Source organism: Aplidium turbinatum, chromosome 15 (assembly GCF_918807975.1).
Source record: "Aplidium turbinatum chromosome 15, kaAplTurb1.1, whole genome shotgun sequence".
In the NCBI taxonomy this organism is placed as follows: domain Eukaryota; kingdom Metazoa; phylum Chordata; class Ascidiacea; order Aplousobranchia; family Polyclinidae; genus Aplidium; species Aplidium turbinatum.
In genome coordinates this window covers 8,055,663-8,199,841 of record NC_137486.1, presented here as the reverse complement: position 1 = coordinate 8,199,841, position 144,179 = coordinate 8,055,663, and the positions used below count along the sequence as shown (strand labels likewise).

Genomic DNA, 144,179 nt, shown 5'->3' with positions numbered 1-144,179 from the left:
TTTGTACTCTGATCGTGCTAGCAGCGGTTGCTTTCACTCCCATCTCATCAACGTCAATCGTTGCTTCGTGTCTTGCGTCGGACACGTACAAGCCTTCCATCGGTGACATTTTTGAAAAATCGGCCTGATCAGGAATGAAGAGATCTATCACACCCATCAATTGCAGGGTTTCTTTTACGTTTTCCACTGTATATCTTATGGAAAACTTTGGAAGGCTGACGAAGCACTTAGAGGTAGAAAGGCGTCCGTTTGGCCACAAAAAATTCATCGTTTTTTTAATTTGGTTGGCTGCGTCCGGTTGGTCGAATGGAGCAAAACTGCCGGCGTTCATTGGCATGAAAATCACCATGTTCAGTGCTTGATCTGAAAGAACATCAGAGTTATATTCTTATCAAACCTCTTTCCGAACCCTTTGTAACTGATAATATTTGGTTGCTTGGGGTGTCCATCATCAATTTTAGGTTGAAAACACTATTTTTGCCTACTTTACCCAAACAATTCTAAGAGCTACCAACATGCACCGAGAGAAGAAATGTCGTACGTCTAGTTGCGCCACCTGACGGACTTTGTAATGCAAATAACTTTCTTCTTACCTTTGAAAGGCAACACTATCACCTCGGAACCCAGCTCAAAGTTGATAGATTTTCCACATCTAGCACCCATATTACGCATCATGGGTACTTGAATAGTTTTAGTTGGACTCATTTGAAAGGCTTCCAAGACTGTATGCCTTTCATAGAATGAAGAGCCCCATTGCGCCTGTGTTGTGATGTATTATTAAATATTATAAGCCAGGGGCTCTATCCACTTTTAGAATTCTGGGGGGGGGGTGATTTTTAGACAGTGGGCAAAAATTGTCTTAGTCATTCCAAACCACTCCAATAAGTGTGGGGGGGTGATCACCCCCCTCATCCCCCCTTGAATACAACCCTTGTTATAAGCTATTGTAATTTTTTATGTTCTTTTTAATTTTTAAAGGGTTGGGAATCATCAAAAATTCCAAAAAGTCTGCTAAACAAAATGTTTAAAAAAGCTAGGAAACCGCTGGCTGAGACAAATACTTGCTTGATTATCAAAGCAATTTTTAATTTCCGATCAATGTTTTTGAGTTTAACACTTTGAGTTTGATGTCAATAAAAACTTTTCCTACCGATAAGAAAGTAATGTCACTGTTGGTAGGCCTACTTCAATTGTATGCACCTAATTTTTTGTCATTGCATGATAGTCGCAAACTAATAGTTAATTACTTCGACTATGGCAAAATCAAGGTTTCGAAAACGTTTCGGTGACGATATCAATGAAAGCTTTAAAATCAGTGAGGTAGACTTCTATTTTTGTTTCGCATTGAAAGGTTGTTAAAGGTGTAGTACAACGAAAATAATTTTCAACAATATTTTTTTTTGTCGTAACTTCAAAAACCTAAACAAAGTGACTTTGATTCAAATGATTCTGATTGGTCAAAATTTGTTACGTCATGGAATGGAGACGCAGATCATAGCAATTTGCATATACTATAAAGGTCGCCATGCGCATGATCCAGGACGAATCTCCCGAAACAAATTTTATCTAGGGTTAGAGTTAGTCGTTCGATTAATTTTCGTGCGATGAACAGTTGTTTCGATAAACAGTCGTTTCGATTAATTGTCGTTCGATAAACTGTCGTTTTGATTAACTGTCGTTCGATCAATAGTCGTTCGATAAACCGTCGTTCGATAAACTATCGTAGTACCGCATCACTCGGTGGCTGATTTTCATTTCGTTATCTAGTCTAGCCTACCAAACATAAAGATATACTGAAACATTCTTACGAAAAAGATCATACTTCAATACTGAAAAATCACCAACAAAAATTTAATCCTTCACTTCAGGTTCCCTTTAACATCACAAATTCAGTCCAAACTAGAATTATATGATACAGTAGGATTTTCAGCTTCTAACAGTACCTCCATGTAAACCGTATTGACCAGCAACAGCTTTGTCAAAGAATTGATTCCACCTTCAGGTATCAGCTCGGTGATTTCATTGTTGGTTTTATTTGCGATAAAACGATTGATTTTGCTTCGAGATTGCTTTGGATGTTCTTGAAAATAGACCTCTTTCACGGGAGACTTGTGATATCTCAAATAAGAAACAATGCAGAAGAAAATTAAAGACTTTAGGTCCTTGTAAAACGTGTTGGTTGAAGGCTGATTAATGAACATACAAACTTCACACAAAAGATTGACCAAGTTCACGCATTAAAAGGGTTTTGTGGGCATAATTTTTTCACAACTATCACAACAAACTACCTCGTTTGCGAATTTGTATAAAATGCTGTATGCCATGGGGATAAACGCAAACGCGGAAAGCCAAAAATGAGATGGAGAGACGAAATTGACAAAGAATGTGGAACAACAAACTGGTACATAAAAACATACGATCGATTGGATTGGCAAGAAAAAGGAAAGGTCTTTGGTCAGCAGTGGGCTACCACAGGCTGAAAATGATGAAATGCATAGTCTAAATAACACCTTTTTGTTGATTTGTTTAGTTGGTATATTAAAATGAAGAAAAATTTCCTTTTCCTAAATTAAAATTTCATGCCCTTCGATTCGTAAAGTTCTTCCCTTGGGTTAGGCTACTGTTACAGCAACCGACAATTCACAATTTTGCTCAAGCCTAGTTAGCTGTTACCTATTGCGTACCGGTTTATTGTCGTCAATTTTTATATTTCAATAACAGTATTGATGCGCGTTATCACAAGTAGGCTAGCCTACAAATAGTGCTAGAGTTAAATCACAAGGCGCCTTACCTCTCGGTGGCTTTTTTAAAAGCCTTGGTGAGTGGAAAATGCTTATCAATATAAACCCGGTTGGCCTGGGTCAAAGTATATTTTGGATTGTCGCTAAAAATAGCTTTGCACATTGTTGATTCTTCCCTCAAAGAATTACGGATTCCGTCACTTCGAAGTGCCTTTTCAAGCTGACGTAATGTCTGGTTGTTCAATCCTGGAAATAGAGTCAGATTATAATTGAGTCACTACAGAAATTTAACTAACTAACTTGTAAGTGAAAGTGGATCTTTGACTGATGTTAACTAGACCAAGGGTCTCAAACACGCCAGCCCGCGAGCCGCATGCGGCCAGCTAAAACTTTAGTGCGGCCCGCGAGGCATTTTTAAACTTTGAAATAATTAACCATTACTGTATATATTTTCTCTAGATTTAAAAAGATAAAGTGGGCTGTTAAATTGCTCAAAAAATCTGATAATGCCCGTCAAACTTCATACAACTTTTTAAGACTAATGTCGCGCCATTTTATTGCGTGCAAGAAACTTGTATTGTTACATTACAATCACATTATATACTGCGCCTATTCACTTAGTCTTATTGTGTCGTTATGCAATAGCAGCCTTGGTATTTGCTGAAGTACTGTAGGTTCTTCAATCAAGTGTTTACTGTAGTTTTTCGCGCTTTTGAAAGTTGATTTGAAGATTTTTACTCTCCAGGTCTGTCGTTTCGTTTGCGTTCTTTTCTGTTTTTTTTTTTGCCTTTGTACAGTGTTTTTCTACCTCTGTGTTCTTGCCACTTTACCTTGTAACCTAACATACTTGGTGTGTTGTTACAGCCTTTTTATTGCGTTTCAACTGTGTTATTTTGTTTACTGACATCTCATTTTGTATTGCGGCCCTCGGGTTAATTTACAAGTGCTCATTTGGCCCCCAGAGAAATTTGAGTTTGGGACCATTGATCTAGAGACGTTGGTAACGGCGTCACAAGTAGCCTAATTTTGAATTACAAAGAACTTGTTGAAGAATGTGAGAGGTTACATTTCTCTCATGAACTTGCTTGCATTGAGTAAAGTGTATGTACATTGGGACAATTGTAATAAAACCATATCTATGTATTACTGTTTTATTTATAGAAAGTACAGCCCCCTCGCTGCTGAAAAGCTGCCTTCTTAAAGTGGCTTCCGAGTCAAATCAACTGCTTACCACTGATAGTATACATTGTATAATTGTATCAGTTACTGATTAATGATGAGTTTAGATGTCTAATAAAATATTTTGATGTGAGACATTTAAAACCCTTTTAGCCACTGTCTCGGCACACCAGTGTGTCATTATCGTGAGGTAAGGCTAAAGTTGCACTGGGCAATATTTAGATATGATACATACAGCTGCTTTAACATAACCCAGAATCAAATACAGTATTGCTCTTAGATTGTATTGCCAGTTTTATCAGCTTTGGTTTATGTGAAGGATGTTTAATATACTGTACATTAATGTGATGGCCAGGGCCCACAAGAGAGGGGGACTGGGGCCCGGTGGGCCCGGACTGGAGGACTGGGGGCCCGGTGAGTTCAAGGGGGCCCAACAAAATGTCTAAATTCACGCGATAAAAAGATTGATTTCAACGATTTTGCATAAAATATTATTTTTATATTAGTTCCGTGACCGTATGTCAAATGGGGCTCCCTTATGGGTAGCCTAGGCTATGCCCTTTTTTAAAATTACAGAATTTTTAATTTTTTTAGTTTAGGAGGGGCCGACAAAATGTTTTAATTTGCGTGCTCAGGTCGATTTTGCATAAAATATTGTTTTTTATATGAATATTAGTTTTGTATTTTGAATGGGCCCCTTCATGGGTATGCCCTTGTTTAGAACAACAATATTTGCATTTTTTTGCGTTCAGGGGGCCAATAAAATGTTTAAATTTGTGTGTTAAGGTCAATGTTGCATAAAAAAATTTTAACATCTTGAAGTTGGTATTTCTTATATGAAGTTGGTATTTCTTATATTGGTATTTCTTAATGTCATGAACAATAGCAATGCATTCATGCTAAGTTTGCTGCCCTGGTCTCTGCAGATTTCGAGGTCAGAAATGGTATTGTATGTTAATGTAAAGCTGTAAGCACACATATGCAATGCTATGTCAGCCATGTCGGATAGTATTGCAATTTTTATCTTCGAAATAGCTGATTTTACCCACTTGTTGCCATGGTTACAATCAGGTGTTGCCAGAGTTAAGAAGGGTTAGAGTTAGGAAAGGTTAGGGTTTTGAACTTTGCCCAGGACTAAAAAAAATATCCAAAATACAAGTTTTTGTTTTCAACAGCTATAAACTTTTCCTCAAATTAGGGCAGAATTCCATATCTGACAACGCTATTGAGGCTATATTTACACTATGTAGTGTTTTAGCATTTTACAGCATTTTATCTTTGTGTATAACTAGTGTGTATCTGTGAATTTAAAGTTATATTTACAATAGTGCATTGTTTGTGAAATAATGGAGTGTTAATACTTTAACCTAATTTATCCTTTGTAAGAACGCGCACCGCAAATTTTGCTTGTGATTAGTGAGATATCACGCGACATGTCGCGCTGGGGGGCTCGGCAGCAACATCTGCACCGGGGCCCGGCAGGGCTCTTTGAGGCCCTGGTGAAAGTGGTGATGGCTTCAAATTAAAAAATAAAAAATGGTTGAACATGTTGCGAATGCGTGAGCCATGTGCCTTTTTCTGCACTAAAGACTACTACATTACTACAATACTACATTTCAAGCAACGTTTGTTAGCCATACTTAATTATTACATCAACAATCATGCAACGTGACTCATGACAATGCAGTCGTTACACCCCTTCACTCCAAAGAAGTTTGTCTGATTTAAGTTAAGTATTCTCTGCTAATGTTACATTACCTGGCACAAGACTGAATAACACGCTGTACATGGATATTGGAGAAAACACCATATTTTCCTCCGTGTCCATAGTTCCTGATATCTTTCCGTACAAGTCGAATGTAAAATCATGAAGGGATTCTGCAATTGCGCTTGTGAAGAGAGGCGTTGTGCTTTCCGGATGCTTTGGCCCGATAATACCTAACGGTCAGATTATTATTATTATCTTGGATCATATCGGTCCTGTGGAAACAGTTTCAGTTTTGAATAAACGTTCTTCATCTATTAGTAGCCTACTAGCTGTAAACTCAAAGTCAAATTTTTGGTGCATTTCTGTGTTTTGACCTATGTTAGGCCACTATTTACATACGAAATCATATTAGTTTTGTCTCCGTTTAGGTATGTTTCCAAAGCTGTTGTACTGATACAAAATTCGATGGCTTTGCATTGATCATTGAAATGGAGGTGTTAATGTTATCAATATATGTTTGTAGTTTATCTCGAAATGTCACATCAAGTACTCACCTGTACTTTCACAACAGCAGACGGCGAGCAAAGCAATGATTAAACTTTTTATCATTTTTTTTTGAAAGAATACTTTTCAGTTGTAATTTCTTTACCTGTGATATAAATAACTTAATTATTATAGACAAATATTAAGATACCGCTGCACAACTTGGTATATTCATGAAAAAATATATTCTGAACTTTCGTAATAAGCATTGACAACTGACTTTGTTTTGGCACAAATTATGCCCATTAAAACGTAAATAATTGCTTTGCAGTGCTTATAGCTTTTCAAACCTTTTCTTGTTAAACGATATGTCAATTTGATAGCTGTTAGCTCTGTAAACCAATAGTGTGGAGACTCATGCAATACAGTCACTGTTCCAATACCCTTGCGATAAACAGCACGACACCCACTAACAAGACTTTATTTTTCTCCCCTTGATACAATACCGTTATTCAAACTAAGTGAAACTAAGCAACCAGTATCGGTTTTTCTACTGATTTATCGTCTGCGAACGTTGAAACAATATAAAACGACGAGTTTTGCTACTTAGTGCGTCAGGCAAGAAAAATGCCAATTAATTTTGGTGTTGAAGTGTGAACCAAAGGATTTATTTTGTTTCCTTTTGTTACACCAAACGTGCAATTCCAAAGAAGTAGCCTATCTGACTCTCGTAGGCCTAACCTCGTACAAAAATTTCGTTTCCATTAATGATGTGTTTAAACTACTGTATCGTATTATGTTGTGTTGTGTCGTATTGCACCCTTCACTATGCCCTGTTGTGTTCTAACTGCTAAATGGCGATTATAATAATGACTGTCGCTAAAAGACCTTCGAATCTGAGATGTTGTAAAGCGACATAAAACAAACCATAACAATCAATCAATCAGCTATCGCACTGTTGCATGCAGTGGTATTGACCAGACAGACCAAATACTATGCAGTACGGTAGGTTACTTGCTTCGAAATTAACATATTTCTATTGCGGCAAAATCTTTGCCGACGTGAAAATGTGGATTGTGAAATAACGTCGGCGACTGCCAAGTAACAATTTTGAACACATTTATCTGCCGTGATTCAAACTTGATTTTCAAATTAAATGATTTCTCGGCGATTCTAAACTTTGTGCGCTTGTAAGCAATATGCAAAGCTTTACTACTTTACTCTACTACGAGGCAAAATAACTACTTTTTGGAAAGTAGTATTCACTGCACAGTGCACAGTCAGCGAAGAGCTATTTCAAGCGATCAATGTTTTGATTTTTGAGTGCATAATCGTTCCTATAACACAGCATTCCGTGATCGTATTCGTAGCAGTCGATCTTAAACTTTAGGGACGTATAAAACAATAACGTAGGCTAAAGTTGTTTGGTCTCTAAGCAATAATAGTTTAGGTAATAATAGTGGTAATGACGTCCTTTATAGAGTTAACATTTGCGAGTACGTTTGCTTGAAGAACGCAATGGTGATTGGGAAATCTTAATTTTTTTCTGACCTATTTGTGATTGAATCTTGAATTTAATGATTTTGATCTTTCAAGACGACGAGCTCTTTTTAGTGATATCGACCACTCACGTCAGGAGTAAAAATTGTTCCTTTGCGCTGTTGGACACCCTTTTCCCCTCAACAATTGCTGGCGGACATCAGCTTTTTTACAACGTCTGCAGGTGTTGAATCAGTGTAAAAAAACGTTAATTTTTTGACTGGGTATCTGCAATCAATGCGTGTCCGAAATTAGTGTAGGCACTTTTTTATCAACGTAATTCATATTTTGATCGATTACTTCGACATTTACCTCGGAAATTGCCGACGTCAAATTCGAAGGCTGCATCACGCTAAATTATTGACTGTGAGAAATTGAATTAACAATATTATATAAATTAGCAAAAGGTGTATGTTGGCTAATGTTACTTGTTTTACTTGTGGTTCTTCTGAAAGTTCTGCTTTAACGTTTTTAGAAGCAAACGTAGTTTTCGTCTAAAGCTTGTTTAAACCAAATATTCCTAACTAAAATTTCGTAGTTTTCTTACAAAGTCAAACAGTTTAGCATTATAAATGTTCCTGACTTTTCCATTTCAACGACATTTCTTTTGTTGAAAAGGAGCGATCTTCCTGGCGTCAGCACTACCTGACTACTCACTATAGAACAGCGAGCATTGTGTTTCGCTAACCATACCGGTGTAGCCTCTACACTAGCCATCAAGACTTTTCCAAAAACATGTGTTTCTCGGCAGTCGAGTGTAGAAGGAGCTCAGCGATAGACACATGTTTCGCCCATTAGGCTGGGCAGCCTGGGCTCATCAGTACCGCACTACTAGTTCCTGCCACATAGTTCTCAATCGCTGAGTTCCTGCTACACTCGACTGCCGAGAGACATTTCTTTTGTCAAGAAATTTCAAATTTCATTTTACTAATTTTTTTAAATTTCATTTGAGAATAATCGAAACATTATAATTCATATGAAATGAAAATCTCAAACTAACGGCTAAAAGTGAAGAATGTGATCATTCTTTGAGAATATCTGTGTCTACGTTCAACATTTTAATCTCAAGAATTAGCTAAAAAAATGCAAAATTACGTAAACTAAACGCAATAAAATTGCTGGGTGAAAAATTCTAAGTCATGTAGCGGCGAAATCCCGGGCACACACTCGCAACTCCTAAACAAGATTATCACAGTTGAGTTCTGCGTGCAAAGCGTCAAAACTGGCAACTGCGATCCCAATCAGCGTGTTTGTACTTGTGCAACGCACTTGTTGGGCTACTCGCATACTTTCCATCAGTATCGAATAACGAAAATGTGAAGCGAAAAAATAAATAATATACCGAATTATTCGAATAGCTTGTGATTCGAATCCACTATTCTAAATTCAATGTGCTCCCTACTGAACGAACAAATGCTCACAATTTCCTGCAGGAAAACCATAAAATCGTGGCCAAAGTTGTTCACCAATGGACGGAAGTAATTCGCTTTTGATTCTGGCCACCGTGGTTTTATATCTGTTGCTACCTTGCAGTCCAATCCTACTCACATTTCAATTACTTCAGCCCAATAAATGATGTAATATAATCGGTTTGCATTTCCAGCAAACGATTACATGCTTCTGCCGTTGGCGAGTTAGAAGTGCTGATCACTACCTCTGTTTTTCTTTCTGTACCACTGCTTTAAAAAACCTCTGCTGTCACTCAGTCAATGTTGATCAACAGAGTAAATAGACTTTCCAAAACTTTAAACTATCAACGCAGTACCTCTGCCTTTCTTTGATTTCGTTTGCAAGTAAAATAATAGAGTTTCAACAAAACCCGTTGATAACATTTTTTTACCTCAAACAAGCATTTACTCCTCTTTTCTGAGAAAGAAATTTAAACACATTCAAGCTATGACCTACTTCTAAACTCGACTTGGTGTTTTGTCAGTCTGTTTGAGCTTGTCTTAAATAATTATTTACTTTCTTGCATCGCAAACTACCCGTAGTTTTACGTATTCTTTTAAAAACCAATTACCTTTGAAATCGTTGTACACAAGCAAACTGAAGCTCCAGTTTTTCGTAATTAGTATTTATATGGTATGAGTAAAATGCTCTCCTTTATGCATGGTGATGCTGTTTTATCTTAACGCCTTGTCTCCAAGTATCAGACCATATTCAAACGCGTAAGCTTTATGTCTTTTCTCCAACAAACCGCTAGAAAAAAGAAGCCAGCAAAGAGAAAGCTTTCGCTTTGAGAAAGGTGCATCTGCCTTAAATGGAATTGTTTATGTCAAGCTGGATTCTCCCACCGAATTTTCTGGACGCGGTTACATGTGACATGTGTCATGGAGGAGGCTGTTATTCCAACAGGTGGTTTTTATATTGAAGTTTATCGTTTTCAAAGAATCTTGTAGCACTAAGTGTTATCTTTAATGACGTCATAATAATTATTGATAGGAAACCGAAAGATTAAATTTTTACACCATTTGTCTTAATAAGTACTTAATGGAAATTGCTAAAACCATTCTGTAGCTCATTGCCATATCACTGACTCGTAAAAACTTTTGTTTTACGACTACGAGCCTCCAACCTTTCACTACAGTCTTTGTTAAAACTCTTTTCCCACAGTTCGAAAGTCACCGTTTGTTGATATCTGACGTTGTCTTACATTTCGCCAACGCGCACTTATCTTAAGGCTTACTTGTAGTTGTATTACTGACATTACATACGTGAAGTATTTCTGGTTATATTTTGTGAACAATTTCGAAAAAAGAAGTTTACTTTTGTACATGATGCAACTGTTGAAGTTACGGGTTCACAAACAAAATCGTGTTTCGTAAGCGTAGTAGGCTACTTGTTTGCCATACACATTTGTACTAAACTACATAAGCAATAGAAAATAAAAGTAAACATTGTTGTTACACTTATATCATTGGCAGGAAATAACTCTTAGTAACCTACTGTTTGACTAGGCTTAGAAATTACCCAGAGTAACCTACCCACTGTAGCCAAGCCATAACACAGAATCTAATCATTCTAATGCCTGTGTATGAGGTGTTTCACGTCTATGATTTTAGACAAATTCAAGCTTGCTTTTCATAACTATTACGTTATTTCAGACTATAGCTATATCAACCATCTCCCCGAGGAACCATTTGGAGTGCAACAAACCAAGACAAGCGAATGTAGCAGTGGCCAAACTAGTGGTTGAAGGACAATTTATATTGTAACAAAATGTAGAGTTGTCACGCAATGTCTGAATAGTAAATGATGCACAAAGTCACAATGTCGTGGTTTTGCATCCGTGCAACATTGGTCAATGTAAATTATACTTTCAATTATTCAAAGACTTTTATGACCGTATGTGACATTTTAGGACTGCTTGAGTTTTAATGACTTTTATGGCCGCATGTCATCATTGTGGCTTTCATTGAATATAAACGGAAACAAAACATGCCTGATTCGGAGCAAAAAAGCAAAGCAAATAAATTTGAATGCATTTCATTTGTTTTTTACTTTAAACAACACTGGTTGAAAAGAATAACAGTAATTTTACATTTTATTACATGAGCGTTCTTCTTTCGAATAGTAACCTTTAAGTGGTTTTAACTGACCCACCGAAACCATATCATTCTTACTCGCACAGGATGCACAACCGGAAAACGACAATGATACAAATGTACACAAGAATACCATTGATGTATTGGAAACTTATCATGATCCATACCCAAGCTGGCTCACCCCTGTGGCGAGATCGTTGCAAGACTTTTCCTTTGACGTATTCAACGCAATGAACAGAAACGAAGAAGATGAAGAAAGCAACATAGTCGTGCCGCCAATATCAATCTACACAACACTGATGATGCTAAGACCAGGTAAATTGAAAATGTAACAATAAACCTCTGTAGAAAAGATACTTGATTTCCACTCGAACTTTGATAACCAGTCATCTTCCTGAATTTGGCAAGTGCTGCCAAATGATGACACGAGTGTCGCTTGTCACATGCAAACTTAAGTTTGTACACGTGAGTTTGAAAACAAAGAATAGAAGAATACCGATCGTGTGATTACTCTTTACTTTGTGCCGTAGGTTCTATCGGTACGAGAGGATAGTAATAGTAGTGAAGGGTAGTTTTTGGTAGTGGTACGAGAAGGTAGTTATTGGGGTACAATGGTACATGGTGCAATGTAATCAATTTTTCTTTTGCTTGTCCTTTAATTCTAATCCAGAGGCTTGTCATATCCTTGGCACTTGCGTTAATGGAGTTTCTTTCGTTAGCCAATCTTATGCCGAGCCTAAAATTCATGACGATATGGACAAAGTCTGGCCAGAGAAAAAAATACTTTACTCGATCTTATTGTAAACAAATTTTTGCTGCAAAGAGAAAAAATGCTTTCAGTATTCATTCAGGCAGCATGAGGAAGTAATCAACTTTAAATTACACACAATCAAAAAGTAAAAAATGTCATTTCAGGTCTTTCGGGCGACTCACTTTCTCAGGTCAATGACGTACTTGGATGGGAATTGTTGAAAAATGATGACGTGAGAAATTTCTTTGACGTCATTTACTGAGGAAATCCGACGTACAAACTGAGATACGCAAGCAGAGTTTATGTCGATAACAGCGTGAAGTTACGAAAGTCTTACAAGCAAGATTTGAAAAGGTAAAGAATAAAAACAGAACAAGAAAACTTGACAAACTTTCACCATTCAGCGTGAAATTATTTGTGACATAACGGCACAGCTATTTTAACGTGTCCACTTACGAAAGTGGTGTAGATTGCCATTGCTGTTTCACAAGCTGCCGTTGATGAGAGTTTATGTAGTCTACCAGGCTTAAATACTCATTGCCGTGTATCGCTTACGACTTACGATTGATTTGTTGTGACAAAATCCGCATAAAATAATATCGAATGCTAGTTCATACTAACCCACAACGCCTGAAAGCATTGGACATTGGACAATGTTCACGGCCAAGCTCGGGTGATAAACATAGCGCTAAATCAAACAACCATCTGTCATGCATTACATGTTCGGTTTGAGCGTGGTCCAAGTCAGAAAAAGTGACTTCGCAGGACGTCCACGCCAAAGTCGAAGAAAGATGAACAGATACGTGAAGAACAGAACAAAAAAAAACTGATAAATGAACTGGTTTCAGAAGGTGCTGTGGATGCTGGCACAAGACTGTAGGCTACCTAATCAATGCCCTTAATCTGAAGGTACGTTGTCGTTGACTGCATTATGGCTGGTTATAGTCACAAAGTTGAGTATTATATTGCTACTTCTTTAAAATATCGGATGACATTTGCAGGCAAATAATTAATCAAAAATAAAATGGCCGGGAAGAATTTGTAAAGGCTACTTAGCTACTAGAAATTTTGGCATAACCAACTGACATCTTCATGATGCCTTCAATTTGATTTAACTTTTCTTTTTTCCCATTAGAGCCATTTTGTAAGCACCAAGCTGCAGTAGCCTATATGCAAACTAGATAAAATACCAAACATGTGGCAAGCGGGAAGTATGGCAGCGTTGTAGTTAGGCAGGCACATTCTTGATTGAAATGGTTATGCGTTTAAAAAGTTGCAATATCATGAAAATCTTTAAAAATGTCTAAGCTTGCGTAATATTTGTGTGTTTATCTTCGAATCCAGAGCAGATTAAAGCATAATCGTATTTTGACCTCAAGCAAAATGGAGTTTTCGATTTTCCAAAGCTATGACTCGAATAAAGAGTTTTCACCTTAGCAATGATGACATTATAAATGTTCCCACCATGAAAGCCAAGTACCGTACGCTATCTGTACCTTGATGAGGCACAAACTATTGCAGCAGATGTCTCAGTCCTTTCACTCGGTGGTAAATCAAGTAAAAAAATCGCACAAATATTCATTGCTACAACAAAAAAGAATAGTCAAAGCGGCACCAAATATCCTTTATAAAACTAAAAAACTAACTGTTATTAGTTCACAGCATAAACTAGCCCAGCGTGGTCCAACTTCTTCTCACCGAGGGGCCAATAACTTATTTTTTTTATCTTGCGGGCCAATGTTTTTAAATAGCGATTCATAGGCTTATTGCTGGCAAATTATACATAGCCTATGTGGCATATAGTTACTACTCTGTAAAACCTTTACAGCTTGTTTCACCATAAAAATAAGGGGATCATCTTTAACTTTATCAACTTTCGATTTTAATTTTAGACAATAGCGTTGGTATCCACAAAAATCGTAGTTGTGGCCATGCGAACGCAAGCGTAAAGAGCCTCGTTTCCAAGTTGATTTCGATTTTTGGTTTTAATATTGTTCATTGCCGAAAACGTACATTCGCAAATGTATGTACTTTAGGGTGCCACAGGCGCCCTCATGTGGCCGAAATCACCTAAACTTTTTTTCTGGTGTGACATTTCACATATTAAGGCACTTTGCAATGTTTGTTTGAGATTGGACAAAAATTGAATGTGCAGATTGAAAACGAAAGTCTAAACAGAAATACATTAAAAGTAGGGGATTTCCCTAGTTTGAACATCAGTTTTTTTTGCTATTTCTCATCTTTTTCTCAACATTGAAACAAGGTAAATTCAAGAATTAGGTTAGGAGACCAGTGCCACTATGTCAAGATCTCAATTGAGGTCAAGCATGACAGCTCCGCGCCTGTTACATTGATTCACCATCTTGCAACATTGAATCAACATAGCTGGCTTGACCTCACTCAGGGTCTTGGAATAATGGCTTTAGTATTTCTTCTTTTGTTGAATCAGTGTTGCAGCGCCCAGGAAAGCTTAGTATTAAACCCATGCAAGTTGTGACTTAATCTGGGAGAATATAGCAGACAGCAAAGATAAGGCAGGTAGACTACTGTAAGAAAGGGTTATGTTACCTTCGCTTCTTCCAGGAAAGGCGAATAATGTTGCAAAACCTATGGTTGTATTGTTTTTTAGGTTATTCTACTAATGATAATTGATACGGTAGTGCGTTTACAAATCGGTCTGGTTAGTATTACAATAATGAACAGCCAATCTCAGAATGCTGAAAAACAGTATTTTCTTCTTTCTACTATTCCAACGAAAGATGATCAGAAAATCAAGGGAAGTAAACTGCCAACTTATCATCAAGTGATTTTAAGCTTTCTTGCCTTTAAGCAGGAGCTTGAATCTCAAAATCCCACAAAAAGGAAAATGCAAATATCAGTAGATGCAGCAAACGAGACAGTGAAGGACATCTTAACGTTTTACTACAAAGCTAATATTCCAACAATTCATCCAAAAAAAAAATGGCTCAAAAAATTCAATCTTTTCGAGATGAAATGAGTCTTATCTTCAAAATTCAGATCGAATACTTCCATAGGAGTGATGGAAAGCAATCGGAAAGGATTAAGGAATTTAAAAAGAAACTTCAATTGACCTTTCCTTTCTGGCCTCGCGATGTAATGAAGAAGATGTCAATTGAGGAAGATAAAGAATTTTTGTGGAGCATGCAAACTACCAGAGAGGCGTCAATGGCAGGGAGAGACAATGCTTTGCGTAAGACGTTGAAACGAAAACATTCTAAAAAAGAAGCAGAAGTGCAAAGGAAAGAAAAAGAAATAAAACGTCAAAAGGCTGAATCCAGCAGCAAAAGTAACATTTCACTTTCTTCTAGCGATGATACCAGTGATGAAGTGACTGCAGTTAACACTACCGAGCCTTCTACATCCACAGGAAGTAAAAGGAGTCACCGTCGAGTTGTAAAAACCGGTACCACAATATTTGTACCACACGACATTTTACGATCACCTGGTTTAGTGGCCACAAGTTTATGAAACAGAATAACATCAACTGCATTATCTGCAAGAGTTGTTCTGGTGAAACTATTCGCGTAAACCTAAACCACATGACGGCTCAAAGGTATAGAGTTGAAACGATTTTCAATATTTCTGAAGCGGTTAAAAAAGGTTGGGTACCTCCTGAAGTTGGAACCATTCATTGGGATGGTAAAATGATGGAGTCACTAACAAACCCTAATAAGCAAGTTGATAGGCTTCCGATAATACTATCAGGTATTGGAGGCTCAAAACTGCTTGGTGTTCCTTATTTGCCTGCACAAACATCCGATCCAAAAGGAAAGCAAATAGCCAATGCAAGCATGGAATTGTTAAACAATTGGAACTGTACTGCATGTCTTGCTGCAATGGTGTTTGATACCACAAGTAGCAATACGGGCCACAAAACTGCGGCGTGTATCCAAATACAAGATCATCTTGGAAAAGGCCTACTTTGGGCAGCATGCAGGCATCATATTGGGGAGATAATACTGACCGCATGTTTGGGAAGAACTCAAAATAGAAAGCAGCAGTGGACCCAACATTTCCATATTTCAACGCTTTAAAAGCAATTTTCAAACTCTTTCTGATAGCGCATCAGGTTGTTTTCATACATCAAAATCGCACGAGGAAATTGATCTGCTTGCCAGCAAGCGGGAAGAATTGTCTGAGCTGATAAATCAGATGAAGCTCCATCCAGAATCATCCAAATTTTTAAGAAGCGACTACTTAGAACTTTTGAATTTGTGTCAATTGTACTTGAACATTGAGCCACCTACCAGTAAGGATATGTCTCTCCAAAGACCTGGTGCATTACACACAGCCAGGTGGATGAGCAAACTTATATATTCACTGAAAATTGTGCTTTTACAAGACGAAATTCATAAATTGCCCCAAAAAATGGCATCATGAAAGCATCTCAACTCGAAAAGTTAAAGAGGTTTCTACAATTTACAGTTTATTTCTATGTATCATGGTGGTTTACATCCTCCATTAGCTGTGATGCTCCGCTGAATGACCTACAATTATTACAAGCATTATCTGCATACAGAGAAATTGATTCAACAGTTTCTCAATGCGCACTCAAAGCTTTTAAGAAACATTTGTGGTATTTAACAGAGGAAATGATTCCATTATCACTGTTTAGTGCCAATATTTCTAATGCTGACAAGGATGCAATTTCTCAGAATAATAATGGGATTTTCCTGAAAAGATTTGGAATTGGATTTGGAAAGCCAATTTTTCCAGATGTCACTGAACTTAGTGAAAATGCTTCCCTGCCTGATTTTGTCGGTCCCGATTGGTGGAACTTTTTTCATCTCATGAAGATAAACTCCTCATTTCTTTCTAAGTCATCCGATGAGTGGCATGAAGAACAATCATATGTTGAGGCGAAAAAAACAGTTGATGCTTTCAGAGTCGTTAATGATGCCGCTGAGCGAGGCGTCAAGTTGGCCCATGACTTCTTGTCAACTTCAAACCTTGAAGAACGCTACTAAAACATTCTCCAAGTAGTCGAAAATGCGAGGAAGGTATTACCTAATCAACGTACTCGACAACTACAGTCTGAGGGCATATGGTTTTTAACCATGTAATTGTCAAAGTACTGACTGTATAACTCCATAAAGTGTTGTCAGCTTACACAGCGTTGCAATCAGCATTGTTTGCAACCTGTCATAGCATACCAGTAGCCTATTATGCTGCATTTTATTTTGTAATTAGATAAGTTACTAGATAGTTGTGTGTTATTAATTGCCATTTTACCTTTCCATTTCACTATTATTGCAAGCGTTAAAATAAATGTAGGCCTCCATAAATTTTACGCTATTGTGATTTTGTTGTTAAGTACCGTAGTGGATGTCTGGACTCTTAAGCATTGTGCTTTGTGTTTATCTTTCTGTGTTACGTTTTTACTGACTATGTTTAGTGTGTAAAGATCCAAATTTTTGTTTTTGGGTCCAAGTTCCGTACAAACATAGCTGAGATTTTGATCTTCAAAGACCAAAAAGTTTTCAATAAACAAAAACAATTAGTTAATGATTTTACTTTTGATTCTTCAAATGCTGTAGTAATTTCATCTCAATAGTCATTTTCTTTTACATGGATCCTTTTTTATAATGCATGAAACCTCATATTTTTAGGCATTTTTCATAAATTGTTGAACATATACAATTGACACATGGTCTGTACCATTGTAAATTAGTAAGTAAGTTCACCAGAAAGTGTTCGAAGTTGAAATACTCCGTAACTGAAAAGAAATGTCTGAGTTTTGATGATCTAGAGAGGATTTTACTATTAAAATTGTGCAAATTTACCTTTAAAAACTTTAAACTTAATCTGCACGTCCAAATTTTATCAAAACTTATTGAAATTTCTCACATATGCTTTTTTTACCAAGTGTCACATATAAAAAAAAGTTCAGGTGTATCGGACGCAATTTTAATTTTTTAGGGGCGCCTGTGGCACCCTAATGTACTTCCAAACATCGAGTGGCCTTACAGGTTCAGAACAGCATCTTTTAAAAGGGGAAACTTCTCCTTTGACACTAACTTCCAAAAGCTTGCAGGATTTTCCAATTTCTTTGAGAGCAAAAACGAGTAGTTCTGAAGTTCACATAATTGGAGTTGAAGCTCTGGGGGCTGTGTACTAGCTCTCACGCCCATGGAAAAATTTTTGAACAAAGTGGTATTGTTATGCATTACAAAGGATCATTCACAAAGATTTTTGTCAATTAGGCCTACAATAACACAGAAACAAAAATTGAAGTAATATTGCTAGATAAAGCAAAGCTGACTATCAGTTCAAGGGCAAAAAAAAAACGGAGCTCGCGGGCAAAGTTTGGCCGGCGGGCCTGCAGTTGGGCCACGCTGAACTAGTCTATAAGTTACGAATTATTAATGAACTGCAATAATTTCTTTGTGGAAACCTAGTTGTTAAACAGGTTTCTTATCAAATTTTGAAAATTATGCCACAAAAACACGTAGGCTAAGCTAAGAACAAAACTAAACCATGGAATCTTAAGGGGAATGCCAACGGGGCGTTGTCAACATGATAACTGACAGCGAACATGAAGCTTTTTGAACACGTTTCACAATTGTTTATACTCCTACGGATAGTCTGAGCTTGTTGTTCGCAATGCCAGTTCATTCTGGCAACTTCACAAGCTTCTATGATGACACACAGCTGGTCACAGCGGTAAACCATAATTTCTTCGTGGGAAAATTGTAACTTAAAGTTCCCGGATCCTTTCGTCTGCATATAATGACCGAAGAAACACACACTTGAACTTCTTTTCAAAAAGTGTATTTCTGTAAAAATTAGCCCACGGCTACCAAAAACGAGGGGGTGCAACGCGTACACCACTTAAACTGTCACTACACAACAGATTACTTGGTTAAAAGACGGAACTTTTGTCCAGCTAGCAAGCACTAAGCCAACAGTTAAATGTGCGGCCAACTTTCAAACAATCATTTTACGAATGACCAGAATAGATATCAATATCTCAAATTCACGTAGAAAGTAACTGTGACGCAATAAATGAAAGACAATTATGAAGTCATTCCAACAGGTGTTCAAGCTGATGTAATATTTCCTGTTTAAACAGGCCCAAACAGGTCCAAACAGGTCTTATGAACGATGGTGCAATTTTGGCACATTTCCTAACAACTTGCATGACGTAATATTCAGTAGACTTGAACGGTTTTATATGACGTTTGATTTGTACAGAGATTGGCCGTAACATAGCGGCCCCTAGTTATGACAGTCTAACATGGCATAACTAAAAAAGAATTGAAGGACAATCGTGAGCCAATGAATAAAACACACGATACACAAATTTTTTGAATCACTCACGTTTAAGTTAATACGCAAATACAAAGGGCATGCAAAGAATGAACAGCAATAAGAATAAACACGACGATACATGAAATTGGTACCATAGGTACACGCTAAATGACGCTATATACAATAGTTGCGATAATAACCGACTGTTCCGGGCTCAGACAAGTATCGGCCACCGCAGACAAAACCAGGCTCAAACCCTAACACTTAGGTGTTCTTTACGGGGGCGAGGCACGAAATATCCCTCAACACGTAGTCTACTTTCACTTTCCCCGTACTCTCATCATAGTTGCAGACGGCAACTTTGGCTCTACGAACCACAGGCTTCCCTTTCCTAATTTGTGGAACTACCTCATGCACCCTCCCAAGTTGATACTTCCCACGTTTACCAATGTCTTGGAGAGAACCTACCACTACAAGTTGACCAGGCTCCAAATTCTCGGCCATTTTTAGCCATTTTTTCCGGCCCTGAAGACCTGGCAAGTAAAAATCGATCCATTTACTCCAAAACTGCTGAGAAAGTGACAAATTGAACCGATAATCCCTTCTTAATTGGTCACGATCATGTGGTTGCCCAACAGCACAGTATGGGTCTAAGTATGGGGTCAAAAGTGAGGCAGGGGTGATGACAGTAAAATCCCTAGGGTCGTCACTCAAAGGTACCAAAGGGCGTTCGTTCACGATCCGAACGGCACTGCCTGTGTACGTAAGCAGTTCAATAAAATTGGGCTTACGAATTGAAGAGTCCAAAATGTGAAAAAAGTATTTGGTCACATCAGCCATGAAACCAAATCTTTCAAGCCGAAATCTAGCCAAGACATCTGCCAGAGGGTTTAACAAGTCAGACAATTCAGGACAAGAAGACATTACATCATTTACACAAGTTCCTCGGAATTCAGATTGTTTTAAAGCCTTCTTCTTTAAATCAGCAGCTCTATCTGACGCCAACACAAATTTGTTAGGTAAATCAATAACTTCCTTCAACGGAACAGGTATCTCAAATCGACCATCTTTCAACTCAATATTCGGTTCGACAAGTTCTCTAGCCAAAATATCATTGCGAGACAATTCACAGGTTTCATTTTGCAAAGTCAAATCCTGAATGACTTTATTCAGGTCTGCTATTTCCATATCGCGAGACTCAATTTTACGCTGAAAGCCAGAGATGACATCCGACTCTGAAGACGTCTGCACTCTGCACACTTTAGCAACGCTTTCAACTAAGGGTGACTTACCACCACAAGCCAACCAACCGAGAGGAGTGAGTAAAGCATGCGGTTCACTGCGATTTTCACCAACACGTTCTTCTTTTGCCCACATCAAATAAGCGTTGTCGTTGCCAATCAGTACATCTACAGTACTACAATCATTCAAATGAAACATATTCACGTCATGAAAATGACGGAAACCACTTAAATCTTGTTTATGGGGTAAAGTTATTTAAGATCGTCAGCCCAAGCTGGGTTAACCACCGAGGTTATATCACAAAACAGTTCATCAGTCTCTAACGACTGGATGTTGAGTTTAACAAGGTCAGCACAAGTAGGTTTCTGACCAGCCAGAGTATCTATTTTAAACGACGCTTTATCATACGGTTTAAGACCAAGTTCGCACACCAAGTCACTCGAAACAAAGGTCAACTGCGAACCAGGATCATGCTGACAATACACCAACTTCGATTTGCCAGTCATTGGATTCAAAACACGAGCAGCAGTAACGCGGTTAAAGGCTGCTTTAACATTTCCAATCTTAACATTACGCACAGGAACTCTGGCACCAGCCTCATCTTTACCGACCAAATCCAGAGAATCACGTGACGTCACATAAAAATCATGCAGAAGAAAATAGTGTTTCCTATCGTTGGTAGGTCCACACTTACGACAGTTATTTGCATGATTACAGTCTCTAACCATATGCTGGCGCAAACAATTCAAGCATTTGCCAGCTTTCACAATGACATCTCTCCGATCTTTAGGTGTCAAGCGCAAAAATTCTTTACAATTAGACAAAAAATGATATTCAACTTGACCACGTGACGAACAACAAAAACACGCCGGTATGTCACTACGTCTGGCCACACCGCCGCGCGGTGCGCCAACAGCAGTCGAGTACTGCGAACTCCCTGAAATCACATTATCATGGGGTTTTACCGACGTCTGCCTAAGCGGACATGAAGGCAATTTTCCTTTGCCAAACTTTTTAAAATGCTGCGACTCACCAGAATCGCCCATTAGCATAATGCTAAAATCAGTCGACTTGCGCGTTTCCTCCCGTACTACAAAATCAAACAAACTCTGAAAGGTAGGTTCCTCAGTGCTACCATACTGATCACCTAAAAAGTCAAGATAACGCTGCTTAGCGTCAAACGGGAGTCGCTTAGCCAAATCCAAAACAAAACGTCCTTCTAATTTATCACGCTGACCATAAGCTTTCGACATTTCTATCTAGCGAGCTAACGACATTTCTATCCTGTCTTCCTCTGACAAGCCAGGAGTGTCAGAAACCAAATTAGCAATCGTTTGTGCAGCTGTTCTAACACAAGCTGCTTGCAACAAAGTCAAACGAGTTCCCTTAAAGGGCGAAGCTGCCATCAAGGCCATAACACGATTTTTAAAGAAGATAAATGGCATATTATTACCATCGTAACCAATCAAGGCCGCCTTATCGAAGAACGTCCTACTATTTTGGTATTCAAAAAAGCAATCCTGCTGTTGAGAACTCGATTTAGCGGGAGAAGACAAGCTATATCCCTTAATGGGCTGAGTGGGCTCAGTCACATGCACAGCCCGATCACGATCCTCACATACGTTAAAATCAGGAGACACGATACGCCTCTCACAACCACCCAAATTACGTGTAGCTGGGCGATAAAAAACTAGCGGCGCTGAAAACTGTGAAGGGGGCAAAGCATTACTGCTAATGGCGGCCCCGTGACCTGTACGCTCTGGGGGAGGAGTTCGGTTGTAATTTGCAGACCTTGGCTCTACAGCCTTCGGAAGATCCTTAGCCGCGGCCCCGAGACCTCCTGAAACAGCTGGAAAACATGTGGATTGTACAGGTCCACTTACGGATTGAACAGGCGTGTGGAAAAGGTTAGGTAAATTAAACTGTGATTGATGTTCACTTCTGGAATGCCTAGAAGAGCCCTTCCTAGAGCTACGCCGGGAGCCCAACTCAGAACGATATTCAGCTAAAACTACCTCTTTACGTTGTTCGGCCCTCAACTGAGCGTCTTTGAGTGCGAACTCAGCAGCTCTAGCTTCGGCTCTCGCGGCGGCCTCAGCAGCTCTCGCTTCGGCCTCAGCAGCTCTCGCGTCGGCCTCAGCTCTCGCGGCAGCCTCAGCTCGTATGGCCTCAGCTCGTATGGCCTCAGCTCTTGCGGCAGCCTCTGCTCGTGCGGCAGCCTCAGCTCGTATGGCTTCAGCTCTTGCGATGGCCTCAGCAGCTCTTGCTTCGGCCTCAGCTTGGATCTGGAGCTCCTCTCGTCTTAACTGTAGGTTAATTTGTGCAACTATCCGTGACGAGCTCTCAGACATCCTAGTGCTTACATTTGAGGCGCTATCCTCAGGATGTATGTCAGCATCCAACCTATCTGACAACTCACTTTCTTTTTGTTCGAAGTTATTTTTTAACGAGTTAAATTCGGGATCTACCCTATCACGAAGTTCTGCCAAGATTGCAGAGTTAACAATTTTACTCAAAAGAGCATGGAAATGCCTTAATTCCTCTTCTAAAGTAGATAAGTTAGATCTAAAAATTAACAGTTCCTGCTTATCACTCAAAGAACCTAGGGCCACAGAAAGTTTCCCAATTTGAGTCAAAATATCCCGTCTAAGATGCCGGGCCTCTCGAACTGACTTAGCCTCATCGTTAATGGGTCCCTCCCCAGAATGGCCTGCCCGACCGCAAAGAACATCATCAGGCTTAAACTCAGTCGAGTCGACGGCGGTCGAGTCCCTGTCACCACCGAGTGTAGACATATTAAATGTTAGAGCTAAATTTAACAATTAAAAAATTAAGTTACACAAACACACAAAATTACAGTAGTTATAAAAAACTTAACTGCAAAGACCGTAAAAATACAAAAAAGAATTTAAATGCACGATACCGTAGCTGTACGAGTATGTGAAGTCCAAACGTCCACAAAACTTGCTTGGATTCTTCCACTTGAATCTTCAAGCACAGATGGATTGCCTTTAATCTTCTTTCTTGCCAATAAATGTCAAAGTTATTTTTCTTCTGTACCAAACTGAGAAGAAATGTCTTTACTTTTTAGCTTAAAGTTCTTCAGTTGCCTACCGAGAAGAAATGTCTTTAATTTTCTTTGCTTCTTTAGACTACCAACCAATAAGATCTTCTTTTATTATTTCTTTGCTTCTAAGTGCTTCTGTGCCAAACACTAGACAGAGAATCGTCTTTTATTTTTTATGCTGCCTGTGCTTCCGTACAAACACTAGCCAGAGAATCGTCTTTTATTTTTTATGGTCACAGCGGTAAACCATAATTTCTTCGTGGGAAAATTGTAACTTAAAGTTCCCGGATCCTTTCGTCTGCATATAATGACCGAAGAAACACACACTTGAACTTCTTTTCAAAAAGTGTATTTCTGTAAAAATTAGCCCACGGCTACCAAAAACGAGGGGGTGCAACGCGTACACCACTTAAACTGTCACTACACAACAGATTACTTGGTTAAAAGACGGAACTTTTGTCCAGCTAGCAAGCACTAAGCCAACAGTTAAATGTGCGGCCAACTTTCAAACAATCATTTTACGAATGACCAGAATAGATATCAATATCTCAAATTCACGTAGAAAGTAACTGTGACGCAATAAATGAAAGACAATTATGAAGTCATTCCAACAGGTGTTCAAGCTGATGTAATATTTCCTGTTTAAACAGGCCCAAACAGGTCCAAACAGGTCTTATGAACGATGGTGCAATTTTGGCACATTTCCTAACAACTTGCATGACGTAATATTCAGTAGACTTGAACGGTTTTATATGACGTTTGATTTGTACAGAGATTGGCCGTAACAACAGCAAATGAAAGCAAAATTTACTAATTTATTTAACGAAATATGGCCAGGTAAAATGATTTCAACAAAGAGGTTCAAACAAAAGTAAAAGAAAACTTTTTCTTAAGTCAACTAAGCATACGCTTAAAGAGAAAATCTCATAACAACTAACAGCGTAGCAGTTTTGTAGTCATCAGAATGAGGTCATTTGTGTTTCACTTTCAATCACAAAACACTTTTGATTGCAGCTGAAGACAATGGCGAGCGATACCTTGAAATCTGTTCGGTAACGATGCCTAAGTTTCGTGTTCAATATGAAAACAATCTGCTTTCTGTGTTGAGATTGAGAGTGGTGGGAATCAAAGACATTTTCGACGCAAACACAGCGGATTTGTCACGCATGACGCAAACTGACAACAAACTGTTTGTGGGCGACGTAAAGCGCATGGCAGTAGCCTACTTGAAGCCAATGAAGGTAGTACTAGTATAGATCGTATACAACTGCCGCGACAACTATCCTGTTTCAGAACGCAATCCAGAACTTTCAAAGATAAAACATGAACGTATAACGCCGCAAATATCGTATTGTTCTTATCGTGGAGGTTGCTATAAAGCAGGTCTACTCAACTGGCCGACCGCGATCCGAATCCGGACCTTCTGGGTGTTGATGGTGGACCTTGAGCTTTTGGAAGAATAACCTCATTGCCACGTTTCAGGGCTTCTTTGAACAGATTTCTACTGAGAGGAAGGAATTTTTACTGTGATTATCCTAGTTGCTGGGGGGCTTCGACTCCCGGACTCCCCAACACATTCTCAGAAATCCAATTCGAGTTACATTTTACCTAAAAAGTGGTTTGGTACAGATAATTTAACTTTCGTGGTTGCTTGTGAAATAGCTTATTCACCGGACCGCTAAAAATATTCAACTTGTCAAACTGGACCTTTGTTAAAATTAGTTGAGTAGCCTAACCCTGCTATAAAGCCTATAATAGCATCTGGACTGTATGCTACACGCTGCAACTCAAACAGGATTGCCATATTGGCGACTATTGTGTTTTTATGATGAGTTTAGCAGGCTACTATGAGTTTGGCATTTTGATATTTTTGGCGTTTTTAATTTTTTGAGAATTTTATATGGCCTAGTTTAAAAACACTCTGTTCCATCAATTCGCAGTAGCCTATTTTACAAAACATCAGGTTTGAAAAGCCACTTTTCCCAAATCCAGAATGATGCTGTTCATACTATTGTATTTTGTCAACAGCATGTTTACTACCACAGCCTAAGGCAGGGAAGCCAACTGTTTATCTCGAGGGCCGCATTCAGAATCTGAATTTATTCGAGCGCCTATTCAAGATTATAAGCTAAAATATAAAACCTAAAATAGTCAAAACACAAGCTTTTCTTTAACTTTAAAGTGACCAAAGAAATGGAGATTTTATACATTAGGCTACATAAAAGATATACAGAGTGGTTGTTTCAATTATTTATTTTAATGTAGGCTAAGTAACTCACATCAAGATCACACGTTGCCAGATGCACTTTGAGCAAATTAAACAGAATACATTTTTGAGTGAATTGACATAATTAGAAAAACTGTGGCGATCGTCGTTCCTCTATTTAGTCAACCAAGAGTCTTGGCCTTGCTCCAAGACTAAAACAAAAAAGAAAGTCTCGTGATGCGGCAGGCCAAAGTCAGAAATTTCTATTGTAACGTAAGCGACTGTTTAGCAATCGGCTGCTTTGACACTAATAACCATGCAAGATGGCTGAGTAGCCTACACTAATGACACAATACTTATTGCTAAAACTGCACATCACTAAAGATCACAATGTGGCTGAGGAAACACATCACTACAATGCGATAAAAAGACTATAATTTATCTTTACCAAGATGAAATGTATGAATAAAAAGTTTCATTAAGTTATTGTAGTAGGCCTAATAAAATTTTCAAGCAATTTTATTTTTAATTTTATTGTAACACTTGAGAGGTTACTGTTATTTCTTTATTCACTTGTCAATTTTATTTTTGTTTATATAATTGCTTCAGGCTTTCGCATGCCACACAGAAAATTGTCTCGGGCAGCGGGCAGGCTGCGGGTCGTAGTTTACCCACCTCTGGTCTAAGGTGTTGCGAACCTGCCATATTTTAACCAGAAAACATGGCATGCTATTTGAGCATCATCTTGGGCGGCAGCGTTTGGCTACCAGTCCAGATGCGATGAGTAGCCTACTATAGCCTATACTACATAGCAACATCCATAGTTTTCATGATCATTGTTGCACGCATTATATTATACAGAAGTAGAGTATTTATTTCACAGTGTAAAAACGTGCGCTTTTTTTAATGTTTTACATATTGTGTGATACACGTTATGACAATAAACCAATTCAATCATTTATAATGTTCATGGAAAAGTAGAGTTTAACAAAGTTCGTGGACGATTTTATCAATTTCTGGAAGACATTTGCTGCATTGAAGCGAATTGCATGACAAAAATTTCCAGTGATTGTGTTAAACTTACACGCAAAACCATTAAAAACTTCAAATGAAAATGATACGTGCAAGTAATTAGCACACGTCTGAAGAGGAAAATCTACAGAAAACTAGAATTGTGACCGACAGAAGAATATCAAGAATATCGCCAGTCGCCACGTTGTAGGCTACAAGTTCTCAAGTTCTATTTGGGGACTTACGGTGCCTAGTTACCAAAATTTATTTTGATAACGTTGCTTCAATTTTTGTAGACGTTGAATCAATGCAGAAGAACAAATTTTACTAGCTGGGATCCATTTCAAAAGAGATTTGGGTAACAAAACATTTCATTCAATTTCAATTCAATATTATTTTTCATTGCTAGCTCGAACATGTGGAGAACGATAAAGTAAAAACACGAATTTGACACCAACGAAAGGAAAAGATGACAAAATCAAAAGGTTTAAAATATGCATCCATAAAACAGTTTTTGGAAAACACCTTAAAAATGCAAATACACAAACCTAGAAAAGAAAGAGAAACTTTCATTTTGTCGGTTGCAAACTAGGCCTATACAAACAACACTTGCAAGTCCAACAAGGGCGATTTAAATTTTACAACATACAAAAGAAGTTCAAAATGGGTCAAGTTTCCCGAACATTTTACTTTGAGAGTCTCGCATTCAAAAACTAACTTGCGATGTCATAGAATAGGAAGGAAATAAAAATAGCGGTACCGTATGACTAAATATAATAAAAACAGACATAATACTTCTGTTCAAATAAACTTTGATCAATCAATTTCAGATTCAATTACCAAAAGTTTTTACATAAGTTAAAGAAAAACAATTTTTTGGGAATTTAAATCAGTTTCAGTTCAGTTTCATTTATTATTTTAACAAAAAGGTGGCCAAAGTGATAAAAATGCGAAAAATTGTACTTAAAAGCCAAGTAAGGAGAAATATTATAATTGTAACATTTTGTATGGCCTAAACATTAATGCTACAGAAGTAAAGCAGTTTTGGTGATAAGCATTTTGGTACAAAAAATAGAAAAGGTCTGGCAGGACTGCTTCTAAAAATACAGTTAGGCTACTGTAGGCTACCAGTTAGTTAACCTGTAATTTTGTAAACAATTAAATGACAAATATGAACTAATTTGCACAATTCAAATTTGTATTTTTAATGATAATAATCACATCTCAGTCCAGCACAGGTAACTTTTTATATGACTGAATTTTCATTTGAAAGCCTAGCCTACTTCTCTTTTTTCCCACATTTTTTCGAAATTCCATTTTGTGATTTTTTTTTGCAAATTTTTGAAGAAGATAAAATTGTAATTTTTTTTATATAAGCTTATTTTTTTTTACTTTAATTTATCTCCAGGTCCTAAATTTGCACAAATCCAGTTTTAAGACTTGGACCTGTAGAGCAATAGTCTTGCGACCCACTTTCGAAAACGCTGAAAAAAACTGAAATAATTTTCAAACGCGCACAGATGGAGAGTGGCATTTTCCTATTCTTGTTAATGTGGTGAAAAGGAACAGATCACCAGAGCGGTAGCAACAAGGAAAGTTCCCCCCTCCAAACATAAGTCTGGGGCTGCTTACAACGCAGAAACGGATATGCAGTATTTATTTTACACAACATGCAGAGTTCATATTATGTATACACAGTAGAGGGCACAGTTCCGCTAACTGCTAATCACTGAAGCTAACGCTTTGGTTAGCGTGTACCGACTGCTGTCTCGCATTCGTCATCAACCTATATTCTGCAGTGCAGTTATCTTAATTCAATTGCTTAGCCTACCGTACTCTCAACTGTTTCAAGTTTTAATTAATTAGCATTGCGTCTGGCAGCACTCGCCAAGGGTGACTGATTTCGCCTATAAAACATACTGGTGTGGTAATCTTCTTTCTTTTCGATCTACGCTCTCACCACGGGAAGTCAGTGACGTTTCTGAATCCGTCTTGATCGCTTCACACGTTGCGTAATACAAGATGTACTTTCTGATACCAACAATCTAGAATCGTTGTCAGCCACTCTTAGTCAGAAGCATTCAACCTGCAATCCCAGTAACGTTACAAGCGGATTAGCATTTAGAAATTTTAGCAGACTAGTTAGCGAAAGTAAATTTATTGAAAATCCGCTGATTTCCTTGTTGAAAGTAAACTTTTACGTTAGCTCCACCCACCACTGTGTAGTGTGTATATATAAATTTACTCTACAGTCTACACCAGTGGTTCTTAACCAGGGTTCGATCGAACCCCTGGGGTTCGACGAAGCTGTTTCAGGGGTTCGGCGCTAACGTCCTCTGAAACATTAACACACGGCCTACTGAATGGTATATCAGCAGGCCCGGATTTAGGGGGGGCAGTTGCCCCGGACCCCCCGAATTTTAAAGGGCCCCCCTATGTGGAAAAAATGTGATTTTGTGTTATTTTTTTCCTTTTGGCCTTTAAAGTTTCTGCAAAATGCTATGCAGTACTGGACTGATGCTACTGTAGACGTAGAGATGGTTTTTCGCGCCGTAGGCTTGAAAAAAATTTTTGCACGGGGGCCCCCCGATCTAAAAGTGCCCCGGGCTCCCCATCAGCTAAATCCGGCCCTGTATATCAGCGAATATTTTTGGAAAATATTGTCCAGCCGAAACTTGATTGCGGCTTACATGATGGTAAATAAACATCTGTGTGTTTGACGCGTGATGTAATGATGCCATCTGCATGTAACACAAAATGCAAAAAAAAATTACGTAACACTGTAAACTGTAAAAACAATCGGTAAGAAAAATGTCATTTTCTCAAAACATGAATTTCCTCATATTTGCTTTTAGCATGGAACGGCAGAAGCAGGGCTCTTATTTTTGAGGAAATTTCCTTAGTTCAAGGAAATTTAATTCTATTTTCAATCTTTTTCAACAACAGCAGATATAAACACAAACAGTCCATACTTGGATGACATTATCGAGCTGCAAGAAAGCGAGATGCAAAAAAGCAACTTCAACACAACAAATCTTCAACCGTTATGGTGCCAACAAATGGAAAGTTATCTTGTTAGGTACCAAAATTGTCCTTGAAGTTCTCATGCCATTCGTAACCACTTATTTATGCGAGCATGCGTTTTCTATTCTGGTGGATGTTAAAGCAAAAAAAGAAACCGGCTTGCATGCGAAAGTGTCAAGAGAATTGCTGTTTCCGAGACAAAGCCTCGAATCTCACTATTGGTCACAGAAAAACAACAGCAGAAGTCTCATTGATATAGTAGCCAGTGTTGGGCACGATAACTCATTTTTCAGTTAAGCGATAACGATAATCGATAAACGAAAAATGCCTAAAGCGATAACGATAAACGATAAATCAAAAAAAAGTTAAGCGATAACGATAAACGATAAATTATCGCCGATAATGTCCGATAACGATAATTTTTTTTTCTTGATTAGCGCTGCCTCACCCCATGCAGCACGAACTATTTTCATCAACATGACAAAAAATCGAACATAATGTACTGTAAAGGGACAAAACTTTTTGTAAGTTATGCATGAATAGAATCGCAACAGCGGCAGTAGGTATCGAATCTTCAACCTCTTGATCCAAAATCAAACCACTGAGGTAATCGCCGTGCTTATAATTATACCTTCAGATACCAGTTGGATGCTTTTATCAATTGAGTTACACTGCCGCTTACGTGCAGTAGGCAAAATAATTAAACCAAATGAAAATACCATAAAAAATTGTATTTTCATGTAATTGTTATTTTGTATTTTGCTTTCTACGTTTACAGCAAAGTCAGCAATATTTGAAAAAATTCCAAAAAACGCAAAATGCTTGAAAATTTATCGGTAATCTTAAGCGTTATTGGTAGTAAAAATGTGCGTACTGTGAAATCCATCAAGCTTGTCAAATTAGTCGTGTTTGTTCAAGAACAATAACATAATTATCGTAATTTACTGATAATTTCAGATAAATTTTTCTGTTTTCTTTGGAACATCATCATTAAAGCAATGGCAGAAGGCTGAGGTGTTGAGATAAGAATTACAATATAGGCACTGTATTAGGCTATTAGTGGGAATAAAAATATTTGTTTGAGCGTTGGCTATATCGCATAGGTAAATCGTCGTCGTATCCAGGCTTACGCTCGGTGGTTGAAGATTTAGATTAAGTGGACGGGAAGGCAAGGAAGCCAATCTTCATGTCCACCTTCAGGCATGCCTTTAAGTGTCCTGCGAAAGACCGTGTCCTGCCCTTTCGATTGCCGTTCCAGCGCTCTCACCACTCGGCTATGCAGCATAGGTAAATGAGAAAGGTTATAAACTTACTGTATTTAGCATAATTTTACCACGCAACTCGATGCGCCTATTGGCATGCAAAAACTACTACAAGATGCAAAAAGTGTGATGTCGGTCTGCATGTCAAATGCTTCAAGCAATATCATATTCTGCAATGACTTGTTTCAGTGATGGTGGCGCGAAAGACCATGTTTCCGATGTAAAAGCGGCCTCGTATTGCGACACTTTCATAAACCACTTGCCAATTTCTTTCGCTTCGCTTCAAAGGAATCTGTACCGCCTGTGCGCTTACATTTTAATTGCAAAATTCACTCGCGATTGCCGATTGCAGCAAAACAACATGTTGTTGCATGCATTTCATTGCATTGCAATTTGCAACTCTAAAAATTATTGTGTTGTCAGGGCCGTCTCTGCAGGGGGCGTGCCCCTCCCATGACAACGACCTGTGCACACACACTTCAGGCACTGAAAAAGAACTGGTTTTAATTTTAGTTTCATGAACTAGGTGGCTAGTAAAAATATTACTTTTCATGTTCTTTCTACTTGTGTACGTTGATCCGAAATAAAATTTATCGGCGATTAATTATCGGCGATAATCAAATATTGCCTTTGGCGATAACGATAAACGATAACTGAAAAAATAATTAAGCGATAACGATAAGCGATGAAAATTTATTGCCGATGATTATCGCCGATAAATTATCGCCGATAATGCCCATCACTGACAAGGTAGCACCTAGAAGGTAGGCCTACCAATGAAACTGCACAGTTTTTGACCACTAGAACTGCAGGCGAGTGCACTGCAGCGTCTTGTGGTGGGATGGCACAGCAGATAAGGCGCTGGTCTTCTAATAATGTAAACCTAGTTTGACACCCCGCTTAAGCTAGTGTTGAAAGCACCGCTCATTTCTAGCCCTGGTCCAATAAATTGGGTGGGCGTAATAGCTGAAGAAAAGATTGAATAGAGAAAAAAATCATGTCGGTACAGCGTGCTTCTTTAAATTCCTATGCTCAGTGACTGAGTATGGGACCACTTTTACCACCATACAGATCATACTGCAACACCACGTGGTGATGGTAGCCTATAGGCCTACTAGTATACAACATTCATAGTTTGATCAATTCACGTGACTCGAAACGTAACAAGTACGATTTGTCAGGAAATTCGTGGACAACCCTTATCAGTACGGTACTCAGTAGCAGTAGCGCACCCAGCATGGGGCTAAGGGGGCTCAAGCCTCCCCCAAACTCGCCACAAAAAATAAAGTTTTTGTATGTTCCCTATGTATACCTTTTGCTTACAGGTTAGATATGAATAAGACACAACAATACAACAGGGCCGAGCATTATAACAATATATTTTACATATTTACAAATAGTTTTCACAGTCGAACGTTTTCGACTTAATTTTAAGCCCTAATCAAGCATCAGAAAATAATTTATAAATGCAATAAGTTTTAACTTCTTGAAGGTAAATTTACATTAGGAAAAGGCAACTACATAAATAACTACAAAAAAATTTGCACCACAGGGAACGTGATACATCAAGTAAATGTTGAGGAGAATGGACGCACCTCCAGCAAATAATTATTTGTTTAAATTTGGGTTGTAGCGTATAGCGTTAACAGTGCTTCCTGAATTTTGGTGTCAAATCGGGATGGCTTTTGCGTAAAATTATAAATGAATCAGCAAAGAATTTTTGATCTGTGCAAAAAGAACGCTCCATCATATGGTCTTTGATGGCACCTTTCTTTAACTCCCCATAAAGTTCAGATGCTCCCGTACTCTCGTGGTCAAATGTCTGGTGGACAACTGGACATACCGATGTACCATACCGTCATACGTCAATGCCGAATCACCCGGACATGTAAAACTGTATAAGCCTACGACATTTGAGCAGAGAAACGAAAGCATCTGGGACTTTAATTGAAAATACGAACTAATTTTGAATGTTTTGTAAATAGGAAAAACGTCCACATCAAATTTAGTCTACTGTTTACAAAATTAGTGTTTTGTTTCAAACTGTTTTCGTGTTAGTTGTTGGTTTCGCACTTATCTGTGTTGGCAAACGGAAAGCTAATTTTATCTTGTCATAGGCCTACATGACGAAAAGTCGAGATCTATAGAAGATTGCGAGAGTGGACGTAGGGATGAGAGTGTTGATGGTTCTAATAGCTTGGGGTTCACTAGGCCAACTTTTAATCTGATTTGAGAGAACAAAAATTTTGAAAAATTGCTTTGAATTTGGGGCATTTTGAGAGCATGTTCAACAAAAATTTAGGTATGAATATTACTGTAATATGGTGCTGTCCGGTGGCAGAGCAAAAGGATAAGATCATGCTTTCCTCAGCACTTTTCGGAAATATAAAGCTATGTCTCTATGTTGATTTGGATGCAACTTATTTCGTCCCCTAAAAAATTCTTACCCCGATTCCGTACCCTGAAATTGGAGTAACAAAATCAAATTTCGACCAAATTCGTCCCCTGAAAAGATCGAGAAAAATTTTGAAATGTTTGCTGCAACTCCGATCAGCGACTTCGGCTTTGTTGTTTTTTTTCTCGATCTTTTCAGGGTACGAAATGTTCAGGGGACAAAATAGGTTGCACCCGTTGAGTCTCTATGTTTTCTTGTTGCTAATTCCTTTGTTGAATTCACTTTGTTGAATTTTTCCATTGCAAATAACAAAATTACTGCATTTTCTGAGTAAATTGCGGGCCCTGTGCGATCGCACGGTTTGCACACCCCAAAGACCGGCACTGATGGCCGGTGATGGGCATTGGCCTACTGTCACTATTGTCGCAAATCACTCGGCCGACATTTCTGAATTAGCCCTCCCCTAAAAAATTTTCTTGGTGCGCTACTGCTCAGTAGGCCAATGGTTCCCAACCTTTTTTACCTTGCGGCACCCTATCAAAGAGATAAATAGTTTGCGGCACCCTGGAAAAACTGGATCAATTTTATGAGGTTTCTGTATTTCAAATAACTGTATGAAATGACACAGAATGAGTTGTACAGTAGCCTATAGTGTGCATAAAATAAATGTATTTATTTAAAAGTCAGTGTGAAATTTGGGCTTGACTTCTTGCACAAAGTCCCTTAATATCTGGGAGCACATTCGATAAAGCCACCCGCATTTCTTCCTCGACTATAAGCAGTCGTTCTCGTTTTTTTAGTTTTTATGTTCGTTAATACGAAAAATCCACTTTCACATAGGTATGACGTGGAAAACTGCAGCAAGCAAAAGCTTATAATAGCTTTCTTTCCAACGCAAGGATATTCATTTTGAATTTTTATCCAGAACTCGTCGAGAGATTGGCCTTGATTCAACGGGGAAAATTTTAGGTGAGAAATAAAGGACTGATTACTTTGCAAACTTTCTATTCGTGCTTGGTTCTGTTTTTAAATGTACAAAAAAAATTTTTGTGTTCTGTTCAAAGTGAAAACGAAAAAGCCGCAAATAATTCTATATGTTCAATCATTATTGAAATTTTATCGTTGTGATATCCTATTGAAAGGCTAATAAACAGTTTCTTTCTGGAGTGAAAAATATTAAGTCCCTCTATTTCTTAGCCCTCAACTTTCAAATTTTTACTGATCTGCTAGAAATAAGCTTACAATTTTTCACATGTTTTCACTTCCTTTTTTATGAAATTTTCAATTGCTTATCTGTTCATAGTACAAGTCACAATAGTGTCCTCCTTGTCAGCTCAGGGGTTAAGTTTCTGATTTAAAATCGGGCAGCACTAAAAGGCGGAAATGCGGAACGCGGAAATAGGCTAAGCCGGGCGTGAAATTGCGTATTGTCCGCAGAAGTAGCGATTTAATGCCGATGTAGAAAACGCGGAAATACGATCTTGGCGTCCATATTGTTTAACATAGCGATAACTCCATCATGAAAGAATGAAATGTTGCAACATGGAAAAAGGCGGATATGCGATTTTTAAAGATATTGTTTAGAAGCAATTGTGAGGTCATTAAATACTTTGACTGTTTTAATTCCACAGTTATTGGAGCAAATTTCGAAATTGAAAGGAATTTATTTAAACAGGAAAAAGGCGGAAATGCGATTTTTAACCGCAACTCACCATCGAACCTACTTTTATGTTGAAACATCATTGAAAGATATTGTTTAGAAGCAATTGTGACGTGATTAAATACTTTGACTGTTTTAATTCCACAGTTGTTGGAGTAAATTTCGAAATTGAAAGGAATTTATTGAAGTAGGAAAATGGCGGAAATGCGATTTTTAGCCACAACTCAATACCGAACATTTTCTTATGTTGAAATATCATTAAAAGATATTATTTAGAAGCAATTGTGCTATCATTAAATACTATGACTGTTTTAATTCTGAAGTTATTTCGGCTTATTTCCGCGTTTCCGCATTTCTCCTTTTAGTGTTGCCCCTTAAAATCAAGTGATTCTGGTTCGGCCCACAAGGTGCACACTGCACAGTTGTGTAATGTAGGGTTGCCAGATTTGTTTGTTTGTTCTATTATCTTTATACTGCATTGCAGGAAAGCGGACTTGAGCGCTATGCATCGGTGTACGCCTTCCAACGTACACCTGACCCACGCTGCAGGACCGCTTTTACGCCCAATTGGGCTACTTTTGTTTTCTCCAAGCGCCAAAAATTCGTGTTGGGCGCGCTTTTTTTTAAAAATATAATATAACTTTTAATGTAAAAATTGTATCATGTTAAAGATTTTTAGTTATAATTTGTAGTTATTTCATTGAGGAGCAGCGTTTTTGGAATCCTCGGTCTGGCAAGGTTACCAATTTGGTATAAAGATGAACCTAAGTAATCCAGGTTTCAATGAAAATGCAGTCGACATCAGTTCAGTTTGTTTTTATTTGTGATCATCACAACGAAAAACAATCTATGTCAAACATAGCAGGGGTCTATAAAAAGGTAGAAGCGACAAAACACGGACGCTATAACGTGCATGATGCCAAAGCAGGACAATCAGTTGTGGCATGGTCGCAACACCTTAATAAAATTTTTACAAATGTAGAAAGATGAGAAAAAAGGCTAGTGAATTTTTTTTAACAATGTATATGAGTAAAAAAAACAAGACAAAAAGATAGTTTCTACGTTGATCGACCTTGGTGAGTTATCAAAAGTTTTGATGGTCTTGACTCTTGAGGGGAACACTTTTGATGCGTTAGCTCATCACGAAAAGCAATTAAACCATTTTTTGTGTTTAGGTATGGTACTCGGTACTTGTTTGTAGTTATTTTAACAAACAGTTGGGTGAATGCATGGTGGCCAATCTGTCTGAAAGATGTGAAGAATTGGAAAAACACTTATAATTTGAGACTGATGATCAACCACTCTGGAACAATTTTGTATAATAACCTATCTCTTTTGCTTAGGCTCCATTTTGGGCTCCATTTTAGAATCTCCAAAAAAAAATTGGGCTACATTTGGGCTACTTTTTGCAGAAGCTTGGGCTCTTTTTTATATCAACCTCTGGCAACCTTAGTGTAATGTACTTCAGGGCTGTTCGCCTGTTCTCCATTCAAGTCAAGTCAAGTCAAGTCAAGTCAATTTATTTTGTTTTAACAGCGCCATATATTAACAAATAATCAGAGTAAAATGTAATTGTCAAAACAATGCATTGTACAACTGTTGGTTAGATTATGGCGCAATCAGGATGGTAGCGAAAGACCATAAGCAGTCATCTAGTCAGCCACCACCCCATCACAGTAAATCTAACTACACATTCATACACACTAGTGTGCAGAGGCAGGCACACTACTTCATTGAATAAAAAGGGTTCGCCACTGAGATTGAAAAACAACTACTGTTGGTTTGAATCTGCATTCTCAGACTGAGTAAGCCGAGGATGAAGATTCAAACCAACGAGCAACGACCAAGAATTGACCAACCACCAATAATTAGTGATTGTGTGCTATAATAGGCTACAGCACTTGCGAAAGTTTTCCTGAAATAACGAGGAAAAATGTGGATACCACCACCGAATTGCAACAATTTTTATGTGAAGCATACAAAAACAGGGCAATTTGATACTAATAACTGTAGAGAACAAATATTAATAAGTAACTTACGATATGATGATGATATAGGCCTACTGTAAAGGTAAGTTATCCTTTGTATTGAGCACTTAAGGTACGCATGTATATTCATGTAACAGTTGGTTTTTGAGATTTTTTTTAAAGCAATGGAACGGTAAATCTTTTACATCGTGTGAAATTTCACTCCACACTTGCACACACAAGAAATGGAGTGTTTTTTTGCCAAAGTTTGTTTCAAACCTGGGAAGAAAAAATCTGGTTTTAGCCTTATGTCTTGTATCATGTTGATGTATGTCGTCTAATTTAACAAAGTAGCCAGAGAAACATGCTGGCAAAAAATTATTTTCGTACTTGAACATGAACTGTGCATATGCCAGCTTTGCAAGGTCACTCACTTTTAATACCTGAAATTTGCTGTACATGTAGGTCGTCGAAGTTTTCCTGTCACCAAACAAACACGCTCTAATAAATTTGTTCTGAATCACTTCCACCTTGTGTACTAACGTTTTGTTGGCCCTACCCCAATTAATTATCGAATATTGAAGATTTGATTTAAATAATGAAAAGTAAATTAATCGTAATGTGGATAATGGGACATAGTATCTGATTTTGTAAGCAATGCCACATACTTTACTCAATTTTGTGCAAAGGTCAGAGATATGGGCGTTCCAGTTCAATCTGTGGTCCATCGTTACTCCAAGATATTTTACTTGATCAGTTTTGTTAATGCTTTGGCCGTTTAAGGTGAGAGAGAACGATTTTGCAACAGGAAGATTTCTACAAATGATCATAAAATTAGTTTTAGTGTAATTAATCGATAATTTATTGGTTCTCATCCATACATCAATCTTTTTTATTTCTTCATTGGCTTGTTGTTCTAGGCAAGTCAAATTGTGGTGTGTCATGTTTAGGCTGGTGTCATCCGCAAAAAGAGTGGTCATGAAAGAGGACGCAGTAGGTAGATCGTTCACATATAATAAAAATAACAAAGGACCAAGGACTGACCCTTGGGGGATGCCGCATTTGACCGTCGAAAAGTTTGATGATAATGAGTTAAGTTTGGTGTATTGTTGTCTGTTGGTTAAATAAGACTTCATCAAGTTCCATATTTTTCCACGTAAACCATAACAATATAATTTGTTCAATAAAATTCCATGATCAACAGTGTCAAATGCTTTACTCAGGTCAAGAAAAATGGAGCACGTATAGTTATTGTTATTTAAGTTTTTGAGTAAATGATCATATATGTGAGTTATACTGAGTTCTGTCGAATCGTTTGTCCTAAAACCATGTTGACTGGGAGTTAATATATTATTTTTATCCAGAAATTTAATTATTCGTTCGTACAAAAGCTTTTCAAGAATTTTAGAGAAAGTGGGCAAAAGAGATATTGGCCTGAGATCGGTTAAAGCGGTGGGATTGGATACCTTTGGTATTGGGATGATTTTAGACAGCTTCAGTGGATCTGGATAGGTCTCTTGAGCAAAGCAGTTGTTGTATAATCGAGCAAGAATGGGTGAAATAATACAGTTTGCAAGTTTGATGAATTTTGTCGGGATATCGTGTATTCCAGGAGAAGTTTTTGTTTTCAATGTCATTATGATGTTTGAAACCTCACTGGGATTGATGTCTTCAAGTAAAAAACTGGATTGGCATGTTGTTGTTAAAAAATCTGAAGAGGATACGCCAGTTGGTTTAATTTTACTTGCCATATTAGTACCAATATTGGTGAAGTGCTCATTCAATAGGTTTGCAAAGTGGGTTGATTCAGTTTTGTGTAAAATGTTATTTATTTCCATATTGGTGGGAAGCAATGACATTGACTTGGATTTGCTAGTGATCAATTCGTTAATTACTTTCCATGTTTTCGATGCATCAGCTTTGTTTGCTTCAAATAAATTCAGCGGCCGTCATTTAAATGTAGCAAACCTAGCAAACCTCGCAAACCTAGCAAACGTAGCAAACCTAGCAAACCTCGCAAACCACAAGGTTGCCAGATGGTATTTTTTATTGTATTCTTTTAAATTTCTTGGCTTTTTATTTATCGGGTGCATGTTTTTTAAAACCCTTTTGAACAAGTTACTTGTTTAGTGTTGATGTTGCAGAAGTTCTATTCTCATCTATAAAAAGATATCAAAATCTCTGCTTTGTTGGGTATGGTTAGTTTTGATATAAATACATTTAAAGCAATGCCTTTGCGATCAACCGAGTGGTTAGCGCGTTGGGCTCGCAGTCGAGATTGGGCTCTTTTTTATATCAACCTCTGGCAACCCTAGTGTAATGTACTTCAGGGCTGTTCGCCTGTTCTCCATTCAGCGGCCGTCTTTAAATGTAGCAAACCTAGCAAACCTCGCAAACCTAGCAAACGTAGCAAACCTAGCAAACCTCGCAAACCTAGCAAACGTAGCAAACCTCGCAAACCACAAGGTTGCCAGATGGTATTTTTTATTGTATTCTTTTAAATTTCCTGGCTTTTTATTTATCGGGTGCATGTTTTTTAAAACCCTTTTGAACAAGTTACTTGTTTAGTGTTGATGTTGCAGAAGTTCTATTCTCATCTATAAAAAGATATCAAAATCTCTGCTTTGTTGGGTATGGTTAGTTTTGATATAAATACATTTAAAGCAATGCCTTTGCGATCAACCGAGTGGTTAGCGCGTTGGGCTCGCAGTCGAGAGCCTGCATGTTCGACTCCAGTCACCCGCACTTGCTGTTGTTTCTCTGGGCAAGAAACTTAACGATAATTGCCTCTACCTAGTGATCGATTTCGAGTAATGGGTAGTACCAAATTTAAGTCATAAGTAGAGTAGACAACCGGAAGCAGACATTGCAGTCGGCTGCAGCGTGGGTCAGGTGTACGTCGGAAGGCGTCCACCGATGCATAGCGCTCAAGTCCGCTTTCCCGCAATGCAGGATAAAGATAAACAAACAAACAAAACAAACAAACAAACATTTGTGAGATAGCCTATTGCAAGTTAATATTAACGCAATATTTAGTAGTCAGACATTCGGGAATCAGTACTCCATCCCTTAGTTAGACCATGGTTGGGTGAGTTCACTAATTACTGGTTTTCTAAAAACCGGGCTGCAGACGATAAATAAAACTTAACTTTTGCAGACGACCGTACGTCCAGCCCTGGGCTACGCAGTGTGATACAAAACGAATAAGTGCCTAATGACAAGTTTTTGTGTGTGTTTAGAAAGTAAAGGATATTTTGTGAACGAAACCGGTTTTTCCAAGGTTTGGTCATTTGAAGTGTGTTTAAAATACCTATATGCTTTGGCTCTTTTTTGGGCTACTTGCAAAAAAATGGTTTGTTTTTGGGATTGGTTTGAAACGTGTTTTGGTTGGGTAATTTTGTGGAATCTGGCAACTCTGCAAGGTTTGCTTCTTTAAATGTAGCAAACCTCTCAAACCTCACAAGGTTTGAACATTTGTACAATTACGGGAAAACATTTTTTGTGTTATGAGGTTTTCTCAGCGGGCGTCTTTAAATGTCGCGAACTCCGAATTCCTCGCAAAGCTTGAGAAGGTTTCTTCATTTGAAAGCCTACCGCAATAGGTTTTCATAGTCTCCCTAAAGATGATAGATTTAGACTAGCAGCAAGTAATGATAAGGTTGTCTGTAGTCTAGGCCTATCTATTTGGTGCAAACTATGAACAGTTGAAAACCTCATCGGCCATCAATTTATTGTAGAAACCTTTCTCAAGATTTGCGAGGTTTGCTAGGTTTGCTATATTTAAAGAAGCAAACTTTGTAAAGTTGCCAGATTCCACAAAATTACCCAGCTAAAAACACGTTTCAAACCAATTTTTTTTGCAAGTACCGTAGCCCAAAAAGGAGCCAAAGCATATAGGCATTTTAAACACACTTCAAATGACCAAAACTTTTGGAAAAACCGGTTTCGTTTACAAAATATGCCTTACATTCTAAACACACAAAAACTTGTCATTAGGAACTTCTTCCTTTTGTGTCACACGACGTAGCCCAGGAACTACGGTCACCTGCAAAAGTTAAGTTTTATTTATCGTCTGCAGCACGGTTTTTAGAGAACCACTGATTAGTGAACTCACCCAACCATGGTCTAAGGGATTAAGTACTGATTCTCGAATGTCTGACTACCAAATATAAATTGCGTTAATATTACCTTTCATAAAACTTTTCCCGCGCTTTTACAAAGTAAGCAGCAAAGATTTTGCTCTCCAGGTCTAAATATATAAATTGGATTAAAGAAAAACTTAGGCCTGGAGAATAGGTAATTTTAGACAAATTAAGAAAGGAATTTAATTGTGGTCATTTCAGTCCAAAAATATTCGAAATTGATAAAGAATTCGCAAAGACAGAACAATTCAAAGAAACCCATGTCAAGAATCCAAGTCTGCGGTTGCCGCATGTAGCAAACAAGCAATTGACTCGCCAGCCTCAGCTCTGAAAGAATAGGGATGAGGAAAGTAAATTATTATCCAGTGAAGCAATTGAAGTACTGTACGGTAGAAAATTGATCAAACAATGATTAGTAAGCCATGTGGATTAATTGTTTTACATTCTATTGTGTAACATCTTGTTTGCTGCCCATTATCAAATCCGTTCAAAGTTTGTCCTGAAATTTTTTGTTTTAAATGCAGTTGTTTTTTAAACTTTTCTGTATTAGTGTGTGTTGTATCAGTATAAATCAATTTAATTAAACCAGCGCAAGAGTTTTTAATGATAAATTACTTAGTTTTTGACATAAAAATCGAACGTTGGCCAGCAATCAAGCCTAGTCAGTTTTTAAGCAGGGCTGCCAGACAAGTTTGGATCAATCGCACATAGCCTAAATCGACAAAAGTGCTTTTTTTTCTTGTTTTTATTTGAATGCGAAGTGTTTGATTTTTTTTAATTGATTTTAAATTTTGTTGCTTTATGTCAGTGGAAAAGTGACAAAAATTGTCATAAATTGTTATTTTGGGCTCAAACTTTGTAATGATACGTCGCCTGGATTTGATTTGTTAAATTTCGTCTGAAGAAAACATTATTGACCTATTGTGTTGTTCGGTTACACTCAAATATTTCTCATTTACTAGTTTCAGGATTGTTCGCTAGTTTCATGCAGCCTAACAGGTCACACTGAGAGTCACTCAGCCATTTCTTTTATGACAGAACAATAGGCCTATACCTTTTTTTAAATTTTGATTATTTTTGTACTGTAATACTGTTACTAAAAATGTTTTTACTCGTATAGTCTTGTACTATTTATTGGCTTGAACTTTTCTCTGTTGCACTGAAGTTTAAACGCCCTTGCTACAAGAGTTTATTGATTTTAAAAGTTTTTCCTATTTTTAATCACCCGGAATAAAGTTTATATTTGAATAAAAAACCACAGGACTTCACTTGAGGATCGCAGCAGCACATGATTTTTTTTTCTTTCATTAATATTACTCAACATCAGCCTATCTTGTTTCAACGTAATTTGCCGATGCTTGACATTTGTCACATTAAGAACTGGGAAGCAGCTGACTCGATGACTGATATAGTCTTTCGCTGCTTCCTGTCTGTTGTGGTATTTAGATAGCTATTTTATTCGTATTGTCGCAATTGTCGCAACAGACAAAAGAAAAGGTTTCTCTCTCTTCTCGCTCTCTCTCGTAAGCTTAGTTTAAATGGCAAAATTGTCATTTCCGTAGGGTGGCAATTGATTTGTAGACCGTATGGTCGTTTCGTTGTCTCCCAGTCGGTATGGGAACTTGTGTAACTTTGCATTGTGTACATTAATTGCATATTTCAAACATCTACCTATGTTCCTGTTACTGACAAATAAAACATTGATTGAAGTTGAAGTTTCAAGTTTCAACATCTCACAAATGTTGATCGCAAAGGCATTGCTTTAAACGTATTTATATCAAAACTAACCATAACCAACAAAGCAGAGATTTTGATATCTTTTTACTGATAAAAATAAGACATCAACACTAAACAAATAACATAATCAAAAGGGCTTTTAAAAAAATGCACTCGATAAATAAAACGCCAAGAAATAAAAAAAAATACAATTAAAAAAAATACCATCTGGCAACTTTGTGATTTGCGAGGTTTGCTAGGTTTGCGAGGTTTGCTAGGTTTGCTACATTTAAAGACAGCCCATTCAGCAGCATTTACTGGATGGAACAATTCACAGACAAGACCTCTTGTTTTGTGTCGGCTAACCACAACGAGTTTTGTTTCCAATATTTTTAACGTTATTTTGTATGTATGCTATACTATTTATATATTGTTAATGTTCAAGAGCTGTACTAATACTAGTGTTCAATTAGGCTACACTATTAGCATTGCCCATACAAACAGTTCCGGTAACTGCCTAACAAATAAAATTAATTTGCGTTCTTCTGGTGACTATTTACTAGGTTACCTCGTGATGTTAAAGATGATAGCTAGCTTTTGTATTTCCGACGTTTCGTCAGTCAGCACGACTGACTTTATCAAGGTGGCTAAAACAGGTTAACACAACCTGTTCAGCAACGATGCCACAACACAAAAACATACTGATAAAATGAATAGTCACCAGAAGAACGCAAATTAATTTTAATACCAAATGCCTGGTGAACAGTCTCTCTCTGTTTTTACTGCCTAACAAATATTGCTTTAGTCTAATTACATCATTTTTGCTATTGTCTTTGCGTGTCTTTTTATTTACCTTCACTGATATTACATACCGGTAGCTATTTACTTTTGCATTGTATCACTGTTGATGCCAACCTGATTTTTTTTTTTCGCTGAGACTTTTCGGTCATTTGTCCCAAATGACTTGAAAAAATTCGGTCGTTTTTTATTTATTTCAGTCATTTTTTCTGATGAATATACTTCCTTTCAAGTAGCTGATACAAAAAAAAATTGCACCTCCTGACTAGGTATAACATTAAGTTTCGCTGAGAAACAATGTGTTTTATCTGAGAAAAGTTAGAACAGACAAACATTTCTTCATTGTTCATCAGCGAAACTCAACCTTACAACACCCGGGCGCAAACATCTTTTATTGCACAATAACACACGTTCAAAAATAACGCAGAACAAAAATACAGTACAACGGAAAGAAATAAAAACAAGTAAGAATGACCAAATAAAAAAACACATTATGCTCTAATGGTTCGCAATTCCAAAGTGAATATAACTCCTCAACAATTTCACCGCTCACGTTGTAGCGTGCTGGCTTCGCGTTACTGTGCCAGTGCGCGTATGCCACGTCATAATTGAATGTTTTGTATGACGCAGCATTTAACCTCAAACGCATAAGTTTACTGGTATCTGCAGTTGAACAACGCAAGCGATTTCTTGTTGGCGTTCGCAACCGAGAAAGCAAACTGAATCCACGTTGTACGGTTGCGTTCTCTGCATTAAAAGTCAGCAAAGCATTAGCAATAGCTGCCAAACTGGTAGCCACTTTAACAAGTCGAATTTCTGCCACTGAAATTGACTAGAATGCAACCGCCAACCAATCAGAACATGTTATAAGAGGCTGCCGTCCAATTGTGAACCTTCTAGCACTCATCCAGAGCGTTAATGCTTGTTTTGAACTTTATTTGGTAATTAAAGAAGAAAAAGAGCAATAGCAGTGGGTCATTCCATGTCAACTCAACAGGGTGTGCAAGCTCGACCCTCTTAGATCTTTTTGAAATTCACACTTAAGTTTCATATTGATGTATAATGAACACAAAAAAAATTTCAGCTCATTATCTCAAGACGTTTAGAAATTACAGCCCTTCAAAGTCACCAAGGTCCCTCAAAATGCGTTTGCATGTAAATTTTCCTCCATGTTTGGGTCTTCACAACTTTTCATGTAAAGCATTTACAAATCTGAAATTTGGTATTCTGATTAAGAAGCAGCCCTAGTTTTCATATCTACCATCGAAATTGCTAATTTCAAATTAGTTTTAGATATAGAACCTTTCAAAAATTGAAATTTTTTACATTTGAAAAAATTACATCAATTTTTGATGTCCGCTATCTCCCAAACCAATAGTCCCAGAACTACCATTTTGCATATTATTATTCTATACTAGTTGGTAATTAACCCCCATGAGACTTACACTAAAAAAATGTGAAATTATTGAAGTTTGGAGGGTGCAAAGATGAAGCGCGAGCAAAAAAGCGCAAAATGCACCATCTTGTGGTTAATATTTGACCCTGTGGACAGTCATTCAGGAAGTTGAAACTTTCAGAAAAAAATCTTCTTTGCCTAAGCTATAAACAGTTCAAGTTTCAAATATGTAACCCAACTCCTTCAATAGTAAATGCAGCTGTGAAATCATGAGTTTGACCATCACATGCAAAATTCTTGGGGGTGTGAGGTAGTGTGGCTTACTTGGCAAACATGAAAATGTTTTGAATTTTGCTGAGGACACCCTTTTAAATTGTGAAGTTGTCAGAAAAAATAACTCCTTCAAAACATTTTTGAATTTGAAATTGATTTAGGGGTGGCCCTCTCCCCCTGAAGTTCTGCACCCTCCCCCAAAATACCAAATCTTCATATCTCAAAAACTGCTGGAGCTAGAGATACAGTTTTTGTGTCAAAAGATGCAGAAAACATGATTTCCTATCTGCTTTCTGAACAGTGATTGTGTCTATCTTGAGTAGAAAAGCAGTTATTTAAAAAACAACTTGTTTTGGGTATTCTAGCACAAAACAGCTCTGAACAAGTATTGTGGTCCAAGCTATTCAATACACACAGTTCATAAACTAACTTGTATATAACTGGTTAGTTTCAAGATAAACATGAAACTAAACAAACAAGCAAGCAAACAAAGAAAAAAAAGTCAAATGAATCAGTAATAGGTCACAACTCGCAGCTATAACTAAGTCAAAACAGGAGAGTTGGTGAACAGACTCATTCAATTTTCTGCTATTTACTGTTGACTTTTTAAGATCATAGCATGCATAACCATCACAACGGGTAGATGGCTTTTCCGTGTTTCAGCATAATTATCTTTAAATGCCTTGCTCAATAGCACATTGAGCTGGTAACAGTAAAATAAAGCAGCACTAACACAACAAAGCAAGTATGGTACTGTAGTTAGCAAAGCACATTCAACAGTATGAGGCAAAGAATATTGCACAGCAAAATAATATAACTCCATAAGTGTACAGGATATATTTGTCACAGGACATCCCCGGCCAGGAATAAAAAAAAACAAATTAACACTGAGATTTGCAAGTCAGAACATCTTACATAAGATTTAAACACTGGAAGCAAAGTAACGGACACAAAAGATTGTGGCAAGTCATTACAATTCATTTGCAGTGTGATGGCAAAATAATCATAATTCAATCATAGTCCATTGTGTTTAATCTGTACTGTCTGCCACCATGCCCTTGCAAGCAACTGTAGAGGACTTATTATACACAAAATATCCAGGAATGGAACCCAGTACTCATTCGTGAGTTGTGAGAGCATCTTCTGATGTGATGCTGCTACTACCTATTGCTGATTCATTTGTTTTTTTTTCTTTGTTTGCTTGCTTGTTATGTTTAGTTTCATTTTTACCTTGAAACTAACCAGCTATACAAGTTAGTTTATGAACTTTGTGCATTGAATAACTTGGACCAAAACACTTGTTCAGCGCTGCTTTGTGCTGGAATACCTGAAACAGGTTTTTTGAAATAACTGCTTTTCTACTCAAGATAGACACAATCACTGTTCAGAAAGCAGATAGGAAATCATGTTTTCTGCATCTTTTGACACAAAAACTGTATCTCTAGCTCCAGCAGTTTTTGAGATATGAAGATTTGGTATTTTGGGGGAGGGTGCAGAACTTCAGGGGGAGAGGGCCACCCCTAAATCAATTTCAAATTCAAAAATGTTTTGAAGGAGTTATTTTTTCTGACAACTTCACAATTTAAAAGGGTGTCCTCAGCAAAATTCAAAACATTTTCATGTTTGCCAAGTAAGCCACACTACCTCACACCCCCAAGACTTTTGCATGTGATGGTCAAACTCATGATTTCACAGCTGCATTTACTATTGAAGGAGTTGGGTTACATATTTGAAACTTGAACTGTTTATAGCTTAGGCAAAGAAGATTTTTTTCTGAAAGTTTCAACTTCCTGAATGACTGTCCACAGGGTCAAATATTAACCACAAGATGGTGCATTTTGCGCTTTTTTGCTCGCGCTTCATCTTTGCACCCTCCAAACTTCAATAATTTCACATTTTTTTAGTGTAAGTCTCACTGGGGGTTAATTACCAACTAGTATAGAATAATAATATGCAAAATGGTAGTTCTGGGACTATTGGTTTGGGAGATAGCGGACATCAAAATTTGATGTAATTTTTTCAAATGTAAAAAATTTCAATTTTTGAAAGGTTCTATATCTAAAACTAATTTGAAATTAGCAATTTCGATGGTAGATATGAAAACTAGGGCTGCTTCTTAATCAGAATACCAAATTTCAGATTTGTAAATGCTTTACATGAAAAGATGTGAAGACCCAAACATGGAGGAAAATTTACATGCGAATGCATTTTGAGGGACCTTGGTGACTTTGAAGGGCTGTAATTTCTAAACGTCTTGAGATAATGAGCTGAAATTTTTTTTGTGTTCATTATACATCAATATGAAACTTTAGTGTGAATTTCAAGAAAATCTAAGAAGGTCGAGCTTGCACTTTTCCAAAAACCTGTTGAGTTGACATGGAATGACCCAGTAGTGGGAATCAAACCCGCGTCAATGAAATGACTACTTTCTAGCCTAACCCTTAAGCCAACCAGCTGACAAAAAATCCATCACTTAATTTGCTTTCTATCATCTTCTTTTCGCCATTTTTTACGTCACTTAAACCGTAGTTTATGATTGGTTGGCGGTTTCATTCTAATCAATTTCAGTGGCAGAATTTCGACTTGTTAAAGTGGCTACCTGCCAAACTTGGCCAATCTACGCTTCGTAGCTATTGTTAAAACTTTCCGCCAATTGTCATTTGGTTCGCAATCAATAATGTTAACAATTCAAGCATGGACAGTGTGTATTGTGATTTATCGGGTGCTTTGACTGCTTTCTAATCCTTTGTGATTATAAGTGGCAAAGTACTTTATTCACAAGACCGCTTGCGTAAAATTTTCTCGGAACTTCATTGCGGACAAATGCGGCTGACGGAAGTGCGAGACCTAGCGGACTGTGTCGGTTTTTGTAGGTTAATCGCGGCCATGTTTGCGATGGCATCCTTCAGTGTCGAGGCCTGAGTTGGAAGCTGTTTTAATTCGTATTCAGGTTAAGAAATTACGAAATCGTTTTACTGAAAAATATCATCTTCTCTTTTTTCAATTTTGACAGGGTTTGAGGCTTCCCTTGCTTCAATTGAGGATACGCCCCTGAGGCTACTCAATACTTATCGAAAACGAAAAAATTCCAGCTAAATTGAAATGATTTCCCACCTGCTCATTAAAAAGTTACAAACAGTTATATTTTTGTAGGGATTTTTGCGTCTACTCAATCGAATACGACGTTGCAAAAATCATCACACAAAATCATATCTATCGATGTGGAGTCAAACATTTCACAGAGGTTATCACCAGCTCCAAAGTTAACAACATTATGCAATATGCTGGGATAATTTCCCGACTGACAGATCATTTTTTCCACGACTCGAAGGAAAGATTTGAAAACAGTGGCTTTTCTAGAAAGTTTGCGTTTATTACAAGCAATGAGACATTGGATCAACGTACAAAGGGATATTTCGTTGTTTATCGAGGTCTGGTCAATAACATTTCGAAAGGGTTGACCACCAGCTCAAAAATTGATAATATATGCAACATGCTGAGAAAATGTCCCGATTGACAGAACAGACCGATCAATCTCTACCAAGCGGTTTGACTTTTCCAAGGCAACGCAACATTGTGTCACACTTGAAAGCACCACGTCAGTCACGTTTGGGAAATGTTACTTCTGTATTTACGTTATCACATACAATAAGACATTGGATCAACGTTCAAACACTAAGTCTACGTCTTGTATTTCCGATTGACAAAAAATCGTAGAGTGGCGCAAGAAGCTTTTTTGCAATCACTGAAATCGATTTGCGTGCGTACATATTTTTTCGGACATTTTGACCGAATTGACTATATATATATTTTTTTTTTCGGACATTTTGACCGAATTGACTATATTTTTTTCGGACATTTTGCTAAAAAATTGGTCAATGACCGAAAAAAAAAAACCAGATGCCAACTGTTAACTTCAATATAATATAGTTACCGGTATTATATTTACTAGTTTGTTTTTTTCTGAATGTAATTGAAAGATGAATAGGCACTCTGCTTTGCAACATCTCATATGTTATTATTATTTGTAACAACTATCGGAAACTTTGATCTGTCAATTTTGGTGACCAGCCCTGAGTTAGTGGTTTAAAGGCGCTACAAGTACCGGTATGCAATAACGGTTAGCCTATTGAATAACCTATCTAAAGATTTGTCAGTTGGAAGATAAAGATTCCAAACAAAGGTGTACATTGTACAATGCATTTGAATCTGTATTAAAGGAAATGTTGTAAGATTTCTTACAGGTAATGGGATTTCTTTATATGTTTATTGAACTTCAGTTGAGTTTGTTTTTATTTCTGTCTTAAATAGGTGGAAGCTTGATGACCTCATATTTTATTTATTTAATGTATCAATGTAATTGTATTGTGATATTTTGAAAAAAGCATAAGCCAGTGAATCTGTGTTTTTTTTTTCGGTTATTTGTCGGTCATTGACAGATTTTTTAGCAAAATGTCCGAAAAAAAAATAGTCAATTCGGTCAAAATGTCCGAAAAAATATGTAGTCAACGCGCGCAAATCGATTTCACTGATTGCAAAGAAGCTTCTTGCGCCACTCTACAATTTTTTGTCAATCGGAAATACAAGACATAGACTTAGTGTTTGAACGTTGATCCAATGTCTTATTATATGTGATAGAGCTTCGGTAGAGAGTTTGTCTTGTTGAACCATAGGCATACGAAGCCGAGCAACGTGATCAAGTTTAACATCTTCAAGTTTATTACATTTACATAAACATAAAACTACGCAACAAATTAAGTATCGAACGTTTTCGACATCACAAGATGTCCTCTTCAGGAATAATATACATACATTATATGTGATAACGCAAATACAGAAGTAACATTTATCAAACGTGATAGAGATTGATCGGTCCGTTCTGTCAATCGGGACATTTTCTCAGCATGTTGCATAATTATATTATCAATTTTTGAGCTGGTGGTCAACCCTTTCGAAATGTTATTGACCAGACCTTGATAAACAACGAAATATCCCTTTGTACGTTGATCCAATGTCTCATTGCTTGTGATAAACGCAAACATGAAAGTAACACTCTCAAAGACTTCAACCTTCTAAAAATGCCACTGTGTTTTCAAATCTTTCCTTCAAGTCATGGAAAAGATTGATCTGTCAGTCGGGAAGTTATCCCAGCATGTTGCATAATGTTGTTAACTTTTGAGCTGGTGATAACCTCTGTGAAATGTTTGACTCCACATCGATGGATAGTGATTTTGTGTGATGGTTTTTGCAACGTCGTACTCCACTCCATTAAAAATTTGAAGTAATGTGTTTTGCGAACCAGGTGACAATTGGCGGAAAGTTTTAACAATAGCTGCGAAGCGTGGCATAGATTGGCCAAGTTTGGCAGGTAATTGCTAATGCTTTGCTGACTTTTAATGAAGAGATTGCAACCGCAGAATGTGGATTCAGTGTGCTTTCTCGGTTGTGAACTCCAGCAAGAAATCGCTTGCGTTGTTCAACTGCAGATAAACTTATGCGTTTGAGGTTAAATGCTGCATCATACAAAACATTCAATTATGACGCGGCATAGGGAGCAAGTCTTTTAGGCGCAGACAGTTAGGCGCCGGTCAAATAGGCGTGCACACTGTGGCGTCTGGATATTTAGGTGCGGAGCACTGTAGCGCCCGTTCATTTAGGTGCTATGCCTAGTAAAGTATGCAGATTGTATCAGCTTGGCAGGTAAGGCAATGCTTTTCACACAAAATGTTATATTAAACAAAAAAATATGTCATGGCTTCCGTGAGTGACCGGCAATGCTTAAACCGGCAAATGCTGCTTAAAACCGGCAATGCTGTTCCCACAAAATGTTATATTGAACAGAAAAATATATTGTATTTTAATGCGCATGTTCGGTAGCCTATTTAGTTGTTGTTAGTCCAGGTTTGCGTCAGCGAAAGTTTTATCAATAAATTATTCAAGTTTCCGAACATGACTGAGTTCACTTTTAGTTAAGTCAAATAATAACTACGCTAAACATCAGTAAAAAATATAATAAAATAGCCTATATTCAAGCGGATGGTTGGTAGGCTTGAGTGAAGAGTAACTTAGTTTTCCGTCAAAACCCTGACTATGTTTAATAACCAGCGAAGTCGCACCATTATGCTTGCAGCCAGGGTTCACATGCCCTATAGAAATGTATTCATGTAGTAGAGCATTGTCTCATAAGTAGGCTACTTGCCACACGACCAATCCATCCCGAGTAGAAGTAGCCTAATTGCGAAAGATAACAGATTAAGTAAGGTTCCATCTGGCTGCAACCGGTGTTCAGGATGAATAGCAAATGTCCTGTGGAGATGTGCTAATATCAAGAGTAGTAGAGCGTTGTCTCGCACGTCATCTTCACACGCGCATTAACAAAACAATATATTTTTCTGTTCAATAAAACATTTTGTGTGAAAAGCATTGCCTTATCTGCCAAGCTGATACAATCTGCAGACTTTACTAGGAATAGCACCTAAATGAACGGGCGCCACAGTGCTACGCACCTAAATATACAAACGCCACAGTGTGCGCGCCTATTTGACCGGCGCCTAACTGTCTGCGCCTAAAAGACGTGGACCCGCGGCATACGCGCACTAGCACGGCAACGCGAAGCGAGCACGCTACAACGTGAGTGGTGAAATTGTTAACGAGTTAAATCACTTTGTAAATGCGAACCATTAGAGCGTAACATGTTTTTTTATTTGGTCATTCTTACTTGTTTTTATTCCTTTCCGTTGTGCAATAAAAGATGTCTGCGGTCCGGTGTTGCAAGGTTGAGTTTCGCTGATGAACGTTGAAGAAACGTTTGCCTGTTCTAACTTTTCTCAGATATGACACGACAACGTTTCTCAGCGAAACTTCACGTTGTAGCTGGTCAGAAAGTGCAAGTTTTGGTTTGTATCAGCTACTTGAAAGGAAATATTTTCATCAGAAAAAATGACCGAAATAAATAAAAAATGACCGAATTTTTTCAAGTCATTTTGGACAAATGACAGAAAAGTCTCAGCGAAAAAAAACCCAGTTGAGTGAATGAATAGGTTATATAAGTTGGCCACTGTTATTTTGTATTTAAATTGTACCCATACAGTAAGTAAGAAAGTTTATTTTTTAATCAGTGGCTATTCTTACCACATTATGTAAATATAGGTAATTGTCTTGCTTGAGTAATTAAGTATATTCACAATATATATACAGTAAATATAGCCTCTGCTTATTTTTTAATATATTTATTATAACTTGTAATTATAATATCTTGGCAACAAAAAAAGTGATTAAGATGAGTGACGAAACATCCACGAAACGTTTTTTGTTGACTGGATTCGACAACAACGAAAAACTGGATATGATTTCGATTGTACAATCTCTTAATTCAAAGCATGTCCAACATCTAGTATCTTCTGAGGTATGTTTGAATCTTATGATACTAATATTAATTTATTAATGGTAATAATATATTACTGTAACAACAATAAGTGAAGCAAGTTTGCAGTGTTTTTGCAACTACTCATTATAATACTTTTAAAGATTTATGAAGTTTTTTTTTTAAACTATACTAAACTTGAGCTAGTCTTATTAGCAATATAGTTTCGGGAGAGAGTTTGCTTTTTTATACCAAAGACAGGCAAGACACAACAATACCACAGGGTTGAGCATTACAACAGTATATATATATATTTTTTTACATGTTTACAAATTATGGTAGTTACTTTCAAGAAGTTAAAATTTATTGTATTTTATAAATATTTGCAGATTCCTGATGAAGGCTTAAGTTAAGCCGAAAACGTTTGAATGTCAAACTATTTGTAAATATGTAAAAAACTATATATATACTGTTGTAATGCTCAACCCCAGGGCCGGATTTAGCTGATGGGGGGCCTGGGGCACTTTTAGATCAGGGGGCCCCCGTACAAAAACATTTTTTGCGCCTACGGCGCGAAAAACCGTCTATACGTCTACAATAGCATCAGTCCAATACTGCACAGCATTTTGCAGAAACTTTAAAGGCCAAAAGGAAAAAAATAACACAAAGTCACATTTTTTTCCACATAGGGGTGCCCTTCAAAAGTCGGGGGGCCCGGGGCAACTGCCCCCTCTGCCCCCCTAAATCCGGGCCTGCTCAACCCTGTGGTATTGTTGTGTCTTGCCTGTCTTTATTAGCAATAATAGCCTGTCTTGCAGTCATTTGTCAAGTTCTTGTAAAACTGTAATGCAGATTTTTGTTACAGTTGGTTGTGCTGGTTCAATATATATATTGCCAAATGAATTCACAAATTCTTGAACATCAAAACCAAAAAAATGCTCTACTTGTCAAACTATTTTTTACCCTTATGTTCCATCATTGTAATTGCATAAGGCAGTGGTTCCCAACCTTTCTTTGGCTGTTACCCTAATTTCCACCTTAAAGTGAGCCAATTACCCCCACAATCAATTTTCAAAAACAAAGGTGTTTATTGGTATATATGTATTTCAAAGGGCTAACAATGACAATCGATATGCAATACAATACTGAATACAAGATAACAATGCGCGGTAAACATTCAATGCGAAGGTTGGGCCTGGACTTCAGCCGCCAGCTTTGTAATCCTGGGCTTTGTGATACTGAGGGCAATTCTTGCGTCGCTTATGACATCCAGGCGATTGCGCTTCTTTGTCTTCATTCCCAAGACAGTTTAAAATCCTTGTTCACAGCGATACGTTGTTGAAAAAGATGTCAGAATATTTAATGGCCGTGTTGCTAATGTTGGTGCGTCCTGGAGTCTGCCAATCCAAAAGGATTCCAAGCCTTTCCCCTTGAAATCAAGTTTCAACGCTTCGTTCATTCGGAGAGTGATAAATTCTTCTTTGGCCGGAAAGTCGTCATCATCCACCTGGCTGTCATCACATGTGAAGGTCTCAGTGCACCATTGGAGACTAGCTGTGTCCATGTCCAAATTTGGAAAGTGTAGTTGTCCATCTTCTTGGCTAGCTGGCCTATAAATGGTCAGCCAAGTCCTTCTTCAACGCCGCTGTCAACTCAAGTCCATTGTCTTCGAGGTGCATGTCGAGCGTCTGAAACTTTGCCACTGTGCCTCTTCCAATTCGCTTGTTCCACAATTTAACCTTTGCGATAAATGCTGCTATGGTTACATTGGTGTCGATCACAGTTACATTTTTGCCTTGAATTAAAAGATGGCCTTCGTTCAATTCACCACAGATATCAGCCAGGTAGCACAGCTGGGAAATCCACTGTTGGGTAGAGAAGTATTCAGCCAAGTCGGACTTCTTTTCCGTCAGAAAAACATGGACATTGGTCAGCCTCATAAAGTTCAACCAGGCGGATTATCGCTTTGCCATGAAACCGCTATCGTACTTCTGTGTGGTACAGTAATGATTTGTATCTTTCTCCCATCTCCTTGCACAGTACCTTGTTAAGGACTGCTCTCCATTCAGCGGCATCTAATGGATGGAATAATTCCCCGGCAACAAGACTTCAACAATCGGAAACTTCACTCTGTCAATCTCGGTGACCAGCCCTGCGTCAGTGATTCAAAGCCTCTACAAGTATGCGAAACTGCCAGGATTAAGCTCTGCAAGAAGCTTTCCCAGTCCGAGGATAAAGATTCAATTAATCAATCAATCAAGACGGCTGGTCAATTCTTTTGCTTTTATAAAGTTCACAAGTTCCTTCACTTGCTTCACTGTTTCCAAATCGGGTCTCATTACACCCCGAAAATAGGCAAATTACTCCCTGGTTGGGTAAAATGGGTAATTTACCCCCCAGGTTGGGAACCACTGGCATCAGGCAATGTTTGATTTGTTTCATAAATGCAAAATGTATTTCCATATCAGAGCATGGCAATTTGCTCATTGCTTGTACAATAGATGTTTCATAAGAAAGTATATTTTGATATACAGTAGTAGTAAATAAAATCAAGGCAATTGTCATAGTTACCATGTAAAAGAATCATAGCCTATGAGGTTATTGTTCCCATACCACTCAAGCATGAAGTAAATGCGCTCAAGCGTATAGTTTTGACATATGCCATTTTGTTCAGGCACTATAAACACTAAACACATCAGGTCTGCTACTATTCGGCGAGTCCAATTTGGCTAGTCCGATTCGGCGATATTTTGAATTTTTTTTTTAAATTATCTCATACCGTAGCCTAATTATCATTGCCGCTTTTACATCGTTTTAATGACGATAAACGTTAAAATAAGACCCCCAACTCCAAACTCCTAACCTCTAACCCTAACACCTTACGCCTAACCCTAAAATGGCAATGATAATTAGGCTACGGTACCCGATAATTTTAAAAAAAATTCAAAAAATCGCCGAATAGGGCACTCGCCGAAACGGGGCATTCCGAAACACATCAGCTTGGCACTGATAAACGGAAAACATGGTAAATCCGAAGTTAAAGATATCATCATCATCACGTGCCATGTCCGATCCGAAGGTTGGCTGTCATTTGCTTCCACATGTCACATTCTTCCGCTACTCTTTTTGCATCTCCAATGCTTGAAAAGTCAGCCCAAGAATATACATTCATTAAAAACTTTCTGTTGCGAATAGTATCGTTAATTGTAAAGCCACCAAATCTACTCCTTTACAGTGAAAATGTAGATCAGTCATTCCACAAAGCTAGACTAGTGAAAAACTACACTGAAACAAAATATGATTAAGTGAACTCAAGCACATAATGATTTTACTTCATGTCTATTATAAGTTTTGACAACATATATAAACTTACAGTATAATTAAAAATGTGTTGCAACATAGGGAAACTATAAAAAAGTGTAATCATTGAGTTAAACTGCTCCCATTTTAAATTAACAATTGATTTCCCCTCAGAAAAACTGTGCCTGGACTAAGTTGAACCAAGGTCTGGTGGAGCTTTGTACCACTGAAATATGTATACATAACTTACAAGTATAAAAAGGACAAATGATGATGTTATTCTATTCACTCTACCGTTGTTCATTGTTGATGCACGACTTGCAACTCAAACAGCTGAATCGAAAAGCAATTTTCCATCCTTCTGCTTAAGTGACTTAAGAAGGGCATAGCCTCAGAGACTATAATTTCCTTATATGGTAACAACAATAAGCAAGAGTTTAATGTGACACTACTGTAGTGACACCACACGATGAACTGCGTTTTTAGTTTATTGAGTATGACAGAGTAAGATTGTATTGACATGTACTAAGGAGGGAGGAAGGAAGTTTTCTTTGAAAGGCATTGACTTTGAAGGTAGATGGAAAGAGGAAACGGAGGCATCTAAAAAGAACATGGAAAGAACAAGTGGAGAATGAGGCAGGCAAAGTCAGACTAAAACAAGAAGATGTGAAGATAGAATGAGATGGAGAATAAGAGCAAAGGCAATCGCTGTAAGGAAAAAATCGGCCACACCCATGAGTGGGGACAAAACCGAATTTGGATGATGATGATAAAGTGTAAATTAAATTTTAACCACTACCATCACTGGCTTACAAAAAAGTGCTCAATTCCGAGCAGAGCGAGTTATATTGACTATATATATCTTAATAGCTAATCAGTAATCACCTAAAAACCATGACAGCCGTGTGACCCTTATTGATATCTTTAAAAGGTTCTTATTTAAATAAGTATCCTAATAAAAACCTCCTAAAGATCCCAATGAGGGTTAATCAGGCTGTAAAGGTTTTAGTTGATTGGTATGTTTGATATAAAATGTAAAGCTTTTTTGTATTGTCATTAGGTGTTGACCAATACAATACGTTATTTTCAGATTTTCGTTCCTACTTGCACACATGTTATATCAAAGAAGCAATCTCGAAGTGAAAAGTATTTGTGCGCCTGTGCAACAGGTAGAAATGATTTAGTATTAAGTTGCAGTTGGTTTGTTCACATAATCATTAACGCATTTATCTTCAGCACGTTTGTCCGCTCATTTTTTCCAAATTAATACAAATTTGATTTGTAGGCAGACTTTTTACTTCTGTCAATTTTTTACGTTGTTAGCTAATTTTGAAACTTTTATCTGGCCAGATAACTTTTTGGCTATGTTTAATCATCTGTGAAAAAAAGTTTTCCTCTAATTTTTTTTTTTACTTTAATTATTTACATGATTGATTGATTGATTGTTAAGTAGGACTGTTTAAAACCAATATTGCATTAAAATATTTTGAAATGTTAAAAGGTTTTGTATCATATTAATTCAAATCTCACTATTGCGAATAAAAGCAATTTTCTTTTTTTGTGAAATCAAAAACAAAATTGTATCAAAATTTTGCTGATTTTTTAGGATTTTGAAAGCTTTAAAAACATAAAAAACGATTTTCTTACTTTTGATTTTACTACTTTACCTGATTGCTGAATAGGAGGGTTTGAAACAAAAATGTTTTGAAAATATTAAAAAATTTTGAAAGGTTTTGTGTCTATTTAAAAAAAACAATTTCCTTTCGTTGTAAATTCTAATCCAAGAATTTATCAAAATTTTTCCGACTTTTTAAGATTTTAAAAACTTTATTCTGAAGAAAAATTATGTTGCATTTTGTTTTCTTATTGTGATATAAAATTTTTGTTGAAATTTTAAGAGTGTCATCAGTTACTTACATTAAGTCTGGCTATCTTTTTGTCTTTCTTGCCATTCTAGGGTTAGGTTAGCCATTTTTCTCTTCCCAGCCTGGCAACCCTGGGTTGGTCAAACACAGTAGGAAAGCGTTGAAACAAAAATATGAATATTTTTGTTTTTTTAGAAATTGAAGAATACATTGATTTGTATAAAACAAACAGCAAATACAACGCTGATACAAGCACAACAAATCATTGATCTGCAGGCCGAGTAATAACGTGACTGCTGACTTTTGAGAACCGTACACTATATCATTTGCAGTGGTTTTTTACCACTGTACATGGATAAAACTGCTTTGCTAATTTTGTTTTGTGAGAATAGGCTATAACTATTAACTACTTCTATTTGTTTCATCAATGTATTTGAATATTAATCATTTATTTGCTTTTTTGCACAATGTATTCGAATTACCTCTTGCCTGTTGCTAGCTTTCTTATGCAACATCTTCTGTGAATACTCGAACACTTTGAAATGTTGATAACTGAACTGTTTGAAAAAAAATCTATCAAACATACCGTAAAATTTATATGAAAGTTTCTCGTTTTTGCAGGTAAATGGCTTTTAGCCGGACAATATTTAATTGACAGTAAAGCAGCTGGAAAATGGTTGAATGAAGCGGATTATGAATGGGGAAGTAAGAATTATCGTGGTTCATTTCCAGAAAACATGCAAGAGGTAAGATGCTGCTATAATTAACTATTTCTATATTATTGGTGTAGTTTATAAAACTTGGGTTCAAGACTTATAGACGCAGACTAGTAAGTGCGTGCCAGATATGCGCACATACTATGGCTCCAGTTAATTTTTTATGATATAATAAACGTTCAAATTCGGATACTTTAAGTCCACCGTGTCCGTACGGATAACGAGCACCTTGTGTAACTTGAAAATAACCGAATCAATAGGGCCAATAAGATGGGTTGTTCTTTTAGGCTCCTAAACGACGAAGACTGGCGCAGAGCAAGCAAGGATATCTTCCTCCCTTTCACAATTGGTGCATTGGGATCCGAAGCTCGCCACCTGATCGGGCCAGACTCTACAAACGGTTAGTTTAATGGGAAATATCTAAATCGTTGCACTAACTCAATAGTCGGTTGGATTGTTTCGTAACATTTTGATGACGCTGTTTGTGTGTCATGCTTTTAACTTTTTCTTATGCCATGTCACAAGGGCGGCAACATGTAAGGTTGCAAACCCATAATTTGAACTGGCCCCAGGTTTACATTAAAAATTACGAGTTTGCTGCTAATCAGCTTCCTGTGCTCTATTAATTGATCACTAACATTATGTATTTAGGGGTTTGTTTGATAGTCAAAGTTATCAATGAAGTAGACTGCAGTGTGCCAAAGCCTATACATTACTGCGTCAAATACAGTTACCATTCACTGAAAGCCTTAACAGGCTGTTTTACTTAATTGGGGTTACCAGAAGGTTCTTATTCAAATAAAATCTACTACAATACTACAATACTACAATACTATTGTAGTACAATACACTAAATGCACGAGAGAGTTTATTTTACTTAAAATCAATTTTCAAGATAAAATTTGATTTCGATTATTCTGGTTTTCAAAATGCAAAAAAAAATCGCATTATAATTGAAAGTGATATTTTTCTTGATTTTATTTCAAAAGTCAAAGCCGCGATTTCTCTTGTTTATCAAACTTCAGTATTTTCTGAGAAACATTTAAATTTTTATGTATAACTTACATATTAATATACAAACTTAATAATTTATGCAAAACATTGATCACTTTCATGGTTGAATGGCCTGTAAAGATTTGTTGTTCTCGCATAGGCTACACAGGTAGCATGATGACATTATGACGATATCCTTGAAAAAAGCGATCTCTAGCTCAACCTAGCGACGAGAAGATGATTAAATGTTTTCCGCTGGACGTTTTTAAATAGGTAGTTTCATGTTTTGTCTGGAGTACGAACCGGTTTCAGTGTCTTCACAGACGCATAAACCTTGTTATACCCTTGCTTTTGTAGTTTGTACCAGGAGTAGTCAAAGTTTGGCTAGTGGGCTGCATATGTTTGTTTTGTATGTGGCTCGTTGTTAACTTAGCAGAAGCAAGTTGGCTTAGTTTATGTTTCATTTCTAGCAAAGTTAGTCGTATAGAGACTGGGCTTTTTGTGAGCGACTTTTTGACAAACTTAGCAGCATGGTTTCAGCGTGGTTGTGTCTCTGTCGAGTAATGTAGTTGTGAAAAGGAAGAGTTTAATTATCAAAGGTTCGTTTTTTTATTGGTATATTCTACTCATACCCTTATGACTTGTTATCACAGCAATTGGAACTGCAACAATATTTTTTTCTGTTTTTTTTTACGTTACGTTGCTATTGCGTTTTGCGATGTTGATTCATTGAATGATTGCATTTATTGAATGAGTGTGCATAGTGCAACACAAAAAAAAAATTCAAAAGAGCAAAGAGGTGTTACTGGGTATTTTCGTAGCACTGAGCTTGAACCCCGTTCTTTTCGCCATTACCCTTCACTTTTTTGTAATTTTGATTTAAATGTGTGTATTTTCCTTGTCACAGGTCTACCTTATAACATTTGCATTACAAATTACTGTGCACGAGACAGAATTTTGTCAATCATGCTTGCACGGAATGCACGCACTAGGTATATTATATATATCCGCTCGTCCGCCCCGATAGCTCAGTTGATTAGTGCGTCACTTCTGAAACGAAGAAGCTTTAAGATCAAGCGGCGCTGGTTCGACTCTCGTGGTATGCGCTTGAGTAACGCACGTTAAGGACTGCTCCTTATTCAGCGGCACCTAGTGAATGGAATAATTCTTGGGCAACATGACTTCAACAATTGGAAACTTCACTCTGCCAATCTCGGTGACCGGGCCGCCAAAAATTTTTTCCCACGAGCTTTCTGTCTCATTGATTCTAGTCACTCTAATAGTAAGATTTTCCGAAAGAGTTTTGAGAGATTGGTTGATTCAGATTGCGAAATAACTATTTGCCAATGAAATTCTGCAATGATAATAAAATCTAAGCTTTCCCTAACTCAACTTTTTTTGAAAAGCTCTTGCGCATCGCAAAAATTAATTTAAAGAAAAAAAAGTTTGACTTCGACGGGCGTCGAACCCTCATTCTTATGATTACTAGGCAGAGGATGAAACCACTGAACCAACCGTGCCAACGAGAAATTGTTGTATTCACACGGTTTTAATCAACTTTTAATACAAACTTTTACCAAAATATGCAAATGAGACAGAAATCTCGTGGGAAAAAAAATTCGCGACCGGGCCTGCGTCAGTGATTCAAAGCCTCTACAAGTATGCGAAACTGCCAGGATTACGCTCTGCAAGAAGCTTTCCCAGTTCGAGGATAAAGATTCAATCAATCATATTTTTTTGTGATATATTATAACTTACGTCATGTCATTTTTGCTTTGTGCGTTTGCAACCCCTACCACAGATTTAACGCATAGCCTAAGGCCTAACAAGAAGCAGCTTTGCCGAATGCCTACGTCTGTTCTACATATATATACAGTACAAGAAATTTGTATGTACATTCACGTCCAAGTCTGTTTTGTTACATGCTTTACCGTCACGAAATTGGAATAAACATCGTAGTATTGCTTATGATAGCCGATCGCATTTGAGTAACGATAAGCTGCATTTGTAGCCGCCATTCCATTCTGTACTGCAAGTTTATTTTCGTTATTTCATGTCTCAAACGAAAAAGAAGCTACCAACAACAATGTGCAATAAATCAGCCCACTAACAAAGAATGACCTCATATTGCTGTGCTGTTGCACGTTTTATGATATTGAACTCTGCTTCAGGTTAATTGAGGTATCTGGCGGCCAAGCTGTTATACTCCCAAGTACGAACGACAAAAATCTAACTCATGTCATCGCTAACAAAGGTGAGAAACGTGTAATTTTTTAAGTCTTTGTGGCTATACACCATTTGTAGTTACAGGACCTGCTTGTACAAATAATATTTCTGTATATAATTTGTAAACAATCTTACAATAAACGGGTTGGCCTAACCTTCGTACATGTTAAAAGTTATTGTAAGAGATCTACAAGTACTGTATTTAACCAAACATAGTACTAGAATACTACAATGTCGACAAAGTCTAGTCAGTTCACATTTTGTGATAGCCACGACGCCCAGTTGCCCACATTTGCAGTATTTGACCAATTATGTCAAACAACTAGCCATATCCTTTTATGACATTCGCAGCACTCCTTAGATTGTGTGCTTGTCCATTTTGTATCATATATATTTCGCGTTTTATTTTGAGCGTCTTTATTGGTTCTACATGACTACTAGATTGAGAAAACCCACTACAATATCAACTGGTCTGTTACCTTATTTTGTGTAAAGACTACTAGCATTTTTCTACAGCAGAATAAGCTTGTTGATAGCGTACGCTCTGCAGCTTCATGTGTAGGAATAGTTTGCTACAACATGGTAAGGTGTGTCTGTAATCTGTAGGTCGCTGCAGCAGATGTGGTGTTTTGTGCGGTAGACACTTTAGCATGGGACAAAGTTTTTTATGAACCAGCTAACTGCAGCATTGTGACCCTTCTAGCATTCAGACAGACAGTTGATTCTTACTTAGAACTTTGTTTGGTAATTACCGTACATACAGAAAAGAGTAATGACAAAGGTGGGAATCGACCCACGTCGCCGCAATGACTACTTCCTTAAATCCTTAACCCTCAAGCCGCTAGGCCACTCTGCCGACGGCAAAACGTTCACTTAAGTTATAATACTTTCTATCAGAAATGTTAAGAACAACATATCACGTGCATGATTCGCGGCATGACTTCCATCATCGGATTTAAATCTTGCCTTCTGATAGGTTAGTAAGCTTTATCTGCTGAAATACGCGTACGGTATCAATCACATTGTGCAGTGAAATTGAACGTCTAATACGAGAAGCATTTTTGTGAGGCTTTAAAGAAAGTTGTTAATGCACAGGGTCCGGTCCCTTGTCTATTCTAAAATACGTCGTCAGTTGCATACCGTGCCAAACTGCGGTGGTCTCAACTACTTTACCACGTCGACTCCCTCTTTTTCATTGACTATTCACCGTCAGTCTTATAGAACATTTTCTCAGTATGTCCAACAATTGTCCATGGAGAATATTGTCCAACATCTTTACAACTGTGACAAATTTGCAGACTGTTCTTGTGTGTGCCATGTGTCAAAGAACTTTGAAGCCGTATAGTGCTGTGCTTCCGTTTTTTATAAGTTAACTAGCTTTGTAAAGTTTTCTCCGTTGCTTTCAGCTTGTAAAGGGATTATAATCTTAAAATTTATTTGCGATTATTTGGAAATTCTGCAAGGTGCAGCCTGGAGTTAGTTGTGTGTGTGTCTCTTTCCCTCTTGCTGTTTGTATGCAGCAAAGCAGTTTTGTTTATGAAATATTTTTAGTCCGAAATAGTTCAAAACTTTCTATTTCACATCGTAGATCAGTGCTTTTTATTGTATCCAAGCGAGAGCCTGGTGTTTGAAAATTTAGATTAAGCAGACAGGAAAGCAAGGAATGTAATCTTTGACATATGATTAAGTGTATTGACAAAGACACAGCCGTATGCTCTTGAACTGTGTCGGACTGGCTCTTTTATGAACGTTCTGCAGAGCTAGCGCCATCCGATAATGCGGTCGATGACCAGGAGAAACAAGATTTATGTTTATTACTATTATTACTGTACTTTATAGTTTGCATTTGTCGTGTAGCTGAAATTAGACGTGTGAAGTATTCAGTTTCTTTTCGAGTGAATTATATTTTTCTTCCTCGTAGTTGGTTGCCGCACTACCATCAGCAACCATCGTCTGATCAACCGAGATCATTGTAGCATGAATGGGTGGTGCGTTACTGATAGGCATATAGGCGCCTAACTATTTTTTTGGCCGTGGGGGCGAAAGCGTGTTTCATCAGCAGCAACGTAAATTCTGCAAAATGTCACGCAGATTGATGACGTAATTATGCCGTCACACTAGGATTGCTTTTATTGCCACACTCGGAGTTATCGCTACGTTCGACCTACCCTTAATTATTATAAACAAAACTCGACCAAAACACATGTCATGCGTCTGCGTTGGCTAGCGGTTGATGGACTGCGACTCTTTAAGCTAAGCACAACATAAGGTTTAGCAACGAACTAGAATTAGCATGAAACAAGAGACGAAAAGGTTTACTAAAAGGTACACTGTAAATGGAATGAAAATACTAACTTGATCACACGCTTAAAAATACCTGTTGAAAGCAAAATCATTCATGTTTACATCAATTCAACAGGACGTCACCTTGAATAAATTTAAAAGTTGCTTACATCCGTAAACAGCCCTTGAAAAATAGTTACGGAGAGACGTTTGATTAAGTTTTCGACTTGACATTGCTCCCTTTTCTCTACAATATCGCAACTTATGACTGACCTACTTTCAACTTGCTGTAAAACGCCCGTTTTCGTGTTGCAGATGAAACAAAAGATGCGCACATTCCCGTCTTTGATCGGGTTTCAATGGCAACGGTCATGTGTGCGCCATGCAGTTTGCGCGAGTCCGTTGTTGCGTTGATTATGCCGCGTGTGCGCAATGCGGTTGTACCAGCTCTTGTTGCGTTAGTTAGTGGTTACCTCGGGCCGAGACTTCAAGTTCATTTTCACAGCGAGCGATTCACTGCCGCGACTATTCACTGCAGAGGTTTCGACTTTCGAAAGCGACATTGAGTCTGTTTGCAAACGCATTAAGCTAAACGCACACTGCGTCTACGTAGCAAATTATGTTATTTTTGAGTGCATTCAACATCTGATGACATTGAATCGACGCAAAATGGTAGATTTTTGCTATGTCCCAGGCAAAAAAATCAGTCATTTTTTTGTCTGGGGTGGGATTGTAGCATCGCTACTCGTTCTAGTGATTATTTATCGCGAAGCTGTTGCGGTTTGCATTTAAAAAATGTTTTCCTGCTGCCGATCGCTAGTTCATCTATTGTTTTATGTATCAATCAATACAGCATAAAAAGTTGCTCCCACGCAGAAATATGCGTGGAGGCCTGGCCCCCACGGCTTAGGCGCCTATGGGCCAGCCGCTAGTCCACAACACGTGTCAATATCTTGAGTATTGTACAGGTACAAGACGCATACAGTTATATCAATAAGAGTTATGTTGCAACCGGGGTCATGCTGAAGCCATTTTTGCAAAACCGCCCGAAAGAAAAACACCCTAAGTAATCCACCACGACATCTGTCATATTCATCTGATGTACAATTCTTGGATGACTTAAAGTGGCTTTAATTGTATACTGTATCGTGTCATTAAACAAAGCTGAGAGTGTGAATAGCTTTGTCTTTTCGGTGGCCGGTCGATTGGTCGACAGACATTTGGTCAACAGTCATTTGGTCGACAGTCATTTGGTCGACAGTCATTTGGTCGACAGGACGTTTGGTCGACAAGACATTTGGTCGACAGGACATTTGGGTTAAGGTTAGGTTGGGGTTAGTTAACCCTAACCCTAAAATGAATCGTTCTGTCAACCTAATGTTTTTTCGACCAAATGTCCTGTCGACCAAATGTCTGTCGACCAAACGCCTTGTCGACCAAATGTCTGTCGACCAAATGACTGTCGACCAAGTGTCTGTCGACCAATTGACCGGGTACCGTCTTTTCAATAGTCAGTGAGTTATTTGAACAGTGCTTTGATCAAAGTTGATAACGACAGAGTGCTTAAAATGACGTTATTATTTGCCAGACCTGGCAAAATATAACGTCAAAAATCAAAATATAGCGTAGGTAGAATAGAATAGGAACCTGTTCCTATTCTATTCTGCCTACATTGTATTGTACACGTACAACATAAGCAAGAGACTTTTAGCATACAACAAATAGTTTTTTAGGTGATAGTTGTTGAGAAGGCGTTTCTGTTGCGTGTAGAAGCGTTATGCATGATAGACGCAAGACTTGCAATTTCAAATGTAATCTTACAATCTTTCGGCAGCCATGGCCACCTAAAGATACGGTCTGATTTGTCACATTTTGCAGAAATTTTCAGATTTTGCTAACTTTGAGCGAATGTTTACATAAATTTATCTAAAAATTATATTTCTACGCTTTCAATACTGTTTTTTCCAGATGACACAATAGGTTTTAACATCCTCACATGTTGAAAGACAAAGAAAATTTGATTTCGAAGATTTCAGTCAGACTGTTAATGTTTCAGTAACAGTCTGATTCAGCGTTTTTCATCTTACTTTTTCTCATTTGCTATTGCTTTTCCAAGGCAACAAAACGCTTTTATATCATTAGGAGACAGCAAAAAGTAAAAAAAATCTCTGAAAATGTCAGTCAAACACTTGCAGTAGCTGTAATCAAAATCTGCAAAATGTGACAAATCAGGCCGCATCTCCAGGTGGCCATGCGGTAGCTTATAAAAATTGAAAATAAATTAATTTATAAGGAAAATACCTATTGAACAGTCTTATTCTGTAATCTGAAATGACGTGAAAAATAAGACCATCTTACATTAGTTATTTCTAGGAAAGTTTTAGCAATTGTTTAGCTACAGGATACTCTGGTCTAATGACAAACCCATACTTTACAATCGGAAGCAAAGCGTCACTTTAAAATTTAACATAACTTACTTAGACTTTTCTTGTAGCCTACTCAGTACATCAATAGCCTGTTATCATTACAGCTGATGCTTAATTAATGTACAGACTCTAGGGTTGTTCGAGCCATGCTATATAAAGCTAACGAAGAGACCAATCACAATAGCTACCGGCTCTGCGTTTGTTGTTTTAAGCACAAGAAACGCAGGTAGAGCATTGACGTTTAAGATTGGTTTAAACTACTTTTTAGTTTATTTAGTTGACTGCATTCAGCTGCAACTTGAAGTGTATGTCTTGTAAGATAATAGTGAAACTGGTTATGCTGTTGACTTCTAAAAAATCAGGTAAGAATTATTGTGATCTTCACTTTTTGCGGCCAAAGGAAGCCGTAGCAGCAATTATATATTTGTTCAGAAAGCTGCGTTGGTACGGACACGTGCAACGCATGAAAAAAGTTTCGTGGCCGAAAAAAAATGCAGTCCTTTGGCATCCGTAGGAATAACCCGCGAGCTCGACAACATTTGGGAAGATTTGCGACTTGAAGGTTTTGTTTCGGTCGACCTTCAGGGCCGGGTGACCTGGAGAAATGCCATCAGACAAAGTCGACATTTGATAGCGTCCAACTCTCGCAATATGGGAAAAAGAAACGTTAAATCGTATAGATAGAAGATTCACTTGAATGTGCAGTGACTGTTTCTGCCTACAGGTGACTCAAAATGTTTTATCCAGTTTATTATGACAAGAACCAGTTTGTTCTAGAACTAAGTAAGGTAAGCGTAGTTCCATACTTTGATTCCAAGCAACAATGCGAAAATAAGGTGCTCATTATTTCATTCTGGACTAAGAAAAGTAATCCTACTCCAGTTCCTTTTTTTAGGCGCCTTTCTTTAGCAATTGCGTAGGGCCACAAATTTCTGATACTCTGGGTAGAAGTGAGCGGTTGTTTTCAACAAACCAACTTTCGCCAGGAGTCGAGCCAGGATTGCACGATTGGAAATAGAGCGCCTTGTCCGTTACGCTATCCCACCGCTTGAATTAGACCTCCAATCAAAAAACTGCAATGTTCGCAGAGTAAAGCCAATTTTTTTTGTTCATTTGTTCAAAGTAAGTGCATGCTGTGATGCTTTTGAAGTTATGCAGATAATAGAACCTGTCGGCTGCGTGCCTGCAAGATTCATTTTTGTTGACTTAGGCACAATTTTCCGCTTCTTGTGTACTAACAAAAACACTGACCATAATTATAATTCATTACAAACCTTAAACTCAATTTCATTTACATGGCTTTCGAGTAATAATTGAAATGTTCTTATCATTAGAATCAAAAGATGAAATACGGTATTGTAAAAAGGAACGGGAAGAGTTGAACCACTGATCTTTACTATTTTTAATGAAGCGAAAACAAGCTGTTCCCAATCTTAACTGCCATGTCTTGATAGCCAACACAGGAAAGCTGACGGCAGCACAACATCATGAATGGGTTTAGTTCCATTCTCATTCCACGGATCAGTGATAAATGCATTGTGTAGAATTTAATCAGCGATTAGGCCACTATAGATTCTCACCAACAGCAACAATCGAAAACAATGGACCCAGAAACTTGCTAAAGCAATTCATCTTGATTTTCTTTGAAACTTCGATGCTGGTTAAACGGTTGCTGCACCACCGTTCATTTCAGTATTGGATGGTTAATGGTTATAAAGAACCAGCTCTACTATGACTTGAAGATTACGGCTGAATTTCAGATACCTAAAACTCACTGTTCTTAATTTTTTTTCAACTGCCCAACATCATTAGCCAGTATGGTAGTTTTACAGTTTTCAATCGCTTTGTAAAAAGTCAGTTTGTCTAACTCAATTCATACGGTTTAGAGCAGTGGTTCTCAATCTTTTTTTCTTGGCTGACCTCTTTTGGTACCTTTGAAGCGGTCGCGGACCTCTCAAATAATTGGATGTGAAATTTTGGTATATCGTGTCTCGTAATGGAATCAAATGTTTGATAAGTTTTGAAACGACATGCTTAGAGGAATTTGCTGAACTCTCGACGCACTTATGACAACTGATGGCATTGACGAAGTTATGTTTTGAGCTGTATGTTGGCAGACAGGATCAAAAATCTAATCAATATGCTGATTTAATGTTTTTCTATAAATTTATCACAAATTAATGAAATTTTTGCGGCCGTCACAAATAATGTTTCATTTGTAATTGATGTTAATTCGTTATAATCACAGGCAAAACTGTGAGTGCTGATAGACTGCTGACTAACGTTTGCATTTCTAAGTTAAGCATTGAACAACAATCTGCTGTCTCCAAAGAATTAAGTTGAACAATGAACATAGCCTTATTAAAAGATTTATATGATTTTATAGTTAAGATATCAAACCTTTATGCGATGTCCTTTGAATTTTCAAACGATCCATCAGTGCGTTGCGACGTACAGTTGGAGAATCAGTCACTGCAAAGCACATTGCACAATTAAAGCACAACCAATTTTATATTTTGTAATTTATCAATCATGCTGCAAACTCAGAAGCTTTAATGACCCCCGGTTGAGAACCACTGGTTGAGAGTTTAACGATATAAAACGATAATTCTTTGTGTAAGTTTAAAGTAATAAAAGCAAGTTAAAAAGGACCAGAAGGTCTGTGTGTCTTCAACGATGAGGCCGAAAACTGGCTGTTCTTCGGTAAGCTATTAGTGTAGTCCGGGAGAAAATTTCTAACGTTAGGTGGTAAAAAGATAAAACTTTGTCCTAAAATGGTCATACGACGACCCAGACAGGAAAGCAACCGGTTTTTGCATTAATTTTTAAAAAATCTGCAGCAAAATCAACGTCTGCAGACGTTGAATCAATGTATATAAACAATCGATTTGTTGTCTGGGAATTGACCGTAAGCCACAAGTCATTATCCACAAGTTTTCTTTTTTTTTTCCTGTGCCGTCAAAGATTAAAAGACTTGCTTCAGTTGAGTGGACATTCGCTCGAATCTTAGTCCCACAGAATTTTGGTGAACCATGTCTTGTCGAATGCAACATGTAACTTCTTTTGCAGACTACTTGTTTGAAATTGCTTCAATAAGCTTCAGACACTTAAGTGCAAGGCAGTAAGTTATTTTTCAATTGAATCTGAAGGTATAATTTAATGTGCTGAGAAGGGAGGAAGGAAACTTTCTGCAAATGGCTTTGGCGTTGAAGGTAGATAGGGAAAAAACGGAGAAGTCCAAAAAGAAAATGGAAAGAACAGGTGAAGAAAGAGACAGACAAGGTCAGACTGAAGAAAGACGATGCGATGTACAGAACGAGATGGAGAATAGAAGTGAAGGCAACAACACTAACACAACAACAACACAACACAACTTACTCTCTGGAGTTTTTGACGTATCCAGGCTTACGCCTAGTTGTTGAAAGATTTAATTAAGTGGACGAGAAGATAAATAGCAAATCCTTGTGTGCTACATCAAGCATGTTTTTGGCAAGATACTTAGGTACAGGCGCATGCTCTTAAAGATATTGACTCGCGCCTTATCGTACGATTTATGAGGCTCATTATACCGAATGAGCTGTTTGCCCTTTTTCGATCCAACTTGCGTTTACCGATATAAACAATTAACGTATATGCACCATAGGAATTTCCAGGGCTATCGTGAAAGCGAAACTTTGTGATTTGTGATTTTTGCATACGTGACTGTGTTATCGAGTAGCCTACTTAGCCGAGTTGCCATAGCCAAGTAGAACTATGCATCTTTTTCATGTAAAACAAGTTTTTGCTTGTTTCAAAAACCCACTGCCATATAAAATGATAGGAACAACTTATACCCGACAAAATAGCTGATACTAATTTATTGTGTATCAGAGATGAGGGCCCATAAAAGTGTGGAGTGCGATTTCGTATTTAAATTAAAACAAGTGCCTTTTCAATCCATCTCACCGACGTAACATTTATTTGCGGTTTTATATTTAATTTTGCTTTTCCGACATTTTTCAAGTGTAATTCAGGTAAACACGTTCACAATCACACAGTTGGAGTGTATAAGTGTTATTTCCAACCGCCCATCGACTAACATTCCATCAATTGTTTGCTTTACTTACAAGTAGACACTTTTCAGTAGTAAGCGTACGCCAAATATTGCAACTCTTCCTCTGTAATTGGTCGCAATCAGTTTTCTTGAATTTGCCCAAAACTCTACTTATTGGATATTTTAAGATATATGAACATTGAACACGACTAACTCCTAAAAGAATCTTTTCAATAGCACAAAATTTATTGGCGTCATCGAAACTAACTCCAATGTTCTAATGACAAAACGGTTACTGTTTTTCAGATCTCAAAAATAGCGTAAAACAGTATCACAAGAGGGGGATTCCCACCGTTCGTTGCGAGTTTCTCGCCGAACATCTTTTGCAGGTAAGAGTTGAAAACAGCTTGTTTTCTGGCCGAGTCTGTTGTTCATCAAGTTCTGAAACTGTACTGCATGTTTTCTTTTCAAACTTTGGAAAACCGTTCTATTTCCGTCGATTAGACTAGGCTTTTTTTTAAATCTTATTGGTAACACTATCTTTGAGGTGAAATAGGTACAAACGTGACTATTGCGTCAAAAGATGTTTGTACATATGTTGCATTTCATGCATTAAAAATGTGGAAGTGAACATGGTTTATTTCATCTTTATTGCTGCGAGTAAGTTTTGAATTGTGAAAATAAAAGCGTAGGCCTAGTCGGCCTTATATTTGGCATCCATTCGTTTTCATCACTGCGATAGCCCCAAAGAAGTTCAACACTCGAAAGCATAAGCAAAATTATAAAAAAGCTCCATATGTACAATGGTAATGTAATATGAAGGGTAGTTGTAGTTTTGTTTTTTCAAAAAGTGGAATTGTTCCAGATTTTTCATTTGGTTAATTTTTACTTTGTCACAAGTCACAGAAATTTGTTTGCAAACGATAACACAAGTTGAAGCGTTGAATTACACCTCTCATGCAAACAATGTACACTTCTCGCAAATGATGTCGGTATACTGCAATAGTCAAAATAGTTTTAACTATGTTGCATTGTGTATTAAGTTATACGCACATACTATATGAGTGTTTTAGTAATACAACATAAAGTCTACTTGCTTGACTTTTTCAAGTAACAACGCACTGGTTAAGTTCTTTAGGCGATTTCCCAAACTTCATAGTTGCTTTGGTGGTAATTTAATCAGTTGAGGGTCTAACGACTTTTTCGACGATTAAAATCGCCTCAGTTTCTTTGTGCCTGATTAAGAATAAGAATGGTTTGTTGGCGTTTGCTCGCCGACCCGTATTGCGCGATTCTTCTCTGACCGTGGCACCACAACGACCAGCAGCGGTTGCTTTCACTCCCATCTCATCAACGTCAATCGTTGCTTCGTGTCTTGTGTCTGACACAGACACGTACAAGCCTTCCATCGGTGACATTTTTGAAAAAATCGGCCTGATCTGGAATGAACAGATCCATCACACCCATCAGTTGCAGGGTTTCTTTTACATTTTTCCACTGTATATCTTATGGAGAACTTTGGCAAGCTGATGTAGCACTTAGACTAGTGATAGAACGACTTGCGTTTAGCTGTAGCAAATTCATCGTTTTTTTTTTAGTTGGTTGACTGCGTCAGGCTAGTCGTATGGAGCAAAATAGCCGGCGATCATTAGCATGAAAATCACCATGTTCAATTGTTCATTGTTCAGTGCTTGACCTGAAAGAACATCAGAGTTAATCTTTGGGTTCAAAAAATACTTTTGCTTACTTTACCTGAACAATTCCAACAGCTATTAAGATATACTAAGACATAGACAGGGGTCACCAACCATAGGCGTAGCCAGGGGGGGCGAAAGGGGCCATGGCCCCCCCCAAAATTTTCAAACTTTGGATTCCGAAGTTGAGCCCTTTGTTGAAAATATAATAAAATTTGTAGAAATTTATAACGTTTTCCAAGATATCTGGCTATTAACACCCCCAAGGACTTGTTTTAGACACACAGAAAGACACCAATAAATTTTGCAAATCGTAAATCGCGCAAAATTTACGCGATTTACATTTCTTTTAACTAATTTGTGGAAGCAATTTCAGAATGGATTACTCTGTTGGGTTTTTGTGTAGTTATTGAGTTTTTGTGTAGCTGAGTTTTTGGTGTTCTCTAATTTTAGCCGCAGGTTTTGTCCGTTCGTGTGTAACAGCTACCTTTAATAAGTTAATAGCTGTTTATCTGCTAATAAATTTCATACAAATATTGCCCTAAAAGTGTTTCCAAAAAGCGCTATAATCCATTATTTGAGTGTAATTTTGCAAAAATTTTCCGGGGGAGCATGCCCCCGGACCCCCCTAGAATACGCGTGCCTTCGGCACGCTCTAACCCCACCACTTTTATTGTTTCCCTTGCTCAACCTACCAGGATACGTCACTGCACATCAGGTGGCGATGGCTTAAATCAAACACTTTGTCGTCCTCTTCAATTCATCAAATATTTGGCCCCCCCCAAATTTTTTTTCTGGCTACGCCACTGTCACCAACTGGCGGCCCGCCACGCATATTTTCGCTTTGCATACGATTCCACCGTCCGACCAATCATATTGTAGTTCTAGGTAGGGGTCGTTTGAAGTTATTCCAATGCGATGTCCAGCCACACTGTTCCAGTGGTTGATTAAAACGTCTGTTTTCGTATTTCGAAAATGTCTGTGAGCATAGGGTTGCTTATTTTTAGTTTGTAAACGTCCTGTAAACACTAGTGTGCGTTTCACCGTTATTGGGTTTCACGAGCAGTGTTCTTTTATGCAAGTTTTTGTTGGCAAAATAGGTCGGCGTGCTAACTCAATTTATAATAAATTGGAATAATACTATATATAAATGTAAAGATTTTTTCTGGTATTATGAAAATATTTAGCTTAGTACTGCAAAATGTTGTTAATTAACAATTCTTGCCATGCTTATAAGCACCGCAAGTGACATTTGTCTATCAAGGAAAGACGGTTTTATAGACTCTCACAAAAAGGATGAAAAACCAACTCATCGCTTTTTTAGAGGGAACACTGCTCATGAGTTACGATAGAAACGTTTTTTCTGTGATATCCACAAGCGTTTGTTTCACGGTGCCTGGTTTCTTTCTCCCTGTTATTGGAGCCTATTTTTCGCTGATATGTTTGCAGGTCACTATTGTTGCCTGCATTGCAATGTGTCAAACATTTCTATGTTTACTGAAACTGTTAATGGCAAGGTATCTTTTGTGAAGCGAAGTGACGACACCACTCTTGCTTGGCGATGAATATTCTGATGAAACCGCTCGCCTAGCTGTAAGTGCGCAAAACAAGTGGCCTCGTTTATTAGGCAATGTTAAAGAAGTCAAAAGTATTGTTAAAGGAGCTTGGCCTGGCAGTAACGTTGTTCGACTAATGTTGTTGCTGCGGTATTCTAAGATAAATATTAACAATAGCCTATGTATTATAACGCTGGATACTGGTTACAAAATGTTCTTTTCTTGCATAAGAGTCAACCTACCTAAAATTTTATTAGTGCGGCCCGCCACAGCTCTCCTAAGTGCCAAAGTGGCCCGCATGCAAAAAAGGTTGGTGACCCCTGTGCTAAGAGAAGAAATAGCGTACGTTTCGTTGCGCCATCTGACGAACTTTGTATTGCAAATAAATATCCGCTTACCTTCGAAAGGCAACACTATCACCTCGGAAATCAGCTTCAGGACTGATAGATTTTACACACCTGGCTTCAAGTCGATCCATCATTGGTACTTGAATAGTTTCAGTTGGACTTGTATGATTGGGTTTCAAAGTTGTTCTCTCTTCATGGAATGCACAGTTCCATTGCGCCTGCTTTGTGACGTATCATTAATATCATAAAAAGTTTAAGTTTTTGACATATGCTCGATTTTATTTAAATTTCTTTGCTGAATTTTGTTAAGTGAAGAAATCATATCAAACTCAATTCCACATGGATCAAGGTTTAATACGTATTAGGACTATTACGTAGGCCAAGTTTTTTTTGTATAAACTCATTTTCAATCAACCTCCCAAGGTGGTATTCAAATAAGAGTTATGGATACAGGAGTAGATGCCTATTTCTTAATTTGTTAGGTCAAGAAAGGGTCATTTCGTTGCAGTTAAGTCGTTTGTTTCATTTTTGTTGATGAAGTCTTTTTTTCTGATAAATTCTGCTAGTCTATTCGTATCTTTGCACTGATGAGGGGAACTGATAGTTAACAATTTTGTTGGTTTAGTTCGCAAGTTTTGTCACAAATTTCTGCTTGTGGCAAACGATTATGGTGCAATAAAAAAAAAAGTCAAAATTTGACTGAGTGAACTTTTCTTTTCTGTGTTTTATATTTTTCTAAATGCTGCATCTGCAAAAAAGAAATTAAAATCCTCAACAAAACATATTAGGCTCTTCTGAAGGCTGTATAATAAGGCGGTGTGAAATTTGAATGGACAAAATCGAATTATAATCACACAAGGTGACTACTGACTGTTGTGTAGAGTATTTTGTGAAGTATTATGCAATAAAATCCAGTAACTTTAAACATGTAAGCATTTTAAGGTTAGTATTTTCTGATTCTTGCAAGGTGATTCCACAAAAAGTACTGTCACAACGCATCAATCCACGTGATCCAGATAGCGCACTCTGAATGGCTAGTTAGGGAAAACGTGTTGTGTGTCGCACACACACGCGCGCGCGAGTGATTGCTGTCTGCTGCTGAGAGCAGTGCTTCCACTTTGAAGGATTTTATTCCGAAATAGGGATTTTTCAACGCTTTGAAGGATAAAAAAAGGAAATGAAGATCGGAAGGATTTTTAACAATTTACAAGGAAATTTTGTCTTAAAAAGGGAATTGTTGTTTTTAGCAATTTTAAAGAAAATTTTATTAATATTCCCTTTCAAAAGTTCTAAAAACGACTGGAATAACGATCTTCTTCTTCTCTCGCTTGACTTGTAGTAGCTTAGATTGGCAATGCCTCCTCTTGCAGCCAAGATACGGTAGTTGGATCCAGTTGTCGAATACCAGTGATTCCACTTGGGGGCCGTAAGATGGAACATTCGTGGAGTATGTGTTGCATTGTTTGTTCTACCGCTCCGCAGACACATATTGGCGTATTATGCAACCCCCACCTAAACAGATTAGCTCCAGTGCAGCCAACGTCACATCTGATCCTGTTCAATGTGACCCATGCCTTTCTTGAGAGGTCTGCTCCAGGAGGGATGGAGAGTGCTGGTATAACTGAAAACTGGGGAGGGATATGTGGCAGCTCGTTCCATTCCTGGGCCCATGTCTCCATGCAGCTGAAGTTCTTATCCACAAGCTGTGTAGCATATCGATGGAATGGGCGCCTTGATTATAGGCATTGAGGTCTGACTGGTCCATTTCTTTGGGAGTGACTGTGGAGAAGGTGTTGAGGATCGAGTCTTGCATGCAAAGCCAGTTTGTGAGAGGCTTCTTTCCTACGGACATGAGGAGGAGCAGTGCCAGCTAAAGTTGGCAGATAAGCAGTAGGTGTGGGGCGGAGACAGCCAGTGATGATGCGCAAGGTGTCGTTAATGCATACATCCATCTTTTTTGTGTGTCTGCTGCGGTTCCACACAGCTGAGGCATATTCGGCTGAGCTGTAGACCAAGGCTAGTGCACTTGTACGCAAGGTTGATGCTCGGGCTCCCCATCCTGTTCCTGCAAGGTTTCTCAAGAGGTTATTTCGCGAGGTAACCTTGGCACGGAGTGACTCGATGTGGGGTCTGTAGGTCAACTGCCGATCAAGTTTTACTCCAAGGTAAGGAATAACGATAATCAGATGGTTTCCGTCGCCATTCGTTCGGAACCCCTCTCACTCTCTTTCCTATTTTCGCCTCGCCCTTCGTCTTTTGATTTCTATTCTCGCCATTTTGGGAGTTGGACGTGTGTGAGTTAGTTCTCAATTCTTTTAGTTAAAATTAAGTAATCCGTTGATTTAAGGTTGAACTTGAGTAGCATTGACAAAGTTCACTGAGCTTCGACGTACAGTTGTGTATGATAAACTTAGGCTAGCTAGTGGTATCCTTACGGTTTAGACAAGTTACGTAGTTATAGCCTATGCTAACCTATCATGGTGTCATGAAAATAGAGCTAGCTAGGCTGTGTATAGTGTACAGTTTGTACACACACAGCCAGACTGAGTCAATATCATGAATAGGCCTAGTATCCTGAAGTTTTTCATCAGTCTCAGATAATTGTGAAGACGTTACTGACAATGAGAAAAAAGAGATCTAGCCTAGCCCAGGGTTGCTCAACTAATGTTAACAAAGGTCCGGTTTGACAAATTAAATCGGTGAAAAGCGATCCCGTGAATAAGTTATTTCACACGCAACCACGAAAGTTATCTTTACCAAACCACTTTTTTAGGTAAAATGTAACTCAACTTGGATTTTTGAGAAAGTGTTGGGCCTTCCAGCAACTAGGATAATCACAGTAAAAATTGCTTCCTCCCAGTAGAAATCTGTTTATGGAAGCCCTGAAACGTGGCAATGAGGTTATTCTTCCAAAAGCTCAAGGTCCACCATCAACACTCAGAAGGTTCGAACCGCTGTCCGCCAGTTGAGTAGCCCTGGCCTAGCCTATAGAGTTGAACAAGTTAGCACATCAAGGAAAACTGAACTAAACACTAAAATAAATTTGTTAATGGATGGATAATTTGTTACTGGACATTTACCACCTGTACATTTTCGGTGTTAGGGATAGATTAGGAGTCCGGGTAGGAAAGATGAGAGTAGTATTATATTTGGTAAATGATGTCCAGGACTCCAGGTGCTAAATGTCCCAGAAGCAACTAACTGCAGTTTTTTGGCTTGACAGTTTTTAGCGCTAACAAGCAGTTTTTTGGCTGGACATTAAACAAAAGAAGTAAACCATGTTATTGTAAAATATGTGCTGCTTTTGTGTAGCCTACTGTTCTAATAAAACAACGTTGCTTCGACATACCGGTGCTACTGAAAAAAATCAAGCTAACGTTTGTCCTTTATTCAGCTATAAACAATAGGCATGACTAGGCCTAGGCCTGAATTTTCATCAATTTTAGATCATTGTGAATATGTTATAATCATTCGCTATCTCCGCTTGCAGCAGATTGCGCATCAACATGGGTTACTTGACAGGGTTCCATGTGATTTTATGAGCAGTGCTGCTTCCATGCTGGCTCAAGGCAGATTGGAAGAGGGTGATATGTCACCAGGTTATTACTCGATTTATCTTCACTGCGTTATGCAAGAAAGAGCACAATCGGTACCCTTTTTAAAGTTTTTGATATGACCCGACCTGGAATCGAACTCAGTGAATATGTTACTGATTGTCACGATTTCTTTCTATCTCTTACCAGGAAAAAGACTTGGAAAGGTTCAATGACGTAGTTTAATGGGTCAAACCGAAAAGCAGTCAATTAAATGTCGAATAATTCTACTAGTGAAATGATAATCTGACTTCTTGAAGAACTTTAACGAACGGCTTCTCAAATAACTCTAAATTCGAACACAATTTATATCAGCACCAATTCTCATCTACTTGTATTCAATTACTTCAAGTCTCAATCACCAATAATTTCTGCATCAACTACCAATCCACAACTCATAGCACAACTCTCATAATTAACTCATAATAATAATAAACATTACACAGACTACACCACTATTTATAGTTGGTTGTTCAGTCCAGTAACTTCGAGAAGGTTACATCATAAAGAACCATTGTTCTATCAAGCAGCATTTGAATGTAAACAACAGAAGTCTCTAGAATGTCACGTAGGGAAAATGATTCCAGAAAACACATTTTACATAATACAGATTTCGTAATCAGAGGTTACTTCAGGTCATAACCGATAATAACACATCGCACCAGAATTCTACAACCAAAACAACACGCTCGTTGAAGATACAAAGCAAGCCATCGCGAGGCATTGCACCTTGATTGTGACATACGTTTGTCCTGCCCCCCCTTAGAATATTGTTGCAAACAATATAACAACACAATCAATACAAAACACACCACAAAACAATTAATTACTCAATAAAACAGTTCTCGTAAGTCCATCGTTGCATGATCTACCAACGATAGCTTTTCTCAAAACTATAGTCACGTTTACTGTGAAAGTTTCCAACGTCCTCAACAACTTCAGTGCATCGGCGAGCGAGATGACCCATCTTCCTACATCGGAAACACCTCCTCTCCGGACAGTCCTTGGCGAGATGACCTTCTTTATGACAGTTGTAGCAAGCCTTTTCATCAAAAGGGCAGCTCCTGGCTATGTGTCCAATCTCCCCACATCGGTAGCAGTGGTTGTCACGGCAACGTCTGTTTTCCGAATGTCCGCCGTCAGCAACGCACTCCCTGGCGAAGTGTCTGCGTCTACCGCATCTATAGCAAACTCCAAATGGTCGTCGCCTGCCTCTTCTCCTCGGTTCTTCGCGCTCGTAATATCCGTCATCGTGAGATCGTTGCTGATTATCTGCAGAACAATCTCGAGCAAAGTGACCATTCTTGCCACAAGAATAACAAGTAACTTCAGAATCTCTCTCAATAACATTTCCGATTATAAGATCAACTAAAGAGTTTTGTAAACATAACGCTTTCACAGTCCCACTACAATATGGAGTTTCGATATATATCCTCGTTAACGGTCCTTGGATTGAAGTGTTATTTATTGACATCACAATTCCAGTTTTTCCCGTTAATTGACTGTCTTTAACCAAATCTCTCCTCACCATTATACCCGTAGAACCAGAACCACGTAAAACTTTTACCTTTTTGTTTCCAACTTTTCCATCCACTACTGGCAGGTAATCTTCAGGTATTATTTTTTTGCAATCATCTTCATCCGGTCTCTCCTCCCCAAGCGTGGGTTCAGGAATCATTAACGCACAACCGCACCGATAAACGTCTGTGTCTTTATCTTTTCCAGACTGATTGGATAGGGAAAACGACTTGTCCTTGCATTCCTTCGCTTCGTGTCCTTGCCTATTGCAACGATTGCACCACTTCCTCGATTCCTGATGATTTCTGTTAGTCTTCCTCCGGCAGTTAACAGACTTATGACCTAAGCCATTACAATTAAAACAACGTACTTCTCTTGGAACCGCACCTCCTTTAAAATTATTTGTTTGCTCTTCGTCATTATCGCATGACAACGCTTCTTCAGTCGACAATTTCTCATCATGAGCAACTAAGTATTGTTCTGCCACACTGGCTATTTCTTCTAAAGTCTTTGGACTTCTCTCCCTTAAATAAACAGACAGATCTTTTGAACATGAATCTGTGAATTGTTCCTTAACTATAAGGTTTGCCAATCCGTCCAATGATTGTTCGGCCCCCGAAAGTTCAAACCATTTTAACAAAAGGTTTCTTAAACGTTCAATAAATTGACCTGGGCTTTCGTGTTGTTCAGGCTTTGCCTCACGGAATCTTTGACGGTATCCATGCTCGGTAAAATTGTATTGCTTTAACAGAGCTAACTTCAATCTGTCGTAGTTCATGGCCTCTTCTTGCGAAAGTCTTGAATATACACCAAGAGCTTGTCCCGATAATAACATGCTTAGCTGGGTAGCCCACGTCGACTTCTCCAATTTGGCTATTGTAGCATATCTTTCAAATCTTAACAAATAACTATCCAACTCATCTTTTTCCTCAACAAATGATGGCAAATCTGGACGTCTAACTTGCGCCACAATAACATCTCGAGCATTATCGTTAGTAGAATTAGATCGCTCACCAATGTCCAGTTTTTGTTTTTCTAAATCAAGCCTTAACTTTTCCAATTCATATTGCGCTAAGGTGTGTCATATTTTTTGATTTTTAGAATCTGTATAAATTTTCTCTCGGCTACCCCAACAAATGGTGCAAATCTATGCGTAGTACTGGGGAAAAAAGTTTTAGCAATATTGAAGTTTGTTTACCTACATCATTTTGCATCTAAAATTTCGAGAAAATTTGAAGTTTTTTCAATTTTTTTAAAAATTAAAAAAACATTTAAAACACAGCAACACATCGTAAAACACGTAGATAATTGTTGCACAACTACAGAAACACAACAAGAGTTGGCAAAATGGATATTTAAATTGTTCCGAAACTGCCAAACTGGATCAACTTTGCTATGTCTTGTTGTCTTGTTTGGAATGATTTCTGGACATTAGCATACGGCTAACCTGCTGGGATTTGATGTACCCTTTCCTTCGTTCTTGTGTAAAAACAGTTGCTGCTGCTTCAGACATCATCTTTACACACCTCTCAACACTTTGTGTGTGGCTAGACCACATGGGCACGTCCATAGGAACAGCATAAAACTTTCTCAGTTCACTGCTTGTAAGAGAACATGTAAGAGGTGGCTCATAAGCCGATGCTTCCCACTTTATCATGTCTGAAATCTTAGTTGCATCGATATTAATCTCTTCCACCCGTCTCACTCGCACTGCTTCATTTCCGACTTTGCTTTCTCCTTCTCCTCTCAGTTCAACGATCTTGTTAACGGCCCAAACCCTTTCACTTTCATCCTGGGAACAAAGCATTGCCTGCAAAATTGTCTCGCTGAAGGCGTTCCAAGCTGATCTTTGCACTGCAGGAATGACCAGCTGCTGCACTTCGGTCTTTTGCTTTCTTATCTGTTCTATCATGAACAACAAATTGGCGGGACCTTCTGTCCATTTATGTTTCATTTTAATATTAAACCAGTTAGGAAGATAGACCCCCATGATAAATTGAACAATGCTTTGAAGATTTGTAGCTTTTTCCCCTTTAAATTATGCTTGGAAATCCAAATTCGGCAGAATCGAAGAGCCAGTGAGCCAGCGAGCATGATTTACAGGGCCAATTTCCATGCGAGCGAGAGATGGTGAGAAATTACCAGTTTTTATAGCTTCATGGATTTTGTACGCATAGCACTGATCTGTAGACAGATCTTTTATAATTTCTGGTTGAAGATTAAGAAGTGCTGGACCACCACTAATCGTGGAAAAACTTGGATTTATCTTCATCTCCGTCGCATCGTCTAACATCTGCCTAGGGGTCCAGACCACTTACTATCAGATACGGTCTTTCCATCAAGAGCAACTATAAGATGCCTCAAAGGCAGCTCTCCAGTGTGCAAGTCGCAAACTATCCAAACCAGTTTTCTGTTCAATTTAGTTTCCAAACAGTGCATTACTCCTCCTTTCCAACCTGTGTTTACGTTAGTTGAATCACCACCGACCGCCAGGATAGTTTTGTTCAATCCTCTTTCGACCAACCACTCGAATATCTTCTCAGCAATGGTTTCAGCATGTTTCTTTTCTTTAGTTGCAGTACGGTATCTGGTGTAAAATGAAATAAAAATTTTCCTCCTGGCTTACTACACACCGAGTAATGTTCCTCCTTTACCATTCCTGGGTACTTTTGGCTAGATCCTTTAACATAGAAATAAGAATTAGTATTGTCTATCCAAAAAACACACAGGAAATTCCTTCCGTTTTGATCTGCTCTTCAAGCTTGGATTTGATGCTTTTCATCACTTCTGTTTGTGCTCTTCTGAGCTTGTTATGGTCAATCACCTTAGATAGGTCATCCTTTGTTATAATTCCAGCATCCATCCAAGCTGCAATGGCTATTTCAGCTGCCTCTCGTAAGCCTGTGTTGTGTCGTAAACTAGCTAATGCAATGTTTGGTATTTTTTCTGTGTTACGCTTACGTCGCTTTATAGTAGAAGACCCAGCAGAAGCTTCTGTAACAAATTCATTATCTTGTGGACTTTCGTTTGCTTGATAGTCATCTTGTTCTTCTTCTTGAGGTTCGAACATTTCATCCTTCTCTTCTAGTCTAAATTTTCTTTTCTCGCTGGCTTCCATCTTCCTTTTTTGATTTAAAGCACTTGCAATTTGTTTTCTTGTTTCAGGAACATCCTTATGAGACATTTGATGGGGCCCCTTGCTGCAATTTTTTTCCCTTTGTCCCTTGATGTACTCTAAATCCATAACTGGAATCTTGTGTTCACGGGTGCAGGTACAGAAAATATGAACCACTTTTTCACAACCCGAACCACATTGGCATTCATCACATGTTTTTATAACACAGTTGCAATGAAGGATGTCAAACAATGAGTCTATGCTTCCTAGAAACTTTTGGCGTGCTTCGGTTTTTCCCTTACTACTTGCAATCTCATTTGCTCTTTTCCACAGTTTTTTTTAACCGGTTCATAATGCTTTTGTCTGCAATAATGACAGGGAATTTGAATAGGGTATTAGCTTTTTGCCACTGAGCATACACCTGGTTGTAGATATCTGTAATGAGCTCATTCTGTGTATAATTTCTGTGATTAGTCTCACTTGTTTCTCGCAAAAAGAGACCCAGCTTCAGCACATCTCTGACAGTTGGAAGTTCTGATGGCAGCATCTTGCTGCCATATCCTATACATTGGTGTTGGATATTGCTAAATTATCTTTGAAAGCCTACTATTTCCTTGGTTTTTCATTCCCAAACAAACTGGAAAACCAGCAACCTTAAAGCTACCATTATCAAGCAACCAGAGTTCATTATTGCATCACAAATGATTTGATGCACTTGGAGAAGGTGTTTTAATCACTTTATCACATATTTATCTTGTAAACTTTTGTTTATCACTTTATTGTTAATGTTGTTTTAGAATGTAATCATATCCTTTGATATTCTGCAAAACACAAGCATGTCAGGATCCTCATTGCCCTCAAATCAGAAAGTCAATAATGGAGACTATTCTTGGCTTTTTTTTTCAAAATTCACTGGTTTTTGACATTATTTACAAGAATGTTTTTGGAGGGTAGAGCCATTTAACCACATTTAGGAGGGAGAGTGTAACTATTTTGAGCCATACTGGAGTCAAAAAAGCTGAAAAAATTGTTGGGTATCAAATTATAAAATCAAGAAAATTTTTAAAAAATGCAAATTTTGGCCAAAAATGAAGATTTTCAAGTGAAAATCGATGTAGGTAGACCTTCTTCAAATTCTTTCAAATTATCAGGACTTGCTATTGTCATTAAAATATCACCTTTTTTAGCATAGCCGATAAAAAATAAATTTTTGCAAAAGTATGACACACCCTAATATTGCGCTCTCTTCAGCTTCTGCTTCGTACTGCCGTTGTGCACGTTTTTCTTCAGCTTCTGCTTCGCGTTGTGCTCGCTTCTCTTCGGCTTCAAGTTCTACTTTTCTTATTTCACGAGCAGCTCTTCTATCTTCTCTTTCGTCAGCTTCTCGCTGAGCTTTTTGAGCCATTATCTTGTGATACTCTTCCATCACAAACTGAGACTTTTCATTGTCACTCAGCCCCATTCGTTCAGCCATGCTCCGTAAGTCTTCAATCATCTCATGTTTGACGGCATCCGCCATTTTGACAGCTTGTTGTTAATTTATTATTCTCTCAATAAATCTTTCGGTATTCTTCGGTTTATTCTTTTTCGGTTATTCCCGGACGAGCCCCCAGAATGTCACGATTTCTTTCTATCTCTTACCAGGAAAAAGACTTGGAAAGGTTCAATGACGTAGTTTAATGGGTCAAACCGAAAAGCAGTCAATTAAATGTCGAATAATTCTACTAGTGAAATGATAATCTGACTTCTTGAAGAACTTTAACGAACGGCTTCTCAAATAACTCTAAATTCGAACACAATTTATATCAGCACCAATTCTCATCTACTTGTATTCAATTACTTCAAGTCTCAATCACCAATAATTTCTGCATCAACTACCAATCCACAACTCATAGCACAACTCTCATAATCAACTCATAATAATAATAATAAACATTACACAAACTACACCACTATTTATAGTTGGTTGTTCAGTCCAGTAACTTCGAGAAGGTTACATCATAAAGAACCATTGTTCTATCAAGCAGCATTTGAATGTAAACAACAGAAGTCTCTAGAATGTCACGTAGGGAAAATGATTCCAGAAAACACATTTTACATAATACAGATTTCGTAATCAGAGGTTACTTCAGGTCATAACCGATAATAACACATCGCACCAGAATTCTACAACCAAAACAACACGCTCGTTGAAGATACAAAGCAAGCCATCGCGAGGCATTGCACCTTGATTGTGACACTGATGAAGACAAAAAAATTATGTTTTTCTGTTACAAATGAGTGTAATTTGGCTCATTTTGCCCTTTCTGTTTTTATTTGTTTTCACCACTTCCGTATGCGGTGCCATTGTTCACTGTTCACAATTAGTATTGTTTTTGATAACTGAGTGTTACTGTGCTCCTATGATGTAATCAATATCATGTGGTGTTTACTGTTGATACTACATAGTGTATTAGGGTGGGCTGAAAAACACTTATTTTTGAATTTCAAAAAAAAGGTGTTCTAAATAGCTGCCAAATCGACCTAGAAATCATTTCCCAAAATTTTGAGGGGTGGCCCCCTCAATCGGCCGTGCCACCCAGCCCAAAAGGTCAAATCGCCATATCTCGAAAACTACTTGGGCTGGAAGGGTCAAACAAAGCTTAAAAGAAGCAGAAACACAAAGTTTCTATCTGTCCTAAAAGATGTTTTTATCATAGTTGCGTTACAAATTATGTTATTTCAAAAAAACGCTTTTTATGCTAAATTTGAGGGGGAAAATCACACAAACTGTAAATTATTAAGTATATCAGTACTGCGGAATTGATTCCTGTGCTGATTCAGAGCAGAACAAAAATACGAAATAATGAGGAAAAGTTCTTTGAACTTGTTAATTAATGAAGTGTACATCGATGGCAGAAAGGATGCCACACTCTCACTTCTTGAAGCAGATAATGGCAGGCACTATCAAGCCACTGTCTTGGAAGAACATTATGTAGTTGTTGGTGAACCAGGCTGGTTTTATCATGCCATGCTGAACCAGGCATTCCTCACCTGAAAATGGAAAAAACTATTGCAAATTGTGTATATGAAGCTATGGAAGGCACTGCATTGAAAACAAAACTTGCAATGGTAGGAACAGATGGCACTCCTGCAATGACTGGACCCATTCTGGATACATAAGATGCCTGGAAGTACTTCTTAAGAGACCTTTGCAGTGGTCGGTGTGCCTTTTACACATGCAAATGAACTCCCTCTGCACCATGTCTTTGCAACTCTCAATGGCATTACCAATAGTCCAGATAGTTTTACTGGGCCTATTGGAAAAGCCATTGACTCTTGTGTTTCGATCCGATTGGCCTGTGGTCACTTTTTCTCCTATTCTCAACCAATTTTTTTGTTTTTGCCAAACGATATTATTTACGATCTCAGTGCAGATCAAAATTACGCTTACAAAATTTGTTTGGCAGTGATGGTTGGATCTGTTAACATAGACTTGAAGCTGATCGAGGTTGGTTCAATTGTGCACTCAAGGTGGCTAACTCTGGCTTGTCGCATCCTACTTTCTTATACTGCAACAGAAAATCCCTCAACCAATTTGGTGTTGCTAGCAAAATTTTGCATGCTGATATATTTTCCATCATGGTTTGAAATAAAGCAAAATTGCACATGGATCAGAAAACTTCTATAATATGCTACAAAGGATCATAAAATTTCCAAACAAAAATTGCTGATATTGCCGTTGAAGTTGTGCAAAGAAATGGCTTTTTTGCACATCCTGAACAAGTTATTTTGGGGATGCTTGGACACGAGGATGAAAGTATCTACAGGCAAGCTGTAAACAAAGTGTTGTCCCTGCGTGGAAGGATCCCTGAATTCAAATTAGGCAACCTCAACTTTGAATGAGGGTTTCTGGAACTAGAGGATCAAGACAGGCAAAGCCAAAGGGCAACAAGTTCAGTTCGTAAGTTTTTAATTCCGAAAATCAATGTGAAAGCAACTTAGGCATTTCACAAAATGGTGAACCTGGATTTTCCTGGCCTGCAAGAACCTCCTCTAACAAAGACATCTCAGTGATAGTGAAATTGAACAAATCAGACAAAGTCCATTCCAACTTGAACGAACATCCTTGCCATAGCCAAACTGCGGAAAGACATGTCAAACTTGTATCTGGAGCATCCAGTTCAGTTGCAACATTTGAAAGAAGGGATGGGATGATAGGACAAAGAATCCGTTCACGAAAACTGATGAAAATGTTTGACAAAAAAACAATTCACCATGTAAATTAACAACAGATTGAACAATATTTATCTACTATAGGCTATATACCGGTAATAGATAGGCCTATGTAGTGCAGGATTGAAATGTGCTGATGCAAGGTGCAGTTAAATGCGGTTCATACAACATACATAGGCCTATGAGTTGGGGTGCATGCAATTAAGTAGTCAATGTGCCCCATAAATTATTGACGGCTATCATAAATGAACCTTCCAATTTCAGAGAAAAACGGAAATGTATATTATGCTATGTTTTCTTGCTAATTTATGTCCAATTTGCTCACTGGTTGTAGAAAGTATATAGGCTATTAATCTATTATAGTTGATGTACTTGTTCCCCATTACTCATAATTTGATGATAGCATTGATTATGGATCAATAATCATGTCAAATCACTCGGATTTGCAAGTACGTAACTGAAAAGGCAATGCTGAATTAATTGTATAATTGATGACTTTGTAGCCTACTTGTAACACATTACAGGAGAAAATAACTGCTTTAAATTCTATGTTGTTTTTGCATGCTTTGCAAAATCATCATCATCATCATAATCCATCGTCGGTTTGTTCCCCACTAGTGGGGGTGGCTGATTGTTTCCGCGCAGCAATTGTTTTTATCCCTTTTCTCCATTTCACCCTGTCCCTTGCATCTTCCTCCTTCAGTCCGATTTTTTTTAAATTCATTCTTCACTTGTTGTTTCCACGTTCTTCTTGGACGACCGCGTTTCCTCTTCCCATCCACCTTTAGATCTAGTGCCTTTCTAAGAAAACTTCCTTCCTCCCTCCTTATCACATGTCCATACCATCTTAATCCATTTTCCCTTGCCATTTGGTCTATGGTCTCTCTCATCTCTAGCATATCCAACAATTCTTCAGTCCTTTTTTCCCTTCTCGTTTTCACCCCACACATTGCTCTCACCATTGACCATTCCGTTCTTCTCAGGATTGCCAGTTCACTCTCTCTCAATACCCATGTCTCGCTACCATATAGGATTGCAGGCCGCACACAGCTCAAAATATTATATCATATACATTACATGTCAAGTAAAACCATTGAATGTTATATATATACATAAACTGAACTATTAACTCTACAAAAAGAGTGCTCAATACCAAACACATGGCCAAGCAGAGAAATATATTCAAATTAAATTACTAGTACCAAAAACCGTAACAGCCAGTTTCACCCTGTGATGGGATCTTCAGATAGTTCTTGAATAAGAACCTTCTGAATCCCATCATAGGATGAAACAGGCTGTTAAGGTCTTTTGGATACTATTACTAGTGATTTAATTTGAATGTTATAAATATATAATATATGTTTTTACTACATTCCAGACCGAATGCGTCACCAAAGTGAAAATTTCTACAATTTTTCCAAGACTTAAATTACTCGCTTTAGTAAAATATGTGTTTTTTCTAAATATCTCAATTTGTATTGCAACTATACTAAAAAGTTGTCTTAGAACAGATAGAAACTTTATGTTTCTGCTTCTTTTGAGCTTTGTTTGACCCTTCCAGCCCAAGTAGTTTTCGAGATATGGCAATTTGACCTTTAATTGACCTTTTGGGCCTGGTGGCACGGCCGATTGAGGGGGCCACCCCCCAAAATTTTGGGAAATGATTTTTAGGTCGATTTGGCAGCTTTTGAGAACACCTTTTTTTTGAAATTCAAAAATAAGTGTTTTTCAGCCCACCCTAATAGTGTATGTTGTATGACTTATTTATATTCACTGTCATAACGCCACTGAACATTAATATGTCAAATTTATGGTATTAGATTAGTTTGTCAACTAAATCAGCCATGATACTGCCAAACAAAACCAAAGTGTTATGCACAGTGCAATGTGCATTCCTCCTCTTACCATAGAAGTGAAAAAAAGCTTTAATATCACTTTTTGCTGACCAAGCAAAAATAGGGTTTGTTGCCAGGTGATTGTTTAATATCTTACCGTACACCGTCAGCCTTTACCTAAAAGGGCAACTAGCAGGTCATATGTAATTGTTGTTGTGGTTGTTCAAGCTGGAAATTTTTACAATTAGAAAAAAATAAAATAAACAATAAAAAAAAATAAAGTTTTTTTTCTTCAAAAAATTTGTACCTGGCAACTCTGTGCAGGCAACAAATGCCAAGGACAAAATTGACTACGTGTTTAAGGTTACTGAATATTTTTGCGTGAAATTTTACAGAAAAACTCTACATAGCAATAAGTCACCCTGTGTAATAATTCGATTTTTGATTTTTAAATTTTTTTTCTTTTCACATTGCCTGACTTTATAAGCAGGCAAGTAACTCTACAATGAAATCATGTTCATCAACAACAAGAGCTAAAATGTAACATAATGTAGTATTTCACATTTTCGACATTAAGATTTTTGTCCTTGGCCACTTGGCCAATGGCCAGTAATCTGTGATGCATTGAAAACTTCTTTCAACAGGCACAGACGTGGTTTGATAGTGTTGGAGTAAACTGTACACTGTACAGTGTACAGTAGTACACAGCTGATGAAATATCGGGTCTTTCCATGTTTATTGTTCTGGAAATAGCATAATTTTGCAGTTCTTTAATGTGTGGGTAATGCCTCAAGTATCTTCTCCAAAGTCAAGTCCTCGCATTGCTGGCACTGCTTCTTTCACTATGGTGTAGTTAGCACTTTCCACCATTGCCCAGCTTGTACTTACGTTGAAAATACAGTTTTCCTGCGTTTGTAAAGCATCTAAGCCTAATCACTTGGTTTTGTGAAGCAAATCTTCTTGGCCCAGTTAATACTGATTGAGCTTACACGCCGTTCTTGGTTCACCAGTATCTTTACATAGATACATTTATCTGACTTAGCGTATTTCACTTGCCATTGCATGCAGCTGAAAAAGAGAGAAAAGCCTCCTTTGTTATAAAATCTCATTCCAGTTCTGGGCCCAAATAATCAGACAATCAGGTCCTGAAATCAGGGAAATACGCAGAAAAAGAAGCTGTTTTCAAAATGAAAACAGAAATACGTCAACTCAACCTTTTCAGATAAAAAAAAAAATAAAAAATAAAGTGGAGTTTAACTTACCTTCAAACCCAACAATCTTCCCCATTTTCTTTCATCATAGTTTACTGGGCGCTTTCAAAACCACATATCATGAAAATTACGCTGCGTTCAATTCCTTTTGTTTACGTAATGTATATATAGCCTACTGATTAAGGTTGTCCACGGATTTCCTGACAAATCGTGTTTGTTACGTTTTCGGGTCACGTGACTTGATTAAACTGTGTATGTTGTGTAGCATCACCACGTGGTGTTGACTGTTGCAGTATTTTGGTCCCAAACTCAGTCACTGAGCTTAAGGGAATGAAAAGATAAGGTTCTCAACACACTAACGAGAGTAGGGGTTCCTTGCTCTCGGTTGCTTTTGCTTCAGCAATGACGCTCGCCCCACCCAATTTAATACACCTTACGTAGAGGTGAGCCGTGTTTATTAACAACCAGCTTAAGCCTGGTGTCGAACTAGGTTTGCTTTATTGGAAAACCAACGCCTTATCCGCTGCGCCATCCCACCACGTGGTGTTGCAGTGTACTCGCCTGCAGTGCTAGTGATCAAAAGCTCTGCAGTTTCATCGCTACCTTGTGCCAGCATTTGAAAAGGGACGGTCATGGTTTTTTACTTGCAGAAATGGGTTTGTTTGTAGTCAATATATTTTTCTCTCAAAGCTTACTTGAAACCCATCCTATTTGCTTATTTATCGTCGAAGTTTGTATGTCCGAAGATCTATATCTTTACCACCCTAAGTTGACGATGTTTCCTGGGCTACACTGTAAAGCTACTAAAAAGCAGTCAGTCTTTGGTCTCATCATTGGTGGTTGGAAGATGGTTCAATTGCTAAGTGGTCAGCATCACATTCACAAGAATAGAAAGATGCAACTCTCCAGTCTCCATCTGTGCGCCGTTGAAAATTATGTTTTGTTACCCAAATCTTTTTGAAATGGATCCCGGTTAGCAATTTTTTTACTTTTGCATTGATTCAACGTCTACAAAATTTAATGCAATGTAATCAAGACCAAGTTTGGTAACTAGGCACCGTAAGTCCCGAATGAGAACTTGAGAATTTGTAGCCTACAACGAGGCGATATTCTTGATATTCTTCTGTTGGTCACAATTCTAGTTTTCTGTAGATTTTCCTCTTCAGACGTGTGCTAATTACTTGCACGTATCATTTTCATTTGAAGTTTTTAATGGTTTTGCGTGTAAGTTTAACACAATCACTGGAAATTTTTGTCATGCAATTCGCTTCAATGCAGCAAATGGCTTCCAGAAATTGATAAAATCGTCCACGAACTTTGTTAAACTTTACTTTTCCATAAACATTATAAATGATTGAATTGGTTTATTGTCATAACGTGTATCACACAATATGTAAAACATTAAAAAAGCGCACGTTTTTACACTGTGAAATAAATACTCTACTTCTGTATAATGTATGCGACAATGATCATAAAAAGCACGTCCACGATAGAAACAATGCGATATCCACGGCAACATCTGTGCAGCATTACACTGTCATGCTTTGTCTTTGAAAGTTCTGGCTTACGTTCTGAAACAAGCTTCTGCCTGAATCACGTCGCATGAAATGGAGATTGGTTGTTGTTGCATTGATTAGCTCTATGAATCTCTCGTTCAATGTAGTTTATAATTTCTGAGAGATTTGTACCGAACGAAGGGCAGATTTGAAAGTTTGTGGATTATATTTCCACTGTCTAGTACTTTAGTTGATGGTACGGTATCTTCGCAAATGCAACTGTACATTTTATTTTTGGATTGCCCGTTCCTCTCCTTCCGTGGCAACTACGACATACCCAATTGTTCTGGCGGCTACTTTGTTATTCAAAGTTTTGATTTTATCTAAATAATTCTTCAGATTACGTCGGGTCTCAGCACTTTACCAAGGAATAAAATCGCGCCTGTTTTATCATGGCGAACGGCAAACATAAACGGTCGATCGATTACCATATGTGTTCCTGGTCCCGCTGACCGTATCTGAATACCTAGAGAAGTTGCGGCGGCAGCTTCTATGCCACCTTCGTTGGCTTCAAGTACTGCTTTGTGCCTGACGTCGCCGACAAACAGTTCGTTGTCAGTTTGCGTCATGCGTGACAAATCCGCCGTGTTTGCGTCAAAAACGTCGTTGATTCCCATTTCTCTCAATATAGGAAGCAGATCGTTTTCATATTGAACACGAAACTTAGGCATCGTTACCGAACAGATTTCAAGGTATCGCTCGCCATTGTCTTCAGCTGCAATTAAAATTGTTTTGTGATTGAAAGTGAAACACAAATGACCTCATTCTGATGACTACAAAACTGCCACGCTGTTAGTCGTTATGAGATTTTCCTTTAACTTAGTTGACTTTAGAAAAAATTATCTTTTATATTTATTTGAATTTGAGCTGTGTTTTAACCATCTTACCTGGCCATATTTCGTTAAATAAATTGGTAAATTTTGCTTTCATTTGCGTTGTGTCATCATAGAAGCTTGTGAAGTTGCCAGGATGAAGTGGCATTATGAACAACATGCTCAGACTATCTGCAGGAGAATAAAACAATTGTGATAAACGTTCAAAAAGCTTCATTTTCGCTTACAGTTACCATGTTGACAACGCTCCGTTGGAATCCACCATAAGATTTCATGGTTTAGTTTAGTCCTTTGACTAAGTCACGTGTTTTTGTGACATAACTTTCAAAATTTGCAAAGAAACCTGGAACAACTAGTTTTTCACAAAGAAATTGTTGTACCGGTACTCCGGTAGTTTATATAAAATTCGTGTAATTTATGCTTTGGACTATTTGTTTGTTTTGTTGCAATGAATACATTTGTGCAATTTTTTTTACTGGACTTACCACCGAGTGAAAGGACTGAGACATCTGCTTGCAATAGTTTGTGCCTCATCAAGGTACAGATAGCGTACTTGGCTTTCATGGTGGGAACATTTATAATGTCATCATTGCTAAGATGAAAACTCTTTATTCGAGTCATAGCTTTGGAGAATTGAAAATTCCATTTTGCCTGAGGTCAAAAATACGATTATGCTTTAATCTGCTCTGGATTCAATTAAAAACATAAATGTTACGCAAGATTAGACATTTTTAAAGAATATTATGATATTGCAATTGCAACTTTTTAAACACATAATCGTTCCAATCAAGGATATGCCTGCCTAACAAACGTTGCCATGTTTCCTACAATGACAAAATGGAAAAAATTGAATTGAAGATATCAATTGGTTATACCAGAATCGTCAGTAGCCTCTACGAATTCTTCCACTCCATCTTTGGGTATTTACATCCAAGTACAATATAATAATGAAAGTGGCGAAATAATACGCTACTTTTTTTACCGTAGCTTTTTATTGTGCAGTCAACGTACCTTAAGGTATAGGGCATTGATTAGGTACAGTCTTGTGCCAGCATCCACCGCACCTTCTGGAACCAGTTCATTTATCAGTTTTTTTGTTCTGTTTTTCACGTATCTGTTCATCTTCCTTCGACTTCTGCGTGGACGTCCTGCGAAGTCAGTTTTTCTGACTTGGACCACGCTCAAACTGAACAATGAACATGTAATGTATGAGAGATGGTTGTCTGATTTAGCGCTATGTTTATCTCAGGTATATTGCTGTGAACACTACGCAAAGTTGTCTGGAGGTGTGGGTGACTGAACTAGCGCTCGATGTGATTTTATGACGATTTTGTCACAACTAATCAACGATCAATCGTAACTAATACACTGCAATGAGTATTTAACCGGATACATAAACTTTAACAAACAGCCAACACACGACCGATTCAAACGTTAAGACAGCGCGGGTTGTGAAACAGAAATGGCAATCCACACCATTTTCATAAGTGGACACGTTAAAATAGCTGTGCCGTTATATCACAAATTATTTTCACGCTGAATGGTGAAAGTGTGTCAAGTTTTCTTGTTCTGCTTTTATTTTTTACCTTTTCAAATCTTGCTTGTAAGACTTTCGTAACTTCACGCTGTTATCGACGTAAACTCTGCTTGCGTATCTCAGTTTGTACGTCGGATTTCCTTTGTAGATGACGTCAAAGAAACTTCTCACGTCATCATTATTTAACAAATCCCATCCAAGCACGTCATTGACCTGAGAAAGTGAGTTGCCCGAAAGACCTGAAATTGCAAATGATATTTTCGTGCTTTTATGATTGTGTGCCTGAGTGAAATTTTTTTCGCTTTGCACCAGAAATTGTTATTACTATTTATCAACTACAAAGTATTTTCTCCTCTGGCAAGATCTTATCTTTTTGTTGTGCGATTTGTGTGCGACAAGAAGAACTTGCTGCATAGCAAAAACTTTAGTAACACGAGTTTCGAAGGATCTGATAACACTCTGGATTGTAATTAAAGGACAAGCAAAAGAAAAATTGATTACAACGCACCATGTACCTATGCACCATGTACCCCAATCAGTATCCTCTCGTACCACTACCAACTACTACCACGAACGGTATTCTTCTATTCTTTGTTTTCCAACTCACGTATGTGACAAGCGACACTCGTGTCATCATTTGGCAGCACTTGCCAAATTCAGGAAGATGACTGGTTGTCAAAGTTCGAGTGGAAATCAAGTATCTGTGCCATCATTATTACATTTTCAATTTACCTGGTCTTAACATCATCAGTGTTGTGTAGATTGATATTGGCGACACGACTATGTTGCTTTCTTTATCTTCGTTTCTGTTCATTGCATTGAATACGTCAAAGGAAAAGTCTTGCAAAGATCTCGCCACAGGGGTGAGCCAGCTTGGGTATGGATCATGATAAGTTTCCAATACATCAATGGTATTCTCATGTGCATTTGTATCATTGTCGTTTTCCGGTTGTGCATCCTGTGCGAGTAAGAACCGATATAGTTTTGAAGGTCAGTTTAGGTCACTTCAAAGTGGTTCCTATTCGAAAGAAGAACTTTCAGATAATGAAGAATTCTTTTCAACCAGTGTTGTTTGAAGTAAAAAACAAATGAAATGCATTCAAATTTATTTGCTTTGCTTTTTTGCTCCGAATTGACTTGTTTTCATTTATAGCCTATTCAATAAAGGCACAATGCTGTCAAGCAGTTCTAAAGGTCACATGCAGTCATAAAAGTCTTTGAAAGATCAAAAATATCATTTTCGTTTATCAATGTTGCACGGATGCAAAACCACGACATTGCGACTTTGTGCATCATTTACTATTTAGACATTGCGTGACAACTCTACATTTTGTTACAATGTAAATCGAATAACTGGTCCTTCAACCACTACTCTGGCCACTGCTGCATTCACTTGCCTTCGTTTGTTGCACTCCGAATGGTTCCTCCGGGAGATGGTTGATGTAGCTGTAGTCTGAAATAACGTAATAGTTATGAAAAGCACGCTTGAATGTATAGACATGAAACGCACGATTGCCATTTGCAACGGCATTTTAAGTGCTGCCAAATCTATGTTTTAATGGCTCCATGAAACGACCAATTTCCTTGTGGTGCAAGTTGTTGAGATAGTTCCATTGCTATTTGCTACTGCATTTAGCGCACGAAGGACCTTTATTCAACTAGCTCAGCATTTCTTTACAGTGATTTAAAGCCTGCAGACGTTCAATCAATGTAAAAAAGCATGATTTGTTAGTCGGTGGAAGGTTGCGAGTCTGCTTCATTACTTCCCTAAATGTGTTTGAAAAAAGTTACGGCATGGAGAAAGTTATTTATAACAAAATGAAAGCGATTTCAATACGCGGAAACATGGCATGGAACGAAGCAGTTTGTCTTTGCTTCTTTATTACTTTTCAAGTCCAATAAGTCTAGTCTCAGACAGCAAAATCCGTCGTTTTTACATTGATACAACGTTTGCAGACGTTGAATAAATGTAAATTTTGCTGTCTAGGACGTCTCTTCGCATTTACATGAAGAAGTTATCAAAAGTTTAGTAGCAAATAAAAAACTATCGGGTCTTAAGCTTAGGCTGATAGACAACACTGTCGAGTTCGCACGTTCATTTAATGATTTGTGTACCTTCCAAAGTCTTACATTACAGATTCTTACCCAGAATTGGTTCATAATCTTCATTTTGTCCAACACAACATTGTACCGCAAGTAGGAAGCAGAGAGCAAGGCGGTTGACAAAGAAACCATTCATCCTTGAAAATTGGCAATTTCTCCAGTCATAAATATTAAATTACTTAGAAGTGAAGTCACGCTGAAATATGAGAAAAGATCTGCTATTTCAAACAACTTTATCGATTTTTGATCATTACTTTTTTCTGTCACTTGAGATTTCAATGTACGTGAGTGAAACAGTTCAAAGACATAGAAAAGAATTTTATATTTTTCATCTCATTACTTTGAACTAATGATGCCACAATTTTGCAATGGATCTGCTTATGAAGCTTAGTTTTTTACTTTTCTGTTCCGAACACAATACTCTTATGACAATACTGTGTTGTTTTCAAAACACATATCTCATTGTAATTTTGTCTGAATCAGCAGCTATGATCCACGGTCTGTGTACTACATTTCTATCAATATCTTCAGTGTTATGTTTTGTCAGTTTTTGGTTGGTTTTACATCGCTTATTGAGGTAGGTTTCGTCGTATCTAGTGACCCCCGGATAAAAATTTATTTAGGTTTTTGTGCTGGAAAAACATCCGTTTCACTCGGCTACGGGTTGGAGTGTCTCTGTCTCACTTGATATAATTGGTGTTCCTATTTATCACAGAACCTTGAGTGTATAAATTTGGTGCAAAATCTGATTGTTCTATAAGGTTGTGTTGAAACTACCTGTGTAACTAAGCGTTTTGGGTAACCAATATTTGCAGTAGACACAGCTCTGTACCAAAATAAACACTGTTATTTATTGACTCAAAAAGTACTACTCAAAAGATCTCCAAATTCAGCAAAGAAGGAAATGTCATTGCGCCATTTTTCTTTTTTGCATTTGTGCCATTTTTCCTTGTACCATTCGGCACAGTTCACTCCTTCACTGACGATATAAAGCCAATCTGTTTTTGGTTCTTTGCTGTAATGTTACTTTATGTTACTACGCCCTTTTCGTTGTACCGCAGCATCGTCGAGGTGAGACGCTTTCGATTTGTCTGAGCTTCACCTACTCGAATGGGCTAATTAAATCAACCGTAATAAGCACCTTTCCTCTATTAAGAAGAAAAAATTGTTAAATTCCTTTTTCGTGAAAAAGCCGCTGTAGTTTGTGGTGAACCTGTTTCTTTAATCGTGTCTGGTATTTTCCCAAGCATAAACTATTTGCTAACGATCGCTTTACCGTACTTGAGCTCTTGAAGATTTCGTAGGCGGTGATTATTTTCAAAACTGTGGACCTTGCTAATATTATGTAAACATTACCGCTGTTAAATCGGCTGACAATGACCGAAGAATGCAAAGCTCGACATTATATGTACGCAATAACTTGGCGTTTTATTGCCTTAGTCGTTCACGACGATATTTTAATCCAAACTTAGACTGCCTGATTTTCATATTTTGCCTCGCCAACAAATCTTCATCTTTCCATCCGATGCCCTACTGTGAAATAACAAACGTTGTTCATGTTTTTTTCTGTCTGGTTTATCTGTTTCAGGCCAAGATTCTCTTACACATTTTGTTCCATTTGTCTCCTGATGGTTTTATAATTCTTCAATTGCAACAGAAAAAATTGTGTTTAATGTTATATGGAACCCGCATGCGTTGGTGCCATAAAAACATCAAACACTTGCATTTTTGTATCAGCACATCGATAAAAACGAAGCTTTTGTTACTGGGGTAAAATGAAATCTTCCCATTTACATCTTGAAGAACAACAAGCTTCTCGCATGTTTTACTTCAGCATTGATTTGAGAAATTGAAGCACCAGTAGTTTCATTCATACCATGCTATTGAGCGCACAACATCATAGCCTAACTTGATATAGTGTTGCACGATGTAATAATTTAATAGCATAAAATTAACGAGGAAAGTCATGATAACATAAGACCCACCCTTGTCTACAACGACTTGTTTTGATGAACATTATATCAAATTATATGCGAATTTTCCAACCGCACATTTTTGCAAATCAGTCTATTATCAACAAGTAGCATAATTTTGATACAACTAAAACGTCTGTTCTATCGACAAAACACAAGTATCTGACTCGTTTAAATGTTCTGCACCTCGTAACCAGGTGGTGCTTATGGTCTGATATTTCTGTTTTCAATCTCAACGTCAGAAAATGTCTTTGTTCCTTAGAACTCTGTTTCACTTCCCGGCTATAGTATTTAACTTTGCTGCAACATACATTGGGTTTTATAGACTGTTCTCTAGTATTCACTATTGGTTGACGCTGTAGTTTGCCTTTTTCCCCCCTCTGTTTCAGATTCGTTTTTAGTTGTCCTCAAGTGACATTAACCCAGACAGCAAATGAGTCCTATTTTACAATGATTCAACGTTTGTAGACGTTGAATAAATGTAAAAAAGGACTGATTTTCTGGCTGGAGATTTTGCTGCATCATTTCGACCAGAGCTCTTTAATTCTTTAACCTTTTGTTTGTCTTTCACTGTTTGAAGGTTAAAATTCTTGCACCCTATGCGTTAAAATGCGAAGTGATGCAACAAAGATTTACTGCATTTGCATAAACACAAAAGCAGCGCTCAGAAAACTACCTCTTTTATAACACTGATTAATGTTGATCCGCAAACCAGAAATTTATTTCATACTCAGCCTTTAAAAAGATTAGTGCAAACTGCAAATGCAACTCCAAATTTATGTATTTAAGTTTAAGGTATGCAATATCTCAATGTCATCGAAACCTTCATGGATATAAAATTTATTCGGTCGTTGGTCACGTTCTTTGAAAAGGCGAGATAGAGAAGTTACGTATAAAAGATCAACTCTTTAATGACGCATCTATTAATGTTCACAGCTCTGTGAATACCCTACTTGGTTTGTGCGGTTTCGAATATAGCTCAAAGTATTGACATCATTTCATGTTTTTATCAGTGCTTGACGATCTAGGCAACACTTCCAAGAAAAACTTTTTTAGTTAATTGTTTTCTAACGTCATTGAGTAATTTTATAATTTTTGCTGAATCCCCATGCATTATTCGCACCCATGCACCGCTGTCACGTCAAACCTGGGTTGAAGAGCACTGATATAAAATTCAGTCTGACTTAACAAAGATGTGTTTTTATTTACTGATTTATCTTTATTTCAAAGCATTAAGAACCACCCTACTCCTACATACAAACTCGTTACAAGCATTACGATGTGAACAATATAATACAGTGCAAGCAAACCACAACCAGCAACAAAATCCTGTTTCGCAATGGTTATTTGACGTCGCTGCTCAGAAATCAGAATTACCTTCATTGTGTGTAGTAAGACCTCTTCAATTCGACCTCCTTTGTCTCGTCACCTGATGTTCAATTAACGAGGTTATCTGAACAACTGGATTGAAAGAATTGTGATGAAACAGATTAAAAGAAATCTGTTGTTGCAGGATTGTGTCAGGTATCGGGAAATCCCCCTTTGTATAAAGATCTCCTTTACGTACATCATTTCCACGCTTAATTTCGCCAAAGCAATGAAAAAAGCGCCAACTGAGTCTCTGCTATGATCTGACTGTGCACGCCATGCATTTCTACACAAACTTTTAGCTTTCACATTTATGCGATAGACATTATCTTCATCTATCAACATAAAATTGCCACCACAAATTTACAGCAGAGAAAATTCGTTGTTATTTTGAGACGCCGTTGACTTTTTTGTTGTTGAAAATCTTAAGTAGTAGACCACCTTGTGTATTGACGTGATTGCAATTGATACTTTTATTGTATTTTATTTTCTCTTTACATATTTCTGATTCCTTCTGACAGAAATCAATATTTTCTTGCAATGTTTCAACGTTTGTTGCCGTTAAATTTACGCAAAAAATGTCAGACGTATCCCATCTTCGCATCATCTGGTTACCTTCGTCTTTTTGAGCCCAACTACCTCAAAATGACCGTTGGTTTCGCTACCTCATGCAATTTTTTTTTATAAAACTGCGCCACAGTAAGTGTTCATAGAAGCTGAAAATAACGTTTACAGACATTGATAAGACGTCAACAAATATGTTCTATTTTTGTTGCTTGAAATAAGGTTACCAACTACCATCCCTGCTAGCAAAAGTTACATTTTTTTGCATCATTTCTACGTCGTTACATCTTTTCTACTTCGTTCAAAATTATGACGTTTTCACAAACTTGCATTTTCGGACAAAATGACTTTTGTATGAAATTGCGTAAGTTCTTCAACGCACTCAACAGTTTCAAGTGTTTTTAGAGTTTCTTCATGTCATCACTTGATTAAACTTCCTAATTATTTTGATCGTTTTCCAGATCATTGTTGTCAACTTATGGCATCATTATTTGCTGAAGTCTTTTAACAGGTCTTTTTTCTCCCTCGATAAGTTAGTAGCTGCCGTTTTTACACAATTATTTAAAATGTAGACTTTGCACATCTTCACGATTGACATAGCTCTGTCACTACCACCAGTGCTAACGATCTTGATATTTGAAACTGCAACCGACATGGGTTTCAAAAAAAAAATTATTTAGTCACTCGGACATTCACAATCGATAATAACAATGTTTAACTTCACTTGTGTGATATTTATATGATTGGTACCCAATCTCATATGTTTGCGTGGTGAAGAATCTTCGAACCTTTTTCTTCAATAAAAATTGTTGACCACCAAATCGTGCATAAGTGTAATCGGGTTTAGGGTTGCCAAAGATTATGAGTTTTGTAATAAAACTCTCAAAAGCCTAAGTGCATTATATAAGTTGTAATCGTGATTTTGTCATGGGGTTTCAAATTAATATAGTATCCGCGTCAAAGCAGATTTCTCAATCTTACTGCAAAGCGAAAACGTCTGAAATACCAACATTCCTGAAGTAAAGCCAAGTTGTCTATTGGGGTAATGTAGTCTAGACTTTCCTACGATTTCACGGGTCAAGTTTTAATAACCTACCAACACTGCACATATTTTACTTCTTACCAAGTGTGCTTCATGGAGTTAAATTTCACGCTGTTGCTCTTTTAATTTTGACAACTTATTTCCGGAAAGCCTCTTGTAGGCGTAACCTTTTTTTTAAACATTGCTTTCGTTTTTCGTTGTATTACTAAGTGTCGTCTTTAATCTATCTCGGATTAGGTGCTTTTCCTGCATTACTGCTCAAATCGTGATCGATTACATATAAATCCAGCTGTTGTAACAGGTGTTATTTGACGCAAATTCAAAGCATTACTAAAAGTCATATTTCAGCATTCATTTAACGTCTCATAACATATTCCAGACAAAGGTAAATTGTCTTCGCTGTGAATACTTTTTAGTCTTAAGACCATGACCTTCTGCCAGGAAATGGCCATTCACAAACTATCTCGACCGTTCGCCAACCTCAAATCAAAGTTTCGAAGGAGATCTTATTTACCACGCATTAAGTTTTTGCATAAATTTAACGTCATCAGACGTTGAATTGATGTAAAAGCGTTAGCTTTGCTCGTGTCAATGCATGGGGGTTGTGTAGGCGCAAAAGTTACATAAACACTGAGCATGTCATTTTCTTTATAAAAAGAATTAAGGCCGGTGCTTCAATAAACGCTAAGCTTAGTTAAACTGGTGCATTGATTTTCCGCCGTTTTGGCACAGTGAAATGGAATAAAAGAAATGAATAATTTACAATAAAGATTGAAATTATTCAATCCAACTGTTTCGTTGGGAAAAAATCCTTTTCTATTGTAATGTCATTGTTGTTGCTTTTAGCATAACGAACGAGTAAATCCTCTGGAACGTTTTTTTAACATTTCGAATTCTTTCAGAAGCATTGGATTAAATCTTGTAAATTGCTTTAAACTGCTTAATTTCAAGCAAAATCAATTTGCATTGTACACAAGTTTATCTACAATTTGCTTGAAAATTGATAAAATGTCATAAACTGGACTGTTCTTGCAGAAAAACTAAATTGTAAATACTTTTTTACAGCATCCTACTCCATCGGTTTCACGGTACTCTCTTTTCGCCGACATCACTGCAGATCAACCTTCATCTTCGAAGTCGAAATTTGACCAAGCAACATCTTTTACGAGTCCAAATCTTTCCTCCACTAAACATCCACCTCCTCATCTTAACGTCAAGAAAAGCACCGAAGTGTCCCAAAACAGTAGTCGAACTTCAGTCACCAAACGCAAACCTGTAGACGCTTCATCGATGTCTGTCACTAACCGCAGCGTGCCTCATGGCCACTTAAATAGCCTTGAAACAAGCCACACAGCAACTGTTTCAAACCCAAGCAAATCGAACCTTAGTGAGTCAACAACGCTTTCAAAGCGCCTTGAGGCCTTGCGTAAGCATGAAACTGCAAGTTCTTCAAAATCATCAAAAACAACCTCTCCACATGAAAGCGCGTCTCTGAAGCGCGGACTTAATCCATTACCTGCGGAAATCAGTGACAAGAAATCCCTATCGTCATCTAGCCCGTCAACTGTGCCTAAGTATACGAAACCTGGCACATTTCCCCCTGAGAATAAGAATGCTTCCTTAGTATCGGCTAAGCGTATGGACTCTACCACTTTCGTCATGAATACTGAGGTATAGTATTTTTATGAATGGATGTAGTTTATTTTACGTTTGCACAATGGTTTATGACGTTTATTATTGAAAAGCCTTGTGTAGAATGGATCCATTTCTATGCATGTGTTTCCGACTAAACAAGGTCATAACTGAATGAAGTTGAAGTTTTTCTCAACATACCTCCGAGCTTCATCGATATTTTACGTCGAAATTTCTGTAAAGTAAATGACTAGAGGTAGAGTTGAATCTTTTAGTCTACTCATCTATCACTCTGTTTGCATAAGCGGTTATTTGCGCTCGTAGAAACAACCTTCGAGGAATACCTTTGGAAAATCGAACTCGGAAACAAGGTTACTCGACCGTGGGGGATTGTCACGTGATAATGTAAAGCAGAGATGGGAACCTCCGGACTGGCTGAAGAAGAAACGAACCTTAATCCAGGAAGCACAGAAAAAAATCCTGTAAATTTATAAGTTTTTTTTAAAACACTTATTTGTGTCTACTGTAGCCTACATTTTTATTTTGAGTGAATTATTGAGTGGTGGATCATTGTAACAACTAACAAGCTACCCTCAACGACTTCTGTGTGCTTTAGGTTTGAGCAAATTCTAACAGTACCACGATATATCTTCGCCTCCCTTTCCAGATCGCACCTAAGTTTGTCGCTGGCTTTGTTTTGGTTTTGTAATCAGCTTAATTTTTTTTTCAACCGTAATCAAGTGGCCTTATAACTGTACAAATAGCGAAGCCATGCTTTGATGCAAAATCTTAAAATTTAACTTCCTCTTCAGAATAAAATCTGATTCTTTGACTCCTTCTCAAAATGTGGATCATCCATCTCCTCCTGCTGGAGTTTCCCCACCACGTAGATTTGGAAAGCGAGAGCTAGAAATGTTGGAGATCTTTGTTGATCTTGTTCACTCTCCTTCCATTCTCCTCACTTGTGGGATGCTGATGAGCAAAACTCTTTATCCTCCCCCTGATCTTCTTTATCTCCTCATGAAGAAATATGTCCTAGTAAGTAAACATTTTGAATCAACGTTTATTTAGTGTCTTGCGATGTTGACTCTATAAAAATAAATGGATTCTTCCAACTCCGAGTGACGAACAGTTCTCATTTTTGGAGATTGGTTTGACTGAATCATATTCATCCATTGTTGAATAAGCGAGGCTCTTCACTGAGCTAGTTATCTAAATGTAAGTGTGTCTCCAATTTTTTTTCAAACAAAGTAGTTTAATTCTTCTTATCCATTTTGTTGTGGTTATTAGCGTGTTTCATGTTTAATCCCAAACAGCAAATCAGTTTCTTTACGTTGGTTCAACGCTTAGAGACTTTCATTCAATGTAGAAACGACTGATTTTCAGGGGGAGTGCTCATCTACAGTTAGATTGTAAAAACCACACCCACCATCTTATCTAAAACATGAGAAGATAAAACGTCTGGGGACGTTGATAATATGTAAACAGTGGCAACTTTGGTGCCCTTGTAGGGTCCCTCCCTTGTGAGACGAACAATTGCTATTGTCTGTCTTGTGTTTACATCATTTTTTTTGAAGTTTGTGTCTGCACTGGTATTTGTTGCTACAGCATAGACAGTGCTGTGCGCAAAATTCGATGTGACATCATTGAGATTAACAAGGAATGGGAGTTGGCTTCTGATGTGTTTGTCAAGTTTCCGTTGTTTTTTTTTAAGGAAATGCAGCTTATTTGGAAAATCTCAAAACTTTCCTGGCGCCTGCAAGGCACTACCAAGGAGATAGGAAATGAAACGAAACAGCCAAGTTTCCTTTTTAGCCTAACCCCAGCCTCTTAATTAATGCACATACTGTACTGCTTTTAGTATAGAAAACATTTCGTAGTTATGATGGATATGTTATAAATATATCACTTTTTTGATGAAAAATACGTTACGTTTTCGTTGGAAAACCCTAAATCAACGCAGTCGTTTTTTATTCTGCTTAATTAAAATGGAAATCGATTCCAATAACCTCTAATTGCCAAAGCATTTTGTTTGTATTTGATACTAAAGCTTTAAAGCGTTCCTATGACGTCATATGGGGTTAGTTAATTAGTAATCTGTGATGATTTCACAACCGAATTAAGAGATGGAGTCTGTGTTTTGTCTCACTGTTTTCCGCCACTGAGTTGTTTCGCGTTCAAAAGTCTGCCAGCTTGAAATCAAAATATAGTAATGTTTCATTGAATTTCTGAGATCTTCTTTGGGCTTCTGCCAAATCTATAGAAAGTGAATTAAGTCACTGATTTGGAAGACGTTCAGCTAACATTAGTGTGCTTGTGATGTTTTGGAGTTAATATAATTGAATCGGAAACTTAATAATCCAGTTTAAGCAATTTCATAATTAAGATTTTGGAACTCTTTCAAATTTTCAAACATTAACTCGGATATTGTTACTGCAACAGTCTATTAATTTTTAATTTACAACTGCGATTAACTTTCTTGAAAAAAATTGGCCAGCTGCTTAATTTCCACAAGCTACCATTGATGGTCACGTTTCAAGTAGCAAACGGTTGTAAAGAACTGTTGCCTTTGTACAACATTGATTTCATATCTTTATCAAGGTAGGCTTATTAAGTTATTATCTTTCATACAAGTCAACCGTGCAGTACATTTGTCATCGTCTTGTTTTAGCATGCAGCCATTCCTTGGAGGAACTGTCATCTCTTCCCACCGAAGTAACTAACAAGCTTTTTACAGGGTAATAAGTACTGACCCTTTGCACAGAGCAGCCATGTCCCTCGTTTATTTTACCCCGAGTACTATGCGTGTGTCTGATGCGTCAGTAGCTCACGATTACAGCATCGGCATGTTGGTTGCTGTGTCTGGATGTTTTAAGATGTATCGTCTGTATTCTTCTTCTTGCGTTTGAGGCCGCCACAGATCACGTTGTTACATCCAGGCGCAGCAGCCAATGGATTCTGTATTCATCGAGCGTTGTTAGGTCCACATGTCTATCTTGTGGTCGGTATACAGGACATTGATAGATAATGTTGTGTGCAGTTTGAAAATCTGAGCCACAAACTGCACACCACATTATCGTCTGTATGATGAGATGAGGTGCAATTCATGCAGTGTTATCAACGATGTTTCATTTTTGTTTTGCTAAACTGGTACTGGATCCAAATCGATCACTTACTCCATTCTTTAGCTTATAATAAGGCACATAGTTTACCTTGAAAGGATGCAACAGACATTCTTGTCTCCTAAACTCATGACTCTAATTCCTGTCCGTCATTGCTCAGAATATCAAAACCAACACAACGTTTTGCCAAAAGCAACAGTGGTTAATTGGCTGGGTTACGGTGGAATGTCAACTAAACGCCGCGTTGACGCCGGGTCTCTTCTGTCAATCTCATACAGAGCAATGGTGACAAGTTTATGTGCGCTGATAATAACAAGCTAGGTAGAACATTGATCAAAGCAACAACAGTTTTTCATCTACTTCGAATAGTGGAAAATGGATGAGAGCTTGAATGATAAAAAATAATGGCTTCTCCGAGGTGTTGCTTCGTTACTCAGGCAGCTGCCTCACCATCAACTCCAGGACACAGTAAAGCTCGCACGAAAAGTGTGACCCCGTTGCAATTTTTTGCTTGCCAGCACGAATCAAATTGAAGCCATGACGTAGCGCTCGTGATTGCAAGGTCAAAAACAGCCCGGGCCAGAAAATCAATCTTTTTTGCACTGATTCAATATCTGCATGCGATGTTGAACCATTGTGAGAGAGACTGATTTTCTGGCTGAGACTTTAAACACAAGTTATCATAAAAATTTGTTTATGCTGTTTTCATTCAGGATTCTGAATCCAAAGTTGAAGTGGACCGAACTATGGTCTTTCTGAATATTTTGTTAGAGCTGCACCCCCCATCTGCGTCACACATTTGTAGAGATGACATATATATGCAGGTAAGTTGTCTGAGTCGTGTGAAATTTGCATTTGTTCAGCCGAAGTGATCCTATTTTTCTTTAAATTTCATACTGATAGGAAACTTTGTATTGCAGCATCGATTTTTTGCGCCGACGCTGGCAATGCAGATGTGACGATGCTTTCAAAACCGAAATTCAACTATTTTGGTCATTTTTATATTAACTAATTTGCTTAAGCGCCTAACAAAAAGATACGTAAAGTTTCGTCTGGAATTTCTGAAAGTTATTTTGAATCCCTAGGTTCAATTTTGAAGTATTTTATTGTGCATGCATTGCAAAACTTTTATTTCAAAGTGACACAGTAAATTAGAATCATTCGCCGCTGAGAGGTTTATCTGAAACTTTACATATATTTTACTCACATTTTTGGAACTCTTTCGATTTGAAGCACAAAGACGGAAACTGTTTCTGACTGTGAATTGCACAAACCACTCCCTAGTTAAAAAAAATTAAAAAAAGTGTTTTGTCACAGGCTTTGGCCACAAGCGATGCCACCGAGTCGAGATTGCTGTCATCGGCCAAACTTAAACCAAGGAACAAGATCTCGCTTTGGAACAGCGAAGATATTGAATCGTCGGAATGGGATTTTCTTCACTCCGTCTTGAAGTGAGTAAGCAGGTTAACTTTAATTGCAATGTGATCGGTTTGAAGTTGTTGTTATTGGTTTTCAAATAAAAAAAAAGTGGAAACACTGCAACAAAAGTAATTAAAGTGAATTTAATTATTCAAAACTCACATAAAATTTCCACAATAAAATGCAGCATCTGTTTTATTGAGCAAACCAAACAAGAAGAGAATAATATATTTGTTTCCACTTAGACTGTTGTTTCTGCACAAGCCCTGTCTTTGGATTGATTGTGGTGATTCACTTGTTTTTGCGAAATAGGTTTTTGTTGCTTTCAGTTCTCGATGATAAAAACAGGTTTTTAGTTGAAAATTGTGGCCATTTGTCACCACCAGCTTCATCAACGCACCCAACTAAACTAGTTGTGAAACATTAGACGGAAAAGTGCTCGTGTTTAAATTTCATTGGAGAGAATAAAGGTATAAACGTCATTTGAAAACATTGTGCTACTTTTAACCCAGCACCGGCATAAACTTCCCATTTAAATTTTTTAACAACCATTATAGCTGACAAAATAAAAAAAACTTTGGTAAATTGCCTTCTGTGGAAGAATTGCCAGAAAGCACATCAACTGAAACTTCTAAGAGCTGTTCTGACCACACTATACACGATTTTTGCTGTATGAACTTTAAAAACTGACTCAGAGTAATTTTGGGGTGCTGAATCCGAATCTCACCTCCGATTTATCCTATCACGTCAGGTTTGTGAGATATGATAACAACAAATTGTTACGTTTGTCAAAAGTGGGAGATTTGGCGTTGCGGTCATTTGTTTTCTAAGCAACATTATTAACAAAGCAATAATGACAAGCTAAAAGGGAGCCTAAAAGTATAACTGACTCCCCTCCCCCCGTCAATGTTTTGCATGAAACCACAAAGATTTAAGCAGGCCTATGGCAATGCTTGTCCAGTAACCTTATTTAGGCTGTTTTGGTCTTAACATTAACCTTTCGCTATAGCACTGCATACGTTGGTGGTAAACGCAACGCCACATCTTCCACTTTTGACAAAATGAAGCATTTTTCTTATCATATCTCAAAAATCTGATGTGATAGTAAAAACCTGAGTTCAGATTCGGATTCAGCACCCCAGAATTACCTTAAATCAGTTTTCTAAGTCCACACAGCAGAAAAAAATCTTTTTTTGTAGACCGGTGGTATAACTCTCCTTCAGGTGGTAAAAGAACTTTGGAAAGCAACTGATGGTAACTCGATAGACTCTACAGTTAGAGGCCACATTACAGGATGCCTACTATTACCAGACAACCTATATGGTGGCCCGGATTTCTTTAATTATCTTTTGCTACCGGGTCATGATTGAAAAAGCAAACATTGTCACATCCACGTCTTTTTACAACAACAATAAAACAAGGCTTGTAAAGTTTTGTGTTGTTTGCCTACAACACGGTGGTTAATATTGGAAAACGTTGGCTTACTACCTGCATCGAGTTTCGATACTCGAAATTACTTTTTGTTGCCGTGGCGATCTTATATCAACTTAGAAATTATGTCTCATTTTTGAGATGACTTTTTGTTTTCTGACCGCGTCTTTCTCCGGGCGTTCTTATCGATTTATGAACATTAAAATAACATTTTTTTTTAGTTTGTGGGGTTCATAAATAAGACAGCTTGCATGTGGTTATTTAAGAATTTTGTTGCAAAGCAATAAATAAATAAAAAAAAAGTTGCAACGAAATTTTGGTATTACAAATGTTTTATAATATTACAATAAATAATATTACAAATGTTTTCAGGCAAGCTGTGCTCTCTACTACTCCCATGCGGCGACAAAACGCTATTTCACTTCTCACTTTCTTGACAACTGTATTAGAAACTCACCCAAAATTGATGAAGCAAATATTTTGGCCCAAGTCGCAGAAAGTCTCTTATACGAAGGCTGTCAAATCCCTCTTCACTTATTTCCGTCAGTCAATTGAAGAAGAAGTCCGTGCCACACCAGAAGAGGTGAGCAGTCATAACCTCTCTACGTTACTTTTTTCCGTCATTAACGTGCCTGTGGCAAAAAATGCTTGCAGCAGATATAATAAGCAGTATACCAGTACGCCAATAAACATTTCACTGTGGTAAATCTTTGGGTGCAAAACGTTAATAAACATTACTTTTCAGCAGCACAGTACATACCTGTAGCGTAGCCCCCACAAACAACAGGGAAAAACGACAAATGCAATCGCCAATGTTGTGGCTAATGCTAGAAATGACTGTTGCCCGTTGTGATCTTGGTATAACTGTAGATATTCGATCTTCATATCACATTTGTAGTAAGTTGAAATCAACGTTAACAAGACGCTAAAAGCTTGACATTGTCGTGACTGTCTTGCACGTTATTTGACGTGCAAGCTTTTAAGACTTCTCCTATCACCAAAGTGGAGGAGTTGTTATTTACCTATTTTTTTTAGAATCAAGAAGGCGTAGAGACAATGAGCATCGACAGCGAAGACGAGAACAAAAGTAATTGTGTGAAGATGTTCAAAAAATAATAGTTGCCCGTCAATTGTGGCGGTCTTGCCGCAGGACACAATGGGTTGAAAACTATTGTTTGCTTGTTTTTCTTGATTTCTTATCAACATGTTTGTGAGAAGCAAGGAAAATCAATGTTCTTAATGCAGCGATATAATAATTATAGAATTCGTATAATGCCACCTGTAAGGCAAACTATACTTCTGGAAACTTTTTATCACGATGACGAAAAAATAATTCATTATGTTTAGAGAAATATAATGCTATCCGACAACTTTTAAATTCGTTTAAATAGGATACGATAAAGCTTTGGTAGAGAGTTTGCTTTGTTGAACCATAGAGAAATAAAACATAGTAACTTTAGCGGGTTTAGCATACTTTATTTCACACAAAATATAACATAATTAAATAAAATAAACTCAAACGTTTTCGACACGTACGTGTGTCCTCATCAGGAATTAAATCTGCAATACATAAAATGAAAAATCGTAAGATAAATTTGACTATGCACTGTAACTGTAACGACACTCTGGACTGAAAGCACAAACTGAACAAATGATACGAGAATGATTGCGAGTAAATTATGCGGTGGGAAACAGATCATGGTGAGTTTTGATGATTATGCGGTGGGAAACAGAGCATGGTGAGTTTTGATGTTGTGTCTCTGTTCACTAACGTGCCTCTGAAAGAAACTATTACTATAATTGCTGACCATATTTTTAGTGAAAACCAACCAAATCGACCGCCCATTGCGAAAAAATACTTCATAAAATTATTACATTTAGCCACAGAAGGCATGTTCCTGTACAACAATAGTTTGTATCAACAGATAGATGGCGTCACCATGGGTTCCCCATTGGGCCCAACACTGGCAAACTTTTTCTTGGCACACATCGAAACCAAAAATTTGAATTTTATCGTGATTTTTATCCCAAACTGTATTTACGTTATGTTGATGATATTTTCGCCATTTTGATGATGATGAATCGTGCTCAAAATTTTTGAACCTTTTAAATTCGCAACATAAAAATATCAAATTTACACTTGAAAAATCCAATGAAACCATCGCTTTTTTAGATGTTGAAATTGAAATTAAAGGCAATTCTTTTGACACCTGGATTTGGCGAAAACCTACCAACACTGGCTTGCTTTTAAATTATAACGCTCTATGCCCTAGGAAATGGAAATCTGGTTTAATCTTGTGTCTGTTATCTCGTGCTCGTTTGGTGTGTTCTGATGATCAGTTGTTTCAGAAAGAAATCAAGAAATTAAAAAACCTGTTTTATTTAAATGGATATCCTTTTCACTTTTTCAATAAAGTCTTAAACACCTTCATGGCTGATGAACCAAAAGACACGCCTGAAGAAGTCGATTTTAGTTATTTCATTAATATACCCTACCTAGGAAAAGATTCAACAATTTTTGCGAAAAACCTAGCTAAACTTATAAAAAAGAAATTTTCATGTGACATTCATCCTGTGTATAAAACATTTAAAGTGCACCAATATTTTCAATTGAAGTCGCCTACTCCCTTTGCTCTTTCTTCAAATGTTGTGTATAAATTTAGTTGTTTGCGTGACGCAAACCAGACATACATTGGTATGTCAACCAGACATTTGTTGACAAGGGCCGGGGAGCACTTAAACCCAAACCTAACAACTAAAAAGTGCAATTAAAGAGCACATCGCCTCTTGTGAAACGTGCACTGACAATGTCTCGATTGACCAATTTAAAATCATCTCTCGAGGCAGATCTGATTTTCAGACTAAGATCATGGAAGCCTTAAGAATCAAACATAACAATCCATCTCTCAACCGGCAGTTATTCGCCTGTGGCTCATCGTTCTTTTTGTGTGTGTTCTAATTGTTTTGTTCAATGCCTGTAGTCTACACCTCACGTGATCTGTTTCCCACCGCATAATTTACTCGCAATCATTCTCGTATCATTTGTTCAGTTTGTGCTTTCAGTCCAGAGTGTCGTTACAGTTACAGTGCATAGTCAAATTTATCTTACGATTTTTCATTTTATGTATTGCAGATTTAATTCCTGATGAGGACACACGTACGTGTCGAAAACGTTTGAGTTTATTTTATTTAATTATGTTATATTTTGTGTGAAATAAAGTATGCTAAACCCGCTAAAGTTACTATGTTTTATTTCTCTAAATAGGATACCTTTAAGATACTATAAAAATGTGCGGTGTTCCAGCTTTTAAATAATGAAGGATAGATGATAAACTCTAATATAGATGACAGTTAACGTAACTGCAGACAGTGGCACACCGTTGCGGGCTTTTGGCCTCAGATACTATATTTACATGTAGTTTTCTGAGCATTAGAGGTTAATCGTTGATTGTAACGTTTCAGACGAGTCCAACGATGATGAAAGTGATAGCGATGACGATTCGGTTGAAGATGACCAGAATTCAATGTCGTCGAATGCCTACACTTGTTTGAAGAGCATTGTCAATTCTCTGTTTGCAGTAGTTGATTCAGCAAACAAAAGTAAGTTCCCAGACAGCAAAATTCGTCATTCTTACGTTGATTCAACGTCTGAAATGATGAAATTTGATGTCTTGGTTACGTTCTCATTCGGACAGCCTACATTATTTTATAGAAATAATTCCAACCATGTTAGAAGAACTTTTCATCGTAGCTGAGCGATTTGACTGTTCCTGTTGCTCAATCAGAATATTTTGTGGTTGCAGGTCAAAAGGTTACTCGTGGTCATTCCTGTATCGTTTCCGGATTGGCTGAGGTTTTTCACGATGCCGATCACGTGGTATTGGAGAACTTATTGTACACTTTGAACTTGCCGTCAAAGACTTCGCTTATTTGCTCAATTATGGAGAAGAATTTCTGTAGCGGTTTGGCGAAAGTGGGAAAAGGTTTGTTTTAAAGTTCATGTGTCCAGTTGTTGAATTAAAGTAAAAATACCAGATTTTTCTATCAAGTAAAGGAAAGAAATATCTTCTGACAAGTGTCCAACCCACAACAATACTACGAACGACTCGGTTACATGTCTTGTAATAATACAAGCAAATTTCTTTTCACCGCGTCAGTTCAATCCCACACAGCTGAAAGTCGATTTCGATCTGCTAGCTAGATCATCTTCAGTTAAGGTGAAAGCAACACAAATAATAATCCAAACGATGAAGGTGCGAAAGTTAAAATGTTGCATATCTGCTACGTTATAGAACGATGCATTTGTTCAATGATCTAGCATATCCCCAGACAGCTAATCAACAAAGCAAATCAACATCGGACGTTAAATCAATATGTAAAACGATTGATTTGCTGTCTGGGTCGAAATCAATTTTTTAATTGTTCAAGATTGAACCGACTCGCTGAAAGTAATTTTGTTGGGATTTTTCTATTCATCGTTACATGAACACTAAAATGTATGCAAGCCAGCCATAAACAAAGCCTCTTATTTTCAGACACCCCGCTCAGCCTGCGAATGATCGTTGACAGGTATTTCCACTTCATTCCACGACCACCCACGTTAAGTGCCAAGAAATGGTCGCTCATTCAATCTCATAAAAGGTAATGTTTTTAATTTGTCTCATTAAATCCATTAAAAAGTCATTTTCTTTGCTATGTTGTAGTGACGGTATTCTGGAATAAACGGACCAAATTTATTATGTTAATACGATTGTGCGGGTCAAGAAGTTGCAATAAAATTTCTTGTTTTCTTATGACACGTTTTGCGAGAGCTGTGTTTTACACAACTTCTTAACATTGAGGTTATGTAGTTATGTGCACTACTTGTACACATTGTCTATTGACAAGAACCTCAATACAGCTGTGTTTGCTGATGACATTTTTCCTCATCCGTGTTTAGGTAGCTGGTATTTACATATTTTGTGCAGGTTTATCTGATGTGCTTTATCGCATTCATTGAGTTATCAAATTATTTTTATCTTGATTTTCAATACAGACGTCGTGGAACTGATCGAAGCCCAACTTCACATCTTTTTGCAAATTAATGTAGGGCGTAGGCCATATCTGAAGTTTGCATAAAAGGCATTTTCTAACTGTTTAGTGTTGGACTAGCTTAAAACACGTGGTGGTATCGGCAGCTGTGATAAAAAATGGAGTCACCCTGTTTGTCCTATAAAGATTGTCAAAAAAGATAAATGTGTAAAGCAGGCAAGGGCCTACCTGAATGGCGCTAAGCTGGAAAGGAGATAAGTACCTTCAAGAAAATTTTAGATTTTTTTTGTTTTCTCCTAGAATATTTTTTAGGGCACTGACATCTGATCAATTGCTGCTAGTTCCGCTGTTTGTTGCTTTTTTTTGTTAATCTTGAAATGCGGAGCTAACATAAGTAACAAAAGTCAAAATATCATTAAAGACATTCCCTTTATTTTTTAAAGGGAAAGTAAGAAAATTTGTCCAACGTCATCAGACATCTCAGGTCAACGACACGAATCATCGGATAAGGAGAATTGTCTCTCCTCAAAGGTAATTTCTCTTTCGATTACTTGTGGCTTGCGATTATAAATTTACAACTCCACAGATAAATGTAGTTTACAACCTGCTTTGATCCACGCAGTCAAATATTTGCTAAGCTTTTGTCATTGTGAATAATCCTAGCAATAGGTTTACTGGTTTATGGCAGTCATATTAACATTATACTGTAGTAACATCAGCCGACAAGGAAGTGATACTTCGCCTGGCCCATCCCTGGGCTCGTTTTATCTACGTTTTATGTCTAAGCTTGCTAACTATAACGTGTAGTGGTAGTGAAAAAATGTCTCTTTAAATCCATTTTGCGTGTTTTTTCTTGCTTTGGAGCAAAATGGTTAAAACGGCTGGTTCATCTAATCAAAAAACATTTTGAGTATCTACATTAGTATCTAAACAGTATCTAGTACATTTTGGGCTCTTTGTTTTGTTTGATTTTCTTGCTTTTATTAAAACTTACGCACTTTCAGAAACCAGTTTTAGAAATGAAAGTTCAGTCAGAAAATTTCTGATTCATTTTTGAACAAAAAGTCATTTTATTAAACTTGTTAACGGATAAAGCAGTCCCTCGTGAAAGTGTTTCCCAACAAAGTGCCAGCAATACGTTGTTTAAGTTCGCTGCTTAACATTCTAGTGTCAAATTTGTGTTTGTTTTCACTTCACCTGGCACTGCAAACAGTTAGTTAGTGAATGGACTAGTTCCTAGTTGCTCAAACTGCTGTCATGGAATAAACTTTCAAAGCAGCCTGTCAGCCCGAGGTTAAATATTTCTTCACTAAATCCAAACTGCCCGTTTTTATTTTATTCACTTAAGCCTTAAGGTTTTCAACTCTTTTAGTTGAAATTCTTTGACTTCCACGAGTTAGCTACGCTAATGCTTACCAAGCCAAACTAACACTGCTCATTTCTTGTTCAGCCCGAATCCTCAACCAGTCCACTCGCAAGCTCTGAAGCCGCGTCGCGATTTTCTACTGCTGCTTTGAATCGCCGCAATCACAAAGGAGAGACCCCTTTGCATAAAGCTTGCATGCAGAACCAGCCCAGTAAAGTGGCCCAGCTTCTTAGTACAGAAGGCATAAATCCCAACTGTCGCGACAACGCCGGCTGGACTCCGCTTGGCGAAGCTTGCAACCATGGTTACGAGGAATGCGTTCGGGAACTGCTTCGTTTGCCACTTGCTTCCTTTTCCGCCGAAACTGGTAAGTCTATGTTATGTGTTAACTTGTTCGTATTGAAAAATGTATTTTTGTCACATATTCCAAGTTTCAAAATCGTGTTCAAATTTTTTCAGCTGACGAGGGAGTCGAACCCGTAGAGCCTCGGTTAGAGATCGACTTGCTGGCTTGTCCTGCTGAAAACGGTACCACCCCACTGCATGATGCACTGGCCAACGGCCACGTCGAAGTGGCTCGACTGCTGTTCGAAAAAGGAGGAGTCGACTTGCTTTACGTGGTCGATAAGCAGGTGCGCTCAATACAAGTTCATTCATAGTTTGGAAGCTCCCATTTGCTTGAATAAAAATAGCAATACTGACGGTTATGGTGCTCCACACTGGTTTGCATATCTCACACGTATGCCTTGATCACAGCGCTATGCAATGTAGATTGTTTTAGCGCAGACGTAAAGCGGGATCTGAGCTCATTGTGACGCAAAATTTGTTTTTCAAGTGGTGGTTGCGAAGAAGGAACAAATCAGTGTTTTTTTTTTCAAAATATGTTTGCTGTTGCCGAGGGGTATCGATCCAACGTCGGTGAAGTTTCTTATTTAACGTAGTTTTAAACGGCAGTGGATACAAAACTTCATGCGTCGCTTGCAGGGGCTCACTCCGTTAGACATATGCGTATCGGAAGCGATGAAGAACTTAGTTCTTCAAATTGCTTGCGAAATAAGTTCGACGCAGCAATCTGTCAAAGAAAGCAATAAAACAAACCCATTCTCCATCTCGTCCATGAAAGCTTACCAGAAAGTAAGTTGGTATTGCTGTTCACGTAAAGCTACTTCTTTTCAGAAAATAAATCCGCTTGCTTATGCAGTTTATTGTTGTTTCATTTTTTTCTGCTGCGATTTGTCGATAAGCTTTACACTGTCTTGAGTTGAGTTCCGTAATTTCAGTCAAACGGACATCATCGTGCAGTGATCTTCATCTTACTTTCTTGGCGTAGTTTACTGTGGCAGTTGACACAAGATAGTGTAATACATGTTCGTGGCTCGACAACATTCGCGAAGATCTGCGGTTGGAAGATTTTGTTTCGGTCTTCTCTCAGGACTGGGTGGCATGAAGAAATGCCATCAGTAGACATTCGTTGGGTGTCTATTTGTCTAACCCTCGCAGTATGGGGAACAAGAGACGTTAAATCGTATGGCGAGAGATAGATAAAAAGCAACACCTTATGTTTCTATTTCCGTTTTTGTTTTGTTTGTCGTATCCAGGCTTATACCTGGTGGTTGAAGATTTAGATTAAGTGGACAGGAAGGCAAGGAAGCCAATCTTCGTGTCCACCTTCAGGCATGCCTTTAAGTGTCCTGCCACAGACACATGCTCTTGAGCGGTGTCGAACCGGCGCCCTTTCGATTGCCGTTCCAGGGTTCTCACCACTCGGCTATGCAGCCGACAATAAACTCTTTCCGTTGATAAACTCTTAAAAAAGTGACATATGGTTGGAGCTTTTGCCAAGTTCACGTCCCTTTTTCTTTTGCAGGTTTTACCGCCTCACGCTCTGCTAACATGTAGCGAGTGGAAAAACTCATGTTTGCTGTACACAACTCTCATCCGACAGTTAGTCTCTTCCTACATTTCCGAGTCACGCGTCATCCAACTGATCTTTCACCTTAGTATGACACCGGAAGAACCTCTCACTGCGCCAGGCAATCCGATAATGAAGGATGTCACAAAAAAAGATGTGAAAACATACAAACAAAGTCCGCTAGACGGCGGACCAGAGCAAGACAATTCGTTCATCAAAAACGATTCATCATTGTTGACTGCAGAGCAAGATTTATTCTGTGTGTGCAGTTGGCAAGACATCGAAGAAGAATTCCAAAACCACATGCGCATCGTTTCTGGTGACGCAAATTACGTGACAAACGAGTTCGCATGTCTTAAGACCGGTTTTTTTAAGTCGGCTGTCCATTGGTTAAAAACGTGATGAAAGATCTATCTTACTGCAATTTTGCACTTCATAGGTTACATAGATAGCCCAGTGGTTCACACGTGTAGTTTTGTGCATTTCTCTGTTTCAATTACTTCAACGCAATATCAAGATCAATACCTTGTTTGTTCGGTGATTATGTCAAAAGTTGACAATAATAAAGTTGCGCTTTTTCAAATATCATACAACGCTTTTATGATGTTCGTCAGAAGTCAGAACTGTCGTATTTCCTTTTCTACAGTAGGTCAACGTGAAGACTAACCAAACCACGTAACCTACTTCTAGTAGCTAGTTTGTTGTAAGTTATTAGGCAGATTTTACCAGATGTCATTTTACAAGCAGGTTTAATTATTAGTCTAAGCAGTACCAGAAAATATACATAATTGGCCCGGAAGTAGGGGCTAGGGCTGCCATATGTCCTCTTAAGAAAAATTAATTGTCCTACGACAACACTTGAAAATGCTCAAATGATCTCGTTTTTGCATTTTTGATTTTCTTGTTCATGATTTTACCAGGACTTTATTTTTATGTGACATTTTGGCGAAAGCTGAATAAGGCTAAAATACCAAAAAGGATAAGTCTGTGAGCTGTGGCAGAAGTAGCCTTGTTTTAAAACGGACTTACTAACTTTGAAGTTCAATGTATTGCTTGTGGATTATGCTACATTTATTTCTATGGCAAATGAAGGCAGTGTTGCCCTCGATCGATGACCAATTGACCATATCAGATGTATTTTTATTGTACGACTCTTGTGTTGCTTATTTGGATAGATGAATAGACCACTTCATCTGCCGCGTTCAAATGTTTTGATTGGTTGCTTCTGTCCTAAACCGAAGAGTAGGATAACGTTCAGCTGTGTGAAGTATCTGGCAAAGAAATATCTTGCCATTGATGATACTAAACTGTTTGGTCTATACATTTTCAATCATATTTCGTGTAGAAAATTTCATAATCTCGTTAAAGCTGATCATTCCTTATCAGTGGCGCAACTAGATCAGTTTTACAGGGTGCAAGGTTCTTTTCCAGGAGGGGCAATATTTTCATTGACGTCACTAACGAAGGTGATATGAATTGCTTTAAAATTGAAGTTGACCTTAAATTTTAATTGACGATCAAACATCAAGTTTCTTGCCTTTGGAAAGCTTTTTTGACTCGTGCATTGTTGTTATGCGCAGTGTAGCCAGCACAACATTGCGGGAAGAGCAAATGAGTAGCCGCGAGGGGGGTTTGGAGGACTCCTCCGACATTTTTGAAAAAAAAATCCTTGAAATTGCACATTCTATGAGGAATTCGCCCCGATAGCTCAGTTGGTTAGCGCGTGACTTCTGGAACGAAGAAGCTTCAAGATCAAGCGGCGCAGGTTCGACTCTCGGAGTGTGCGATTGAGCAATGCACGTAACGTAAAGGACTGCTCTCCATTCAGCGGCATCTAATGAATGGAATAATTTCCCGGCAACAATCGGAAAACTTGACTCTGTCAATCTCGGTGACCGGCCCTGCGTCAGAGATTCAAAGCCGCTACAAGTATGCGAAACTACCAGGATTACGCTCTGCAAGAAGCTTTTCCAGTCCGAGAATAAAAGATTCAATCAATCAATTTCAGCTTAAATCAATAGAAAAACTCGGCCAAATAATGCTGAAATAAAGGGTGGAAAGTTTATTTAAGTTACATAAAACCAAACAGCAGTAAGAATAAATAGACTGGGCTAGGCATACAGGGGAATGCGGGGCAAGTTGAGCAGGTTTTTTTTAAATCTAATTTTTTTATTTCACTGACTTTTTCAAAGACTCAAGTAATGCATTTCAAAAACATGCTAATAAGCCAAGGTTTTAGACAAAAACTGGTTGGTTTTATTTATTATTTTGCACTGTATTCAAGTTTATAAGTAACGATTGCACAACTTGCCCCGGCTTATTTTTCCGGGGCAAGTTGTGCAGCATTATGGGACAAGCTGTGTAGCACCATGGGTAAGTTGAGCAACAACAATCGCTCGTTTTGACTAGGGGCAAGTTGAGCAACATATTACGGCTAGCAAAAGTAGGCTACAGACAATTTAACAAATCAGCTATTTTTACATTCATTCACTAGTCATTTTTTACACTCATTCACGTGAAAGACTTTGAAACTACTGTATATAAAAATGGCTAATAGGCTACAACATTTGTAAATTAACAAAGGCGGTTTACAGGAACAGTTGCACAACTTGCCCCATTCACACTTTTTTTAAAGAACAAAAAAATTCAAGAAAACTAACAAATGTACGAAAAAATTTTACCTGCGAAAATACAACTACATCATAATATGTCTACTGACCCCTACTGCTAAAGTTTGACTAGTTTTACTGTGCATCCAAAAAATCAAAATTTCGTTTGCATCCGAATTTAGATCCTAAACACCTTATATCGCTGATCAAGCCTAACCTGCCCATTGCCCAAAAAGCTGATAACTGAGATTTACGTGCTTCAAAGGCATTATAGGTAACGAAACGGAAGACAGATCCCTACCAACAGCTGTTGGTGGAACAGCACGTAGTGAAAAGCGACTGGTTATTCCTTGCCAATTCAGTGAATGGAACATTGAGTAGCTGTAGCTACTAAACTGCTTCTTGGATGATTTGAAAAATTTATCTCAACAGACAACAAAATCCGAAAAAATTTTGAATCCCCAAGCAGAGCCCAAAATATAGGGATGTAAAGTGGATGGAAATGTTCGGTTGAGCTCAGGGGGAAACAGCTCAGTTGCATATTTTTCCTTTTCCATACCTATTTGGGACTATGCTAAAAGTACCTCAAGTTTTTTTTTGATTTTGTTGAAAGTTCATGTTTAACTGCCTTTGTTAATTCACAAATGCTCTAGCCTATTAGCCATTTTTACATAGTTTTAAAGTCTGGAAAAGTTTAATTAATGTAAAAATAGCTGATTTGTTACAATTGTCTGTGTCTTTGCTGGCTGTAATAGTGTAATATGTTGCTCAACTTAGCCCATGGTGCTGCACAACTTGCCCCGGAAAAATAATCCGGAGCAAGTTGTGCAATCGTTAATTAAACTCGAATACAGTGCAAAATAATAAATAAAACCATCCAGTTTTTGTCTTAAAACTTGGCTTATTAGCATGTGTTTGAAATGCAATAGCCTACTTGAATCTTCGAAAAAGTTAAAAAAAAAATAGATTAAAAAAAACCCTGCTCAACTTGCCCCACCTTCCCCCTACGAGATAAGTTAATAATAATTTATTTTACACGAATAGGGTGCAAAATAGCATCAATTAAAAGTCTCCATAATTGGCGATTTTCAGTCAACTGTCCCAGTTCTTTGGGGCTGTGCTGTCTGCGAGCAATCGAACCCTTCGCATAAAACTTTGTGCTGGTCTTTCTTGGATTATTTTGCCTTGAATCAGTTTTGATAGTAGCAGAGTGAGTTTCATTGTAAACTGAGTTTATTGGACGTCGTATTCTATGTCCCAACCAGAGAAGTTGACGTTTGTTGAAGCAGGGGAGTTTCTCATACAGCACCATATAACAAGTCATTGTGATGATGTTCAGTCTATGAAATTTTAAAAAGTTTAATTGCCGTAATGATTGTGCGTGAAACCTAGGCTATTAATAGTATTTTGAAGTTTTAATGTTGGTTTCCATGTGTTTACAAGCATATGTAAAAATGAAAACAAGCGTTTGATTGAGATACGGAATTTTAATTAAAAACTGTTTTTCCTGATCAACGTTTTATTAGCTGCATTATAAAGGGGGAGGGGGGCAATTGCGACCCACCCCTTTGGTTACGCCACTGTTTAGAATTTCTTATCGAAAAAAGTTAAAGGAACAGCAAAATGTTCATCGACTGAATCTGACAAATAAATCTGTTTTTTTAGTCACCACTTTTGCTGCATAGACCTATAATTATTATCCAAGATGCAAAAAATTCTTTTAGCGTAAAAATTCACTTGCATGCGAAACATGTCCTTATGTGGGTAAAGAAACTTGGTACCGGTAGGCCTCAGCCAGTGATTCCCAACCTTTTTTAGTCTCGGACCCCTTTAAAAAAAATCAAGCTTAGGCTATAGAAATAGACCCCTAAATTTTAAAGACTGACCAATAACCATAACTAACCAATAATTTTCAACAAAGAAAGCATTGAGGCTTTTCTGTACCATCGCGATCCAAAGTAACGGTAAATTCGTATGATATGTATTCTTCATTATTTACTTTTTTAGCCGCCTTTGTAACCTGTCCTTTTGCTAATGTCTGATTTGCTGCTGATGCTTGGCATTTTGAACCAGGAGAAACTGTGACATCATGAAGACTATGGTTTCACTTCAAGCTCTGAGTTTGGATAAACGTCACAATCAGCAAAAAAGAAAACAAAATCACATCTCTTAACCAAATATGGAAGCACTTGACGGCGCTACAATATTTTCGCACCTACAAGTTGTTGCCTTACATCCACGTAAAATTAATTAAATATTGTTATTTAATTCTGTCAGACCCCCTGCGGCCTGCAACCTTATCACGCCCCCCAAGAGTCCGTGGACCTCTGGTTGGGAACCACTGTCACAACATTCAATGTTGTTCATGAAATTTTAAAAGATCAATCGGCGTCACGGGTCAAACTTTTAGTTCAAAATCAAAAATGCCTCTCTTGAACTTCACTCACAGTCAACAAAGCAGTGGGTTTTATCTTCATACAAATTAAGTGCACAACTACCTTGAAAATTACATTTGGTGCAAAAATTCAAAAGCGCAGGCCTATTGTCGGGTTCACAACGAAACAATAAACCACAGCCCACAATAAAGATAAAACAAGCATAATCTTTGAGAATTAACTAGCAGACCGTATGGTCGTCTCACTGTCTCCCTGTCGGTATGGAAACTTGTGTAAATTTTGCATTGTGTAGGCTATACTACTTGCATATTTCAAACATGTACTATATGTTCCTATTACTGGTAAGTGACAAATAAACCATCGATTGATTGTTGCAATCAACAACTTCTTACGTTACTGTTCAGATAGTTAGGCTAAAGTCAAATGAAAGTACATTATGATTACTGAGCTACCGATGAATGGAAAAATGAAGCAAACAAACATGATTTTTCAGTGCAACAGCAATTAGACTAAAAACATACCATACGCATAAAGTTTAAGACGATACAGATAGATTTTAAATTTACAAACTAAAATCGAATCTTTCAATCACTGAAATGACGAAAAGAGAGTAAAAGCAGCAAACAAAGTGAGCATTCCGAACTAGAATAGAACCAGCCAATCATAAAACAGCATGACACGATGATTTTGTCATGTAAATGCTCATCAATGTAACAGTGATTAGATTTCAATGAGAAAAGTAAGAGAAATTCTCATAACTAATGAAAGCCAAAAACCTTCGGTCGAAGTTAAAGATAACATTCAGAACGCGAGTGTTTTTAGGAACTCGGCGACGCAGATTAACTTTGCTCGCCTCTTAGATACGAGGGTACTGTATCATAAAAAAAAAATGCACAAACTGTTCTTTAAAACAAGTTAGATTTATAATTCATTGGTTGGTGTATGTAAAGGCGGATTGACTCCAGTCGTAGTACGCATATTGTGGAGAGTAAGATGTCTCGCCCATCAGGTGATCGTTGTCATCATCATCCCGGATGTTGACTTCTCCTCCAGCAACGGATGCATAAGAAGGTGGAGGAGCTATAAAAAGTCCGAGTTAACTTGACTCATACCTGAACGCAGGTTATTTTAAATGAAAAGTAAAATACTGCATGTGGAGAATTAAAGATATTATTCGTGAACTGAAACGGTGTTTGTTTGCACTTTATAATTGCAGTTATACTTGTAGAGGCAATGAGCAACTAGCAATCTTGAGTCTAATTGATAGTGATAGAATGAGGTGGCGGCTCAAAAAGCTAGTGCGTAAAATCAGAATGCGTGGAAGAGCAAGCTGCTTTGACTGACTTTCAAACATCTGCTCGAAACTTTGACAAATGTGTCACATGAAAAATATTGGTCCACTGGAGCCGTGACAATAAAAGCGTAAGCAATTTCAAAAATTGTTTTAAGAGACATGAGACAAAACGGTTTGGAGCGTATGAGGAGATGGATGAAACAAAGGGCGACGTGATTTTCTCCATTTTTATTTGATCTTGAAAGAGTTTTTATTCACATTCCATTACTTTCAATACACCAATACCAAATAAGAAACATCACACCCACTAACACAACGGTAATAATCATCTGAGTTATGGATTCAAACCTCACACGTACGCAAAATCACAATGATTTTGAACAATCGATCACACAGACGCTGATCTCTAAAAATTATCTATTTCGATTACTCTATCGGAGTTCTTTCTGATGTTAGTATGCTTTAGCAGCTTATGTGTGACGCTAAATACTTTACGATTTTCATGCTAAGCCTTCTTTATGCAGCTAATGATACTCACGTTCATAAGCTGGAGGAATATCAAGGGGCTGAGGCAAGGGAGGAGCGGTTGGTTCTACAGCTGGAAGGTTGTAAGGTGTCAGTCCCTGCAGAGGGATGGTGCCGAGAGTGAGTGGCACATTGACGCGAAGATCAATGCTCCCGCTTGGCACAACAACTGAAAACTACATGAAAGACAAATTGTTTGGTGTCAATGAAAGGAACAAAGAGGTTGTAGCTTAGTGATTGCTTTTTAGGCAGTTTTTAACATTATTAGAACTGTTTTAAGGATGTTAAGCATGTGAAATGGAGATTACTGAATTCATCTACGTTACACAAGTCAGTTTAATTTAATTAATTTATGACTTGTGTCTATGACACTTTAATTTTAAGCACAAATTCTAGCTTGCAAATTTCAACACTTAATTAGTTTTGAATCATAACCTTTCAGCTTTCACTGTTCTATTTGTGCGCTAGTATGAGCACCGAAGCCAATGCGCTTTACACACGGCAAAGTATAATCGAGTGTAATTTACTTACCTCCACTGTGTAAGTGACAATGATGATGCTGCAAGATCGAACCATTGTCGGGGGAAGAGGGGGTATCTTAACAATGACAACAAAAATTTAAGTTTAAATAACAACTTGATGTTCATAAATGCGTAGTTCAGTTTCCTAAATGAATGCATCTTATAACATCCATGAGCACAACATTTTGAAGATAAACCTGGAATCTTTCGTGGTCCCATTCAATGGAATCTCCTGCCCTGCATCCAGGTCCAGTCAAAGATGCGATCTTTTTAGAAACAGTCCGGGCTTTAGTGGTTGATCGGTAGATAACGTGTTGTATGATTGTGGCTCTGGTGCTGGGCATAGCAGATGAACTGGAATATATTTGCATGGTGTAAATAAACTATAAATAAACAGAGCAGATAATTTTAAGGTAGTACACGAGTGGTATATCGTAAAGAGAGAAGTCAACTGCAAGATAAAGGGAGGTGGTTGATGTTGTGATGATGAGAAAGCGGTTGAGATAGGATATCGGCGTGTGTAGCAAAGAGATCAAATCGATGCCAAAAAACAATGTGAGAAAGAAGACGGAGATAGCATTGAAGTGCTGTGGATACAGGTAGAGCTCGACCGATATATCGGTCAGCCGATATATTGTATCGGCTATTTTTCGCTGATAAACATCGCCAGCAAAAGCACACTCAAAACCAGTCATACATGCCTTTAGAAGAAAACAAGTTGCTCAAACGTGCTTGTAAAGAGCGCATTTAAACTCTCTTGTTTTAATTACGTGCACGCGGCTACACACAATCCATCTTTGCACGCAACACCTGGGTATGCTTTCGAATGTCTTGTTTTGTGCACGCGAAAGGGCGCTCTTCTAGCTGCCTATTTAAATTTTGCGCTCCAATTGCTGTATTTGTGCCTTTGTTCATCGGGCTAGTGGCGGTGATACCGGTGTTTATGCGAATCCTAGCAGAAACTCCTGTCGTGTTGGATTGATTTACGATGACAAAACGATGTTCTCTTCTTGGCATGAATGCTGAGAAACTATGTTTTTTTAACTACAATTTGAAACTGTTGAACATTCATTATTGATTTAAACTCAAAACAGTATTGCATTTGGTTGTTTCTTTTTTGTTTGGTGCTTTTTTGTGATTAGTCTTAAGAATGATTTTTCCATTACAGCAACCAATGCATAAACTTTCTTGGACTGTTTTGTTGCTTAATAACTTTGTTGGTAACAAATTTTTCGTAGTTGATTTATATATGTCGGTATCAGCCTAAAAATTTCATAAATATCGGTATAGGCATGAAAACGTGATATCGGTCGAGCTCTAGATCTAGAGGTAGGCTAGTATATAAAATGTTGAATTGAGAAAAAGAGATGCGGATGATAGTGATTCTAAGCAAACTCGACCAAATACTTTCGCCAACAGAGTAAACAGCAGTAAAAGGAGAAGATATTTACAAACTACTAACACGAGGACAGTAATGAAAAAAACAAATGTAACATTCCACTAAAAACTTTGTATGTGTACAGTGTACACAGAATACCTTCCATTGTCAACAGTGGCATTCACTAAGATGAACTCTCCAGATACATAACCAGTTCGATCCAGATGGACCTGCGCTTGGATAGGTCCACTGGCGCAGCACATACAACAAAGCGTTTTGGAATCGTTGTTGGTCACTGGCGTCTGTTCAAAGTAAAGCTAAGTCCACAAAACGTCCAGAGCGTTCACAGACATAAAGTAAAGTAGTCCTGATGCAATAAAGCAATATAAAGAGAAACAACAGTGCGTCTTGGATTCATACAACTTACGATAGATGAACAGTAAGCAAAAACGTGATAATCCAAGTCAAGGGATTAAAGTATTTCCGTTAAGGCCCTGAAAACGAAAATGAAAGATGCCATACTCGAGTTTCATCCTTGTTTGGGATCATCAATGGTGCAAATCGATGCGTCTTGAACGAGAGTCGAACTTCGATGGGAATAGTGGATGTCTTGAACTTCAGTATTCTCAAATAGTTGCTAAATGAGATTTAAACCTTCCTCCGAAACACCAGATGGTCGCATAATCGTTGTTTAAGCATCATGCTGTTAGTTCAACAATACACAGTACACACCCTAGCATTGGGTTCCTGATTGAGGTCTACATTTTCAAGAACAGTAAAGGCTCTTTTTGTATTGTGATCAAACTTCCACGGCTTGATGATGCTTGCTTTTGCAAAATATCGAATACGGCCGAATGCACCTGCAAGAAAAAGACAGTCATGAACAAAATGTTACATCACTCAAAACTTTGTAAAGTTGTTGTACTCAGTTTGTTAGTGTGTAAACTTGATGTCACTCATAATTATTCAACGTTATCTTAGTTTCTTCAACATGAGGATGCAAAGTTACACCAAAAATGTTTGAATATGTTATGCATGTTAGTGTTTTTGTATTGTTTGAATAATGTTATTTTATACTATTAATCATGTTATTACTGACTGCAATCAATTGTGACAGAATAGTTTATTCGTAGAGATGACACGGAAACCTAACTTCTAAAAAATAACTGTATTGACAAAGTGTATCATTTGTAAAATTTTCAACAAGTCATTAATTTATTACCTTCAAAGAAGGAAGGCAGTTGACTAGGGAGTTGAAAATTAAATGGAAAAGCGCTTTCACCAGATGGGATCCGCTTAGCCTCCTCGGTGTATCCTCCTGAACCTAACAAGGAAGAAAAATTATGTAAAAGAAGAAATACTCCATCATTATCCATGTAAGTTATGTTGTGGTAAGGCGCAGGACCGATGAACTTTATTGCAAGCGTTTCTGAGATGGCCATGATAGTGATCTATTAGGGATTAGGGTTTACAGCTTTAGGATATGATCAACATTGCTGTGTTTCGGTCTTCGAGCAAGATGCTTACAGTGCATCTCTGATTAGCATCCGCAATCAATACTTTGATAAACTATTGTCACGCTTTCTTTCTATCTCTTACCAGGAAAGAGACTTGGAAAGGTTCAATGACGTAGTTTAATGGGTATAACCAAAAAGTAGTCAATTAAATGATCGGATAGTTCTACCGGTAAACTGATAATGAAAACTCTTAAAGGACTTTAACGAACGGCTTCTCTTCTAACTCTAATTTCGAACACAATTTATATCAGCACCAATTCTCATCTACTTGTATTCAATTACTTCAAGTCTCAATCACCAATAATTTCTGCACCAGCTACCAATCCACAACTCATAACACAACTCTCATAATCAACTAATAATAATGATCTCATCATAATAATCATTACACAAAATTACACCACTATTTATAGTTGGTTGTTCAGTCCAGTAACTTCGAGAAGGTTACGTAAGGTTACATCATAAAGAACCAATGTTCTATCAAGCAGCATTTAAATGTAAACAACAGAAGCTCAAAGAAGTTTAAAGAATGTCACGTAGGGTAGAAGATTGTTACATAATAAATATTTCGCAATCGGACATCTACTGATAAACATCCTTATGACGTCATGACAAACGACGCTCAGAAATTATGAAAAACAACAGAACATTCCAGATTTGCATGCTTACAGACGATTCTGGAAATGCGTTACATAATACAGATTTCTCATTCAAAGGTTACTTCAGGTCAATACCCGATAATAACACATCGCTCAAAATTCCATAATGAAAACAGCACACTCTGCCAAGACGCAAAGCAGCCCGACGCGAGGCCCCGCACATTGACTGTGACATATATATATATAATATATATTTCAGAAGAATGATGAAGACTAAGTCAGACTAAAGAAAGAAGATGCGATGGACAAAATGAGATGAAAAATAGGAGTTGGTTGATTTTGAATCTTTATCCTCGGACTGAGGCAATCATAGCAAGGGAAGAATTGTCCACGCCCACACCCATCAGTATTCAGTAGAGACAAAACCGAATTTGTATGATGATGAAAGTCATCGTCCAGAGATTTTTTCGTATTATTAATACTTGATTGATCAAAGCTTTGATGGAGTTCTTTCATAGACTACTGTTAGCAATGCTTTTCAATTATATATATAATAAATAATACACTAAAACTACCTGAATACTGAAAAGTTTGGGTGTTGATTAGGAATATTAGCGCTTCTAGCAGTAGTTGCAACGTTCATTTGATGAACTTGTTGCAACTACTGCTAAAAACAGTTGCTACAAGTTGTTTTCTCCATTATCAATATGAAAAGTTATTTGATGGTAAGGCTCAAAATGGTTCATATTATACTTAAAATGTTGGAAAAAGCTGTTACCTTTGCCAAAGACAAAAATATTTTCCATAAAGTAAGTTTCCACAGCATGATAATTATTTGTTTTTCGATCCTTCCCTGTTCCTCTACTTTCGGACCAATGCACATCAGCTCTCCCATGGAACTTTATTTTTACAGCTAAAATTATATTATAATATTTAAAAGTATGATAGTTATCTGATACACTATCAAGTCAAATATAACTTTAAAAACTCGGAAACTTCACAAAGATGATAATACCCAGTTCACCGTACATAGGCAGATCACTTTTAGTAGAAGTACCGGATTACCGGTAGTGGAGCAAAACTAAAAGAGTGAACCAGAAATTCAGGGGAAAAGTGCCTGCAGTTTCAAGTTTTTCACTTTTTTCATCAAAAACATCTAACTAAATTCATCAAATCTAAAGTTTGATTTGAATAATTTTTTTAAATCCACAGGTGCATTACAGTTTCTGGAAAGAAGTCTAATAATTGAGATTTTTTTAGCATTTTCATAAACTATAAACTCGATGAACATTGAGGTACGGTAATTGAAGCTGCAAGAAATTTCCCAGATTGTCCTCCTCGAAATGTTATTTCGACCACATTACTTTATCATATAGAAAGATGTGATCATACAGTGCTCTCTTGATAGGTCATAGTGGACCCTAAGTCCATGCCCTCTCAGTTGTGAATCTTGTGTTATAAGGACATTGTTTAGTGTTTTTTCTTTTTCCACATAATTATAATCCTACCTTTGCAAAAATCAGGTAATTAATGCAATAATTCCCAACAAAAGAGAGAGACTTGAACCTGATACAAACCAGACATGAAAGAGGGTTGCTTAAACAGGTTGAAATGTTTGTTAGATTGTTAAACTTTAGCAAACGACCAACCAAGCACTCAAAGCAGAACAACATTATTAGTTAGAGTTTTGTAGTCAAATTACTTCAAATAAGCTGATGATTCGATTGAAGGGTAACAATTGTACAGAAATAAATTGCAGACCAGTGAAGAACAGACTTGTGCAATGGTGTAGACTAGATTAGCAAGAAAGATTAACAAATACAGTAAACTTTACATACTATTCACATGTAAGTATGCTAGTCTACTTTCTGGCAAATTATGACTGATCAAAAACAGGTATAACACAAACTTCATGCTTCAATCAACATTCAACAGAAACAACAAAAAGATAGAAACAATTTTGTAACGCATCAAAAAACATCAAATTCACTTTAAATGAGGCTATATACACTTATACAGTGTACACTGTACAGTGTACAGCAACAATGAACTAATAGTTAGTATGAATATATACCTTGTAAGTGAAAACAAGAAGAATGAGTAAATCACAATAATGCAGTAAAAAATTATTTAAACAAGAAATGAAGTAATAAAGTGCCAACATTTGTCCTAAGTGACATAAGTAGGTACAGTACCCTACATATCTAATTATCTATCCTAGATTGATTTATCAGCTATCCTATGATAGATTTAGAAGAATGACGTTAAACATGCATTTTAACCTTTATGAGCACAGGGATTTTAGGTTTTAACTCAATCGGCATATATGTTGACAAAGTGTCAACATGGCGTTTCCTCATATTTTTCGATACAAATGCAGTGCTCTCAAAGTGAATGTGTCCTTTTAGATGATTTGATGTTGAGAAAACCTTATCAAAACAATCATAAACCCCATTCGGGAGGTTTGCTTCCTACTCAGGGCTTAGTTTTTCACCTACCAGTTCTCAGACGAAGCATTAAGAAAGATTAAAAACACACTAAGCATGTAGCACAACAAGAAATAATTGTTCAGCATTCCAAATCCAAGCAATATTGGTTCTTCTGAAGTTTTCTGTGTCTTGGAAAAACCAATCGCCTACAAGCAACTACAATATGATATAGTCAGTATAATATGCTTTCCACGTCTATAGCACCTTTCCCATTTTTGATACCTTGAACTGTGCGATAAGTGTTTGCAGCGCCGGTGAACCCAACTTTTTGACAAGTAGCCTACTTTAGTTTCTCTGGTTAATTTCCTTTTGTTAACATATACGGTTGAGAAAGCTGAAAGGTAAGTTTTTGGAAAAAATCTGTTTTTTGTTGCTTTTCCTATTGTGTCTCATTATGATAAATGCATTGTTACTGGCAACATTTATCAAATTGTAATGGATAACCATTGGTCAACGACTTGTTTTCCTCAAGCAATTAAATTACTCACAGGTTTCATCAAGAGTGTTAAATCCGCCTTTATGCTTGTTATAATCCATGATAACTGAAGGTTTCTTTTCTTGTGACAGTCAGTTATTGAAACAGAAAAAGTGTGAAAACATTGCGAAGCATTTCAGTCTCGATTTGGTAGCCTACATATGACAATATAGCAGAATGTTACTCATAAATGGTCATGCAAAGCTTCAGCACTTTCCACCTTTCTTCTCCTTGATGATTTGAGCTGAGATGGTAGGCTACTGCACGCCATCTTTACTGTTCCTATGTCTACCAATGTAATTTGTTGTGAAAAAGGGGGGCGGTCCTTCTTGGCTATCAGGGCTGAGTATTCACTAGTACCAGAGGTGGGCAGTAGCGCGCTACTTTTGTAGCGCCGCTACTTTTTTGGTAAAAGTAGCGGTAGCGGCGCTACTTTTTAGTTCGGTCCACGACATTAAGGCGCGAACAAAACGGCGCGAGACAAAAAGGCGCAGAAAAAACGGCGCAGAGACAAAAAGGCGCAGAGGCAAAACGGCGCAGACAAAACGGCGCCAAAGTCAATGTAACAAGCTCAGAACCTTTTCCTTATTTTTTTCACATGTTTTGGTCAATTCCTCTTTGTCATGAGTTGCCAAGGGTGGTGGGGGGGGACTTGTATACCAGCTCCAAGAATCCTTATTCACACATAAACTTTCGTTATGGTTGCAGAGTATTATCGTTCTATACATTGACTTTGGCGCCGTTTTGTCTGCGCCGTTTTGCCTCTGCGCCTTTTTGTCTCTGCGCCGTTTTTTCTGCGCCTTTTTGTCTCGCGCCGTTTTGTTCGCGCCTTAATGTCCTGCTTCGTTTTTAGTTAGAGTAGCGGCTGCAGTAGCGGCGCTATTTTTTTTCCAAAGTAGCGGTAGAGGCGCTACTTTTTTTCAGTCGCACTCCCGCTACTTTTTAATTTAAAGTGAAAAAAAAATCGTTTTTTTTGGCAGCACTGGCGTGGTCAAGCAGCTATATAATCGGTTTGGTTGCAAAGTTTAGGTCTTTTCTAGCTGACGTCAACTTCTTCGGCGAATATCTCCGTGTGATGAAGCCTATCTGCCAGGCTTTAGACATTTTCCAGGGCGAGTTCAAGGCGTATTACGGAGTCTTGCTTCCAACCATTACAATTTGCGCAAAGAAGTTGACCGAGATCAGTGATCTTGTGAGGAGTTGAGAGTGAAAGTCCTTGAAGGGGTGAAGAAACGATTCAACAAGTGCTTCAACGACATGAAATGTGTTATGGCATCATGTCTTCATCCTTCCTTCAAGACATCGTGGCTACAATTTATGCACTACGTTTCCACGGATGATGCTGACGCACTGCGAGAAAAAGTCAAGACAGATGTAATTCAACTGTTGCGGGAGACATCAAGCCAGGTTGATACCGAGAAGAGTGACACCAACACCAGTCACGACTCCGAGGATGAATTTTTTGGTGTGTTGGCGCCATCCCGTGAAACGTCGGTGCAGAAGGAAACAGCAAATGTGGACGCATTTTTTTCAGACAGGAGCAAATGCTTGAGCTTTTCGAATACCGAGTTAAAACATTTGTTCATTAAATACAACACCTCCATTCCTTCCAGTGTTGCGGTGGAGAGACTTTTCTCTGTTGGAAAAGATGTGCTAAAGCGAAAGTGGGCAGAACTTAGTGACTCTCATTTTGAAATGCTCATGTTTTTGAAAGATGCGTAAGAATAAATTTCCCTTTGTATGTGTTTTCTATAACGACGTTAAAATGACAGTGTAAAAAAATGATAACATTCGTTTTCAAGGTCATTTTTGTGTCATTATGGACTTGAAGAGTGTTTCCTAGTGTCATTTTTTTAGACTAAAGTAGCGGCAGAAGTAGCGGTAGCGCGCGCTACTTTGGTCCGAGTAGCGGAAGCGGGTAGCGCGCTACTTTTGTAAACTGGTAGCGGGTAGCGTGTGCTATTTTGGCCTAAGTAGCGGTAGCGGGTAGCGCGCTACTTTAAAAGTAGCGGGTGCCCACCTCTGACTAGTACAGAGAGCAATTGTGATATTCGCTAACCATGATGGTTTAGTTTCCACACTAGCCATTTAGACCATCCAGTTAACTATGTTTCTCTGCAGTCGATTGTAGCAAGAACTGACAGCAATAAACATCGTGTTTCACCCATGAGACTGGGCTCATCAGTATTGCACCACTAAATCTGACAGGTAAATGCAGTGGCTATAGTCTGTGGTGCGACACTGGCAGAATTAGTGGTACGATACTGACAAGTCCAGGTTTATGTGTGAAACACGATGTCTCTCGCTGTCACTTCCTACTACAATCGACTGCCATGAAGCAAACCTAATTTATGGCAAATAAAAAATTGGAATTGAATGGGAATCCGTAAAAGTATTATTCTTCTGAGGTAGAGTATAAGAACTGGTAATATAACTCCTTCAGTCAAAGCTATTCCCTAAATGCACATGCAACTTTCCTACAAGCTGTCAGCTATTCATATGTGATAGTAGCTAACTATTACAAAGTGATTTTAAATTCCAAACTCCCTCATTTTCAAGACTTAACTTTTTGTTTCTGATTGTTGGCGTTTTGTCAACATATATGCCGATTAAGGTAAAACGCAAATAACTGATCGTGGAAACAACTTAACGTTAAAAATCACCACAGCAGTAAGCGACTCAGAAGCCCTCTTTCAATTTCATCACTGAATGTTGCATACGAGGTAAGAGCAGTCTCACATAAAAAATCAGTGTTGACAAAATGTCAACGCATGTGCTCATAAAGGTTAAACCAGGACTTTTTACTTTTTTGATACTCATGCATCTAACGCGTTAACAAATCTTATGGCATTTTCATAACAAAAAACACAACACAGCACAAAAAACAATCTGCTATAATAAAGATGACAGGCAGGAGGCACACACAAAACGTTAAAACATATTTTTGATGCATGCTCTGCAGAAACACAAGTTATAAAAAATATGCTACACCAACAAATTATTACCAACAGGTCCCAAAGAAGTGGTTGTTATCGCTTTCTCAGGTGAATATCACAAATAGCAAATCTGAGGTTTAAATATGAATGCAAAATGGTTAATTTGGTGAGCCGAAGTCGCTGATTGGAGTAGCCGCAAACATGTCAACATTTTTTCCTTTGAAAAGATTGAGAGAAAAAATGCAGAAGCATCAAAGTCGCTGATCGGAATTGCCGTTGCCAGAGTTGCCGAAACAGTTGACCACGCTAAGTAGGCAATCATATCTTGAAATAATAGTTGATGGACCGAACCTCACTTTCGGGTTAGGGTTATCGAATTGAGATTAGGGTTAGAGTTTGGGTTAGTCTCAATAATTTTGTGATGGCCCATAAAAGTTCAATGATTAATTCAAGGGCGAAATTTTGAATTGTTTGCAGAAACTCTGATCAGCGACATCAGCTTTGTTCTATATTTTTTCTCTATCTTTTCAGGGGACAAAGTGTTCAGGGGACGGAATAGATTGCATCCTTATTATAACACGTATTGGTACTTATTCATGCAGTACTGTAGTCACATAAAATTTAGGTAGTACCTAATGATAGTAATCCTTAGATTGCAAAAATGCAACTTTTCATTGCCATGAAATCTTTTCTAACTCATTATTTCAAAAATATGTGTTTTAATTATAAATAGCCTAACTTTTGATCTTACTCATCTGTGAGTCAAACTCTTGTGCATGAAAGTAGGCTATAAATCAATGCCTTCAAATAAACTTCCATACCTTGCATATCCATTGGTGCATTGAGATGAACAACAACAGATCCAGAAATCACTTGGCCAGGATAATATATCGCATTTTCATTATCATTAAAATAAATGAAAAAATGTATTAACTTTCCCATAATGAATTGAAGCTTCTGTGAAAATGCCATTATAAAAATTTTGTCTCTGCCATATAAAGGTTTCCTACTTCATGACACAAACAACTCTTGACATCTTCCTAGATTAATTGCAGCCTTTTGACACAACAAATTATGAAATAGGCTACTTTTGGCAAAACTTTATCACTGTGGCATCAAAGAATGCATTTTAACCCTGTCTATAGCGACACAGGGTTTTATGAGGACGCTCCACTCTATTTAGTGAACTATTTCAAGGAAATATGCTGGAAATGTGAAATTTCTTGACTTTTACTGTTTTAGTTTTTATACTTTCCAGATTTTCTAAATCTACACTGGTTATTTTTCTACCTTACTGAATCCTGCCCTTCACAATAAGCATTTCGTCTCAGGTGGCTAAACATTTCAGTGACACTGCAGAGCTCCTTCTCGGCGGCCAAATCTGCGTGCTTGAAGGCCAAAAAATACAAAATAATAACGATAGCACAAGTAAACAGAATCAAACTTGCAACAATGCTAAAATGATCACTTGGTGTTGGAGGGTTGCCAACCTGTTCTTCACCAAAAAAAGCCAGCCCTAGTCACAAAAAAAGCCTAAAAAGAGCCAGCAAAAAACAGCTGAAAAAGCCAAGAAAAAGCCAATTAGTATTCATTAAACATACACATATAAAAAGTGCACAACCAAATAGTGTCCCACCGAACTTTGACTTAAGCGACAACGCAGAAACTTAGTTAGTGAAAAGACAAGCAACTAGAAAATTTTCTATTTTTGGCTTAAATATGAAATTCGGTCGAACACTACAACCAAATATAAGGTAGAAATTACTGCTCGAATTGACGCAGACCGAATTTTTTTTCTAAAAAAATCGCGAAAGATAAAATCAAGCCAAAAAAAGCCAAAATTATGTTGGCTATTTATTAATTTGACAAAAAAATTGATGAAACATGAAAAAAAGTCAGAAAAAGCCTAATTTTTCTGACTTTTTTTTTAAATAAGCCAAGCGAGTTGAAAAACAGTCAGATTCTCAAAAATCTGGCTTCAAAAAAGCCAAATTGGCAACTCTGGGTGTTGATGAAGTCTGGGCAAGTAGGGCGCAGAGTTGCCAGGTCCACTTATGGAAAAAATGCCAAACAACTGGTCAAAAAATGCCAAATGACCTAAAAAAATGCCAAATAGGCAAAACGCTGCAAAATCAAAGATTTCTTCAATAGTTAAGTAATGGATTCGGTAAAAAATGGACCGTGAAAATGGATAAAACTGCAACAAAGCTCAGCCTACCTTTGCTGCAATTGCACAACCTAGCTATCTTCATTCTTGAATCTTGAGAGTATTCTTCAGAAAAAAGAATTTTGAAAAAATGCCAAACAGGATTTTTTCATGCCAAACAACATAAAAAAATGCCAACCTGGCATCACTGATGCCAACAACAATAAAAGGCCAAAAGTATTCCAAACTATGACGTGTATGCCAAACAGCATTTTTCGATGCCAAACCACTTTAAATAAGGCCAAATTTGTATAATTTGGCATAAAATATGGCAACCCTGGTAGGGCGACGTCTTGCTAGTGAATCGGGGGCAACACTAAAAGGCGGAATTGCGGAAACGCGGAAATAAGCCGGGCGTGAAATGGCGTATTGTCCGCAGAAGTAGGGCTTTAACACCGATGTAAAAAACGCGGAAATACGATCTTGGCGTCCATATCGTTTAACATAGTGATAACTCCATCATGAAAGAATGAAATGTTGCAACATTTATATAAGAAGGATGGTGCAATATTTCAAATGCAGTCCTAAATGACAATTTTATGGTACTTTATGACAAAAAGCAAATATATGAGATTTCATAATTGTAGGCTATATATATATTTATTTGGTTGAGTTTTTTGCTTACTCAAAAGCCAACCTAATGTGACGCATTTAATTTGAAAGTAATTTGAAAGTAATCTTCGTACTGTATTTGACATTGACCGCAGAGAAAGCATAAAAGGTGTAATGGAACTCAATAGTTTAAAATCAATTAACCACATGAAAACTATAGAGATTGCAACTTTCATGTTTAAATATTCAAAAAAGCTGCTTCCCACAACATTCAATGGTATACAGTGTAAACAATCAAGTTTACAAGTTCTCACCACCCGGCTGCATAGCCGAGTGGTGAGAACACTGGAACGGCAATCGAAAGGGCGCCGGTTCGACACCACTCAAGAGCATGCGGCTGTGTCTGTGGCAGGACACTTAAAGGCATGCCTGAAGGTGGACACGAAGATTGGCTTCCTTGCCTTCCCGTCCACTTAATCTAAATCTTCAACCACCGGGTGTAAGCCTGGATACGACAAAAAAAAACAATCAAGTAGCCTAACAACAAGAAGTAATTCTCCTTATATTCCGATATATTGCAGAATTAACACTTGCAAACAATCAATACGGTACATCATACATGGGGCCAACAGTTTGGAACAAGCTTCCAACTACTATAAGAAATAAATGTAAAACTGTAAAAGGCTTTAAATCAAAAATAAACAAGCTAAACCTTCCTTGAAATAATCCCATCTAAGTATTACATCATGCACCAAACATAGGCTACTAATATATATATATTTTTTTTATTGCCCAGCAATGATAAGCCAATGTGTGTAGATTTATTAGCAAAATAGTAAGATTGTAAGTACTCCTACTGGCCTTCTGGTTCTTGTGTTTTTTGTCCACAGAAGTTCTACAGAGTCTGCAGAAGTTTTTCCATCCTTTTTGATCAATCTCCAATCTCCATCTTTCGGTGAAGCGGTAGCCATGTGCTCCAACCAGTTGTTTTATTTCAATATCTTGGACTGGATCGTCATGCTATTGTCTGATTGTTTATCTATTTTTTTAACGTAATATGCCGAATTAGATTTTTTTTTGTCACTTTAATATGGTTTAACGTGTAAAACATACGCTATACGGTAATCCAAATTTATCATATTACTGGGACATACCACTAGCCTACTACATCCCAGCTGGCGATGCCTGTCATTTTTGCATTAATTCAACGTTTGCCAACGTTGGGTCGGTGTGGAAGTGGCGAGTTTAGCTGACTGGGGTCTAAAATTATCGCTTTATCAACGCAACTTTTATCAAAGCACGCCTGATATCTTTAAGACATAACTTCCCTGGGTATAATTGAATTTCCGCAAGATGATGATGTTGTTTTTTGCTAGTTTGATTTATTTGTTTTTTGTCATTGTTTCATGTCGTCAAGTTATAACCTATCTATTTTGTGAGTCGTGCAAGGCCTGGTGCGTTGCGATTGAAATGGCTTTGCCCGTGGTAGGATTTCTTTGTGGGGTTTTCTTTGCCTGCCTTGCTCTTTGCTATGAGCTAAACGCATCAAGGCGTGTTCCCCTTACGACCATCAGCACTCTTGATAACGCACCATGGCCGATCTTCATAGCAACTGTCCATACAAATCTTCAATATATCAGCTAAAGTTATGTAGGCTAATAAAGTTATAGCCTAGTATAGGCTATATGTTTATTTGTTTTGTAACATTTTTTATTTTATTTTTTTTTATTTTCCCTTTATATCTTAAATTTTTCTGAAGGTGTTGCAACCGTGCCAAATTTTTTCAACTCAATAACTTACTTCGATCACAAGCACGTTTTAACGTTCGCGTTTTGTCGCTTCTACCTTTTTCTTGACCTTTGCTATGTTGACGTGTATTGTTTTGATATGATGGTCAGAAATAAAAAAACAACTGAACTGAACTGAAAGTGTTGTTTCTCATAATAAATTAAAGTCGTTGTTTAACTTCTAGGCCTACTTGTACTTTTATTACTATCGTTTCAACTTTACAAAATGTCTTCTCTTGAGCTGTTGGCAATTGGTGTGGTAGTGACTGGTTATGATAGCCATTCTTTTGTACTGTACACTGTAACACTGCACATGCCAAATTTGTGTTTTCACGATTGCATTTAGTGCATGCTTGTGTAGGGACCCGAATGAATTTCCATTGTTTTTAGCTCTCTACAAAATGTAATTCTCACATAACATTTACGTTTCTTAAAAACTCACTGAACCCAACAGTGAGAATAAATAGTTGCGTTTCTTAAGAAAACTCACTTGTTGTGCACCGAGATAATATTGATGGATCATTTTTACTCAAATAACCTTTCACCGGCAGCTTTTCTCAAGTGATTCTGTTTAATGGCAAGTCATCGCTTTCAATCTTCTCTGCTTTAACAAAACGTTACATCCGCAGTTCACCCCGTGACGGAATCTGACTAGCAGGAGTTCAACCTAGTTCGTAAACATTGTTGGAATTTGCCAATTTTAAATTACTTAACTGTTTGCTTTTCCCTTTTTCTGAAAGTGGTTTATTTATATACCTCTGCACAAAACAATTTTAACAGAGACTCATAATATAAGACAGAGACTCATAATATTACTGAAAACAGACTCAGACTCATAAGATAACTTTTCAAATTCCAAATCTAAATTCAATTCGAACTCACGAATAAAAGTACTTGAGACTCATTTGCGTTACGTCTGTTGCCATTGAAGCTTTGTTACGCCAGCAGCGGTTCTGCTGTCATCAGGGGAATAAACATTTATAAATCAACAATAAAACCTAAGAACCCTTGCACTTGCGTCAACAGTATAAAAAAAATTGAATCGAACTGCGACAAAAGAAAAGAAATGTAATTCTGCATTTTCCATCCGTTCGTATTTGGAAACAAAACAACCAAAGCTATCATTGACATCACAATTGTTTCCAAACCATAGGCTACTTTTAATAATAACTATGGCATTAAAAGAATCAAACGATTCAATGACGTCCGATTGCTTTCAAATAATATCTTTCAATGATGTTTCAACTTAAGAAATACTTCGCTGTTGAGTTGTGGCCAAAAATCGCATTTCCGCATTTTTCCTATATTAAAGAATTCCTGTAAATTTTCGAAATTTACTCCAATAACTGTGGAATTAAAAGAGTCAAAGTATTTAACCGAATCTGTCACTGCTTCCTTTTGCCGGCAAGAGTTACTGGCCGAGACCATCAGGTCTACGTCTCTCTTATTGCTAATTACTCCGTCGGCTTATATCAAATAACACCGGGAAAAAGTATGCCGTTGGTCAAAAGCCTTATCTATCACTTCAATCAATTTATTTCGCAAAATATATTCGTGATTATGTATTTTAGGTAGAAAAGGTGATAAAGACTCGGTTTTAGACCTATTTTCGCCATTTCTTGGTCAAATTTTTCAGTTGACATTTCATTTTGAAAGTCTTCTTGCATTGAACACAGAATTTCATCAATTTTGTTTTTCCGTTTCTGTGCAAACAGTGTTACATGCACTTTTTGCACTACAAAGCAATTTGCGCAAATAACGAATTATCTTCCTAATTATTGTCTGCCAGCAAAGAATGACTCATATTGCGTCAGAGACCGACTCCCTACCCAGACAGCAAAATCGACGTTGAATCAATGTAATATGACGGATTTTGCTGCCTGGAATTTTAGCGCAGTCGCGTTAACACAAAATGAAACCGCATGCTAATAGTAAACTGTCAATCAAGCTATTGAATTTCAGCAAATTTCTTGCATTTCATAACTGGCTGTGAAAAAAGGTTTATTGTGAACTTCACAATTATCCGATACCAACATAATCGGGATTAAAATTTGGGGCAAGAAAGAAAAGTAAAAGTCAAGAAGTCTCAGGTTTCTAGCGTCACTGCTTCTATGTGAAATTGCTGAATTAGCAGAAGGCGAGACCATAAGGTCTACGCCAGTAACAGATACGGTTAATGACCTCACAATTGCTTCTAAACAATATCTTTCAATGATATTTCAACATAAGAAAATGTGTGGTGTTGAGTTGTGGCTAAAAATGACAGTTCAATTATATAATGACATCACATTAGCTGCTACGGATATCTATGAACAACTACTACAAAATTGCGATGATGGTTTTACAACATGTAGTATCTTTATTGACCTTGCCAAAGCATTTGACACTGTTGACCATGAAATCCTTTTAAAGAAACTGGATTATTATGGCATCAGAGGAAATGCTTATAATTTATTAAAGTCTTACTTAAATCACCGTTACCAGTTTGTGCAGATTGGTACTACAAATTCTAAATATGAAGAAATCAAATGTGGTGTACCCCAAGGCTCAGTTCTTGGTCCACTGTTGTTCATTATCTACATTAATGACCTTAATCACGCTTTTGAATTTGAGACTCGTTTGTTTGCTGATGATACACTACTATGTATTAAGGATAAAAGCCCTACTAGATTGCAAGAAAAAGTGAATTCTAACCTCCTAATGATTCAAAACTGGATGCATACAAACAAGTTAACAATTAATGTAAGCAAAACCAAATACATGTTGTTTGGGTCAAAGTTTGTTCGAGAAAATTCAAATCTAGAAATAACTTTTCAAAATACCAGTTTGCAACGCACAAACACCTACAAATACTTAGGAATAACATTTGATGAGTCGTTATCATGGAAACAGCACATCAATATAATCTCAACAAAACTTTCTCAAAGCTGTGGTGCTCTGTATCGATTAAGAAAGTGCGTAAATTCCCAGACATTAAAAGCAGTTTACTATGCTCTAGTTCACTCCCACCTAATGTATGGTATCATCTGTTGGGGTCGTGCTTCTAAAACGGAACTGTATCCTTTAAATCTGGTACACAAACGCATAATTCGCTGTTTAAACTTCACCAAGATTAAGGACAGAATTCCCACCAAATCTCTGTTCAATAAAAGCAACTTGCTACAAGTCGAAGACATGTTTTTAATAGAAGTATGTAAGTTTGTTTATAAAAGCAATAAAGGACATCTACCAGCAATTTTTTCTGAGTACTTTCGTCCTTGTAATGAAACTCATAACTATAATACCAGAGGTGCTAAGAAAGATATACTTTTTAAACCAAGAATGCATACAAAGCTTGGTCAACGCTCAATTAAATTTCTTGGAACAAACACTTGGAACAAATAACCGGAACAGCTAAGAAAAATTCAAACAATTAGTATGTTTTCTAAAAAATTAAAACTGCACTTAATGTCTGGGTATAAATTAAGTAACTGATATAGTGCCATCAAACTGTTTTTACTTATTCTCACCGTATCTCGCTAATTACTGTATATTCGCTTTTTTCTTACCAGTAGCCTATGCTGTGTTGTATGTATAGCCTATGCCATTTTGTATTTCTGCATCGCTTCTTGTATTCCTGTTTTATATTGTACTGTTAAATTTCGTGTGCGTATTATTATTTTTTTTTGTAATGTATACAATATATATTTGCGTTCAACTCCGACACCGTTCCATGTCAAATAAGCTATGACACCACACGGGTGTGGCAGACTTGATGACCAGTTCGGTCCTTCTGCCACTCCCATCATCGTCAGCAAACATTAAAACAACCTAGTTCACATTGTAATCTTGTATTGTTTTTTCCACATGCGCTGTTGATGCAGATAAAAGAACTTCTCTCTCTTTCGCTCACAATTGAAAACTGTCTAAAATTCCAGTTATTAGGTTTCACTAGCCATATTGGAGTAGCTTCCATGTTTTGCCGTAAGACTTTCAATTAACAAATGTAAGCCTGTTTATCGTACATGTTACATCTCGTTTACAGTGTGTTACGTGTTGTATATGTAATTACGCGTTTTCATTAATTTGTGTCGTCGCTTAGTCGAGCTCGAAATCGTCGCTTGGAAATCTTTTCCTTCTCTCCTTCCACAACTACATAAAGGAATTATTGTGTCGTCTACTAACGTAATTTCTACGCTTCAATTAATTATCGTAAGCTCACTCACATGTCTCTGTCTAAGTCCAAACGCATTGATCAGAACAGTTTGAGCACGCAGTTTACAGTTTACAATTTGTGTGTGAAGTTGAGATGCCGTGAAATAAGCTGGCAGTGAAATATTTTATGGTCGAATAAAAATACTTAATATCAAACGAAGTTGGATATAGAAGATAAATAAAAACACCTCCTCCATCTTGGAAACGCTCCCCTTGCATATGAGCACGCCTTGCAGCTTCTACAGAACCCCACGAACCTGCTGATGAATATTTTTTTTAAAGTATTTTATTAGCATCAAAAAGTGATTTTAAATGTGATCAGTACCGTTTTATTTACGATGGATGTTACAAACACCCAAGCATCAATATCGAAAAAATGTATTATAAAATCAAAAACCCATTAGGAAAAGGCAAGGAAAAGCTGGCACAATTTCAACGCCATTTTTCACATTTCGTTTGACCACAAATGAATGTCCACTGTGCTTAATACATTATTTGGGCGATTCAAAATGTCATCAAGATACCAAACACGGAAACTCCAACAAAAAGACGGAGATATATCTTCTAACTAGGGACGGTACATTACGGGACGCGCAACTCCGTTGTTCCTTCAACATTAGAAGGGTCAATTGCCAATTTGACATTTTTTTTACGCTTTACTGCTGGCTTGCTTTCAACAAAAAACCTTAAATTACTTTAAAACCAACTTCACTCTTCTTATATAACTCATAAAAAGTATAATATTTTGTAAATTACAAAAAAACGTAACTCTTCTAGTGTTGCGGATAAGCCAAAAGCGGATGAAGTTTCGCATCCCTGTGATCTACAATCCCTAGTTCTAACGTTGAAAGCAGTACTGGACACCGTCGTTCAACAAACACAGAAAAAAAGTGCCACCCGAGTGTATAATGACATAGCCTACAGGCCACCATGAGCCAAGCAAAAAAAAACAAAGTAGAATGGCTGTTGATCAACCACGCAACCTGAAACAATGCAAAAACGTGAAGTATGCTGAATCAATAAAAAGAAAACTGACCAATGACGAAATCTTTAGTGCAATTGAACTTTGTATTCAAACAGACAATTTTGTTAAAAATTTTACGGTTTATCCGAACGTGGTGATTCATATGGCTACAGATGAAATTATTGCAGAAACCAAATCATTGATTTCAATTTCGAACAAGAACAACGACCTCCGTCAAATGGTAGGCCTATGTTATGATACGACATTTTGTTTGGGAGATTTTTATTTATCAGTGTTAGTTGCAAGAAATGTTTTGTTTGAAAGTGATCCTATTTTTCCAATTGCTTTTTTACTGCACACAAAAAAGTACTTCAAAGATCACAAATTCTTTTTAACGGAAATCTTCGATCTCGTTGTCTTAAGTATGTCTTCCAACGTACCGATTGTAACTGACCGAGAAAAGGGCATAACCAAATGCCTTGAAAAATGTTTTCCAATGCTAACAAACATCTTCTTCACTAATCACATTATTCGAGATGTGGAGAGATGGGTGAAGCAACATGGTGGCAAAAAAGATGACTTGAAGGTTTTGTCTGACGATGTTAGACAGTTAATAGGTGCGGACTCTCCGGAAATTTTTTTGAAAATTTATACAGGTATTTCCAGCACATGGACAAATGACTTTAAAAAATATTTTGCTGCTAATGTCAAAGGTGATATCTTACATCACTCATGCGCATTCATTACCAAAAAATTTGCTGCTTTCAATGACCATGTGGCGACAAACAATGCAACTGAATCGATGAATAACATGTTAAAGGCACTTACTGATCATAAAGAACTGCCAATTGATGTTATGACACTAATCATAAAGCAAGTTCAAGATACATGCTGTTACGAATTCTTGCGTGGTAGAACAGGATTTGGAAACTATCAGCTAAAAAAACAATTTGATCATTTATCTGTATCCAGACAAAACGTTGTTTTGCCAGAGATCACCACTATACTGTAGATCAGGGGTCCGCAAATAGTGGGTCGCGACTCGCGACCTAAATTTGGGTCGCGAGACCATTCACAGTGGGTCGCAAAACGGTTTAAAATTACCATAAATATAACTTGTATGACAAAAATAAATACAATCATATAGTCTTTGATGTGCTGAGTTTCGTACAATTTGGTAGG

At 37.6% G+C, this 144,179-nt stretch overlaps 4 protein-coding genes across 6 annotated transcripts in view; 1 reads left to right on the top strand and 3 right to left on the bottom strand.

Moving 5' to 3' along the window:
* The window catches only part of LOC145784352 (serpin B6-like), a 7,472-nt gene extending 1,197 nt beyond the window's left edge, over positions 1-6,275 (bottom strand). The window contains exons 1-6 of the mRNA XM_082596155.1: positions 6,183-6,275; positions 5,679-5,858; positions 2,792-2,987; positions 1,944-2,118; positions 594-759; positions 1-363 (exon numbers count right to left, since the gene is read on the bottom strand). The exon at positions 1-363 is cut by the window's left edge and continues 1,197 nt beyond it. Coding sequence (XP_082452281.1) covers positions 1-363; positions 594-759; positions 1,944-2,118; positions 2,792-2,987; positions 5,679-5,858; positions 6,183-6,237 — 1,135 coding nt within the window. The 5' untranslated portion in view covers positions 6,238-6,275. The remainder of the gene's footprint in view (positions 364-593; positions 760-1,943; positions 2,119-2,791; positions 2,988-5,678; positions 5,859-6,182) is intronic.
* Positions 6,276-51,331: 45,056 nt separating this feature from the next.
* Positions 51,332-118,002, top strand: LOC145784270 (uncharacterized). 2 transcript variants are annotated; one of them, XM_082596057.1, is made up of 21 exons: positions 51,332-52,782; positions 57,131-57,209; positions 58,527-58,651; positions 58,909-59,021; positions 61,786-61,868; positions 70,889-70,971; positions 101,708-102,313; positions 102,599-102,756; positions 103,087-103,312; positions 106,110-106,220; positions 106,714-106,847; positions 108,619-108,829; positions 109,282-109,333; positions 111,709-111,846; positions 112,050-112,229; positions 112,782-112,887; positions 113,721-113,808; positions 114,728-115,010; positions 115,103-115,275; positions 115,628-115,777; positions 116,511-118,002. In XM_082596057.1, exons 1-21 carry the CDS (start codon positions 52,657-52,659, stop codon positions 116,955-116,957), a joined length of 3,672 nt encoding a protein of 1,223 aa, XP_082452183.1. In that variant the 5' UTR covers positions 51,332-52,656; the 3' UTR covers positions 116,958-118,002. The 2 variants fall into 2 exon arrangements, with proteins under 2 accessions (XP_082452183.1, XP_082452184.1); XM_082596058.1 differs by lacking the exon at positions 115,628-115,777.
* LOC145784651 (leukocyte elastase inhibitor-like) lies at positions 90,956-95,885 on the bottom strand. The gene is made up of 9 exons (XM_082596518.1): positions 95,738-95,885; positions 94,965-95,045; positions 94,764-94,780; positions 94,325-94,550; positions 93,642-93,831; positions 93,067-93,241; positions 92,541-92,706; positions 92,110-92,226; positions 90,956-91,937 (listed from the first exon to the last, which is right to left on the bottom strand). Exons 1-9 carry the CDS (start codon positions 95,829-95,831, stop codon positions 91,558-91,560), a joined length of 1,446 nt encoding a protein of 481 aa, XP_082452644.1. The 5' UTR covers positions 95,832-95,885; the 3' UTR covers positions 90,956-91,557.
* Positions 118,003-120,475: 2,473 nt separating the features above from the next.
* On the bottom strand, positions 120,476-134,247 carry LOC145784344 (arrestin domain-containing protein 3-like). 2 transcript variants are annotated; one of them, XM_082596144.1, is made up of 9 exons: positions 134,116-134,247; positions 128,173-128,307; positions 126,501-126,602; positions 126,011-126,138; positions 125,438-125,580; positions 124,098-124,254; positions 123,911-123,976; positions 123,393-123,555; positions 120,476-122,640 (listed from the first exon to the last, which is right to left on the bottom strand). In XM_082596144.1, the coding sequence occupies exons 1-9, from the start codon at positions 134,234-134,236 to the stop codon at positions 122,489-122,491; spliced, it is 1,167 nt and encodes a 388-aa protein (XP_082452270.1). In that variant the 5' UTR covers positions 134,237-134,247; the 3' UTR covers positions 120,476-122,488. The 2 variants fall into 2 exon arrangements, with proteins under 2 accessions (XP_082452270.1, XP_082452271.1); XM_082596145.1 differs by lacking the exon at positions 134,116-134,247 and adding an exon at positions 133,364-133,418.
* Between the last annotated feature and the right edge of the window lie 9,932 nt (positions 134,248-144,179).

Coding starts and splice junctions, on each gene's coding strand:
- LOC145784270 (XM_082596057.1), top strand. CDS start 52,657: ATGAGTGACGAAACATCCACGAAACGTTTTTTGTTGACTGGATTCGAC. Junction 102,757..103,086: donor GAAGCACAGAAAAAAATCCT/GTAAATTTATAA, acceptor CTTCCTCTTCAG/AATAAAATCTGATTCTTTGA. Junction 106,848..108,618: donor TTTCTTCACTCCGTCTTGAA/GTGAGTAAGCAG, acceptor AAATGTTTTCAG/GCAAGCTGTGCTCTCTACTA.
- LOC145784651 (XM_082596518.1), bottom strand. CDS start 95,831: ATGAATGGTTTCTTTGTCAACCGCCTTGCTCTCTGCTTCCTACTTGCG. Junction 95,046..95,737: donor AGATTATGAACCAATTCTGG/GTAAGAATCTGT, acceptor ACGTTATTTCAG/ACTACAGCTACATCAACCAT. Junction 91,938..92,109: donor ATTTAACGAAATATGGCCAG/GTAAGATGGTTA, acceptor TTTTAATTGCAG/CTGAAGACAATGGCGAGCGA.
- LOC145784344 (XM_082596144.1), bottom strand. CDS start 134,236: ATGGGAAAGTTAATACATTTTTTCATTTATTTTAATGATAATGAAAAT. Junction 126,139..126,500: donor ACTGCCTTCCTTCTTTGAAG/GTAATAAATTAA, acceptor TTTTTCTTGCAG/GTGCATTCGGCCGTATTCGA. Junction 124,255..125,437: donor GCCACTGTTGACAATGGAAG/GTATTCTGTGTA, acceptor AATATATTCCAG/TTCATCTGCTATGCCCAGCA.